Here is a 122,560-nt window from a genome sequence, read left to right as displayed (position 1 = left end):
ACCCCCCTCCCCCCACACCTCACACCCCCACCCTGTTTCTGTCCAACATAATGTATACACTATACATACAAACAAATGGACGTGAAGGCTGGAGGACCGGTGGGAGACGACCTGTCCTTTCACTCACTGCTTTCTCACATGAAGCAACAAAGAAATGTTCATTTGTAGAAAAAGCTGAATATTTATATCTTAAAGGATCAAAGGCTTCTTGTGGATACCTGCACAAACATACAACCGTGAAGTAAAGAAACAAGGCCTACTAGACCAAGGAAGAAACTAAAAAGAGATTCAAAACAACCACAAAAACACACAAAAGCTGTGCAAAACAACTTCAAAATGACAAATACACAAAATAACTGGTGACATAAAACACGTGCAAAGTGACAGAAAATCAGAAAATGACCACAACGAGACGAAATCCAATTTTAAACTATGACAGACACAAACTGACGCAGTAAAAGTTGCAATAAAACGCAGGTTAAAAGTAGATTTCTTTATTACAAAAGCTTTATTACAATTTGAATATCATTACGCTGACCACATTACCAGTGCAGAAGGAGGGTGCCAGTGATGCCCGCAGGAGGTAAGGAGTGAGGAGGGAGATCCCAGAGTGCTTCACCACCACCAACACAGAAAACACATGCAGACAGCTATTTACAATCACACTGCAAGACACAACAACAACAGGGGTTAGAGACACAACTCAGGGCAGGAGGAATGAAACCTTGACCCAGCTACCAGCTGTCTGTAAGGATGCAGCAGCCCAACTGACCTGCTAACTGGCAGAAGAATAAGAAATCCTGTAATATTAAAGAAACCCATGTTGTTTACCAGCAGCAGCTGATTTACAAAATGAAGTAGAAAAAAAAAAAAACCTTCTTAACAATGAGCAGTTTATGCAAATACTCACGCCAGCACTTAAAACACAGACAAATAAAATCAACCACAAATCCAACAGTAATCTAAAAGTCTGGCCATTTAGATGGTAAAAAAAAATCGAGTTCATCAACTACTCAAAGATAAACAAATAAAAAGGAAATTAGGTGGAGAACCGAATCAAGGGAGTAAAACAGCACAGGCTCCTCTTGTAGGGCAAAGAAACAATATGAACAACTTTCAATAGTTATAGATAGAACCAAGCAGCAACCATCAGTGATGTCATCAACCATCAGTGATGTCGTCAACCATCAGTGATGTCATCGTTGGTTTGTGAACATTATGAATCCTCCAGTTCAGATTCTGTCCGTCACCATCTTTGCGAGTTTGGAGCGGTTTGGAGCAGGAAGTGACCATATTTGGATGAGCTGGGGGCGGAGCCAGCGGTGGATCTGACTGATCTGGTTGGTCCCGCCCACCGATAGCTGTAACCTGACTGCACCAGAGGCATGTCAATCAAACAGACACGCCCCCAAAAACAGGTCTTTTTGAAGCTTCCAGTTGTTCGTCATACCCCATTTATTGCCATGGAAATGATCACGAACAAAAAGTTATATATTTTGAGAGCAAATTGCCCCACAATATTAATACGTTTTGATTCCATGTTTTATTTAGTTGGTAACTTGTTGTATAATCGCAATATTACACTTGAGGGCTTCTTCCCCTTTATCTTTGACTAAAATCTAGTTTACAGCTGGGCGTGTAGCTATGTCATGCGAGAGGGCCTCTAATTTAAAAATGTCAAACTTTTATTTTGAAAACTCAGTGGTGAAACATTCAGCCCACTGATGGTGTCTCTTCATCACTCACTCACTCACTCACTGTGACAGACGTTCAGGTTTCTTAGACAGAAGTCCAGTCAATCATCAGAGCAGAGATGTGTGTATACTGCCACCTGGTGGAGAAAAGAATAGAGCAGTTTCATTTGAAACACTTCTCAAGCACACTATACCCAAAATAATAAGACATTTCAACTCATAGGCCAGGAAGGTTGTTCACAGATAGGCGGTGCAGACTGAGCATCTAAAGTTAATTTCCCAAGATAATAATACTATAATCATTATGGAAAGTAAGAGAGGTAATAAAGACGCTCCAACGCTCAGGATGATGATAGATGTTTTATAAATAATCAGTTATCCAAGAGCTTTTTGTTCGGTTTTAATGAGCATGAACCACACGGAACAAGACGCAAAACACCTTAAACATATACGAAGTAACATGCAAGATTGAAAGACATGAGGCATCACAACATGCTTATTCAGTATCCCCGACCAGGTGTTGTAGCTGTAGGTTTCGTTTTCCTGTAAATCACATGACTCTACACATGTAGTAGGGTTCATTCTCATCCACTACAGGAAAACGTGTAACTTTCACGCCCAGACAACCCAGAGTGTGTCTATTTCACGTTTTGCTGTAGTGTATCGGCGTGTCTATTTCACGTTTTGCCGTGATGCCAGATTGCGACATCTATGTGCTTTGAGGTCATACATGTCAGATTTAGGATCATTTTTATTAAAGTGGTTAGCTGAGGAATAGATTGTCTAAACACATTCAGAAGCTTCATGGGTGTTCATTTGTGTTTCAGGTTTCTCTGTCGGTGCTTTTAGTGTTGGAGTTGCTGCTGCTCGTAGACGGCTCACTTCTCTCCACGGCTGCAAACTCCACCTTCCTGTGCGACCTCTGCAGACACAAAGTCACAGAGCTGATCACCCATCACCTAGACATCCCCTAATATCCCCGGCACACAGCAATCAGGAGTGCTTTGGTGCACTCCATTTCAGAAGCTTTTAATGAGTCAGCATAAAAACTTAAGGTGCAGAAATATCAGCTGCACATTTTGATGCCTATCTTTCGTGTCTTCATGTTTTACCGCCACCTTTCATATTCAGAACTGTGTTTAAATCACCCTGTCGTCACATATTTCCACACCTGGACTCACCTGTTTATCTGCCGGGGCTTTGGGGTACCGAGAAATGCCGTCCAGTCGGCGTTCAGTCCTCTCCCAGTCATCCAACCACAGTCGGCGGCGGTACTCCGACTGGCGAGATGTGATTCGCTGGTATATTGCCTGGTTCTGATGGCTGACCAATAGAAGCTCCTGCCTCCTCTTGTTGGCGTTCAGACTGAAGAAGACACACAGAGGGCAGTGAGACAGAAAGATAAATACATCTTGTTGCATGTTAAACACGTTTTCTTTCAACAGCTTCACTACCTGAAACCATCAACAACGGCTGAACTGTGGCATTGAAAAACATTTATGAACCAACTTTGAGAGAAATAAACCTTCAGTGTGTCTTAAAGAAGTCTTTTAACGGGTGAAATAACCAAAATGTTTCGTTGAGGGTAGAAGGACGTTCCACGACAGGAAGTGAATTGTTGTGAGATGACATGATGCGCTGTCAGGACAGGACACAGCATGACATTACATAACATGAGATGATCTGTCACAAGCTGTTATAATCTGAAAAAGGCTTCCCTCTTCTGCGCTGTCACAGTAACAGCTCACCTCTTCAGCTGGTACTGGTTCCTGTGGTCCACCAGGCCTTTAGAGCAAACGATGTCAGCCAGTTTGGAGGCCAGGAGACGGTTGTCTCTGTCGACGACCGACAGCCGCTCATCCTGTAGCTGAAATCCAGAAACCAGGAAGTTCAAACTCATTTTAGACTTCAATATAAGAGCTGTGGAGCAGTGAGCCAGTCAGACGTGACACCTCTGGTGTTAATAAGAGCTGCTGACTCTTCAATTAAAGGGCAACATTTTAAACACTGAAAGGCTTAAACTCCTACAGATGAGTTTAATGAAGGCATCACGACTAAAACTATATTTTACATTTCAAATGTCATTTCTGAGAGGTTTTTTTTAATCCTGATAAAAATGTATTGCAATAATCAAGATGATTCTACTGGTAGCTCTGATATTTGACCATGCGTGTGTGTGTGTGTGTGTGTGTGTGTGTGTGTGTGTGTGTGTGTGTGTGTGTGTGTGTGTGTGTGTGTGTGTGTGTGTGTGTGTGTGTGTGTGTGTCCACTGACCTGAAACTTCTTCAGTTTGAGCTGGATGTGAGCAGGTGTCCTGATGCCCCTGGTGTCCACCGCAGGCAGAGCAGAGCTCACCTGGACAGGTAAACCCAGGTTAGTGCACTGTGGACGTGTCCTGTGTGTCCTTGTCATCTTCCTGTGTTTTAGAGTAACTTAATTTGTGTCTGTTAGTGAGTCCTATTCCCTCATTCTCTTGTTGTTTATCTGTGAATAGCTGCTGTAGATTAAATAATCAAACCTATTTTCAATAAGAGTCAAATGTTTCCCCTTTTTTAAAATAAGTGTACTTTTGTTATTTTTAGTTTTTAAACAAAGATGCTGTTAAAGGAGCCAACCACTCTTTTTCCAACGCTTATTAGATTTTAGTCCCATCTGTAACTGATCAATAGTTTGGACAATCTTCTGTTTAATTTTTCATGCCCACATATATTGTGATTTTTTTTTTTTTTCCTTTTTCCATCTTTTTCCACATAACTTTCCATCTACAACCTTCTTTCCTCTGAGAGCTTTACTTTGATGTTCATTCACATGGCTGAGCTCCACCAAAGCAGCTGAATCAGCTTCTTTTATGGGAACAATAACAAATTGATTGACACACTCGACCAGCAGCTTGTGAGAAGTGTTTTTTTTTCTACTTAATCAAAACCACTTTCTTCTCCTAACATTAACCAAAGTGTTTCTTAAACCTGGTCTGGATGAGAATCTGTGTGATGTCACAATGTGGTATTTACACTGCTGCCATAATTTAATTGAGACAGTTTTTGTGAAAGTAATTTAATAATTTCAAAGAAGACAACTGTTCTTATATTTGCCAAATATTGTGGTGAGTTTGTTTTGCCACCCTGATGGAGGCCAACAATAAATGACCTTTAACCACACAAGTGTCGAACTAGGAGAACAAATAATGTAATTATTGCACTTATATAGATTAATTTGTAGTTTTACACATACCCTGCATCATATATTACATATAGAAAGATCCTATCAGTCGTCCACCCCCTCTCTCCACCCTCCTACCTTGCTGCGGTGGTTTTCGTAGTCACTCTGGTCCCATCGCTGCTGCAGGAAGCGGTTGGTGACGGGTTTAAACGGCTGGTATGACCGGTGCATCTTGCATCCATATGATAATAACCACGCTCACTCGTTCATGTCCATCCGACCCAGCAGGAGGTGTTTGCATTTGTTGTTTGCCTCCAGTTGCCATGGAGACATATATCCGTCTTTGTTTCATTGCAGCCAGATAAGTTTCCTATTAATTATTACTGAGTTTGTCTTCTTAGCTCTGCTCAGGTGGCCTGTGAACACACACTCATACACACCTTCACGGCTATGAGTTGTGCGTTTCAACGCGACGAAATGTTGCGTCTTCTCAGTTTTGTGTTTTACTTTTCTTTCTGTACTGGAGGGTGTTCCACATTGTGTAGATTCATATTTGCTGCCTTTTATCTCCTCAGCATCAACTGCTGTTTATCAGCACTAATAGAAAGTCCCGGGAAGTTTCAAACTTTAACCAGTTGCTCTGATTTGTAGCATTAAGAGTGTTTAGTGAAGCACTTTTAACATCTGAAGACACAACATTCTGCCTTTTCCCCTGTGTGGGCGTTTGAGTGTGATTTTTAACTTATAGGTGCAGCATGGAAGATTTGTAGTTTAAAACATTTCCAAATTAACTAAAATTATTTGCAGAATGTGTAGAGATAATAGCTTTGATATTTTTTTCAGACTTCTATGTGTGTATTGTGCTCTATAACCAGCCAGGCCCTGCCGCTCCATCATGTGATACCACACTGAACCCTAAAAAGAATTGCTCCCAATGGTGTACCATCGGTGTGTTGTAGGTCACTTCGGATAAAAGCATCAGCTAAATGTAATGTAATGTAACACTGATACTCTTTGTGAAGTAGAAGCAAAATAGGTGTTGCTTGAAACATTTGAAATGAAAGAGCATTTTGTGAGAGAAACCCATCACACGTAAAGAAGCTTCACCTCAAGAATTTAACTGGACAACAAAGCTCTTTCTGGTTCGAATCATGCAACTGCATGCGGCTCCAGTTTACCACTGTCATAAGTTCAAAGTATATAATAAGGCAATATGTGCCTGGTGGAAACAAAGACATCTTTTGATTATAAAATTAATGCCATATTTCCTCTGAAATCACAGCAAAATATGATATTCAGTGTACGGTGACATTAGAATAAAATCTCCTCACGAAGCACCCACGATAACATTAGAACACGATAGATTCAATTATAAGAATAGAAGTCGTTCATTGTGATAAACATTTACGGAGAACATTGCAGGTTTAGTCTTTGTCTTTTTCAAAATCAACAACAAACTCTCTTTTAACAAATAACATTTAACGTTGAACACACGCAAAAAAAAAAAACAACATTACCAAAGTAAAGTTTTGGCTTCATGGCTCTCAATTAATGTGACTGAGAGGAGTCATGCTGCAACCAGTTTTCTGTGACACTAATTAAACAGCCGAGTAACCCAGAGAGTGTGAGACTGATCCCAGATCTGATGAGCGTGAATCAACTATGTCTCAGTCCATCTCTGATTCACCACACTGAAGTCCTTCTGACAGAGTGCTAAATTACCAGACAGACGTACTCCGGATTGATTCACACTTTAATTTCAGGAGGCAGTTTATTAATTTCAGTCTTCACACATTAACACTGAACAAAGAAGCACATTATTCTCCTGTGCTTTCTTTACGTTACATTACATTATATTTCATTTAGCTGACACTTTTATCCAAAGTGACTTACAATAAGTGCATTTCAACCAGGATGGTACAAAACCCAGAACAACAAGAATCAAGTAAATACAATTTCTTCAAGAAAGCTTTACTTATATGTTCACAAAATGTACAAAAAGACAACATATTTCTAACACAAAATTATTCATAAAGAAATCCAGCATGTCCTTGTACAAAGAATATCTCTTATAAAATAAAATTTAAAAAAAAACATTTCCCATTACTTTTGGCACAGTCTTCCTCAGATATCCTGAGTAATTATTTTCCCCTACAACAGCAGGTGGCGCTATGAGTCAATTTAAAGCCACTGGACCCACTCATTTCCTGAACCCTTCTCCTAATCTTAACAATGAGTTTAACCCTCAAACAGTCCTGACAATGTGAGTCAATGTGGACTGGCTGAATTCAGAGGCACCTGCAGAAAATATCATATTTTACATAACTTACAAGGACCTTCCATTGTTTAATTCGTTGCTTCATATCTTTATTTCAAACATCATTGTCAACATAATACAAGTGCTTATACAGTGATTCTTGGTGAATCTGCAGTGTATAGCATTAAAAAATTTTTTTTTTTTTTTAAATTAGATGCAAAAATGTCCGACTTAAAGTTCTGATGCAATTAAATATCACACCAAACATCAGATTTGCATGCGGCATCCATCCTACCTCACATCTCATATCTGTGGTTGTGTTCATTAGAAACTCTGACAATCCAGAGTTGGGACCAAAAAGGCAGAGTTGCAGTTTTAAATGCTTTCCTGTAAATTTCTTTACAGCTGCCATACCCTCCCCAAACCTGGCGCAATTAATTACAATTCATTACCTTTCTTTATCCGTTAGTTAACAAGGACATGTGAAAATAAAGGAATTGAAATCACTGAAACTGAATAAATAAATAAATCCTCAAGACATTAATAATCTATTGATATAATAATCAATGTTCATTTAAGTATTTTCTAAAAAATTGGCACTTCTGAGCTAAAGTTGAAAATCTACAGAACTATTATGAAATTAAAGGGCTGATTATGTTATCCAAGACTTTTTGTAAATGAAATGTACCACTTTTTTATTTTTTTTATTTTTTCATACACAATGCCTCCAGCTCCGCGGTGATCCAGTCAGCCCGCTCCGGGTCCAGTGACTCCAGCTCCGCGGTGATCCAGTCAGCCCGCTCCGGGTCCAGTGACTCCAGCTCCGCGGTGATCCAGTCAGCCCGCTCCGGGTCCAGTGACTCCATCCGTCCAGTGTTCCGGGATTTCCGGTCTTGTTGTAAACCTAACAGCCATTTAGCCCGCGGTGCTGTTGGTCTGTGTTAACAGGAGTACTATCCGATCCGGGACCACCACATCCAGCCATGGAGTACCTGCAGCTGCTTCTGTTTCCGTCCAGCCGCGAGACCTGACCCCGAGATGAGTTCGTTCGTGCCCGCCGATGCGCGGTGTTCTGCGGGCTGTGAGCGTGTGATGGCTGCGGTCCAGTGAGCTGGAGCACGTTGACTGGTCCGCCTGCTCCGATCCACCACTTCGGGAGCTTCACTTAATTGTGTGTTTTTTGTTTTTTTTTACCGGGGATTATCGGCGCCTGTGGAGTGTAGATGCCTATTTCTCGGATCGGGATTCCTACCGGGGTAAGTGGACGCGGTCTGCGGGCTCTCGGGGTCTTTTTTCGGGGTCCACTTTTCTTACAACGCGGGATAGCCTTGCTAGCTATCCCGGGGTTAGCTCAGCAGGCTAGCTGTTGTCTTTGTCTGGAGAGACCGGACAGCTAAGGTGCAGGCGTCCATCATCGGACACGTCCCCGGCTGACCCGCTTGTTGTCCTCCTGACCGACCTGGTGGATCCACATCGGCTCCTCTCCATCCAGCGGGTAATGACCGCGTCGACAGCGGGTTTTATTGCGGGTTTTCCGGTGTTTGTGTGGATATTTCACACCGCTCCTTCACTGTTTGTTGTACCGTCCGTTTCCAGCAGAGCCGGGATGTTCAGCGGGCTTTAAAGCTGCTGTGTGTTTGATGAACTCCCGGTCGGTCCTTCCCTTTATATCGGTTGTTATTCTCCACAATATTAAAGAACTTGTTGGAATCAAAGCTGTTTAATGTCAAAACACATTTTAACACAGCGAGGTGGGATTTAATCACTTGTCCGATAATGGATCCCGTGAGGGGGGGGGGGCGGCGGGTTGAAAGCGACGCATCCGTAATTGTCCATCACACGTTACAAACCCGCTTCAGAACCGGTCCACGTGTGTAATGGCGTCTTTCGGTGTTCCGGAGAACCGTGTGAACCGGAGAAACACCGGAACATCGCGACCTCCGCTCGGAGCAGCCTGCGTCCGATAATGGATCTCGGTGAGTCTCAGCGGGCCACGGCGGGCCTCGGGGTTAGCTGCACAAGTTGTGCTCAAATGTCTCGTATAATATTCAGCGGTGGACTTTTCTGCGGACGCCGAAGTGTGTGTTTGCTGCCGGTATTATTCATCTGAAGCCGCCGTGTGGTGTTCCCGGTGTCACCGGTGCTATTGGACCCGTCGGCCGAGCCGTAAGCCACCGCTAGCAAAGCCCTGCCGCTCCGCTCCAGCTAACGGGTAGCTCCGTGACGAAGCTCCGCGGTTCGGTTTGTGCTTGTTTCATTTCATTTGTTCCTTTTCTTCACATTTGACAAACATCTCTTCGTTAAAGCCCACAGTTCGCTATTATTTCCAGTACAGGTCCGGAGAGCGCCCCTCGCTAACCGAAACAAGCCCGTCCAACGGTCGGTCGGTCGCGGTGCTAACGTCGCTGAACATCGTGGAAATATCAACAAAAAACCCCAAACCGACATCAGCGGAACCGCGTTCATGTTGGACTTCAGGCTCCCCTCGGTCCACACGACGTGGTCGGCAGGAAACATGCTGAGAGATGTCGTGCTGCACCATGTTGTTGCATAATACGAGGAAGTGCTCGAAGGCCTCGTTCAGGCGAACAGCCTCCGGTCACCGGGAGGAGAGCCGCCGGTCACCGGGAGGAGAGCCTCCGGTCACCGGGAGGAGAGCCTCCATTCACCGGGAGGAGAGCCTCCGGTCACCGGGAGGAGAGCCTCCATTCACCGGGAGGAGAGCCACCGGGAGGAGAGCCTCCATTCACCGGGAGGAGAGCCGCCGGTCACCGGGCTCTGGGCTGGAGACCTCCGGCAGGGTGACGGAGTCACATCATGGACAACACTTGTTGGACAACATCATGGACAACACTTGTTGACACTTGTTGTGCTGCTCCAGCTGCACTGACAGCCATTTAAGTGGAGCAGCACCAGAGGTGTGTCTGGATGATGGTGAAGTCTGCACCTGTGTAGACATCCATCATTTACACTGTTCACCTTCACACACTCATGAGCCATGCAAGGTGCTCCATCACACATTCACACATCCATGGTGAGCCAGTTGGGAGCAACTTGGGGTTCAGAGACTTGCCCAAGGACAGTGAGGAGAACCCGGGATTGAACCGCCAACCCGCTCTCCGTCCCGCTGCGTGGCTCAGATGGCAGTTAAATCTTGGCAGTAAATCCATTTGATCTTTTCTTAATCTTGTAGGAGATGTTGGTTTTAAGTGTCAATTAATTTGCTCTGAACCGCATGATTCAATCTTCTAATCCGGTACAATAAAGTCACGTGTGGTCTCAATTTAATACTGTGTAGTAAAAGGTACACAAATGCATAACTTTATTTTCACATCTTCATTTCAGTGGAAAATTGAGGAACTCGGCAGTTGTAACCAAGAGAAAGTGTCACCAGTGGAAACCAGCGCAGAGAGATCAGCAGTTCTAATGGTGTGAATGGTGAGAGGACGTTTTGTATTTTGAAGCAGGTTTTCCACCACTACACAAAACATGTAAACAAAGTGGTGAACCACAAAAGAAGTGGAGGTGGTTTTCATTGCAGCTTTTTTGCAATGTGATTGTTTTCAACCAGATGTTCCCAAAGCACCAAACTAAATTTCCAAAAGTACTTCTCACCGCCAATACCACCTTTTTTTTCTTTTTTTAATTTTGTATTTATTTTTTCACTTAAAATTAAATTCCCTGACTTCACCCTGCTGTATCCTCAGAAAGGCCAAATAACAACAACATAAAGCTGCTGTTTCACACTCAGAGGCTGCATCTTTTTACAGACTTACGCTGACTGTGTGGTAGACGTGAGGCTTCGTCGCTAAAGACCGAGCTCAGGTTCTGTTAAACTTCAGATCAGATCACACGTGTTCATAGACATCCTGACACGTTAACTCTCCTCCGGCTGCTGCGGGAGCCGCTTGAAACAGCTGATAATGCGACAACAAATAAAGCAGTCGGTAATCAGGAGTGAAGCTGAAACGGTGAACAGGACGGTTAAAGAGCTGGAGAGCTCGGGAAAGTTGAGAAATTAGTAGGGAGACTCATCGATAATGAAAATGACAGTTAGTGTCGACCTACTGGTGGTAAAAATGAACTCGGAGATGGAGACGTCTGAACTGGAGTTGAACTTCTTTTCCAGTAAAGTGTCTTCAGCCTCATCGGAGTTGTCCGGGCGTCGGTCTCCATGTCCGAGTGACTTCTGTCAGAAGGAGTGTTTTGTTCACCGGATTTTGCTGACATGCCTATTTGGGGGACTAGACGGTGATGTCATATGCAAATTAGGAGTCGCATTGGGTGTGTCTTTATTTAGAAAATTGACTGCTGTCACTTTGTCCGACTTCCTGTTTGGATGATCTGCTTTGTGGAGCGTAACGCGGCTTCAATCAAATATAGAATATGGACATATTTTAAGTGGAGCGGAGAATTAGTTTTTACTGAATGTATGAAGACAAACTTTGACCTTTATGCTGACATACAAGACTACAACCTGTATTCTGTTGCAATTATATGTTCCAGTGTTTCCCTAAGATGGAGTAAAGGTAAAGGTGCGAAAAAAAACAAATGTAAAAAGATGAGGACGGAGGTGGCTGGAGTGGTCGGTGGAGAGCTGGTGGAGTTTGTGATGACGGCTGCAGAAACACAGGAAAATACTTTTTCGATGCGCATTTATTTTATTGTTAAATATGAATGAAAAAAAAGAATCCACATATTTGAAGAAGCATTTAAAAAGAACGTTAATAAAACCAAGTTGTGTGTAGTAAACATCTGCAGTTCTGACGAGCTCAGTCAGGAAGTGAAACTTTTTGCAGCGTGCACGAATACAGATATCTGCTCTCTTCAAACCTTCTGATCATAATACAAAGAAGTAATAGTTTCAAAAAATAAATAAAAAATACCCCACCGCAGCCAACACTCATAAGTTCTCAGTTATTGTCGTTCCGTTAACGGTGAATATGGTCTTGACTCCGTTTAGCACTCCGTCTGATTGTAGTGTGCATAAGTACACTGCTCAAAAAAATAAAGGGAACACTTAAACAACATCGTAGATCTCAATGAATGAAATATTCCAGTTCAAATGTTTATTCATTACATAGTGGAATGTGTTGAGAACAAAATAACATCAGAATGATCAATGGAAATCAGAATCATTATCCATGGAGGTCTGGATTCAGAATCATACTCCAAATAAAAGCGGAAAAATCAGATCACAGGCTGATCCAACTTCTGTGGAGATTCCTCAAGACAAGTCCAAATGAGTCTCAGTAGTGTGTGTGTCCTCCACGTGCCTGTATCACTCCCTACAACGCCTGGGCATGCTCCTGATGAGACCACGGATGTTCTCCTGAGGGATCTCCTCCCAGACCTGGATCAAAGCATCGGTCCACTCCCGGACAGTCTGCGGTGGACGTGGCGTCGGCGGACGGAACGAGACGCGATGTCCCGGATGTGCTGGATTGGATTCGGGTCTGGGGGACGGGCAGGCCGGTCCGGAGCATCGACGCCTTCATCGTTCAGGAACCGCTGACACACTCCAGCCACATGAGGCCGAGCATTGTCCTGCATCAGAAGAACCCAGGACCCGCTGCACCAGCAGATGGTCTTCAACGGGTCTGAGGATCTCATCCCGGGACCTAATGACAGTCAGGGTACCTCTGGCTAGCACACAGAGGGCTGCGCTGCCCTCCGAAGAAACGCCTCCCCAGACCGTCGCTGACCCGCCGCCGAACCGGTCCCGCTGGAGGATGTTGCAGGCAGCAGAACGTTCTCCACGGCGTCTCCAGACTCCGTCACGTCTGTCACATGTGCTCAGTGGGAACCTGCTCTCGTCCGTGAAGACCGCAGGGCGCCGACGGAGAAGCTGCCGATCTCGGTGTTCTCCGGTAAAGTCCGATCGCCCCGCACGGTGTCGGGCTGTGAGCACAGACCCCACTTGTGGACGTCGGGCCCTCGTACCGCCCTCATGGAGTCTGTTTCTGACAGTTTGAGCAGAAACATGCACATTAGTGGCCTGCTGGAGGTCATTTTGTAGGACTCTGGCAGCGCTCCTCCTGCTCCTCCTTGCACAAAGGAGCAGATAGTGGTCCCGCTGCTGGGTTGTTGTCCTCCTACGGCCCCCTCCACGTCTCCTGGTGGACCGGCCCGTCTCCCGGTATGTCCTCCGTCCTCTTGACACTGTGCTGACAGACACAGCAAACCTTGCCACAGTGTACATTGATGTGCCATCCTGGATGAGCTGCACTACCTGAACAACTTCTGTGGGTTGGAGACACCTCATGCTCCCTCTAGTGGTGAGGACACTGGCAAAATGCAAAAGGGACCAAAAACCATCCAGAAAGGACGAGGACAGAGAAATGGTCTGTGGTCACCACCTGCAGAACCGTTCCTTCATAGGGTCGTCTTGATAATTGCCTCATTTCCACCTGTTGTCTGTTCTATTTGCACAACAGCAGGTGAAACTGATCCACAATCAGTGTTGATCCTAACTGGACAGGTAGATTTCACAGAAGTGGGATTGACTTGGAGTTACATTGTGTTGTTTAAGTGTTCCCTTTATTTTTTTGGAGCGGTGTATATTGTATGATGTGCTCTGACAAAAGAAAAATATGGGGATAGAGCATCAAAAACCTGGGCTGGAACATACGACAGTAAGTGTTCATAAAATAAGAAAAGAGAAATGATGTTTCCCATTCAGGAAGGCATCTGGAACCATTTCTGATATTTCTACAAGATGGCAGGAAACTCTGATGACTTTTATTTTGTGAGTAAAATAGTTCACGGTGAGTTAATAATGTGTACTAGTGAGTGTTTTCATGGCAGTCAGATTTGGAAAGAAGATTTATTTTTGTGTTGACAGATTTGGGTGTTACAGACTTTATAGAGTGAAAACTTAAAGGCAGTTTATCAGTAATGCTACAGTTTGTTTTTTTTATTTTGTTTTTTGCCTGGACAGATTTTTTTTTCTCAAATCAGATGTTGAAGACAGACTGTCTGCACTGGGTTTTTTTTGCACGTGAGCAAATCAGATTTGGTGCGCCACCAACCTATCTACATGGGTTGCTGTGGTAAAGACGTAGCGCAGCTACACTTTTGTCATGACTTTCCAACATGGAAGCTGTTGTTATCACCGTCCTCTACAGCGCATAAATCTTCCCTTTCTGACAGCTCTGTTAGCGGCAGCATCGAGTCTGCTCACTCTGTCTTCCTGAAAATGACGTCGATTGCAAAAGAAAAAAGAATTACATTTTGTTCAGACTTTTATAAATGGATGTGTCTGTGACAGGACAGGCTGTCCAAGCAGAGCCTGTGAACGGGAGGTGGTGGTATTGCACCCGTGATACTGCGGTAAATTCATTTGTCGTATGTGCATCAAATTGGTTGCACTGTGCAGCTTCAGCTTCTCTCTCTTTAAATGTATATTATATTCTGCTGACACGCAATAAAAATAAACAAAATTCCACAGTAAAAAGGTAAAAAAAAATACTATCGTTAAAACATGTCAGTACTTGTTGAAAGTATTGATCTGTTAATGGTATGATTTAAATGTATCCTCATCACTGCAGAGTGAGTCTGGACGGTGAAGGCTGGTTACCAACCTGAAACCAGGCTGCAGAGGACTGAAGGCACTCGGCCTGTTTGGAAGCTGCACGTCTGCAGAGGGAACACACGGCGTGCTGCGCACTCTTCGTTTGTGTGGTTGGGATTTCCAAAGTGAGCACACCTTCCTGTCCCTTCCTCTCAAACACAAACGGCCTCCAGGATTGTTCGGGTCCTTTTTAGTTTAGACCCAGACGCCACATTACAGTGTACTGTACACGCTTGAAATAAATGTACTAAATTGTCAGGCTTGTTCCGACATATTCACAATCATTACTGCTTCAGCAGGAGACGGCTCGATTTCAGTGTACGCTTGAAAAGGTTTTATTTGAAAGGCTTATTAATACCGTTTTGTATTTCTCTGTAATTTAGCACCTTGTTTAAACAATGTTGTATTTTTTTTTCTCAGCCCTGGAACTCAAATTATTTTCTGATGTCTCAACAAATATTTATCTAAATATAATTGAATTGGCTTGAAGTGACGACCACTAGCTGGAAAGGGGAACCTTGAGACTGGGGCAGGCCGAGTAAACTCATGATGGAGGTTGTTGTTGTTTGTGGATTTTAGATTCAGACTTTATTTATCCCACAGTGGGGAAATTTAGTTATGTTGATGCTTGTAATGGTCACAGTTATAGAAGCTGAACTTGCACTACTTGATTATCTGGGAGTCACAGAACCAGTAAATCAGCACCTGAAACTTCATGTGTAACGGGTATTTAAACAGGAAACAAAGATTTCTTCCTCAATCTTTCTTCACTAAATGTCCTCGTTTTCTTATTTGTGTATAATTTAATGTCAGATGGCAAAAGACTCCATTAATAGATCATTAATTTTCCAAATATAAATTGGCACATTTGGTGGGATTTTGTTTAACAAGAGGAAATGTTTTTCAATTTAAAAATAATATAAACTTGGGTGAGTGTTATGTTTGGAGCAGCGATGGCTGATCATCGCCATGACGATAAATGTTGAACTGCTCTGATCGTACAGATAGATGACTAAGCAGCACTCGTTTATCTAGAGATGCAGTTATGTGCAGTAATATTGATTGTAAGGATGAAAAGCAGCACCGATCTCCCAGTACGTCCTTTGAATGATGCCAGTAGGCCCCATTATGAGCACAAACATCAGCGGAGTTTCACCCTGAAGCCTGTCAAGCTACTCAGTCATTTGTTCCTGCAGGGAGGCAGAAGCTCACTAATGCAAGATATAAATTATCATAAGTAGCTTCCTTTGTAAAAATGAGAAAGCCGTGAGGGCTGACTCCATGAATAAGAAGCATCTAAGTAATAATGTTAATTATTCCTGGAAAGAAGTGAGTGACTATATTGCTGACAGCTTTATTAGCACCTTGGTGAACTGTGTGAGGAGTCATCTGTAAACTATGGGCAATAATGATAGTGATGAATCACTGGTGATTATGTCACGTGGGGTGTACCGAGCCATAAACAAGCTGCCTGATAACAAAGAGTGTGGTTTTATAATATTACACCTTCAGTGTGCCATTGTGAGGACCGCTCCTCTTCTTATGATCTGTTTTACAGGCTTGGTGTATCACTGCTGGTTACAACTCTCATTGTTGTCTGTACTGTTGATCGTTAAGGACAAACATGGGAGAGGAGGCAGCTTGGATAACTGCAGGCCTGCAGCTCCGGCCAGCATGTTGTCAACGGTCTCAGAAGGAACCCTGCTGGACGGGTTGAATTATTTAATCAAGTCCACTGATAACCAGTTTGGCTTTAAAGCTGAACGAGGCACTGATCTGTGTTCTCGCCTTAGAGGACATTGTAAAAACACAAGGCTGTGGACTTTCTACTTTAGTGGGTGCACCGGTCGTCCTGAGTGGCAGACAGCAGCTGTTTGGTCGGTGAGGTTTGCCCTGCGGAGACGGGCTTCACTGCCACCAGTCGCATCAACATGGACCGAAGAGGAAACCTCAGTGGAAACACGGACGAGGCTGCGTTTCAGGGTTCTGCTCACATAGATCACATCACTTGTTTTCACCTCCAGGTAAATCAAAGTAAAACGTTTATTTCACTCTTTACAACTCACTGTTTTTTAGCCACACATCAGTTGTGCCTAAACGCCTCCCCGAGCAAGTAGTACCCTGCATGTCAGGGACATTTCTAAACTCTTTTCCAGACCGGTACGTCAGGGAATTTGTCCTGGAATATTTTAGTTGCCATTTATCAAAATGTAGTATTTTCCATGTATGTAGCTGGTTTAAAAAGCCTGTTTTTCCTGTTCACTACACGGCATCGAATTTCAGCTTTTTAACTCGGAAAGTCAGGAAAAAGTCTGTGACTCGGACATTTGACTTCAGTGGGAACCCTGGAGGTGTTCAGGGCTCGTCTGTAAATACACCCGGCTTACAGCTCGACTCTTGAAGTGCAGCCTTTCACCTGCCGTGTTTGTGAAATCGAGTGAATCACCTCCAGCTTTCTATCAGTGGTGTGCCGTGTGTGCTTCCTCAAGCGTGCAGCCGTGGACACGCATTTAATGTCCTTCATGTTAACCCAGACAGAAAATAGTACTTCACTGAGCACATGAGTGAATCACCTTCTCAATGAGTTGCTGCTCCTCTGAGGAGAGACAGTGAAAGCTTTTCCTGTTTCTAACACACAATCTTCATCAGCTTGCTGTCTAATATTCCACCCGTGATTGGTGTCTTTTTAACGAGATAATCCGTGTTTTTCACTTCACTGGTCTGTGGTTTTAATGATGTGGCTGATTACAGCAGAATCAGAGGATGCTTGCTACCGTTCAGGCTTGTCGGTGTTGAGTTGTGGACCCGTCCTGGCCTTGTTTCCATCACAGCGCCGCGGTGATGTGTCCTGCTGGTGGTGAGAAACCGGGCTGTGTCGGAGCATCTCGGGGTCATGTTCAGAGGCTGTCAGCAGGGCGGGGGTGGGGTGGGGTGGGAGGTGGACTTCCTGCCACTACGCTGCCTTTAATTAAGTGTGGCATTAGAGGCAGTTGAGCACGTCTGATCTGAGAACAGCTCTGCAGTCTAGGAGCCACCAGCTAATCCACTCAGTAATTTTTACACAAGCAGATTAGGAATTAGTGCGTTGGTTGGAGCACCGAAGGCTCAGCAGGGAGACTCTAGAGTTGGTCATGCTCGTTGTTAACAAACCGCACAGCTGCCTTTACAGATACACTACAATTAACCCTTTTTAAATAGTTCAAAATTAAAACGGTGACATAAGACCAGCTGAACTACATTAGAAATATGATCAGACATTCAGTCTGAGCTCCTCATTCAGTTTTCAGGTTTCATCCATCAGTCAACAGACACTTCTTGATTCTGCAAACTAGTTTTTCTGATCGAATCACTTTGGGTTATTTTTTAAGCATGAATATCAAACCACCCCTGGCTGTCATTTTTCTGGTGTTTGGATATAAGATGAATGTTTTGGGGTTTTGAACTGTGGCTTGGTGACACATTTAAAGAGATCTTTAGAAATGTCCCAGACATTATTTTTCTATTCCTTTTGACAGTTTATAGATTCATTGAATTGATTCAGAAAGTAATTAGATGATGAGTTGCTAATGACGATAATCAATAGTTGCAGCTATTAAATAAAGTACACACTTCATTATACGGCTGCACCTTTTTCTTTTTGCTTAAAACGGAGATCATGATTCTCAGATGATTTTTTTTTTTTTTTTTAAATAAAATGTTTAGTGCACTCATTTATCTGATAGAAAAGAAAACTCGGACATCTAATAGTGTCTGATACCGGACCAGTGTTATGCTGATTTCATCCACCTGGCGAGATGTTCCTATATTTTGGCCGTTTTGTCGAGGCAGCATAAATTACACACATTTTATTCTGACCTGATCTGAAATACACGTGGCTGCATTACCCAGCAGCTACAACCAGATCTTCTCCCTTCTCAATCAATAATGACACTTCAAAACCAACTTCATGCAATGAAATGTTTTTTTTTTATCATCATTGGTGAACCTGACGAAGAGATGACTTCAGTTTTAATCAGTAAACCTGCTACTTTGCCAAATCATCAGTGGTTTTCCTTGTGGCTGCGCGGTCCTGCGGGTGCATGCAGTTCTCAGCGGGCGGGCCGAACTCGGCCCGACGCAGAAACATCAGCTTTCAGGGAACAAAAAAAACAAAAAAACTTCAGTCTCTCTTCTTCTTTGATCAAACACAACCTTTCAAGTATTTTCTGTGCGATTTAGTTTGGTCTCCTTTGCTCCCACTCGGTTTGTTTTCCGTCCCGCCGGTTTGTGCTGCTCCGCATCGCGTGGCGGTACGCTGCGTCGTCATCCGTTATGGGGAAGTGCAGGAGTGCTTGTTTTGATGCAGCTGACGTCCTCAGTGAAAACCAGCACAATCTTTGGCATTTAGAAATGATATCGTACGGCGGCATGAATCGAGATCGTGATTGAGATACAATTAATTGTGCTGCCCAACATTTCAGTCAGTTTGATAGTCAATCATTCCTCCACAGACAGAAAAATAATTGGCAACAATTTTGTTGCATAATTTGTTCTTTTCAAACAAAATCGTGCAAAAAAAATAAAATCTGCTGTTCATATGTGAATATTTGCATTGATGGGAAGCTGAATATAATAATGAGTTGGAGATTATGTTATTTTTGTAGACCCGAGTGATTAATTGGTTTCTTGATTTGAAGGAGAGAATAATGCTGTGTTTGCTTTGTCTTTGAAGTGTGTGTGTGTTTAGTTTGTGTCCGTGTTCCCGGTGTGTGTTTTCAGTATCTGCTCAGTGTGTTTTGTCAGAGCATTTCAAGTCGTGTTATTAGCAGCAGGATTAGCGCTGCCCCCCCCCCCTCCTGTTTGACCATCTGGCTCCTCCGCCACTCAGGTGCAGGCAGCGCTGACTTCAGCACACGACTGGCCGGGCAATTAAAGTGTTAAGTAACGCTCCTGACACATTAGGTCAAAGGTCAGCCTGCTCGGTCTGCTGTGGAAAGTAGTTCATTCAGACTGCAGAAAGTGTTTTTAGTACCCACAACTTGATCAGAAGTAGACATTTAATAGTTGGGAAGATTTACGCATTCATGAGCTCCTTAATGACACGTAACACCTCTTCACCTCATCAGTGGAATTTATTCTGGAATTAATTAACGCAAACTCCACAATATTTGTGGGAGTTTTACTGCGTAAAGTACGAATTTTCAATCAAAACTCGCTTCTTTAACAAAAATATCTCCCTACTTACCAAAATCTATTTATCTAAATAAATACTTATCAAAAGAAGTGATTCCATATTACTGGATGTTAAATGAGTTTTGTCCACACGTCCAGTTGTCAGAGACGTCTCTTTGTTTGTTTCATCCAGCAGGTCTATGTGTTGAATGAACATGAATTAAACAGCATCTAAAGCTCTTATTTTGACAGCTGATGTAGTCCTTGTTTCTATATTCCAGTCACAGACGGTCTGTTCTGGAAACATACGCAGCTTTTATTATTGTTTGTAACTTTTAGCTCCACGTTTCTCTAAGTTCAATAAATAAATAAATAAAAAAAGATTGGAACTAAAATATTTCTGTGATGTGCAGCATGATTATTATCACAGGAAGTGATTAAAGACTTATTCCTTTATCAGATACTGCTTTAAAAAAAAATAAAAAAAATCACATTATTCTTTCTCGATGTACAATTTTTTCTAATTCCTGCAATTTCACGCAAAAAACTCACTTAAAACTCCACAAATTACATCAGTTTTTGAGAAAATCCACTGCAAAATGAAACATTTTTGATTTCAACAATCACTGAAACCCTGGAGGGACCGCCGAATGCATCAGTGCCATCACTTAGTATTCAAAATGGATTCTTTGTCCTTGTCAAACGGTCCCTCGGGATTCAGAATCAGATCTTTGTCTGCTTGGGATAAATAAATAAAGGACTTTGTCAAACAGTGGAAATCCCAGTCAGGCCTCAATCTAATCATCTCTTCCTCTGATAAAAGCCTCCTATCAAAGGAATTTCATGGTGATCTGTTCACATGGTTCAAACTGCTTCCACTGACAGAAACGCTCAATGGTGAAAGCAAACATGCCTCCCTGTGTGTGTGTGTGTGTGTGTGTGTGTGTGTGTGTGTGTGTGTGTGTGTGTGTGTGTGTGTGTGTGTGTGTGTGTGTGTGTCAGGGCTGCCGATGGAGGTTTAAAACCGATCAACTACTATTATAAAGAACACTTAAGAAATGTAGAAATGTGTCGAACCAGATCAGAATCCAGCAGCACGTCATGTTTAAGGCTTCAGTGACGTGTTATCTCTCAGGAGGAGTCTGTGCTGAGATGTTCAACGTTTCTTAAAGATAAAATGTCTTTTCAGCTGTTATTAGTCAGCTTTATGTCAACTTTATTCTGCCAACAAAGTGTTAATGTCAGCTTTTTTTTTGTCATGCACTTAACTCTCCGAGTTAATACTGATCCATTTAACTTTGACCTTCTGTTGGAACTTCAAACTCCGGGTTAATCACCTCAGAGATTAGGGTTAGTTTGAGTTTGTTTGTTTGTTTGTTTGTAAGTTTGTTAAACCTGCTTTTTGAAGCAGGTTCCCAGTATCCCGACTTTTTAATTCATTAATCAGGTCTCTGTCTCATCGGCTTTCGTCGGCTCGTCAGGTCACCGTGTCCCTCTGAACTCTGTGGTGCAGAAGTGAAGGTCTGTTACGGCTAAAGACGGAGACAGTCTGCTGCTTCAAGGTTCACGGAGGAGGCCGGCACCTCTTGTCTGGAAATATAGAATATTATAGGGGACAATATTAACTGGACGTGGGAGCACCTTCACCTGGCAATACATTTCACTGATTATCTAAATTTACAGGCGCCTGTGTAAACAGTAATCAGAACCAGACTGTTCTTTGATCCATGTAAACGTCATGGCCACGAATAAACCGTATAACCATGACAGGACCCGGCTCAGAGGAGGTGGGCGTGTTGTTCATATAAAAAGTCTCACAAATAGTAGAGTAGCCAGTGAAGAACAGAGGCAGTGTGAAGTTCCTCTCGTCTGCACCCACAGTCCGACATCAGGAGGCTCCCGTGGCTCAGAGGTCAGAGTTCACACCCCTCTGTTCAATGTGATAAGTGGCTTTCAGAGTCGGGATTCATGTGCTCCGGCTCGAGTCGCCCTCATTTCCCCTTCATGTCCTCATTGATCTGTTCTTTGACCACAACAGAAGGATGTTGGAAGTCTGCAGGACGCTTTCTGAAAGGCTTCAAAAATAATCTATACACACGTTTACAGCGACAGCTCACTGGGATGCGTTTACTTCTGTAATCTGGTTTTTAGGGTGAATATTAACTTGAACTTGTATTTCTTATATTGTTGAAATTAATGGCTACTAAATACCTGGCAAAAGGGATGTAGTATATGTAAACATTTAGTGTTGAGAATATCTGGTTTGGTTCGTTACACACTGAATCCTGAGCTGTCAGAAATTATGACGTGAATGTGACACTCTTTTCTGACACCTTTTCAATCATCATGAACCAAAAACATGCGACAATAACGGATGATAGACGAGTCCTTTTCTTTTGGTCAGCCTATTGCTGCTCCGTCTAACACGTCCTTGTTCCTGTGTCCAGGCTGCGATGCGGGGAGCAGGGAGGAGGCGCGGGGTCCAGCCCTGAGGAGGCGTCCTGCGGCTGGGAGGAGCGCGGCCCTCCTGCGGCCCTCCTGTGGCGCTCTGGGACGCTCCTACTAAGATGTCCCTCAGCAGCGGCCCTGCAGGCGGGAAAGGTGTGGACTCCAACGCGGTGGACACGTACGACAGCGGTGATGAGTGGGATATCGGTGTTGGCAATCTGATCATTGACCTGGATGCTGACTTAGAGAAGGACAAACTAGAGATGTCAAGCAGTAAGGAGGGGGGGGGCATGGCCACCCCTCCCAGCGCCGTGGCTGCTTTACCTGACAACATAAAGTTTGTTAGTCCTGTGGCCAGCACACAAGGCAAGGAGAGCAAATCCAAATCGAAGCGTAGTAAAAACTCTAAGGAGAGCGTGAAGGCGCCGGTCTCAGACGGAGCTAAGAAGGAGGTTCAGGGTCGGTCCCCCGGGGACCCGCCCCCCCAGAACCCCACCTCTACCCCAACCAAGGGAACTGACAAGTCCAGTAAACCCTCCCGGATCCTCCCTGTGGTGAAAAAGGACAAGGACGGGGTGTCTGGGAAAACGAAGAAGGATAAAATGGAGGCTGTGGCCACCGGAGCGGTCAACGCCGAGAAGGAGTCCGGGGCCCCCGTCCTGCCTTTAGGGGCCCCGCGCAGCAACCCGTTCGAGGGCCAGCAGAACCCCGACTCGGCCCCGGCCGAGCTCCTCGGGAATATGGCGCTGGACTCGGCGGGGATTGGCCAGGCTGTCGCCATGACGACGGAGCAGGAAGAGGTCGACAGCGGTGACTGTCGGAACATGAAGAAAGTCGGCGGCGGTGAGAAGGTAAGAAGATGAAGGCTTTAATGTTTATCGCATTAAAACGTTTGCACACTCCGGCTGCTGCAGGTCCGTTTCTACTTTCCCTTTATTTCCACCAGATCTGTTGCTTTGTGGATTATAATTGTTGTCAGGAGATGACGGTTCCTTGGCCTGTCTTTGTTCTTCCTCGCATGTTACTGGTTTCATGCTCACATCTGTTGAGGTTCACCCCAGAGGCCGTTGTTAAATACGAAGCCCAGATGATCCTTTACTTTCCTCTCGTTGTGACATCACGCAGGTTTTCTGAAAGCTTGCTGGAGCTCCTCGAGACACCGAAGACACAAAGCAGCTTGTGCTCCATTTTCCCTTTTAAGTCATGAGTCTGCGGTGTGGAGAGCTCGTGGGAAAAAGCTTCGTATCAGTAGGTTCATGCTGCTCCTCCCTCGGAAAATATGCTGACATCGGTGTTGTTATTGTCTGAATAAATTGCTGCTCATGTGTTGATGCAGTAAACCTGTTTTAACATGTATGCAGACTGTGTATCGGGTCTGGTTCGGTTCTGTAGAGGTTCAGTGATTTTTTTTTTTTTAGGCTAACAAGCTTTTCTGGGTTATTACATCGTGAATTTTAGGATAAACTCTTCCTTGAACATTTAAGTCACACAAGCAACGCACCAGGAAACGTTGGTTTTGGCTGTGCAGCAGTAATTACAGCTTATTTCCCGCTTTATTCAATTTTCCCTCCTATTTTTTTTATATATTCAATATGTTTTGAATTGTCTGCAGACTAATTTCATCTCCTTCCGGTGTTTCTTGATGAGACCTCAGCCTGAACGTTACGTTAGCTCCCGAGGAGGAAGACGCTACAGCTGGAAGGATCAGCTGCCCGGTCGACCGCTGCGACCAGCTGGCCGCCGGCCGTCACGTCGGGCCCATAAACTGCAAACAGATGTGTTTACGATGTTCAAAATTGACTAATTACAATGAATTGGATAAATTGTCCAGCTTCACAGCTACTAGCTGCTGCTGATCTATGTGACATAAAGACAGTCCGAGCGTAGAAAGTGATTAATCTGGTAATAAAAATCAAACCGCCACACAGTCATGTAAAGCAGGAAATGAGAAAAGTCAACCTGGAATTGTTTTTTAATTCAGACCGGCTGACTCGGCTCTCTGGTTCCCAGGTGGCAGCACAGGTTCACATTTATGGTTTTTCTGTTTAGGTCTGCTGACATGAAAGTTTACAAATGGAAAGCTGTTTTCTACCTTTTTCAGCTTGGTCATTTATAGCAGCAGAGTATAGAGCAGACGTATGCTCCATATTAAATAACTGGTTGTCATCTCAGACACGGGGGTGTGCAGAGCATCATCACTTTGACCTGCGGTTCAAAGGTGAAGCTCACCTGCTTTTCCCACCTGAGATTTCTTCTTCTCTTTGCTCGGCAGACGATCGGTGAGGATGACGTCACCGGTACGACACACCGGAGACTCCTGACAGATTTTGTCTGCGTCTCTGTTCCCGATCTTTATATGCAGTCTATGAGCAGTTTTAAGTTTTAACTAATAAATGTCAAGTGATTGTGGCTTTGCGTCGCTGATGTTACGAGCGTCCGTGCGCAGACCTTCCTTTTTAAACGTGTGTGTCTGCACAGTGCAGCTGAACAGATGAGGTCGTGTTCGCTGGCCAACGAGCATCATCTGAGAACGAGCTGCGAAAAACGCAGTTCTGTTTTTAGATCGTTCTTTGACCTGAAGCCCCGTGAAGACGCCACCTCACCAACCAGTGCATCAAGGTCACACTTTCTTCTTTCCAGGGTTCGAACACGGTTGATTTAAAGTAAACGCCGACTGTGAGTGGAGTTTAAGGAGGCTGTTGGTTCAAGGCTAAAAGTGCTGTTGTGAGTTAAAGGTGATTCAGATGAAGGCTGCTGATCCAAAGTTTAACAGACTGTTGACTCGAGGGGAAAATTCAGATTTATTGGTTGATTGAAGGTCGTACGAGTTTAAACGATTTTCAAGATGTCAAAAATAATTGAATGTGCTGTTGATTGCAGGTTAAACAGGCTGTCGTATAAAGAATTCAATTTCTGTTGATGAAAGGATTTAATATGCTTTTAATTAAAGGTTTAATAGTTGTGAATTTGAGGTTAGACTCTTGATTTAAAGGTTAAATTTCTGTTAATTTAAGATGAACTGTTGATTTAAAGATAAACAGGCTGTTGATTTCAGGTTAAACGAAGTGCAGCCCCCAGAAAGAAGTTCAAAAATCTTCATTTGATTAACAGTTTGATTTATGAAACATAAATGAGTGTTGAAGCCAAGAAGCCGTCAGCTGACTGCTGGTTTGATTTCAGACTGCAAAATGTTTCCGAGAGACACTTTCTGGAAAACCACTGAAGCCAAATGGCCGGAGAGTGTGTCGACACCACAGACAGAAACAGGTGGACAACTCAGACTAAACAGAGGAAAGGCTGGAAAAGGAGCGAGGCTCTCTTCCCATTGGACGGTTTACATTAGAGGAACGATTACAGAGAGATGAGCTCACCAGGTAATAACATATCTGGGTGTTTCCAGCTGCTCGTGGAGTTTGATGGCCAACGATTCTTTCAGTGATTATTTTTAGTGGTCAACGTCACTTCCTCAAGATGAGAGTTTCTTATTGGAGTTTCCCCTTTGACCTGATGTTTCACAGGAAGTGTCAGTTTATGGTGCACAGAGCTGCTCACCTCGTCTGAGAGCAACGTCGGGCATGAAAATGGCTCTTTTGCTCTGCTTTCATATAATGTGGCGTAACGCCTAAAACCTGTTTGTCTAACACATCCGTCATTTCAAAAAACATGAAATAGAAATCATTAAATGGGAGGTTGTAGGTTTCTTCAGTTAAGAGTTTGTCCTTCCTGCTGTTGGAGGTTTCGTCCTGTCGAGAGAGTTTGTCCTTCCTTCGGTTGGAGGTTTCTTCCTGTCCAGAGAGTTTGTCCTTCCTGCTGTTGGAGGTTTCTTCCTGTCCAGAGAGTTTGTCCTTCCTTCTGTTGGAGGTTTCTTCCTGTCCAGAGAGTTTGTCCTTCCTTCGGTTGGAGGTTTCTTCCTGTCCAGAGAGTTTGTCCTTCCTTCGGTTGGAGGTTTCTTCCTGTCCAGAGAGTTTGTCCTTCCTTCGGTTGGAGGTTTCTTCCTGTCCAGAGAGTTTGTCCTTCCTTCGGTTGGAGGTTTCTTCCTGTCCAGAGAGTTTGTCCTTCCTTCGGTTGGAGGTTTCTTCCTGTCCAGAGAGTTTGTCCTTCCTTCGGTTGGAGGTTTCTTCCTGTCGAGAGAGTTTGTCCTTCCTTCTGTTGGAGGTTTCTTCCTGTCGAGAGAGTTTGTCCTTCCTTCTGTTGGAGGTTTCTTCCTGTCGAGAGAGTTTGTCCTTCCTTCTGTTGGAGGTTTCTTCCTGTCGAGAGAGTTTGTCCTTCCTTCGGTTGGAGGTTTCTTCCTGTCCAGAGAGTTTGTCCTTCCTTCGGTTGGAGGTTTCTTCCTGTCCAGAGAGTTTGTCCTTCCTTCGGTTGGAGGTTTCTTCCTGTCCAGAGAGTTTGTCCTTCCTTCGGTTGGAGGTTTCTTCCTGTCCAGAGAGTTTGTCCTTCCTTCGGTTGGAGGTTTCTTCCTGTCCAGAGAGTTTGTCCTTCCTTCGGTTGGAGGTTTCTTCCTGTCCAGAGAGTTTGTCCTTCCTTCGGTTGGAGGTTTCTTCCTGTCCAGAGAGTTTGTCCTTCCTTCGGTTGGAGGTTTCTTCCTGTCCAGAGAGTTTGTCCTTCCTTCGGTTGGAGGTTTCTTCCTGTCCAGAGAGTTTGTCCTTCCTTCGGTTGGAGGTTTCTTCCTGTCGAGAGAGTTTGTCCTTCCTTCGGTTGGAGGTTTCTTCCTGTCGAGAGAGTTTGTCCTTCCTTCTGTTGGAGGTTTCTTCCTGTCGAGAGAGTTTGTCCTTCCTTCGGTTGGAGGTTTCTTCCTGTCGAGAGAGTTTGTCCTTCCTTCGGTTGGAGGTTTCTTCCTGTCGAGAGAGTTTGTCCTTCCTTCTGTTGGAGGTTTCTTCCTGTCGAGAGAGTTTGTCCTTCCTTCGGTTGGAGGTTTCTTCCTGTCGAGAGAGTTTGTCCTTCCTTCTGTTGGAGGTTTCTTCCTGTCCAGAGAGTTTGTCCTTCCTTCTGTTGGAGGTTTCTTCCTGTCCAGAGAGTTTGTCCTTCCTTCTGTTGGAGGTTTCTTCCTGTCCAGAGAGTTTGTCCTTCCTTCGGTTGGAGGTTTCTTCCTGTCCAGAGAGTTTGTCCTTCCTTCGGTTGGAGGTTTCTTCCTGTCCAGAGAGTTTGTCCTTCCTTCGGTTGCAGTAAGGACTTTACTATGTTTACTGCTGTGAAATAACCTGTTTTTGCTTTACAACTGCACATAAATCTCACAGCAGAAACCAACAGAGAACGTTACAAGTCTTTCTGGGAAACCACAGTAGATGGTGAAAGTGCTTTAGTTTGAAAAAGTAAATTAAAGCATCTGAAACGGCTATCGTACCCCCTGACTCCTCAGCTCTGTAACCAGAGTTGCTGAAAGTGTGTTAAGCAGAAGAAGTCACACGTCTGAACCTGACAACTGCTTCCTCTTCTGGAACATACTCCCTCAGCAGGAGGCTGAAAACTGGTGTAATTGTCCTTCATAGTTTAACTGCAGGTAATGAATGACCAGAACGTCACCTCCTGTCTCAGTAATGATCCAAGGTCGGGTTCAAAACTGTCAAATCCATTCAAACATATTCTTCCTCTCCTTATTCATTTGTTCTAAAAGTCTAGATTGAATTCCAGGCAGCTTTTAAAGGGTATAAAGAAGACTTTTAGGTTTCTGCTTTGTGGAGTCCTGCAGTGTGTACGCACATTATTAAACCTTGAGACCTCAGAGTTATTCTAGTGTCCTCAGTGTGTCTTCCTGTAGAGACATAGCTGCTAACTGCCAAACCTGTTCTTCATTGATAACATTTGTCTGAGTGTGTGGAAGACAAAGGAGGACATGGAGACATGTCCAAGTAGTCCTCAGGGTGTTTTTAAGGTCTTGGAGATGGTGACGAAATAGTGAAGATTTTTTTTGGATTGGGATCGATATTGAAACGATATCGCTGTTTAAAATACCAACTTTATAAAATTCCTTTCAACAAAAATGAAATTACATTACACATTACTGTAGGAATCTTCAGTTTTAATGCACTTTAGAGGGGCAGTGTAACCTAGATTATTTTCTGTCTCCAATTTACAGATGTCCCCTGAAGGCCTCACAGGCATGTTATCGCTAGATGCTACAATTTACGAATGTTCCCTCACACGAAGAGTGAGAACAGGAGCTGTGCTGCCTAACTAGTTACATCCTGCAAAATGTAGTGTCAATATTTTTGAAAGTAGTTTCAGTGTTATTAAAAAAAAAAAAAAAAAAAAAAAAACTTCAAATGACCTAAAAACATGTTTTTCTACATTTCAGTGTTGTAAAAAGCTCCGTCACGGTTTCAAAAGTTGTTTTCAACGTGTCAAAAAAAAAAAAGTGTTGCAATGTTTGAAAAAGCTTTGTCGGTATGTAAAGACCGATGTCTGGTACATACTTCAGTCCTCCATCGATCCTGCATGGAGGAGAACATTTAACCTGAGGAAGAAGGTGCGTGTGTTCAGTAGCTGGTCGTACGTCTGGATGGAGATCCTTCACGCAGTTCCTCTGGTTTTTCAGGAGTTGTGTTGTGACCCGTGACCTCCGACCTCCTCTTTATGGCCCACAACTTGTGTTTTTGAGAAAGTATAACTAGACTGCGGTGTAGCAGCAGCTCTCACACCTCGTGACGGGAGGAGCTTTTCTCAAGATCTCTGCAAAATCATTTACATGCAAACAGATATGTTTGTCCTGAATAGAGAGATTAAAGTAACAGTTAAAGGCTACAGCATGTTTTACAGTAAATCTAACATCCCTCAGTAAGCCAGTAAATCATTTGCAACAATTGTAATAATCGAATTGTTAAAGTTTTCTGATTATTTTCCAGAACAACTGAGCATCTTTGTTGTTTGGACAAAATCAGACTTTTGGAGACGCTGTTCTGGATGTTATTAGGAACTGGAATGGACTTATTTATCTCTACGTTCTGACATTTTATTGACTTAAGGATTTTAGTTGATTGAATAAAAAGTTGTGAATAATAATGATAGTAACAAACTTTATTTGTTCTGCACCTTTCATACAAGAAATGCAGCTCCAAGTGCTTCACAGCAAGAAAATGACATGCAGTGTTTCACAGAGGAACATTTAAAAACGTAGAAAAGAAAGAAAATTAAACACAAATAGAGTTAAAATATAAAATAACGCAATAAAAAAATAAATAAAAGCACATTTGTTAGTTGCGATCTCTGTACATCAGTTTCTACCCTGAAGTAAAACCAGCTGCACTGAGCGGCCTCCTCGGCGGTAGGACGTCGTTATAAAACCTCGCAGTAAGCTGCTCAGCCGTCTTGTCCGGTATTTTGAATTTAGCTGGTTGACTTCTCACTGGGATGCATCGCCATGGTAACGTATGCTGCAGCTCTAACCTGCTCCGGAGACGTCGGCGATAACAGATCAAAACGTACACAAGAGAAATTAGAGTAAAGCAGGCTGTAACACATCTCGCTGCCTTTTCACTGAGTAAATGTTGCATGTTGCAGAGAATTCATTTCAAATTTTGGGGTTTGTATTTAATTTTTGTAAATATCTTAGTTGTGATGTTTTCCTAAGTGCTGCTGTGTGGACAGTCCGACACGGCTCGTCTTCTCGGGGCGGACCGGTCTGTCTGTCGGGCTGCAATCGCAGAGTCTGTTGAGGCTGGGTGTCCGATGGTTAATGTCATTTTTCTTTAGATTATATGAGCGTCATCTGTGAGGAGGCCTCATGATCAGCTCTTTATGTTCTCCTCTTGGCACTGGAGAGTTTGTAACGGGAGGAGCTGGTTTGTTTTAGGTGTTTATAGAATTTAATTGCTCCATTTGTATCCTAATTAAAAGGTGAAATTGGTCCTGTTCAGTTCTGTATTCATTGTTAGAGGTGTTTAAAGGAGCTCTTACAACCTAAATACCAAACGGTAAAATAGGTCCGTTTGTAGATTTCATTATTTCAACGATATTCTCCGATATATCTACTTTTTTTTTTTTTCCTTCCCTTGTCTCCGAGATCATTTAAAGCCAGATTGAAACTTGCTATTGAGTTTTAATGTTACAGATACGAGCATTTTAAATCAGTGCAGCCCAGTGAGAATCCGTTTGGGTCTCCCCGACTGGGTCGCTTCTAAAAGACAAAAAACTATGGTCTTTTTCTCAGATTTTAATATTGAGAAGTTCTGCAGACGATCCAGTTGCTGTTGTTATGCCTCTTTAGATGGCGTTAACACACGGGAACTTGGCTTTGAGCTCGAGGAGCATTTATTTACAGACAAACTGCCTGCTAGCAGGTCACCATCATCCTCACTCTCTCACACTCTCACAGAAATTGTGTTCTGTGCTCATTCGGATCCTAAGTGTTAAAATTTAAGGAACAATCCCGGTACATGTTCAATAAAACGGACCCCGTGTTTGACTAGCTTTCCAGGCTAACCCTGCTAGCATGCTGTGATGGACAACAAGTAGTGCCGAGTCAAAACTCACTCAAATTTTTGTGTACTCAGTTTGTGGCATTCAATATCTGTTCAGAAAATCCTGTAAAAGACGAGTGCCAGCTTTGCAGTCTGTTAAAGTGCAGCAGTAGAAACCTGTTTATTATTTGACAAAGTGTCAAGTGAGTTATTTGTCACAAAGTACTTGGAAATCAAAGTATTTTTTTAGTGGAGTGAAACAGTTTTCTATCAGACATGTTTCTGCTTTCTGTTTTCACCCGTTTGTTTCTGTTACAAAGAACTTCATTCGGCCCGTCGCTCTTCTGCTCTCCTCCAGATGGAGTCTCCGGTCTCCACCCCGGCTCCTCCTCCTCCTCCTCTGCACCTCCTCGGCCCCGTCGCCAACAGCAGCGACATCTCGTCTCCCTGTGAGCAGATCATGGTCCGCACGCGCTCGGTGGCGGTGAACACGGCCGACGCCGCGCTGGGAACCGAGCCGGAGTGTCTGGGACCGTGTGAGCCGGGAACCAGCGTCAACCTGGAGGGCATCGTGTGGCAGGAGACGGAGGACGGTGAGACCAGCGACCGCTGACCTGACCCGAGTTACCTGACCACAACCAGCTGAAGGGGAAGAACTACAAATATGTGTTCAGTTCATTCATCTGTTCGGCAGACTTTAGTCCTCGTTTGATCGTTTGCTGAAGTTGGATAATTGGATATCGCTGACTCTCAGGACCAATCAAGCTAAATTAGTTCTGTTCATTTCATTGTTAACTTGCAAGTAGAAACCTACAAATGAAGCAAATAACAATGATTATCTCATAGCAGTTTCTCATAATCAGTTTGAGATAAACTGTATTTAACTTCCAATAAATTCATTCAAAAATACACAGAAACTGTGGCAGCATCCAGTCTGACAGACAGAATAAGTTCTGAGACGCATCGGCAGCTGAATCTCTACAAGAGTTAACATGCGTGTTGGTTTCCACTGTTGGAGACGGCATCTTCTTAAAACTGGTAAATTATCATTGAATCTGCCGCAAAAACAGATTTAGGTTTGGAATTGGACGTAGTTTAATTAGACGCGAGTCCTCAGGTCTCGGACCACCGACACAACCGGCAGCGGTCGTGGAGGTCGGAACCAACTGTGAGACGCTCGGATAGAAATCAGTCCAACAGCCGTTTGGATTCAGTTCCCAGTCTGCAGAAAACCTGAATACTATTCAGCTCCGACACCAATGAGCCTCTTATCCAACCTTTAATTTCAGGACACTGTCCTCTTTAGTAAAGACCAGGTCACAGTGACATCAGCTGCTCCTCACTGTTACTTTCTCTGGTTGAAGTGAGCCAACGATTCAGAAGATTGAATCGGCTTCACATCGAGTCTGATTGTTTGCAGCTGAAAAGACGCGTCGCTGTTTAACGTCGCGTCGCTGAATAAATCCACGTTCTGCTCGTAACGTCGTCCCTGCCGAGCAATTTGAAAAATATGTGTGCCGAAGTGAATTGGAGGAAAACTCACTTCCTCAAAGACCCTAAACGGGTCTGAGAGCTGTTGATGTGGAGTTTAACCGTCCGTCCGTCTGTAGGAATGCTGGTCGTCAACGTCACCTGGAGGAACAAGACGTATGTCGGGACCCTGCTGGACTGCACGAGACACGACTGGGCGCCTCCAAGGTACACAAACACACACACACACACACACACACACAAAATGTGATAAAAAAAAATCTTTTGATTTAAAGAGCTTGTACGAGGGACGATCAGATGTTCCTGTTGGTTCTGTTGAATGAACAGAAAATAATAATTATCCACTTCAAAGGGAAATGAACAGGACTTGTTTTTCCAGTCGGAAATAAGAACTGAATGTTCTATGACGATAAATATTATTTCACGTTGTGAGATTGATATAAGTTCGAGCTTTTGTTTTAATTCAAGTCGGGGTTATCTGACAGAAAGCGCTTCACTTAAACATTTCAACTTGAACATTCTCTTTGAGTGAAGCTATAATTTCTGTCATCCCAAAAGAGGGAAATGATAAAATGTTATGTAGTTCATGTAGACCGATTTCAATTTTAAATCAAGATTACAAACTGTATGCATCCATCATGTCCAGGAGACTGGATTCCTTCATTTCTGACCTAATTGACAGCGATCAAACTGGTTTTGTCCAGCAAACCCAAGATAATATTAGACGCTCTCTTCATATTATAAAAAATATCGGGAAAACCAAATCAAATGCCGTTTTAGTCAACCAAGATGCTGAAAAAGCTTTTGATTGCGTGAGCTGGGAATATTTGGTTTTGCTGAAAAGTCAATTAACAGTATAAAAGCTCTATATTCTGCCCCGACAGCAAGAATCTAAATAAATGGACGTCTTACTGACCGAATAAAATTGGAAAGATCCACTCGTCAGGGGTGCCCGCTCTCACCAACCCTCTTTGCACTCTACATGGAACCCTTAGCACAAGTAATAACAGAACGCTGTGATATAAAAGGAATTCTGATAAATAATAAGGAACATAAAATGGCATTATACGCCGATGATGTATTACTATACATCCGTGACCCAGATGCCTGCCTCCCTAACCTTTTAGATCTCCTCGACATATTCAGTACATATTCAGGATACAAGTTAAACCTGCAAAAAACTCAAATATTACCATTTAACTACAATCCATCACCCCTTATAAAGCAAAGGATACTCATTAACTGGTCTCAGAAAGCAATCAAATATCTTGGAATTTGGTTAACTCACTGTACTAGTGACTTGTATTAAAAAAAAAAAAAAAAAACTATGAAATTGTAGTACAGTATAGTTCTTTGGTGTGATAATGGTTACGAGGCTAAGTGGAAGGAGATGGAAAATGAATGCAAAAGTATCCCAGGACGAGCGAAGATCGCAGACCGCAAACTAGTGTTAACTTATTGTGACCACCTGAACCCCATCGTCTCATTTACCCTTCACACCTGGTTTGAAGTTATAAAGCAATTCAATTTGTGGAACCAGTTAAGAAAACTCAGATGGCTTGAATATGACACAGAATTTAAACCCAATAGTATAGATCCTAGACTCAGGTACTGGACAAACCAAGGTATTACTGCCTTCTGCACAATAATGGAGAGAAACACATTACAATGTTTTCAGGCATTGAAGGTAAAATACAATTTGGAAAAGTATGATTTTTTTTTCAGATATTTACAGTTACAGCAGTACTTTTTAAAATAAATTAGGAAACATGAGGTAACTATAGAACCTAACGAAATTAACTGTACGGGCATACATAGGTAGTTCCAAATCAGTAATTTCAGAAGTTTACCAGGGATTTACAAAGGGCAGAGGAACTACCACAACATATATCAAGGAGAGATGGGAGAAAGAACTAGAAGATAAAATACCCAGTCAGCATGGGAGAATATGTGTGAATCTACCAGAAGGAATAACAGAAAATGACAGGTACCTCCTGGAAATATTAACAGTAGCGGCAACAAAAGCAATCACTTGTAAATGGTTACAAGCCGACCCACGTTCAGTAGAAAACTGGACTGACATCATGAAAGAAATCCACGATGTGGAAAGATTGACCTTCCTGCTGAGACTAAGGACACATTCATAGCAAGGTGGACAAAATGGAGCAAATATTTGTCAGAACAAGGAAATAGGCAGGAGACTTGTCCTCCCTAACCTCACAAGCTTATGGATTTAGTTTGCTGTAGATGCTCATTATCTCTTAAAAAGACAAGTACTCTCTTCAAGCAGGATGCTACTCCAGGTATGGAAGTCCAGATCCAAGTTTAAGAAATGCTGTGTAAAGAACCCTCTGAATATATTTTTTTTCTATCTGTTTGTTGGGCTGAATTTATGTTTGACACGATTGTCTGACGACGTTGTTGTTGTGTTTTATGGTTGTTTTGATGAATTCTTTTTATTTTTACTTATTTATTTGTTTAATCTGTTTTTTCTTTTTGGTCTTTCTTTGTCAGTTGCATGGTTAATTATTTACATTTTGTCTTATTTTTAAGGGATTTGTTTCTCATTGCTGTAAAAATACCTTAATAAAATATTAAGTATAAAAAAGTTGTTTTTTTTTTTTTTTTTAAACATTTCAACTTGAACTTCAAACATGAGGTGGAAACCTCGACTGTGACGCTGTTGAAGAGGTTTTCTCTGATCTTCCTCTGCGTGTCTTTCCAGGTTCTGCGAGTCTCCCACCAGCGACGTGGAGATGCGAAGTGGGCGTGGCCGGGGAAAGAGGATGCGTCCCGGCAGCAACACGCCGCTCAACGACAACAGCAACTCCTCGGACAGCAAAGGCAGCAGCAAGACACGCGGCGCCGCCGCCAACAGCAAAGGTCGGCGCGGCAGCCAGACGACGAGCTGCGCCGACGACGCCAAGGCCAGCCCGTCCTCCGCCAAGAGGAAAACCAAACCCGCCTCCGACATCGAACCCACCTCCAGCTCTGAGGACACCAAAGCCTCAAAGCGCATGAGAACTAACTCCACCGGTGCTGGACCTCCTCCCTCCGGAGGTAAAACGGACCCCCTGCCCCCCCGCAGCTGGACCAGACCTGCTCCTCCCCCATCCTCATCGACTGCCCCCATCCCAACTGCAACAAGCGGTACAAGCACATCAACGGGCTGAAGTACCACCAGGCCCGCGCCCACAACGACCACGACGTCCGACTGGACCAAGATGGAGACAGTGAATATGGAGATGACTCCGCCCTCCATCCTGACCCCGCCTCCTGCAACGGTGCCGCCATCTCCCCGGCCCGCTCCACCACGCCGAAGGGGCGGGGCTTTGACGCTCCCTCCCCTTCGTCGGGCAAGCAGGCATCAAAGGGGAAAAAGAAGGCCGGGGAGGTGGAGCCTGAGGTGACGGACGGCGGCGAGGAAGGGGGATGTTTGACCGACGAGGCCAGCAACGACGGGATGGACGACAGAAAGACCAAGAAAACGGCGTCCGGAGGGAAACCTGATAAAATGAATCAGAAAGGTTTGAAGCCCGCCCGCCCCGCCGCAGGGGGGGTTCCCTCACCCTACTCCCTGCAGGCCTCCTCCCCCGCTCTGGGCTCCGTGGTGCAGTCCGTACCGAAGAGCCCCCAGCTGAAGAGCATCCAGCCCAAACCGCAGCCTCTCACTGACCCCGCCTCCAGCCCCGCCCACGCCAAGGACAAGAAAAAGAAAGACAAGAAGAAGAAGGAGGGGGGGAAGGAGGGGGACAGTCCGAAAGCAGCGGGTAAGGCGGGGAGGCCGGAGGAGGGCAAGAGTCCGTACTCTGACGACGCTTTGCTCAACGGCTCCACGGAAGCTCACCAGAGCCGGCTGGCCAGCATCAAGGCCGAGGCCGACAAGGTCTACAGCTTCTCGGACAACGCGCCCAGCCCGTCCATCGGCGTCGCCAGCAGGATGGAGGCCGGCCTCGCCCCCCCGCTCCACCTCAACCAGAACGGAGCCGACAACACGTCGGTCAAGACCGGCAGCCCCGCCTACTCCGACATCTCCGACGCCGGCGAGGACGGCGAGGGGAAGACGGAGGGGGTCAAGGTGAAGACGGAGCCGGATTCGGGGCCTCGAGAGACCGCCAAGAAGGCGCTGTTTCCCCCTCAAGCCCCCTCCAAGGAGTTATCGTACTACCCCAACTACGACTCCTACTACTCCCCCAGCTACCCCAGCCCGGGGGCGGCGCCGGCAGCTCCGCCCCACGTGGAAGGTCTGCAGCTGAACATTAAGAAGGAGGAGGACCTGGAGGTGGCGGAGGAGAGCAAAGTGAAGACGGAGCCTCCGGAGGAGAGGAAGATGGAGCCGAGCCACCAGCAGCCGTCCGTCATCCAGCAGCGCCCCAACATGTACGCCCAGCCGCTCTACTACAACCAGTACTACGTCCCGCCCTACACCTACCCCCCCGACCAGGCTTACCACGCCCACCTGCTGGCCTCCAACCCCGCCTACCGTCAGCAGTACGAGGAGAGGCAGCGGCAGGCGGATAAGAAGGCGGAGGGCAAAGAGCGCGAGGCCTACGGGAAGGAGGAGTGGAAGCAGAAAATGTCGGTGCCCCCCACCCTGTCCCGACCCCCGAGCCTCACCGACCTGGCTGCCAAAGGGGGGCCGAACCCGGCCAAGCCCAAAGAGACAGCCGCCTCAGAACAGGCCAAGTCGGTCATCATGGCGAAGGGGGAGGAGTCAAAGGCCCCCGCCGCCCAGGCCGAAGGTCTGAAGGTGAAGCTGTGTGAAGCAGGGCATCATGGGAAAGAGGAGGCCAAGCCGGGGGTGGAGTCGGGCAGGATGGCTGGCGTAGAGCCCGCCATGTGGTACAGACAGGTAACTACGTCATATGTTGAATATAAGATGTGGCGGTCCGTTCCAGCTGAGTCAGCAAATCACTGCAAAACTTTCAGAAGGAGTTCTTCTGTTCTTCAGCTGACACATTTATAATATATATATATATTATATTTATTACACAAATATAACAACACTGGAAACCACTCATCGTAGAGTTTTAGACAAATGTTGAAAAGTAAATCTGATGATCAGGAAGGAATCAATAAAGATTCTACACATTTTCTACAAAATCTCACCGAGCTGTTGCTCGTGTGAAAAAAGAAATGAGTTTAAATCTCCATCTACAATGAACAATTAAAATTGATTTAATGTCTTTCGTTTTCCTCTTTTGGAGGACAAACTGTTGCATGTTGTCAGAGTGAAGGTCATCTGAACTCGGTAATCTCTCTTTTACACCTTTATACAGTTTAGCAAACAGCAGTGAACACACATTTTCATGTTTAGACTTGTTTCCTTTTGCAGGTTTGGAGTCACGCAGATATCTGAGATTATAAACAGCTGATCAGAGAAAACGTATTGTAACAGAACAACGAGCACAAAGCTCACCAGTCTCACCGTTTCACGCAACGCAGTTTACCAACTTCCCGTCGCCAGTGATCTTAAAAACGTCTTCTGCTGCGCCTCCACCAGAACCGTTGAGCTGTCACTCAAAATGTCATCTGCCAATGTGCACATACTCCTGAAAAACCCGCTGACCCAGGAGGTAAACTCCCACAGCGCACCAGAAAGTTCTGATCTGAGGGAACTAAAGAAAAGGACAAATAATTAATATCAAGAAAAAGACCAACAGTTTACACAATTATACACACAGTTGGTTTGCAAGTTTTACTTTACAGTTTTTTGCTTAAGTGAGTTTTATTCTCTCAAATTCTTATTTTTGTTTGTTTTGAAAGAGTGAGTCCATCTTTAAAAAAAAAAAATACATTTTAGGTAGATTAGCAATAAAAGCATTTTTAGTTTTTTATGATATAATCTCTATTCACCAGATAATTTCCGGCTCCTGAGATGTTTCTGTTTCACCATCTCCTCGTTTGAACTGTGACGTGTTTTAACAGCTCTGATAAACCCGATGGAGACGTAGAAGTCTCAGTTTATTCAACAACTTCAGCGTTTCTAATCTGCACGTCAGCAGTGAGACGCTCGTCCTCGCGGTTCGGTTCGTCCTCACGGTCCTCGGCCACATGTCTTCTTCTCTGCAGGAACCGGACTCCCGCCTGTGGCCCTACGTCTACCCCAGCAAATACTCCGAAACCCCCAAACCGCAGGAGGAGGACCGGTGGAAGGACGAGAGGGAGCGGGAGCGAGATAAGAAAGGCCGGGAGGAGCGGCAGTGGCCGAAGGAGGGGCTTCAGAAAGAGGAGGCGAAGGAGGGGGCGGAGGGCAGGACGCCGCTGCCCCCGGAGGAGCACCGAGGGGTCGGGAAGGAGGTCCGGCCCCCCCACATGCAGTTCCCCTCGCCCCTGGCCCAGCACCAGAGCTACATGCCCTACATGCACGGACCTTACGCCTACAGCCAGGGCTTCGAGCCGGGCCACCCCGGGTACCGAGGCATGCCCTCCGTCATGATGCAGAACTACCCAGGTAGGAGGAGAGAGGTCACCTCTTTCGGCTCTACGTCGTTCGGCTCTACGTCGTTCGGCTACACGTCGTTCGGCTCTAGGTCGTTCGGCTCTAGGTCGTTCGGCTCTAGGTCGTTCGGCTCTAGGTCGCTCGGCTCTACGTCGCTCGGCTCTACGTCGTTCGGCTCTAGGTCGTTCGGCTCTAGGTCGTTCGGCTCTAGGTCGTTCGGCTCTAGGTCGTTCGGCTCTAGGTCGTTCGGCTCCAGGTCGTTCGGCTCCAGGTCGTTCGGCTCCAGGTCGTTCGGCTCTAGGTCGTTCGGCTCTCCGTCGTTTGGCTCGGCTCTACGGCGTTTGGCTCTAGGTCGTTCGGCTCTACGTCGTTCGGCTCTAGGTCGTTCGGCTCTACGTCATTCGGCTCTACGTCGTCCGGCTCTAGGTCGTTCGGCTCTACGTCGTTCGGCTCTACGGCTCTCTCTTTGAGCAATAAACCAACTTCTTAAAGGATCCCATTCAGGAGTCGAGCAGTTGTTAAAAAGTTGAGAAAAGTGCATCCAGTTTTCAGCCGTATTAATCAGTCCCTCCAGGATTTTTGTTGTGATTGTTGTTTAAAAATGTTTGTTTTTTCAGAGGATTACTCAAAAATTGCGACGTAAGTAGCAGAGTTGTAAGTGAGGTTTTATTTGCGTAAAATTGCAGGAATTAGAAAAAGGTGATTTAAAAAAAAAAATGTTAGCACTACCTGATAAAGGAATAAATCTGTAATCACTTCCTGTGATAATAATCCTGCTGCACATCACAGAAATAGTTTAGTTCTAATCAGTTTTTATTTATCTACTGAAAAAAAGCTCCTAAAAGGTCCTAGAAGCTGCATATGTTTCCAGAACAGACCGTCTGTGACTGGAATATAGAAACAAGGACGACATCAGCCTTTCAAAATAAGAGCTTTAGATGCTGTTTAATTCATGTTCATTCAACACATAGACCTGCTGGATGAAACAAACAAAGAGACGTCTCTGACAACTGGACGTGTGGACAAAACTCATTTAACATCCAGTAATATGGAATCACTTCCTCTGATCACAAACATTTAATCACTTCCTGTTTCTCCTCTTGTTCCGGTGGACAGAGTTTTATTTGGTGATGAAAACAGGAGCAGAAACTTTAAAATAAATTGCAAGCTCCTGCAAGTATTGTGCAGATTGTATGAATTGGTGTTGATGAGTGATTTCCTGGAGGGACTGATGAAGGTGTGCCGACTCAGCAGGTTGATAATCAGACTTGATGGTTTAAAGCTTCACGTTCCTCCCGTCGACGCTCAGACGGTTGAACTCTGACTTCTCGTCCTCAGGCTCGTACCTGCCGCCCGGTTACTCCTTCGCCGCCTACGGAGGGAAAATGCAGTCGGGGGAGGACGGGGAGAAACCCTCCAGGTCCAGTCCCAACGTGAAGCCGCCGAACGAGGCCAAAGCTCTGGAGCTGCTGCAGCAGCACGCCAGCCATTACAAAAGCAAATCCCCGTCCATCCCGGACAACAAGACCCCGCACGAGCGGGACAGAGAGAGGGAGCGGGAGGGCGAGCGGCCGCGGGCCTCACCCTCCCAGCGCATCCTGCCGTCCCATCATCACCTGGGATACCCTCTGCTGTCGGGACAGTACGACCTGTCCTACGCCTCAGGTGAGACTTCACAAGGACGACACCTGTTTGTTGTTTGTTGTTTGCTTCAGAGACTCGAGATTCCAGTTGCAGGTTCGTGTTCAGCGGTTTGTTCGTCGTGAAAACGCTGCAGGAGAGTTTATTCGGTTCATCAGGAATTCTCACGACTCGGCACTATTTCATCCGAGTGTAGAGACGCTGCGTTCAGCTTCAGAACCAGCAGACTTCAGTTCAGGAGAACATCTGCTTGTCTTCTGTTCAAACTGCCTGCAAAAATCTGATTTGTCGTCTCCACATTTCATTTAAAAAAGTCTGAACAGCAAAACGAACCCACATGAAATATGATTCTGATCCAGAACCACATCTGGAGGTTTGAAATGTGAATCCAGTCAGATTTCTACCGATGCGTCTCAGTCCGGACGCTCTGCTGGCTCAGATCGGATTTCTTGCGTCACACGGTGATGATGTCATTTTTCAGAGACAGAATGAGCAGAATCGATACCGAGATATCAGGACGACGACAACAACAACGGTCCACGAAATAAACCGTCTGCCACAACTTCCGTGTTGAAAAGTCGCTGCTAACACGCTGTCGATGAGGTGCCACTAAAACATATCGATCCATTCTTTAATTAAATGTTTTATTCGTCACCTCCTGGTTTAAACTGAGGACTAGAAGGTAAAAGCCGACCAGCTGATGGGGACGGTGTCATATTTCTAACAGATGTTCCTCGTCCACACATTTTACAGTCTGTGGACGTAGCACTGATGCATTCTGGGTAATACGTCCAAACGTTCCTTCTTGCAGGCCTCTCCTCCTCAGCCATCGTAGCCAGTCAGCAAGCGTCCGCCCCGTCCATGTACCCCCCCGCACGGAGGTGAGAACGGTAAGACACACACACACCTTCATTTTACATTAACACACTCCTACACACTCCTACACACACTCCTGCACACTCCTACACACTCCTGCATGTTACATGATTATATTCATATTTATTCACATGTTTATTCACATGTTTATTTACATGTTTACTTACATGTTTATTTACATGTTTATTCACATGTTTATTTACATGTTTACTTACATGTTTATTTACATGTTTATTCACATGTTTATTTACATGTTTACTTTTACATGTTTATTTACATGTTTATTCACATGTTTATTTACATGTTTACTTTTATTTACATGTTTATTACACACATGTTTATTCACATGTTTATTCACATGTTTATTCACATGTTTATTCTTACATGTTTACTTTATTCATGTTTATTCTTACATGTTTATTTACACATGTTTATTTACATGTTTATTTACATGTTTATTTACATGTTTATTTACATGTTTATTTACATGTTTATTCACATGTTTATTTACGCCCCAACACAACTCAACCGATCACGTCGGCACGAAACACGTTAAAATAAGTCTGATTCAGATTTTGCTGCCATTTTGAAGAACTGTGAATTTAAATGTTTTCAACATTCGGAGCTTCAAAATGTCCCAAAATCATCCGGAGAGGAAATGATGTGATTGTGTTTTGAATGAAAAGGACCCCGTGTGGGTTTTAAAAGTCTAAAACGAACTCGTTGCGAGGCCAGCTGTGCTGCAGCGGAGCACAACAAATAAATGAAGTAAACGTTGTTTATGCTGCTGTCAGCACGTATAAACGGTCGTAAACAGGAAGTGTCGGGAACTATTGATCTGCTGCCAATAAACCACAGAAGAAGAAGAAGAGGACGAGACGACATCCTGAAAAAAAGCTTGCGGTCTTTTCTTCTGAGGTTTTTAATATCAAATTAAAAATGTGCATGAACACTGATGATGAGATTTAATATGAATATGTAACACGAACACAGCAGCTGAATTAAACACAATGAGTCATGACGTGTTGAACCAGCAGCAGGTCTTCCAATCACGTCCTGTCTCCTCCTGCAGGCACACCTGATTGGCTGACCTCCACCCTTCTGAGTCATGTGACCGGATCACATGAAGAGGCATCTGTTGTAACATCAGTTCAATGGTGTTTTGTGCATGTTTGATATCTTCTGCCTGGATGTCCGGCCGGCCGCTGCGCCCCTCGCTGGACCGGACCGGCCCGGAGGGGATTGAAGCCTTGGTTCTGCCGGTTCTGCTGGTCCCGGCGGTACCGGGCGGTACCGGTGGTGCTGAGGCGAGCAGGCTGCAAAGGTCCGTGCTCACAGACTGAGGACCGAGTGGACCTGGTGGGCGGAGACACACAAAGGTGCTGACGGAGCTGTTTGGGACGTAGGACGGAGCAGCTGGTGTTATGGTGGAGAGGTGGGGGGAGGGGGCGGGGCCTCTCTGCAGTGAGGAGGAGACGGACGCTCCCCCGTCTGTCAAGTCGGTGTCGTTTTATAGCACGCGGTCATCTCACCAGTTTTTTTTATTTCATCCTCATGTCAGCGTTGTCCTTTAACCCCAAGACTTTATCTGCAGCGACCTTTGACCTCTCTGGGAAGCAGCGACTTCGGCTCCGGCCTCCACCGGACATCCCGTCACACCTCCACCCGGCCTCGTAGAAAATAAAACAAACACTGTGGACAGAGGAGGACGAACCAATCAGAGGACGGCGTCGGGATGACCGACCGACTGACTGACAGGCAGGAAGTGGAGCGGCCTCAGGCTCCGCCTCCTCAGTGTGTTGCTGTAATGTACTCTGTGTATATGTGTGTGTGTGTGTGTTGGGGTGTGTGTGTATATGTGTGTGTGTGTGTGTGTGTGTGTGTGTGTGTGTGTGTGTGTGTGTGTGTGTGTGTGTGTGTGTGTGTGTGTGTGTGTGTAAATACTGTACAGAGGAATTATTTTAAGAGCCTGTTGGAGGATGTTGGATTTCCTACTCTTCTTTTTGTCTGGTAGCCTCTGCCTCTGTTTTTCTACTGTTGTTGATCTGATATTAAACCTGTCGCTGGTGGAACGGCGCTCGACCTCCGCGTCTTCATTCATCCCCGAAACATGGAGCCAAATCTACCGCTGACCTGCAGCATCTGTTCCCTTTCAAAATAAAAGTTTAAAATAAGCACGTTTGTCATAAAACAACCAGATTTCTGTTTTCAGCATTTGACATGTTGTCGTTGTCCGTTTCCACTTTAATATCGATTTAAATGATTTGCAAATCATCCGTTTTTAATCACATTTTCCACTTTTTCTAAACTAGAAGTAACAAACCACGTTTTCCAGCTTCAGATTGGAGCTTCTTGTGATGTAACGTGACACTAATGAAAGCTGCGTTAGTTTGTGCGTCTGAGCGTCGTCGGTGCGGTTTGTTTGTTCACTGAGGATTTTGTTTAAAGCCACTTGGACTTCTTCACAGCTTTAAGAAGCTGAGAAGAAAACATTTGAAATATCCGTTTGCACCAAGAACACAAACTGCTGCAGTTTATGTTCAGTCCTTCCACCTCTTTGGTGTCTGGAGCTTAAATTATAATATTAATAAAGTCATCAGGCCCTGAAGATGAATTTGTTTTATGACGTTCCCATCGGCCTCCTGCTAAACATCAATAGCAGCTTTTATGTATAAGTTTAACCTTCAGTGGCTTTTTATACATTTCGGAGCTTCTCCTAAAGGATCATGAAATGTTTGGACACATGACAAACAGTAAGATGAACATACACTTTCTTGTTTACATCATTTAATTTAAAGTAGACTAGATAGAAATATATATACAAGGCTCATAAATGATAATAAAAAGCTTCTCTTTTTTTTGTCAGATACAGTCCAAGAAAAAACATGAATAAATTTAACTTGATAAACAATAAATGACACGCTGCCTGTAAATGTTCAGTATTTCCAGTGAACACTAGTTTCTGGATCAGATTCACAAACATCTCGACAGCCCGACATGTCCTGATGTAATGTTGTTGTCCAGCCACCAGGAGGCGCTGCTGCTCTGTTAACTTTCAGAGGATTTCTTTCACTGAAATCACAAACTTCTGAGCATGAATTCATTCAACAGTAATTTCAGATCAAATCCGTTTCATTTGTGTATCACCGGGAACATGTAGGCTGAATACACAAAACTGTATCTGACCACTGCATTTCCCAGAATGCCTTTAGACAACCTGGAAATTCATCATAGTGGGAAAAGATGAAGGCTTCAATAACCGACGGATGACGTCACTGCCGGTTGCTGCTCGAGTCTTCCTGATTAAACCTGAGTTTCATTTGAAATCTACAAACCTGTGATTTGTTCTTGTGGATTTGAAATGAAAACATTATAAACTTAATCAAAGTTCTATTGAAGAACATTTCATGAAAGTTTGACAATAATCAGCGTCGCCTGCTTTTGGGAGGTTTTCCAGTTTAAATTTATTTTTTTAGGACTTTTCAGAGTTCTTGCACATTTTACAATATTTGTTAAAAATATTTTACTTATTTCATCAAAGAAATATAATTTATTACACGATTACTTTTTAAGTAGTTGCATTCATGGTGACATTTTGAACAGGGTAACTAGTAATCTGTAACTTATTACACTTTCAAAGTAAACTATAGATTTAGTTTTATAAGGTTATGACCTTCACAACAGTTTGTATATTTCATGTTATTGCACGTGTTCAACAAACCAACTCAAAATAAACAATTATTAATAATTTAGGAATGTTTATTTTTTTAAAGAAAAAAGAAAAACAAAACCCTTTCCTGTGAGGAAAGCGGCACCACAGCGCCCTCTGTTGGCCCCGCCGGGACTACCAGCTCATCAGGACGGTACCGGTTGTTGTGAATATAACGGAGTGACTTCTGTTGAAGAAGTGATCCTCCACTGACACGAGAGCACGAGACCTTCAACACGATTTTATTTCGAATTGTTTTTAATTGGATCTTTCCCATTCAAGGCGCTTTTATTTTGAAGGTCACTTCCTATCATTTCCTCTTTTGACACCATCAGACTCCCAGCACCTGCTGCAGCTCCGGGACGGCCGGTCTGTCGGTGCAGGGGACGGACGAATTTACGGTTACCGGACGGTTACCGGACGTACCGACTCTCCGTCGGCGGCTCCACAAGCGGACCTGATTGAAGACTGCAGGACACGCGCAGGTAAAAATGCATCTGTTGTCTAAATATTCAGTAAGTTCTCTGATGATGATGATGATGATGATGATGTTGTGGTGATTTTGGTGTTCTTCATCTCTCCAACAAACACACGTTGTGTTGTTGTGACGTCATCAGTGTGTCCTCGTGTCCAACATTTGGTCTCATTACAGAACATTCAATCTAGATTCAGTAAATTGACTTTGGATGTCCCTGAACTTCACTTTATGTCCATTTTCTGATCCTTTATTCTTCAACCAGAGGGAGATATTGGACTTTTTAAGACTGCGTTTTCTTTTTATAACTTCAGTGAATTGTTATGTAGGCTCTTCACATTATTAATACAAATTATAGTCACTAAATTGGTTAATAATGATGTCTGATACAGATTTTTGTGTACTAATATAAATATATATTATTAATAAACTACTTTAACCTCCAACAGCTGCAATAGTGAAGTGATGTTTACACATTTTTTAAATTCAGAACTGTAAAATATTCTGGATTATTATTATAATGCACATTTAATACATTTACATGACAGACTTTGGATGTTTGGATGATAATATTTAATCATTTTGAATTCAGGACTTCGACAAGTAACAAAGTATTTCTCCACTTGTGACTCTTCCTTCAAAGAGAAAAGCTCTTTCTTACTATTATAATCTGACACAGAATAAAATGATGTGACGTAATATTTCATGTGTCTGCAGATGTTTGGTTTCATTGGACCTGCTGAGGTTTGAGTCACCAAAGCTCTGCTGGGATTAAAGAGTTCAGCAGCAACAACCATTGAAGCTGTAACGAGATAATAACTTGACACAATAGTTCAGGTTCAGTCGTTGTGTTTGTTCTCTCTGAAAGGAGCCTTCATGGCCCTTTCAAGTGTTTTTCATTATTTACCAAAATATATGTTGCTCGTAATACTTCTGTTCTTTTACTCAAGTCAGACTTGAACTACAGAGTATTTTTACAGTGTGATACTGATTCACCAGTTAAATATCTGAGTATTATTTACATTATTTAAAGGTTGATTTCCACTTTAAGTAGCAAAACACAGAAATGCAGAATTTCTGAAAACTGAAATGCTACAAAATGTGAATCCAGCTTTTTCTCTCCTGAAAGGTTTTTAATTCTCGTCGATGTCTAAATGTTCATTCTGCAGACCAAATTTATTTTCATAAAAAGTTTGTGGAATAAATGAAACATGAACTTTTTGCTTCAATATTAGCAGCAGCGGTTGAGACGTAGTGTGTGAAGGTGGAAGTGAATGCGTCTCTACATGAACACGAGCTCTCGTTCTTCAGCAGTCTGCACACGCAGTGTTTGTTGTTGTTTGGAGGAGTTCAGCGGGAATTACGAACAACTCATGATTCAAATCAGAGATCTTCATGAATGTGAAAGACAGCAGGGTTCCTCCGGTGAACTCCGTCCTCCTGATCCTCCTGATTCTCGGTCCTCCTGATCCTCCTGATTTTCGGTCCTCCTGATCCTCCGGTGAACTCGGTCCTCCTGATCCTCGGTCCTCCTGATTCTCGGTCCTCCTGATCCTCCGGTGACCTCCGTCCTCCTGGTCCTCCTGATTCTCGGTCCTCCTGATCCTCCGGTGACCTCGGTCCTCCTGATTCTCGGTCCTCCTGATCCTGTGTGTGTGTGTGTGTGTGTGTGTGGCTGCATTCGTTAACATGCAGTGTGTGTGTGTGTGTGTGTGAATGCAGCTTCTCCCCCTGCAGGCTTCTGTGTCTGGGCTCAGTCCAGTGTTGTTGTTGTTGTTGTTGTTGTTGTGTTGTGTGTGTTGTTGCATTGTGTGTGTGTGTGTGGTGTTGTGTTATGTGTGTGTGTTGTTGCATTGTGTGTGTGTGTGTTGTTGTTATGTGTGTGTGTTGTTGTGTTGTGTGTGTGTGGTGTTGTGTTATGTGTCTGTTGTTGTGTTGTGTTGTGTGTGTGTGTGTGTGTGTGTGTGTGTGTGTGTGTGTGTGTGTGTGTGTGTGTGTGTGTGTGTGTGTGTGTGTGTGTGTGTGTGTGTGTGTGTGTGTGTGTGTGTGTTGTGTGTGTGTGTGTGGTGTTGTGTTGTTGTTGTGTGTGTGTGTGTGTGTGTGTGTGTGTGTGTGTGTGTTGTGTGTGTGTGTGTGTGTGTGTGTGTGTGTGTGTGTGTGTGTGTTGTGTGTGTGTGTGTGTGTGTGTGTGTGTGTTGTGTTGTGTGTGTGTGTGTGTGTGTGTGTGTGTGTTGTGTTGTGTGTGTGTGTGTGTGTGTGTGTGTGTGTGTGTGTGTGTGTGTGTGTGTGTGTGTGTGTGTGTGTGTGTGTGTTGTGTGTGTGTTGTTGTTGTGTGTGTGTGTGTGTGTGTGTGTGTGTGTGTGTGTTGTTGTGTGTGTTGTGTGTGTGTGTGTGTGTGTGTTGTTGTGTGTTGTGTGTGTTCTTCTCTCTGTGCGGTCCGGCACCACAAACCAAACCAAACCAAACCAAACCAAACCCCTCTTTGGGCTGCGACCCCAGAGACTCTCCGAGGCTTCCAGCTGTCACTCACAAGGACGTGGCCTCTAAAACGTGTTGTTATTCAAGGAATTATTTTTCTCGTTCCTTATTCTTCATACAAATTAATTTCCTTTTTGGAGGTTTCATCATTTTCAAAACCTCATGAAAGTTTTTACACACATCTGTCCCTGCGAAAAATGTTGTATTCTCATGGAGTCGCGAGTGGGCGTGGCCAAATGGCTCACCAGCGCCCCCTAAAGAGATGCTCCAGCAGCTACATTCACCTACATGCACGAAATCCGGTGGACAGGTGTATCACACCCAGACGCACAAAAAAGTTATATTGCACCGTTACGTCACCTCGACAGGAAGTCCACCATTTTGAATTTAGTCACCATTTTTGGCGATTCGCACATGTACTTTGTTGAACTCCTAAAGATTTTGTTGGACCAACTTGAAATTGAGTCAGTTCACCTCTAACATGTTTGGGATGAAAATCTATCAAAAGAATTTGTTTTCATCGATGCATGTGCCCGTTGCATGGCGGCCATTTTGAGCGTCTCGCCATGAAACTACAAATGGCTGTAAATCTTATGTACATGGACCGACCTTCTCCAAACATCACAGGTATGATAACAGCCCCGCCCTGAAGACACCTGTGTGGTAATATTCACTCATAGTCATAGCGCCCCCTGGTGGCAACTGGAAACGACACTTTTCATACTTTCACATGCTCCGTCGAGCCAGTTGATCACATGAACCTAAATTCGGGTCAGAATAGTCTAAACATGTGGTTGATGATATATTAAGAATTTCGTTAGACTTTTTCAAAGAGCGTCGCCATGGCGATGCGGCAAAGTTTGATGTTTCGCTGTGACACAGGAAGTCGATGTTTAAGGTCAAAGGATGCTTGAAACCTCACGAAAAGTGGCACATACATCCGGCGTGGTGAGACGATACATCTGAAGTGTGTTTTGCGAATGGGCATTGCCAAACGGCTCGCTAGCACCCCCTAAACAGATGCCCTGGCGGCTACATTTACCTACCTGCACGAGATTCGATGGACATGTGTATCACACCGAGATGTACAAAAAGGTTCCATTGCACCATTATGTCAACTCAACAGGAAGTCCGCCATTTTGAATTTAGTCGCCATTTTTGGCAATTCACACATGTTGTACTTTAACCAACTCCTCCCACAGATTTTGTCGGACCGACTTGAAATTGAGTCTGTGCACTCTTAACACACGTTTGGAATTAAAAGTTATCAAAATAGTACCTTTTCGGCGCTCGGTGTGCCCGTGGCGTGGTGGCCAAAAAGTGACCCAAAAATCATGCTTTCCCGTGTCGTTCAAAAAATGACACGCTATAGCATTTTAAGTCATGACAAAGGGGGGGATCGAACCCCGAAACCTTCTGGCTGAGAGGCAGCAGTGCTAATCACTGCACCATCTATCTTCCCAGAAATTAGACAGCATAGACAGTGATATTAAATATCTTCCTGTAATGTGTAGTGGATGCAAAACTTTTTCAATTTCTCCAAACGTTTCGACTTCACTAAAAGTTGAATCACCATCAACAGGTGGAATCTGAACCATTAATATCAACCTTGGTGAAGTTGAATCTTTTACCTGTTGAGTTAACCAGACTGTGGGTTGAGTCACTGGAAGCTCCGATTGAACACTTTCTCCTGCCGCGACTCGTTCTCTGGCTCCGAAGATTTTCCAGCGGTCTACGACGCTGAGCTGGAAACGACCTCATGAAGACACGGGTTCGAGCCCTGCCAAGGTGTTACACATGGTTCACAGTTCACAGAGGGCAACTCCCCCTGAGGACATGGTTTATAGGGGCCAAGTCCCCTAAGGCGAGTCCCTCTAAGGGTAAGCCACACAGTTCAAAGAGTGCTCACGGTTTCGGGTTCGCGTTGTACATGCAGTCATACTGATACCAAACTAAAGGTCAACAACAAGCCCTAATCCTAAATAATAATCCCATTAATACATTTGAATGCTATAGTATGACTTTTATTCATCTTTCGGATGACATGCTGTAGTATGACAGTGGTTCAGTGGTTAGAGCAGTTGCCTCAGTGAGAAGTAACTGGGTTCGATCGCCACTTATGGAATACGTCAGTTCAGAAAAAGGTTATACTCCAAAAAGTGAATAAAAATTCATTTTTGTATATAGTATATTGTATATAGTATAGCCAGGGCGATTCGGCTAAGTTTGATGTTTCGCCGTGACACAGGAAGTTTATGTTTAAGGTCAAACGATGCTCCAAACCTCACGAAACTTTGCACATGCGTCAGACACCAACTTTCATGAGTTTTTGAAGATGTTAAAGTCGTTGAAAAAAGAGAATTTTTTTTTTAAAGAAGAATAAGGAATAAGATTGAGAACAAAATTAAAACTGCAAGCGGGAACATGCAGACCATCGCATGCTGCACGTCGGGGAGCCGGCGGCCCGACCCGCTGGATCCCCGACGTGCAGCATGCGATGGTCCGCAGATCATTGCTTGCAGTTTTAATTATTATTGTTATTATTATTATCTTAACTCATACAGGATGCATGAGTTCACATATGTGCAATATCAATAAGACATTAAATAATATAATTTTATATTATCTTACAAAATTGTGTTTTAAAGTTAAACTAAGTGCATAATTAAAAATTGTTTAGATGCAGGTCCAAAAATTAAAACCTCAATGCAATAAAAGTTAGTATTTAATGTGAGAGATTCAGTTTTTAATCAGGGGTCAAAGCAGCAACGGTGATGTAACCCTATTGCTATGGCTCTGATTTGTATTATTATTATTATTATTATTATTATTATTATTATTATTATTATTCCATCCAAACCAACGGATGGGGAACCTAAACCTAAACCGTGCAAAGGTGAAATTTTAATAGAAGTTATTGAGCCCCGAAAATTATTTTCTGAAAAGATGTTATGTCAGCCTTTAGGGGGCGCTATAATAAAGCTCAACACGTTTTATTGAATAATGGCTGAACCGTAGGTCACACATTAAATGCTATATGTGCTCACATTCCTTCAATACAGCTGCTATAAGCCCCGCCCACGTCCGCCTTTAATTTTTTTTGCAAAGTTGCGAAATCCACTTTTTCGAACTAGTTTCTTTTATGTTTTGTATTTCTGTCTTTATTCTTGATTAGTCGATCATCCCGATACCACTCGTGTACAAATCTACAGATGCCTTTTCACAGTTGATCCTTTAGTCTGGAGGAGTTTGTTGTTCTTCACTGATAAAAAAACATTCCTTGAATTTCCTTGATTTAAATGTGTACATTGGACCCACGTGATCAGAACAACACCAGCCGACACAATTGATCTCTTTTTCTCAATGAATTATTATTGTTTACCAAACTAAAATATGTCATTCACATCAGACTGTTTAAAGGAATTATGTTGATTCAACATGTCAGTTACCGTAAGATCAGTTTATAGTTTAATGTTAAAATAATTTATCTTTTAGTTTGATTTCTTCATCAGTCCCTCCAGGACATCCTGATGCGATTTTATTTGAATTGCCACAAAAAATGTCATCATCAGAATCTGTGCTGAAAGTATTAACATCATAAAATAAGTATTTTCAAACAAAACAGACTTTATTACCAACAATAACTCCTCATTTCCAACCAGAAAGTTTCTAGTCCTGTTTTCATCACCAAATAAAACTGTTCACCGGAGAAACAGGAACAAGAGGAGAAACAGGAAGTGACGGGGTTTGTGGGAAATGTATTTTTTTCCAAATCTGGCCAGCCATTTAATTAATGATTGGAAAGCACTCAAACCTCCTGATGCAATGCTGTTAGATCATATCATTTTAATATAATTAATGATAGTATGTTAATTCTCTGATTTATTTTACAGCATGAAATCTTATTCACTTATTTCTTTTGATTAGAAAAGAATTGCTCATTAACTTTAAGGATATATATTTTATTTGAGGTGTCTTTAGATTAACAGATGGACGTGGACCTGAAGGCCACTGACAGAGAATGAAACACACGTTTTGACAAAAATAAAATATAGAATACAGCAGACTTATACTAAAGTTTAACATTTTGATTTTGTTTCCGACCGATATGGAGTCCCAGTTATCATCAGTCGACCTGAGCGCAGATCGTTTGTGTTGATGTGATGTATGGAGAGAAACACAGGATGTGAAAATGAACTGTGGTTTTAGAGGAATAGTTTTATTGTGATTTGCATAAATGCAAGTGAACAGGATGCTTCTGTGGTGGAATCAGTTGGCCGTCAGGAAGAAGCTCATCGACTGGTTTCACTCCCATTAGCCGGACAGAAACCAGACGAGTCGGATGTCTGGTTTCACTGTGTTCGTCGGCCGGTGGAGGATTCAGTCATTCATCTTTTATTATTACAAAAGAAGTGAAACACAAAGTCTGAAATGACTAGTGCCCCCTAGAGGCTGAAATGTTGATGCTGTATGAGGTTTAGAATAAACACTTTAGTAGTTAATGTTTTACTTTTTTTCAGTTTTAGTAGGTTTCAAAATGAAGATATCATAGTTAATAATAATGTCTGATATTAAAAAAAAAAAATCTTAAAATAAACAGTCCTTGTTGGAATTATTTAACCCCGCTGAGGTTCAAGTACATCAATCAGAATATCTTCAGAAAAAAAAAAAAAAACAGAAGCAAATGTAAAAAAACAACTTTGTGTTTCTGTGTGCCTTCGTGGTCGATTTCATTTCACTATAAGACAACACGGAACAATCCCAGTCGTCTCCACGTCCACATACAGGATCACCGACGGCAACGGGTTCTGGTACAGCAGCTGGATAAAGACCAAACATTCAGGTAGTTTGGGTTTAATCACGTTCTCCACTCCTGAATTTCCAGGCCGACGATGATGTCAGAGAACTTGGAGCTGAGCGATGATGTCAGCGTCCTCCCCTCCCATGAGGTGGACCCCCCCCGGGAGGAGGACGGACACTGCGCTCTGCCCTTCAGGTGAGAAAACTGCATGTTGGGAAAACCATTGGTTCTGGTCGGACTGTTATACAGACTCAAGGCGAGTACATCTGATTGGCTCGTTGTTCACGTGACGTAATCGTTTGATCAAAATGAGACTAAACGCCCCGAGCAGCCGCTGGAGCAACATCCAATGTGTCGCGTTTCACCGTGACACTTTGAGTTCTCTTTTAAAACACAATAAATTAAACTAAAACATGAATTAAAAAAGAAAAATGCTAAAAAATAAACAGACACAAAACTGCAGAGATGCTTTTAAAGTTTAAACATGACGGTTAACTGACCTGAACTCCAGGAACATGTTTAAAGTTAAATCCACACAATTTAAAATACATTGAACAAAATCTAAAAAATATTTAACATTTATTTACAGATTGTTGAATGCGTTTGCAGGAATCAGATTCGAGCCGATCACGTTATATTTTCTAATCTAATCTAATCTAATCTAATGTAGTTGATGTATTTGATGTGATGTGTCCTGCAGGCTGCAGCTGATTGATGACTTGTCGTATGAAGACCTGAAGAAATGTTACAGAGGATCCGTAAGTTTCACTCAACAACATAAACATCAGTGAAACATTGAGACACGTCACTGCTCGGTAGCAGCTTTCAGGAGGAGAGAGATCTTCTCTTTTGAACTCTACAGTATTTATAATTGCAGAGACATAATTTGTCTTTTGATTATTTGCCTCCACAGACTGTCAGCAAATACAACTCTCAGTACCACAAACTGTTCCAGGCTGTTCCTAAAGAAGAGATCCTGATGAAAGGTACCAAGTGATGTACAGAGTAGTTATACACAGTATATGTAGCGTTATACAGAGTGTATATATAGAGGTATACAGAGTATATATAGTTATACACAGTATATATAGAGTTATACAGAGTATCTATATAATTATACTGAGTATAATATAGTTATACAGAGTATATATAGAGCTCTACAGAGTATATATATAGAGTTATACACAGTATATATAGAGTTATACAGAGTATATATACAGAGTTATACAGAGTATATATAGAGTTATACAGAGTATATATAGAGTTATACACAGTATATATAGAGTTATACAGAGTATATATATAGTTATACAGAGTATCTATGTAATTATACAGAGTATATATAGAGTTATACAGAGTATATATAGAGTTCTACAGAGTATATATATATAGAGAGTTATACAGAGTATATATAGAGTTATACAGAATATATATATATATATATAGAGAGAGAGAGTTATTATGAGTATATATAGAGTTCTACAGAGTATATGTAGAGTTATACAGAGTATATATATAGAGTTATTGAGTATATATAGTGTTCTACAGAGTATATATATGTAGAGTTATACAGAGTATATATAGAGAGTTATTATGAGTATATATAGAGTCATACAGAGTATATATAGAGAGTTATAGTGAGTATATATAGAGTTCTACAGAGTATATATATATATATATATATATATATAGTTATTGTGACTATATATAGTTATTGTGAGTATATATATAGAGTTATACAGAGTATATATATAGTTATACAGAGTATATATAGAGTTCTACAGAGTATATATAGAGTTCTACAGAGTATATGTAGAGTTATACAGAGTATATATAGAGTTATTGAGTATATATAGTGTTCTACAGAGTATATATATGTAGAGTTATACAGTGTATATATAGAGAGTTATTATGAGTATATATAGAGTCATACAGAGTATATATATATATATATATATAGTTATAGTGAGTATATATAGAGTTCTACAGAGTATATATATATAGAGAGTTATTGTGAGTATATATAGTTATTGTGAGTATATATAGTTATTGTGAGTATATATAGAGTTCTACAGAGTATATATATATAGAGAGTTCTACAGAGTATATATATAGAGAGTTATACAGAGTATATATAGAGAGTTATAGTGAGTATATACAGAGTTATTGTGAGTATATATAGAGTTATTGAGTATATATATATATATATAGTTATACAGAGTATACAGTGGGTACGGAAAGTATTCAGACCCCTTTAAATGTTTCACTCTTCGTTTCATTGCAGCCATTTGCTAAAATCAAAAAAGTTCATTTTATTTCTCATTAATGTACACTCAGCACCCCATGTTGACAGAAAAAAAACAGAAATGTAGAAATTTGTGCAAATTTATTAAAAAAGAAAAACTGAAATATCACATGGTCATAAGTATTCAGACCCTTTGCTCAGTATTGAGTAGAAGCACCCTTTTGAGCTAGTACAGCCATGAGTCTTCTTGGGAATGATGCAGCAAGCTTTTCACACCTGGATTTGGGGATCCTCTGCCATTCTTCCTTGCAGATCCTCTCCAGTTCCGTCAGGTTGGATGGTGAACGTTGGTGGACAGCCATTTTCAGGTCTCTCCAGAGATGCTCAATTGGGTTTAGGTCAGGGCTCTGGCTGGGCCAGTCAAGAATGGTCACAGAGTTGTTCCGAAGCCACTCCTTTGTTATTTTAGCTGTGTGCTTAGGGTCATTGTCTTGTTGGAAGGTGAACCTTCGGCCCAGTCTGAGGTCCAGAGCACTCTGGAAGAGGTTTTCTTCCAGGATATCTCTGTACTTGGCCGCATTCATCTTTCCTTCAATTGCAACCGGTCGTCCTGTCCCTGCAGCTGAAAAACACCCCCATAGCATGATGCTGCCACCACCATGTTTCACTGTTGGGATTGTATTGGGCAGGTGATGAGCAGTGCCTGGTTTTCTCCACACATACCGCTTAGAATTAACGCCAACAAGTTCAATCTTGGTCTCATCAGACCAGAGAATCTTATTTCTCATAGTCTGGGAGTCCTTCATGTGTTTTTTGGCAAACTCTATGCGGGCTTTCATATGTCTTGCACTGAGGAGAGGCTTCCGTCGGGCCACTCTGCCATAAAGCCCCGACTGGTGGAGGGCTGCAGTGATAGTTGACTTTGTGGAACTTTCTCCCATCTCCCTACTGCATCTCTGGAGCTCAGCCACAGTGATCTTTGGGTTCTTCTTTACCTCTCTCACCAAGGCTCTTCTCCCACGATTGCTCAGTTTGGCTGGACGGCCAGGTCTAGGAAGAGTTCTGGTCGTCCCAAACTTCTTCTATTTAAGGATTATGGAGGCCACTGTGCTCTTAGGAACCTTGAGTGCTGCAGAAATTATTTTGTAACCTTGGCCAGATCTGTTCCTTGCCACAACTCTGTCTCTGAGCTCCTTGGACAGTTCCTTCGACCTCATGATTCTCATTTGCTCTGACATGCACTGTGAGCTGTAAGGTCTTATATAGACAGGTGTGTGCCTTTCCTAATCAAGTCCAATCAGTTTAATTAAACACAGCTGGACTCCAATGAAGGAGTAGAACCATCTCAAGGAGGATCAGAAGAAATGGACGGCGTGTGAGTTAAATATGAGTGTCACAGCAAAGGGTCTGAATACTTAAGACCATGTGATATTTCAGTTTTTCTTTTTTAATAAATTTGCACAAATTTCTACATTTCTGTTTTTTTCTGTCAAGATGGGGTGCTGAGTGTACATTAATGAGAAATAAAATGAACTTTTTTGATTTTAGCAAATGGCTGCAATGAAACAAAGAGTGACAAATTTAAAGGGGTCTGAATACTTTCCGTACCCACTGTATATATAGCGTCATACAGAGTATATATATATAGAGTTATAGAATATATATATAGTTATTGTGAGTATATATAGAGTTATTGTGAGTATATATAGAGTTATACAGAGTATATATATAGAGTTATACAGTGTATATATAGAGAGTTATAGTGAGTATATATAGAGTTATACAGGTGGAGGCTGTCTTACTTAAACCTCTGACTTCCAAAACATCTCTTTACTTTTAAAGTTTGTGGTGTCGTCATGCTTTCAAATCTAAAACACTCCCGAAGGCATAATTTAAAAAATTAAATCGTTTTACTTTTCAGGAAAATCATCTGTAGTTGATTTTGAACAGTTTGTCCAGGACTGGTTTTCCTTGTGAATCAGACCATTTGATTCAAAAAGAAGTCTTGAAAAAAAACCCTGAATTTGATTACAGACTCTTGTTGTAGCTGCTGCAGCTGTTGGTTGGTGCATCTGCAATCAGTGGTTTATTGAATAACTTTAACCACCATGCGTGCTGAATGGTCCTGTGATTTCTCTCTAGTGTATTCATGTGCGTTGCTGAGAGACATCCTGCTGCAGGGGCGACTCTACATATCCAGAAACTGGCTGTGTTTCTACGCAAACCTGTTTGGTAAAGACATCAAGGTGAATGAACCAGAATTATATCAGACCCTCTTCATTTCTGTCATTTTATTCAATGAAGTATTATCTTGTCTTCCTCAAACTATTTGTATTTGATGTTCTGGAGTGCAAAAGCATTTTCCTCACAGTTTGTCCAAATATGTCCTTCTGTCGGTCCGTCCATCTGTTACCCGTGAATGCAATATTTTCCGTTGCACCTTCAGGGAATTTCCTCAAGTTTGATGTAATTATTTATTTGCTCTCGAGGATGAAATGATTGGATTTTGGAGGTCAGAGGTCAAGGTCACTGTGTCTCACATCTTCCCCCTCTTGTAAATTTGACATCTCGGGAACGCCTCGAGGGAATTTTTTCCAATTTGGCACAAACGTTCAGTTGAACTCAAGTAAGGAGGTGATTAAAGGAGGTGATTTTATTTTACTGGTCAAAGATTTTGGTCTTTATGACCTTCAGCCCATCCCGTTCTTTTGAACATGATATCTCAAGAAGGCCATGAGGGAATCTATTCAGATTTGGCACAAACTTCCACTTGGACTCGACGAATAAAGATAGCCTGTTATGACCTCTGCAGAGTAATCACAATGGCCAAACAACAGTCTGACTGAGAAACAGTAAAGTTAAGTATAGACACCCAGTGCCACAACAAAGCGTGAAAAAGACACGCTGTTCCACCGCTGCAAAATGTGAAATAGCCACGCTTTGGCCTGTCTATGTATGACAATCACACTTTAAAAGCGTGACACTTACACACACTTAAATGTCATGTGACACTGGATCATGTGACTACGGTCCCGCAACAAAGGGAATCAAGGACATGAGGTTCGAATCCAGGAGGCTCTACGCAGCCCATAGGTTTCATTTTTGTCCACTACAGGAAAACGTGTAACTGTCACACCTGGAAAGGCCAAAGCGTGGCTATTTAATGTTTTCTGTAGCAGACCGGTGTGTCTATTACACGTTTTGCTGTGATACCGGGTTGAGCACAGTATATGACAGACTTTTGAGGGAGACCTTGCGCTGCAGCTAATGCCTAACTGCTACCTCAGCTGAATATCTTTTACACCTGTTTTGAGGCTAATAACACCAACTTCCTAAAGAGAGCTCCTCCCACCGTTGACCTGACCAACGCTTTGGTCATCATTGAGGCCAACGTGCGTAAATCGTTCAGCCGGTCCACTTCAAGTCATCCATCAGTGCAGAAAATAACATGCTTATGACTCCCATCTCAAGCAAATGTTTTGAAAAGCATGTTAAAGACCTGATCTGTACCATGTTACTTCCCACTCTGGACCGTCACCAGTTTGCATTCATAAAAACAAAGAAAGATCCACAGACACGCCTCACTCCTCTTCAGTGTTTGCTGTGACTCCACAATGTCAGATTTCACTATTTATCCTTCTGAACCAGGTCTGTATTCCCGTGGTGTCAGTTCGGCTGGTGAAGAAGCACAGGACAGCTGGCCTGGTGCCAAATGGCCTCGCCATCACCATGGATACGGGACAGAAAGTACTCTGTTAATTTGTCTGTCCAGTCTTTGACGAGTCGGTCCTGCCAGTATTTCTTGTAATCAAAAAAATGACAAAAATGTTGCAGTAAATTTCCTCAAAAATGTTTACAATTTAGTTTATTTTATCTTAATTCGAGGTTTTGTGTGGTTGGTTTTTTTTGTAATCACTAATGATATGGATACTGCACATATTCCTAAAAATAGCTCAACATATTTTATTTATCATCTGTTTTTTGTTTTCTGACCAATGGGCTCAGTTACAAAAAACAACAACCTAAAAACTGAGTCCTAAAAGTGAAGCAGCTTGACTGTAATATAGAACAAACAAATATGTTTCTATATTTACCAGAAATGTGTGTACTGAGTATATAATATTGTGTTTACCATCAACTACACCAACACAGAGATCCAGCATATGATGTTTACCACTTAAATTCAAATAACACTTTTGCAACTATTTGGATGCTTTCAGCCGTCTGTTTTGAATCAGACAGACTGTCAGCGTTTGCTTAGCTAACTGTAGCCATGTTAATTAAGCTTTTGCTGCAATAACAATTCATTAATTTACCATCAGACATTTCAAAAGCATTTAACCCACAAACAGAAAAGACAAGAACATTTTATGGATTTGAAGGTGGTATAAATACTGGGATGAAAATAGTTTTTCCATGTGACAGATTTTAAAAATGTATTTAAATTTGAAAAATTATTTTGAACAAAGTGATTCTATTTTTTGTGTTTTTGCATGTTTATTAACATGCACACTTTCAAGGAGGATCAAAGGTTTTATTGTCCAAATTTGTAAAAGAAACCATTTCCATTGGATGCACTGAAAAAACATGACATGTATAAACATATACACATTTTCAACATTTATTATTTCCTTGGCAATGAATTTGAAAGTGGCGCCTGCTTTAGAGAGTCGATGGAGAAAACTGAAAACTTCAAACCTTTTAACAACACACTGATTTTATAGACCAGAAGTGACCGCATCCACTCACTTCCTTTATGTCTCTGTGTCCATCTTCAGTATGTGTTTGTGTCTCTGTTGTCAAGAGACAGCGTCTACGATGTTCTCCGGAGGATCTGCACTCACCTGCAGGTTTGTACATCATCTGTCTTCTTCTATAATCTAGTATCAAACAATCCTGCAGCCTGTCTTAGTCACTTTATAGAAAATATGTCTGATATGGCAGGAGGATGTCACTAGTTCCTGTTTATCTTACAGAATATCACCGTTGTTCCAGTTTCAGCCTCATCTGAGATCTTTTCTGACCTTTTCTCTGATTCAAGGTGAACGGGAAGAGTCTGAGTCTGAAGCAGTACCTGGAGGAGCCCAGCTCTCTTTCAATGGTAACAGTGACATTCACATTAAACTACATTTATTGAAGTGAAAATCGAATAATTTAAAAATATTTTCATCAGCAAATCATACAAACTGTGCTTGTAAAGCACCTTTTGTACGTGGTCGTGAAATTACAAGTACAACGTAGTACAGATTTAAAAAATGGGCCAAAATAAAGTAAAGTTATTAAGAAAATGAAAAGTTTGAACCGCGTTTATTTATTCAACAATGTGAACAAGCTTTACGCCTCTCTGTCTTTCATCAGTAGCTCACAGAGTCTTTCACTGCATCCTCTGGTGCCAATATGTAAATTAACCAGCTATAATGTTAAAATAGACAGAAATATGTTTTATGTTTGGGGTCAAACTGATCGCAGCAGTTCAAAACCTTCAGAAAAAGACTGAAATTTATATCCTGTGACGTCACAGAAGTCCCGTCGCTTATAAACTACTTTAAGTTGCTGCTTTTTGGTGTAAACGTCTCCGTCTCTGACAGGATGAGTATCCAGAGGTGCTGAAATGGAGGCGGAAGCCATCACTTCCCGCCGTCTCCTCTTCCCTCCCGGACTTACTCGGGAATTCGTCCCCCAGCCTCGCCACCGACACGCCCTTCAGCACGCACACGCTCACCGGTAGGCCCCGCCCACCGACACGCCCTTCAGCACACACTCTCACCGGTAGGCCCCGCCCACCGACAGGCTCCGCCCACCGACAGGCCCGCTGTCACAGGAAGTTACCGATAACAAGATGGTGATTGTGAGATATTTAACTGTTCTCGTGTGTGCAGACAGCAGTCTGGAAACAGAGAAGATCCTGTTGACAGAACCAGTACCTGAACTGGGCCACATGGAGTACCAGCTGCTGAAACTCTTCATTCTGCTGTGAGTCCAATTAAATATCCAAAGAAGACATCCAACTCAAAATACACAGTCATCAGTAAATCACCCAGAAGATGCTTAAACTCACAGAAAACAGCAGTGAAAGTAACATCTCAGCTGTGTTTTCATGTTTTTTTGTCCCAGAACTGCCAGCTGCTGGATGTTCTGTATGATCAATATATTCATATACAGAACCAGAACCGCCCCACAGGATCACTTTTAACTGTTGGTTTACCCAAATTAAATCGCTACACTTCCAGCTGACTGATTATTAATTATTAGTCCAAATTAAATGCCAAATAATCAAGATAAGGCCTGTCAACAAAAAGGTGCTTCATCTGAGATATTCAAGGCATTATGACAAGATACCAAAAATATAGAAATATAAAGAATTTCAAAATATTAATTAGTAAAATATAATAATTTTAAAAATGGAGCTTAAAGAAGGTGAAAAACCCCGACACATCTGTACAGCGCAATGTAAAATATAAAGAGTAGTCCCAAAATAATGAATTCTTAATTTGTGAGTAAGGAGTTGTTCAAGGAAATGCACTGATCACAACATTAAAACCACTCACAGGTGTCATGTGACGCATTAAGTATATTACAGCCCAGTAATAAATCTAGCCCTTCATTTGGATAACAATGTTCAATTGTTATGCAGTTTGATTGACAGGTGTTGAATTAGTAAACCGGTCATTTTGATGACAGTAATCTTTTATAAAATGTTGCCACAACAAGTTGGTATAAAGTTTTTGAAGCACTAAAATCTCACCACATTAGTTTGGTGCATAAACCGAACACATCCATCTGTGTGTAGGACAGAGACGCCGTCTTCAGTCGTGTGATTTGGACGCAGGACGATAGCAAAGAAAACGCAAAGAAAAATGTGGAGCCGTTGTTGTGAGAGCGGTATGTTTGTTCACTCTCTCCCTCATGTCGATGCGAGACTGTGTCATCTTATGAATGATGCATTGTGCTCTAATTCGGTTCACAGTCCCACAATAACATTCCAGAGTGAACCTCTAATTGGATCTGAGCTGCTTCCTGCTGCCTCCTCGTCCTCCATCGTTTCTGCTTTCAGAGTCACGTTCACCTGTTTCTACTTTTAACGTGTTCGGCCTCCCTGTCAGATTTGGTTGTTGAGTGTTGAGCGTTCAGACGTGACCTGTGGTTGTTTAATTCTTTCAGAATGATTTCAGTGTCTCTCTGCACGTCTGTGTCTTTCAGTGTCTTCCTGCTCGTCCTGTCCTCCTGCTATCTGGCCTTCAGAGTTTGTCGTCTGGAGCAGCAGCTCAGCTTCCTCAGCAGCCAGCCGACGCTGAGAGAGAGGTATCACTCCTGCTTTAAACTCCCAGCCTGCTGCACATGTATGCAGGTTTAACAGGGCAAATGATCTCCTGTTATGGCTTCATCTTGTGGAAAACAGAAAAAACTACAATTTTGAAGCCAGGACTCTTAAATGAAGCTTAATAACTTAGAATGCATGATTAACTCCTGTCCTGGCAGCAGTAAAAAAGAAATAGCAGTTATAATTGGTTTCAGCAGACATTTTTGTTCTGAAGTTACTCATGTAACCACCTGGTGTAAACAGTGGATTATAGACATATTACAGGAGCTGAGGTTGAACTAAAACTAAAAAGAAAGACGTTATATGATAATACAAATGACTCTGAGGATGCACAAGGGTTGAGTTACTTTGATCAAAATCGGTTGTTAAAAAGATGGAGGTTCAACAGGACACATATTTGATATCAGTGTTAAGCTTGGAAATGAAATTGTAAATTATTGTTAAATGATAAAGTGTCACTAAAGAGAAAAGCCAACGTTTTACGAGAGAAATAAAGTTGGCGGTTCACTGAAATTCCTCATCCGATCTAACAAAGCTTGCCCGGATGAACAGGATGAACCATCCTAATCCAGGTGTGCAATGCTTGTTGAGATTTACCTGAAGAAGTCTCGAAGCGGTAGTTTCTGTCAAAGGGTCTGATTCAAAGTAGTGAAATAAAGGCCTGAATACTTACAGATTTTAGTTATTGATTTTCTTTTTTTAGCAATTAGCAAAAGAATTCTAACAAATTATTCCACTTTGTCAATATAATTTGTAGAGTTTGGATTAATAGAGAAAATTAAGTCTATAACATAGTATAGTTAAGGAGTTTGAATATTTCTGAAGAGATTGCAAGTATAAAATTGACTCTGTTTTCCTGTACTGGACAAAACTGTGTGTCACTTTACCTCCTGAGGTACAGGAAAAGTTAGGAAGGTGCTGTTTGATGGAGGCAGTGAGGTAAATATTCATAGCCAGAAGTGGTAGATATATCTATAGATATAGATATATATATTAAGCGCCAAAATCAGTTACAGTCCTTGTTTTTTTCTTTACAGGCAAAATTTACACTAATTAAATTTTGTTATATTTATATTTTTAAACTTACTTCAATTAAACATGGCTGTAGAATAAGACAGCTACAATCTTAAAGGCTTCTAATTAGAATGAATATGAAATCACTTCCATGTTGTTCAGCTGTTTCATGGAAGTCAATCATGAGGTTTTCTTTGTGTTTTTTTTACTGATTTTCCAGGTGTGAAGAGGTGCCCTGCTGGCTGGCCAATCAGAGGACAGGAACCTGATGCTAAAGATGATAAGAGCATGAAGAGAAAATCTGCAGTTCTTTAGAATGACCACTAGCGGGCAGCGGTGGGAGGAGACAAGCAACCGTAGCAGCCATTAGCAGCTGAACTCTGACCCCGCCACGCCCTGGTCACCCTGTCACGATAATCAGCTCAAACAGTGGACTAACCTTTGACCTCTGGCCGGGTCAGACGTGGCGTTACGCATTCTTGCTGATCCATTTTAACAATCCATCCATTTAACAAAATGAGACATCCTCGCTCTCTTTCACACATTTTAGTGCTCCATCAATTTGACATTTATTTGTAAATGTCTGAACACTAGTTTGTAAATTACAACGTGATCCATTACTTGACCGATGATGTTGGTTCTGGTTCAGATCACCGGGTTTGAAAGGGTCGGGCTCTGTGTGTGGTCGATAAATGAACTGTGTTCGTGGGCGGCGCTCTTCAACAGCTGTGGGTCTGATGAGTCTCAGTAATAACCAATCGGCAACCATCAGTGATGTCATCGTTGGTTTGTGAACGTTATGAATCCTCCAGTTCAGATTCTGTCCGTCACCATCTTTGATAGTTCGGAGCGGTTTGGAGCAGGAAGTGACCATATTTGGACGAGCTGGGGGAGGGGCCAGAGGTGGATCTGACTGATCTGATTGGAAACCTGACGATACTACGTCCCGCCCACCGATAGCTGTAACCTGACTGCACCACAGGCCTGTCAATCAAACACGCCCCCAAAAATACATATTTTTTTAAGATAGTTTCTAATTAATGAGGGATTATTTTCAGATGGACCTCCAGAAAACTAATCTGGAAGATCGAATTTCACGAATGACATACAAAAAACTTGGAGAAAGTTTATTGACTTTGTATTTGATGAGAGAAGTTGAATGGGAGTCTATGGAGCCGGAGGCTTTTTGGAGCCGACCTCTAGTGGCACTCGCTGGTATTGCAGCTGAAGACACTTCTGGATCAGAACCATTTTACAGACCTGAAGCTACGAACTCTTTTATATCCAGACTGTGTGAATAACAGGCGAGCTAAACTGACTGAAAAAAACTAAAAACCCAGACCAGATTTTGGTGAAACAAGCTTGCTGCTCGGTGTCCTGCAACTAAATCTCTCAAAGTTTCTTGTACAGCTCAGTTACGCTCTGCAGGATCATGCAGGATGTTTTTTCTGGTAACAAATACTAAAAAAAAAAGGCCGGGCAGAGATTTTGGGGTGAAGGAACTGTTTGAGTGGAGAGAAGCCAACATCTCTTCTGTGAGCTGAAGATAACACGAGTCAGACACATTCAGTATTTCTACTGTTTATTCCTACAAATACATCATTGGAAACTGAATGCTGTTGATTGACTGGGACAACGTGTGGACGACAGCATGGAGGACATCAGCAGTCAGACAGCAGCAGCGGAGCAACATGCTAACAGCATGCTGGCTAAAACGATGCAGGTAAACTCAGTGGAGGTAAAAGAACGTTTGGAGAAAGTCAGAAACTTAGAAAAACAGATGGAAACCATCAGAGAGGAAGATGATGACATACAAAGATGGAGATGGAGATAAGAAAGGTACAAAGGAAGATGTTTTTTGCATAAAAGGCCAACAAGGCTATCAGGGCCGAAGTTGGGGATCATTTTGAACAATTTCTTGCCATAAAAATTGACCGAGCAAATGATGCATCCTGTGGTTCTTTTCAATGCATCAGAAACCATAAATCTTTAGTTTTAAATCCTCCCTATTTGCAATTTTTTTCTATGAAATAAAATTCATCGAATTACTGCAACTGACTCGGAAAAGTTAAATAACAATAATATTAGACGGCAGTTTCAAAATAAAAGAATACATTTATTAATCAAAGCTCTAACGCAGCAGAGTGCTAAATATTTTTTGAATTCATGAACAATTCAATTGGGTCCAAGAAACAGTTGCCGTGGCAACTTCATATCTATCACTAAGACTGTTTTAAACTGCCTGATATTGTTGCTGCATTTTATTCATAAAGCACCAACTTACATCATAACTTATCTCAGAGAGCTTTACTGAGGTCGTGACCTTTCACGGCAGGAAGTAACTCGATTCCCACATGAGGGACATGAGGGAGGAAAAAGTCCAACAGAACCGGACTCAGAGACAGGAGGCCATGTTGACTAGTTGGAGTGAGGAGAGAGCAGAGAGAGAAAAGAACAGCAGAGAGAAAAAAAACCTATAAAAAAACCCAGTCAATAGAAACCACAAACACAGCAGTTAGAGGAAGTACCAAAATAAAAGCTGGATGAAGAGATGAAGTCTCGTCCACTGTCTCCCTCAGGTGGTCGGACTGTGTGACTGCACACTTCTTCTCTCCCACGCTCTCCTCCATCTGTTGCCAGACAACATGTCCAGAGATTTAGGTAGGTAGGTAGGTATATACTTTATTAATCCCAGAGGGGAAATGTTTTCGCCACAGCAGCATACATACAGAAGCAATAATAGAAACAATAGAATAAAATAATAGAATAGAATAATATAATAGAAAAGCAATTAAATAAAATAGCAGTAAAAAAATATAAATATAAAATGCACAGCATATGCAGTATGCAGTATACAGTACTTTATATATCTATATATATTACATACAACAAACCAATAAACACAGTCAACATATATATATATATATGTATATATATACATACAGTACAGTATATATCTATATATATATATAATATACAAAGAAACACAGTCTCCTGTATCAGGAATGATCTCCTGTATCAACAGTGATCTTGTATCTGTGATCTCCTGTATCTGGAATGATCTCCTGTATCAGGAATGATCTCCTGTATCAGGAATGATCTCCTGTATCAGGAATGATCTCCTGTATCTGGAATGATCTCCTGTATCAGGAATGATCTCCTGTATCAGGAATGATCTCCTGTATCTGGAATGATCTCCTGTATCAGGAATGATCCCCTGTATCAGGAATGATCTCCTGTAGGAATGATCTCCTGTATCTGGAATGATCTCCTGTATCTGGAATGATCTCCTGTATCTGGAATGATCTCCTTATCAGTGACAGCGGAGCTGGAGGAATGATCTCCTGTATCTGTCCTTGTGACAGAAGGAGTCTTTTAGAGAAAGTCCTCCTCTGTCCCTGCAGCAGGTGGTGGAGAGGGTGGACAGGATTATCCAAGATGGACAATAGTTTGTTCAGCGTCCTCCTCTCCACCACCTTTTCCAGACTATCTAGTTTGTAGCCGATGATGGAGCCGGCCTTCTTAACCAGTTTGTTAAGTCTGTTGGTGTCTCCGGCTCCAATGCTGCTCCCCCAGCAGACCCCAGCGAAGTACAGTTCACTGGCCACAACAGATGGTAGAACATCTCCAACATCTCGCTGCACACATTGAAGGATCGAAGTTTCCTCAAGAAAAAGAGTCGACTCATCACCTTCTTGTAGACAGCGTTGATGTTGGTCTTCCAGTTCAGTCTGTTGTCATGGAGACACCAGGTACTTGTACTCCTCCACCATGTCCACCTCCTCTCCCAGAACTCTCCGCGGTTGTGGAGCCGTCGTCTTCCTCCTGAAGTCGACCACCATCTCTCTGGTCTTGGCCACGTTCAGGAGCAGGTGATTCCTTCCCGCCCACTCCACAAAGTCCTCCACTACTGCCCTGTAATTGTCCTCCCGTCCACCTCTTATACATCCTACCACTGCAGAGTCATCAGAGAACTTCTGCAGATGGCAGGACTCTGAGTTGTACTGGAAGTCAGTTGTGTACAAGGTGAACAGGAAGGAGACAGAACAGTTCCCTGTGGAGCTCCAGTACCACTGACCACCGTATCAGACAGCACACTGCCCAGACGGACAAACTGTGGTCTGCCTGTAAGGGAGTGATTGATCCAGGAGACGGTGGACGTGTCCACCCCCACCACCCGCAGCTTCTCACTCAGCAGCAGTGGTTGGATGGTGTTGAATGCACTGGAGAAATCAAAGAAAGTGATTCTCACAGAGTCACCGGTTCCATCCAGGTGAGACTGAGCTCGTTGCAGCAGGTAGATGATGGCGTCGTCCACTCCCACATGAGGCTGGTACGCAAATTGCAGAGGGTCCAGAGAAGATTTCACCAGCGGCCTGAGGTGGGCCAAGACCAGCCTCTCCAGCACCTTCATCACATGAGATGTGAGGGCAACCGGTCGGTAGTCGTTGAGGCCAGATGGAGTCTTCTTCTTAGGGACAGGAACCAGGCAGGACGTCTTCCACAGCACCGGGACCTCCTCCTGCTTCAGGCTCAGGTTGAAGAGGTGTTGCAGGACCTCAGCCAGCTGGACGGTGCAGGTCTTCAGGACCACGGGGCTGATGCCGTCAGGTCCTGCAGCCTTGCGCTGGTGGATTCTCTCCAGCTGTCTCCTAACCTGGCCAGTCGTCACAGAGAGGAGGGTGGGGGGGTCAAGGTGTCGATGGAGGAAGAGCCCTTTGAGATTGAGGGCTCTATGCAGTTCACCAGGGGGCGCAGAGGGGGGAGGGGGGAGGCAGCAGAGGTGTTTTGGAGGTGTGAGGTGTGGAGGAGACAGATGAGGGTGGTGAACTAAACCTGTTGAAGAAACAGTTTAGTTCATTTGACCTCTCCAGGTTCCCCCTGGTTGTTCCTCTCCAGGTTCCCCCTGATTGTTCCTCTCCAGGTTCCCCCTGGTTGTTCCTCTCCAGGTTCCCCCTGGTTGTCTCTCTCTCCCCTTGAACCCAGTAATCTCCTTCATACCGGTCCACACCTCCCTCACGTTGTTCTGTTGGAGTTTGGCCTCCAGCTTCCTCCTGTAGGAGTCCTTGCACTCCCTCATCTTCTCCTTCAGGTGGCGCTGCACTCTCCTGAGCTCCTCCCTGTCCCCAGACCTGAAGGCTGCTTTCTTCTTATTAAGAAGAACTTTCAGGTCACTGGTGATCCACGGTTTATTGTTGGGGAAGCATTTTACAGTCCGGGATGGTACGGTGGTGTGTTCACAGAATTTGATGTATTCTGTGAAACAGTCCGTCCTGCTGTTGATGTCCTCCCCATGTGGTCCACACAGCACATCCCAGTCCGTGGACTCAAAGCAGTCCTGCAGGGCGTCTTTAGCCTCCTGTGTCCACCTCCTCACAGTCCTGGTGGTTACAGGCTGCCTCTGCACCAGAGGAACATACCTGGGAGTCAGCAGGACCAGGTTGTGGTCTGATCTACCAAGGGGGGGGAAGGGCAGTAGTACTGTATGCATCCATGGCATTAGTATACAGTAAGTCCAGAGTTTTATTGTTCCTTGTGGGGCAGTTCACATACTGGTGCAAAGTTGGCAGTACTTTATCCAGACTGGTTAAAGTCTCCAGTAACTAACAAAAATGCACCGGGATGCTGAGTCTGTAGTTTAGCCACCGTGGAGTAGATGGTGTCCACTGCTGCCTCTACGTCAGCTGATGGAGGAACGTACACAGCGATAACAATGGCGGACGAGAACTCCCTCGGTAAATAATAAGGACGCATCCCCACGGCTAGCAGTTCAATGTCCGGGCTACAAAAACGTTCCTTCACACACACGTGGTCGGGATTGCACCACCTCTCGTTCACATAGACTTCAATCCCTCCACCTTTCTTCTTACCTCTCCGAACAACGTCTCCGTCCCCCCGAACAGTCCTGAAGCCGGGTACGGCCGCGCTGTGGTCCGGGAAATGTGAGTGCAGCCACGTCTCGGTGAAACACATGATGCTGCACTCCCGGTACTCTCTCTGGGTCTTTACCAGCGCCGAGCTCGTCCGTCTTGTTGGCCAACGACCTCACGTTCCCCGTTAAGATCGCCGGTACCGATGGTTTATATTTCCTCCTTTCCGCCTTTAGCTTAGCTCCAGCTCTGTAACCCCGCCGTCTTCTCCGAAGTTCAACGGGGATCTCAGGCCTCGCTCCGGGCAGCAGCAGTAGAGGTCTACTCAGCACGATCAGCTGATCACGAGAGTAAACAATAACAATGCCCCCATCCAGAAACGTGGAAAAATTACAGTCATTACGGTCCGTTAACTGAACACGAGAGAAAGAAAAAAAAAACAACTCCTAAGAGAGGAGAAAGACTTAAAAATGCTAATAATACTAATAACAAGGGGAGGGGAGCTGCCGCAACAGGCTGCCGCTAGCGCGGCGCCATTTAGTTTGAAACATTAGAAATTCATCCAGCAGAGGCCACCACAGCAGCCAGTTGTTGTTTATTTCCCAAATATATAGGATATTAACTCTTAATTGCAATTTATAATGATTTTTTTTTTTTAAATGATGTAATAGAAATTTGTGAGCAATTCTTTAAATAGCTTTTTGAAAGTTTATTCTGTCAACAGAATAATTGTGTTTTGTTGATGAGATGTTGATCAATCAGATTATAAATCATAAAGTGTGAATATATCACAGTTCTACTCTGATGTATAGTAACACTGGACTGAATTGTTTTCTCTTGGAAGCTTCGTTTCTATCAAGTTCGACCTTTACTTTGAAGGTGATAACCGGAAGTCTGCCTAGTTACAGTGTGTGGCTCACTACTGACCGGGACACGAGCAGCCTGTTGATTGGACAGTGTTGCCAAACGTAAAATAATTTGTACGATACTTTATTCTACGATGATCAGTGATAAAAAAAAAAACTAAATTAAAAAAAAAAAGAATTACGAATATTTAGTCATTTTATAGCTTAATCTCATTTTTCTTAAACGTAACATGCTGATTTGGAACCAGCTGATTATTCAGTGTACGATAACATGTCAGTAATATATTCCAGAAAAGTGACCCTGATCAGATCAGAGCTCTGACTGTCATCGTTCACTACTTCTTAAACTTTGTTTCTGTATCCTGAAAGTAATCCAACCACCTTTTTACTTTTACGTCCTCGGGGTTAGTTGGATTTCTTCTGCAGGAGATAAACCTGTTGAATGTGTATTTACGCTGCAGGATGCATGTTGTGTGGTGTCGGCCTGCAGGGGGCGCTGCGTGCAGCCACTTGTTAACCTGTGGATGCACCACGACGCAGACTTTCAAAGCGCTCTCAGATCAGATTCTCGGAAATGTTGCCGCTCTGCTGGCTGGATTTAAAATGTTTGATAGTTTCTCTGAAATTATAATATTTCTGAAGGTCGCCTGGTTTGCAGCATCCGAGGAGTCCGTCTGTCCGTCGGTCCGTCGGTCTCCCATCCAGCGGACCTGTGCGGAGCTGTTTCTCGGTTTGATTTGGGAGGAAGTGGTCCGTCGCCCCCGCTGAGCTCAGCTCTCTTTACTTTTTGTTTGTTGCAGCGGAAACCGAAGCGAAGTGTGCGGAGAGCTGCTGCAGAGGAAGAAGCTGCTGCAGAGGAAGAAGCAGCTCCGCGCCGAGCCGAGCCGAGCTTCTCTCATCTGAAGACTGAGGAGAGTTTATTCTTCAGCGGAGCAGGAGGAGTGAAGCAGTTTGAAGAGGTGAGGCCGCACACGAGGCTGGTATCTTGTTGTTGTCATGTACAAAAGAAATAATCAAAAACAAAAACAAAAAAACAACAACTCCAAACGAACCTCACAGCGGAGTTTGGAGAAAATGACATGTTGTTTTGTTGCACAAATTTTAAATAGAAGCTTTTATTACGGAAATGTTTATATTGTGGAAATCCCTCAGAAGTTACTCATGAAGGTCAGAAAAGACTTTTAACATCGTAAAACCAGTTTGAGTCTGCAGATCAGCAGGTGTTTTATTCCTTGTTGATGAAGGTTTCACAGATAACTCAGAGGCTTCAGACACAGTCCTCCTGCAACCTGTAGAATTGCTGTCTGTAAATATACACACTGCTAAGTTCTTGTAGATTGTTGCGAAAGTGTGAAATAGACACGCTCGTCCACCTCAGCCAAACGCTGGGCGACGCCTCGGTGTGACAGTCACACGTTTTCCTGTCCTGGATGAAAATGAACCCAACTGCGTGTTTTCAAGCGTGAGATTTACAGGGAAACAAATCAGCAAAAACACGCGGGTGGCGTCGGCCAGGGTTCATGATTGATGCCACCAAGTCCTTCCGTTTAGGACTTTTTTATAGAAACTGATTTTGGATCTAGTCTTCAATTCAAGGTGGTGTCTTCAAACTCCAAAAACGAAATGAGATTTTTCATAGTTGACGATTTGATTGTGGATTTTTTGTTGTTGTGGTTGGTTTTGTTTTGTTCTTGATCAGCTGATTCACAGTTCTAGTCCTGCAGACTAAGTTGTTTCTTTTTTGCCAACAAACTGACAGGAAAAAGTGTTTTAAATGGATTGTCAGGGATCGACCGACGGATGCTTTAGTTTTTGTAGATAAAGTTACAAGCAGCTTACAGTGTGTTATGAGATCGAGGGGGAAGGTTAAGTTAAGTTTCACATAAACAATAATAATCACAACACATTGAGAAATCGAAGCTGATAGTGTGTCGTTCATGTTTCCTGTTCTCACACATTCTGTTTCCATAAGACAGGTTTGGATCAAATTTAAGGGGATGACGTCATGGTTGGAAAAAAGCCCCGAAGGATTTAATGGGAGGGAAAACCCTGTATACAGTAAATACATGTGTGAGTCAGGACAGACGACCACGAGGCGCTAATTCTATTTGTTTAGTTTTTCAGATTTTTTTTGTGGCTTCCTTCAGTTTGGACCGACCACAAAGGAAATGTGTTGAAGGACAGCAGAGGAACTATCTGCATTATTCCATCTGCATTTTCACCACTGCGGTTTAACCACTCGGCCACTGGGTCGTTCTGCATTTAGATTTATAAGATGACGCTGCACCAGATAGTTCTGTTTGTCTCCATGTTGTTCTGAAAAGCTTCTCTTTTGAAAGCAGAAGGAAGAACTGTTCAGGTTGACCTTTGACCTGCAGGTCAACCTGAACAGGTGACGCTCTGCTCAGAGTCATAAAAGCGTTCATCATGATGACCATGAGAATCCCTATTCTTACTCAGATCTCTCTTTCAAAGTCAAATCCTGTCACGCTGAAGAGATGAACCAGGCAGACAAAAATTATAATGATAATAATTTTAAAAGAAAAGGTCAGCCGAGGACGATGGCAAGAAGACGGTCTCAAGGTTTCACTTGTTTGTTTTGTTCGGGGCAGTTTATCCTTTAATCTATCTATACCTCTACATAAATATATACACACACAGAAACACACACTGAAAAGTTAATTTCTTGCTTTAAAAAGAAAAAATCCACTTGTTGACAGCAGGAGTGTTGTTAGGTTAATGTGTGAAGTGACCGTATTGAACACAGGTTGAAGTGATGACAGACAGTCGGGGATGTTTTCACGGCTTCTGACCTCAAGTTTCTCATTATTTGAAAATTTTACGACCTTCTGCTGCTGAACTCCAGTGAGGACTGAGTGGTTTATCCCAGAGGATTTTGGGAAAATCCTGACTGCACCACAGGCTTGTCAATCAAACAGACACGCCCCCAAAAACAGGTCTTCTTGAATCTTCTTTTCTAATGAATGAGGGATTATTTTCAGATGGACCTCCAGAAAACTAAGAAGAAGGAGTGACTTTAGCTAACAACACCGAGAGAACTGATGGACACATTTTATTCACTTTGGATTTGATGAGAGAAGTTGAATGGGAGTCTATGGAGCCGGAGGCTTTTTGGAGCCGACCTCTAGTGGCACTCGCTGGTATTGCAGCTGAAGACACTTCTGGATCAGAACCATTTTACAGACCTGAAGCTACGAACTCTTTTATATCCAGTCTGCGGGGACATGGGGTTTCCCAATGATCAGACGGTTGGTGGTTCGATCTGTTGCTGCAGGTCAGCTCTGTTTCCACTGGTGTGTGAGTGTGTTGTGAATGTGGTTGAATGGGATGCAAACTGTAAAGTGCTTTGAAACTGCTGTGATCATATGAGTGCAAACCTTTAACAACAAGCAAATCACATGCAGCTGCAACAAACCCCTAAACAGTCTTAACGGCACCACTCACAGGATTCATCTGATTAACGTAAAGATACGCAGAGTCTTTACGGCGAATGCACGTTAAGCATGTGGAATAACGTGACGTGTCCCAGATCACATTTATCACCTTCATCACCTGTGGAACCAACTGAGTCGCAATAAAACCGCGTCGTCTCTGAACGAGACGCACCAGTGAGATAAAAGGTTTAATTCAGTTACGTTCTGAGAATAAACAAACTCTCGCGCTCCGTCTCTCTCAGTTTCTAATTGCATTAGTCCCCGAGTACTTTCTCATGACAAGGCTTCTGTTAAAGGATTAGCCCACACGCTAACACGCAACTGACGCAAGCACAAGAAACTCAGAGGTTTCAGTTTCTTCTCGTTGTGGATCAGAGAGTTTTTCACATTTCATGTCAGCTTTTGTCTTTTGGTTTTCCAGTTAGAACGCCACGTCAGCCTGAATTCTCTGTGTGTGTGTGTGTGTGTGTGTGTGTGTGTGTGTGTGTGTGTGTGTGTGTGTGTGTGTGTGTGTGTGTGTGTGTGTGTGTGTGTGTGTGTGTCTGTCTGCCTCTCCACATGTTGCTGTTTGTGGTTTTTGTACAGCAGAAAAAAGTGCCGTCACATTTTCATAATTTCAAATTAGGGGGAACTTCAGCAGGTCAGAAACAGTACAAACATTCTGTCCCCTGTTTGAACTTATATTTGAATAAATATCGAGTGATTGCACCTGTAAATGTACACATCTTACAGTTCCTAACCTCTTGAATCTCTTTTGGAGTTAAAGTTAGAATAAAAACAGACTAGTGATGCATCTCAAGGAGTGAACTGACCACACAGACTGAGTGATATGTTGTGTTCCAGATGAGAGACTTCCTTCAGTACACTAATACTGCTCTTCCATGTCAGGACTCTTACTGTGTAGACAGATTAGTGTTGTTTCAACTCACACTGACAGGAAATGACCTCATCATGTGACCACATCAGCCTCCAAAATATCTGCAGCTTCAATTATTTTACCCAGAAATCAACGTGTTTTTGTGTCCTCTGTTTAACACTCAATAAACACACTGATTCTTCTGTCCAGCAGCAGCAGACAAGAAACACGTTGTGTTCAGGAACAGCTGCAGCTTCATCACACGCTTTTAATTTGAAAATCCTTCATGGCCCCGCCCTTCCACTACAGAGCCAAGATGGCGACCGTTTAGGGTGTAAAGTGTTTCTCACTTCTTCTTTGGAGCGTTCTGAGTGATTCATCCTGGTACTGGTAGTGTTCTGATGGTTCTGTACTGACAGAGAGAACACACTGATGCACTCAGAGTAGAGAGAGTTAGTACACAAGTACAACATCTGGAACACAAGAACAACATCTGGAACACAAGAACAACATCTGGAACACAAGAACAACATCTGGAACACAAATACTTCATCTGGAACACAAGTACAACATCTGGAACACAAATACTTCATCTGGAACACAAGTACAACATCTGGAACACAAGAACAACATCTGGAACACAAGAACAACATCTGGAACACAAGAACAACATCTGGAACACAAGTACAACATCTGGAACACAAGAACAACATCTGGAACACAAGTACTTCATCTGGAACACAAGTACAACATCTGGAACACAAGTACAACATCTGGAACACAAGTACAACATCTGGAACACAAGATCAACATCTGGAACACAAGTACAACATCTGGAACACAAGAACAACATCTGGAACACAAGCACAACATCTGGAACACAAGTACAACATCTGGAACACAAGTACAACATCTGGAACACAAGAACAACATCTGGAACACAAGTACAACATCTGGATCACAGCATTGTGTATTGGGCTGTGAGCGTTTCCAAAATGTTTGTGACCAACGGTCTGTGAACGCCTCCTGAGCAGCACGTTCAGAGTCGAGCATCAGAGCTGCTTGTGTGTTGCGTCCTCTGACTTTGATCTCTAACTTCACCTCCGACAGAGTCGGGAACACTGAAAACTTCCGGCTCGACTGTCGGTGAATTGAGCTACGATGCCGGCGTCTGTTGGTCTCCACAGATGTGAAGTAAACTCAACCTCACAGACGGGTGTGATGTGACAGCGGAGGAGGATCTGACGGAGGGTTGACCTTTCAGTCGATGTGCTAACACGTTTGTTCTGGAGTGAATCGTCTCATCAAATATTGATTCTTTTTCTGTCTTTTTCGCGTGTGTGTGTGTGTGTGTGTGTGTGTGTGTGTGTGTGTGTGTGTGTGTGTGTGTGTGTGTGTGTGTGTGTGTGTGTGTGTGTGTGTTCCTTTTAACAGCAAATGTGGTGAATGGTGCACAGATGGTCTCGTTCTCACACATCCTGTCGTCCTTGACACAAGCCTTTTTGAAGCCTCTCAGATATGGTGTCACTCTCACACTCGTCTGAGGAACGAACCTTTCGTTTGGTCTACTGGCCTCGCTTCAAACATCGACGTGGTAGAGTTGCAGTAGAAAATGTGCTGTGGCTCTTTTGGATTTCCCTAAAACCAATAATCATAATCATCTTTGGTGGCTTAGCACCAGCCAAGGAAGCAGTCACTCTGACATTAAAATGGCAAAACAGGTCTGAATGACCCAAAACCTGCCAGCCTCAGCATGTAGGTTTCCAGCTCAGAGGTTGTTGTTTCCTGTTGCGACGGGGATTTTTACAACCGAGAAATAGAAAAGGAAGAGAATGTTGGGCAGCGTTACTCGGCCAATTGTACCAAGCAGCAACCATCAGTGATGTCATCATCCATCAGTGACGTCATCATCCAGCAGTGATGTCATCAACCATCAGTGATGTCATCGTTGGTTTGTGAACGTTATGAATCCTCCAGTTCAGATTCTGTCCGTCACCATCTTGATAGTTCGGAGCGGTTTGGAGCAGGAAGTGACCATATTTGGACGAGCTGGGGGAGGAGCCAGCGGTGGATCTGACCGATCTGATCGGATACCTGACGATACTACGTCCCGCCCACCGATAGCTGTAACCTGACTGCACCACAGGCCTGTCAATCAAACAGACACGCCCCCAAAAACAGGTCTTCTTGAATCTTCTTTTCTAATGAATGAGGGATTATTTTCAGATGGACCTCCAGAAAACTAAGAAGAAGGAGTGACTTTAGCTAACAACACCGAGATAACTGATGGACACATTTTATTCACTTTGGATTTGATGAGAGAAGTTGAATGGGAGTCTATGGAGCCGGAGGCTTTTTGGAGCCGACCTCTAGTGGCACTCGCTGGTATTGCAGCTGAAGACACTTCTGGATCAGAACCATTTTACAGACCTGAAGCTACGAACTCTTTTATAAAGAGTCTGTGGTTTAAACCAACATTTTAGATCGAGTCAGTGAGCCGACTGGAACGACAGTGATTCAGGGAGATAATATTCGCTGGTGTCTTCACTGAACTGTTTACATCTTCATCTACTTTCTGGTAAAAAAATTAATTAAAAAATAATAAATAAATTTAAAAAAAGCTTCTAATGCAGTACTTCTGATCACCAGTGATGATGCAATAATTTGTAAATGTGCATAATGTCCTGCTCTCTCTTGATTGTGGCCGCTACACCAGCTGTGCTCAGATGCTCTCTCTACAAGAAGGTCACTTTTTCTATGGATTTAATGAGATCCACTCGTCACAAAGCAGAACCTACTGGAGCTGTACAGTGAAGGTTTACTTGCTGATTATGCACTTAAACTTTGCTTTCGAACTCTCCACAGCAGCGGGGTGCATGATGGGATCGTTCCGGCGTCCCAGGCCTCGGTTTATGAGCTCTCCGGTTCTGTCGGACCTCGCGCGGTTCCACGCCAGCTCACCTGCTCTGCAGATCTCCAACACCACCGTGTGGAACAGGTCAGAAAACCCGTCCCTCACCTTTTTACCAGAAAATATTTAAACACAAGTGTTTGCTGGAGAAGATTCAACTGTTTCTACATTTTCCTAATAAGTCCGGCTGAAATGCAGAAGACAGATTAGATGCGTTGCCGGGAGCAACGTGTCCACGTCGGCTCACAGTGTGAATACCAGGCGTTATCAGTTGTCTTCATGTCCGACCCCATAATCCCACAACACAAAGCTCAGATATGATCGTTACCTTCATCCTGCTGTTAGCAGAACCGTGGGCGCCTGCTTCAGGCTTTGACTTACAAATTAATATTCAACCCACTTCGTAGAAAATACAGAAATATAACTTTGGGTCGTTTTCGCCCAGCCCTTCCTCGAGCACTTTTCAATTGTGTCATACGTGAGGTTACAGGTAGGTTCAATATATTTCTTGGTATTATCCTCAGTTCCTCGGTGTGTTGGGATTGTTTCGGGTCTGGCAGTCGTAGCTCACACCTTCTCCGAGCCTTCGGCCCGTTTCCGTCTCTCCTTACCACTGAGCAGGATGTTTAGTAGGAAGCTGAGGTGGCAGCCGGGTCACATCCTGTCAACCAGCTAAGCCACATGCAAGGACACACTGAGCCGACCCGCTTCACAATAGGTGCCAGCAGTCAGAGAAATAAATCCTGTCCAGGGGAAGTTTCTTTGATTTTAAAAGTTGAGTTTAAAGTTCCTCTAGTCTGTTTTTTCTGGATGTCAGTCATGTTTTCTTGGTAACGTGAAATGATGAGTTCACTTTTGATTTTTTTTTTTATTATGTGGGAATGATAAAAGACAATCTAGACCAGAAGGAAAAATCATGGAAATTTTGAAAATGGCAATTTCCAAAGTTTAGGAAAGGTAATAAAGTATCTATCTATCTATCTATCTATCTATCTATCTATCTATCTATCTATCTATCTATCTATCTATCTATCTATCTATCTATCTATCTATCTATCTATCTATCTACCTCTCTATCTATCTATCTATCTATCTATCTATCTATCTATCTATCTATCTATCTATCTATCTATCTATTATATATTATCTATCCATCCATCCATCCATCCATCCATCAATAGGAAAATCTAGACAGGTTAAACAATACTTTAAATACTCTGTGTGATTATCGGCAGAAATGGAATCGAATATCCATGATTAGATTTGTTATTCGTTTGAAGTCGCCGGAAACAATGAATGGTTGTGTTTTTGTTACCTTCGAATAAGACCTTCATATCTCGACAGGGATATCTACCAATGACGCCATGTTACACCGCCATGTTTCTACTTCTAATAATCCAGAATGAACCAACCAAACACAACCAAGGCGAGAGGACTTTCTTCCAGAGATCAGAATCTGGCTCTCAACTGGCTCTTTTAGCTACTTGTCGCCCTTTGACCTGATGTGTGTTTGTGTGTCTTTCAGGGTCCAATCAGCCGTCATCAAGGTGTTCCAGGGCGGAGCTCTTCAGACTAACGAGCTGTTCACACTTAACGAGAGCATCAGGTGACAAAAAAAACCTCTTTTTCTCTTCAATATAACCTTTTAGATTCAACACAGAAAAAAAGTCAGAGAAGCAGCAGACATAAAGCGTCAGCTGAAAGACACACGGAGAAGAAGTGTGCTGCAGGAGAAACATGGCGGCTTCCTCCTTCCTCCTGATCTCCTCTGTGTCTTTGCAGATGGCTCCTGAAAACCGAGATGGGCTCCTTCATCACAGAGTACCTCCAGGTATTTTTACTTGCTCTTGTTATTTTATTAAATTGTGAGTTGAGTGACTGAGTTCATGTCAGCAGGAGAGTCCAAAACAGAAACCAGCATCTTTTTATTTTCAATGTGCGGAGGAAACATCAGTTCGTGTTGATGTGGCCACTCGGCTTCCTTTATATCTTTATCTGTGTGGGACAATTCAATTTTAATCATTAGTCATTAGATGATTGGATGGATTTTTGAGGATAATGTTGGTATCAGAGTAGAAGAATGAAAAAGAATATATATGAATTCTAAATAAATAAATCACATAACGGGACGTAGTATCGTCAGGTTTCCGATCAGATCATTCAGATCCACCGCTGGCTCCTCCCCCAGCTCGTCCAAATATGGTCACTTCCTGCTCCAAACCGCTCTGAATTAGTAAGATGGTGACGGACAGAAACTGAACTGGAGGATTCATAACGTTCACAAACCAACGATGACATCACTGATGGATGATGACATCACTGATGGTTGATGACATCACTGATGGTTGGTGACAAACTACGATACCAATTTTTTAAAAAGTGACTTTACCCTTCACTGATGAGATTTCATTCTTATATTTGATCATATTTACTGTATTTTCGATGCCAGATTCAGTCCTCCTAAACATGGATGACACCAGTCTTGTACAAACTTATAGAAATGTTTTCTGAGGTTTTGTTGCTCCAAATTACACCTTAAGTTCTCTAGAGTTTCTCTCTTGGATTTAAGTCCCTCTTTTATTGGATGCATTCTGACTTTTTTCTTCTGCAACTTATGTTTTCATTGTATGCTGTGCTCTGTCATTAAGCCCAAGATTACTTACTATAAGCCTGTTCAGAGTCAGCTGTTCCAGGGGCAAGAAGACCAAACAAAAAGAGAGTTGTTAGTGGTTCAAGTCTGGTTGCCCTCGGCAACTGAGAAACCATCGGCACAGTGCCCCGTCATGAGAGAAGAAAGCTCTGAAAGCAAAGATTGATTTCAGCTGGGCTCGTTCTCTGCAAACAGATGTGTGCTGCGTAAATGTGGCGTCTGTCACAGAGACGGTCGTTTCATGTTCGACACGGCAAATAAACAAGAGCTGCTCTTCACCATCTGATTTAAAAAGAAATCCTACGATAGTCAATACACCAAATAACTTACTCACAAGTACTGTGTGTTACCTGGTCACATGATTGATAATATGATTAATCATTTAATATCATACTTTTGTGAGGGTATTCACGTGTCTACAGTATTAAAAACATTTCACCAACAGCAAATAAACTACTTATCATCTCGAAGACTGTCGGGGGCGGAGCCTACCACACCTGACATTGGGCTGGAGGTGAAGGTTCATCCTGGACAGGTTGTCAGTCAGGCGCAGAGCAAAAGCAGCAAATCTTTGTCAATGTCGTGATCAGAAATATAAGACTCGATCCATAAAGATGCTGTCTCGTGAAAACATGCAAATTTAAGACAAATTTAATGGTGATCAGATCTTTGTTGTTTTTTTTGTAAAATGTTGTATTTAATCTGTCTTTCTGTGTTTGCGTTCCAGAACCAGCTGCTGCCCCGAGGTCTGTCTGAAGTCCTGGACCACATGGCTCTCCACAGCGGTGACTCGGGTCAGTGGTTTCTAAAGATGATGAACTTGTGTGGGACATTTTCTGACAACAACAGAGAAGAAAAGAGGAAAAATGTCCTTAACCCACAAATAAGTTAGTTTTTTTTATACAGAATTTAAACTTGCAGAGGGAAATATTTGGTGAAGCAATGCGGCGTATATTTATTGCTATTTTGTATTTTTAGTGTTTGTCGGTCCCTTCAGGATTTCACAACGTTTTTATGTGATTGTTGTTAAAAAAAAAAATTCATTTTGCGGCGGATTTTCAAAAAAATTGTAATGTGAGTTTTAAAAGAGTTTTTTGCGTAAGATTGCAGGAATTAAAAAAAAATGCAAGTTGAGAAAGAAAAATTTGATTTCTTTCAAAGCTCTACTTAATAAAGGAATAAATCTGTAATCACTTCCTGTGATAATAATCATGCTGCACGTCACAGAAATATTATAATATTATAAAATATTTATTGAACTTAGAGAACCGTGGAGATAAAAGGTCCTTAAAGCTCCTAAAAGCTCCTCAAAGCTCCTCAAAGCTCTTAAAAGCTCCTCAAATGTCCTAAAAGGTCCTAAAAGCTGCATATGTTTCCAGAACAGACCGTCTGTGACTGGAATATAGAAACAAGGACGACATCAGCCTTTCAAAATAAGAGCTTTAGATGCTGTTTAATTCATGTTCATTCAACACATAGACCTGCTGGATGAAACAAACAAAGAGACGTCTCTGACAACTGGACGTGTGGAGAAAACTCATTTAACATCCAGTAATATGGAATCACTTCCTTTGATCACAAACATTTAATCATCATTTTAATGTGAAGAACACATTTCACTTCCTGTTTCTCCTCTTGTTCCTGTTTCTCCGGTGAACAGAGTTTTATTTGGAGATGAAAACAGAGACTTACTGGTTGTGAATGAGGAGTTATTGTTGTTCATAAAGAGAGGCTGTGTGGTGCAGTGGTCGGCACCGTCACCTCACAGTAAGAAGGTTCTGGGTTCTGGGCCTTTTCCTGGTCCTGTGGCGGACCGGCGACCCAGCGACCCGTCCAGAGTGTGATCCAGTCAGCTGGGACGGACTCGTATGAACCAGCTGCTGCGTCTCCACAGGTGACGACCAGCTCGTCGTCCTCGCTGACGTCTGGGACCAGTTTTTTACGGAGACCCTTCCGACCCTGCAGGCCATCTTCTACCCCTTCCAGGTAAAACACACACAGCCTGGGTCGAAAGTGTCTCATCATCATCTTCATCTTCATCTTCATCATCATCATCATCATCATCAATAATTAGTTGAATTGTAGTAAACTTTTCGACAGATACTGACATCAGAGGATCGGAGCAACGATGAGGAAGTTTTCCTCCTGAAGCCGTCACATGTTTGTTATTAAGGATGTAGTCTTAAAGCTATTTTAGAAACGTTCACAATTGTTCTTAATTGTAGGAATGTTTAATGCTCTCTAAACTTTGATGTTGTATTCGGAAAAATATACCTGTCAATTGAAGAGTTAATATTTATTTTCCTCTTGACATTTTGCATTTGTCAGAATAACATTTTTGTCTACGGTGTTTTGGTATTGTTTTATCTTTTATCATTATCCTCTTTACATCCACTTTTCATCACAAAACAAATCAGGTCGTCATAGTAACCGCTCAGTCGGTGTGCCTTAGTGTGGTTGTAGAGGAGCTGAGGTTAAATTCAAATCCTGAACTCATCCGGGATCATTTGAGTGGAGCGGTCAGCGGATTAACCTGCTGAGCAGACTGAAGTCAGCTGCTGCTGGAGTGTGTATTTATTTCACTGTCTGTGTGTGTACTTGTCATTTTATGTTTACACATTCATTACGGGAACCTTCTGAGGATAAAAAGCAAGTCCCGATAAATCAATACATTTCAGCGTGAAGACTTAAGAGGTAGCGGTTGGTGAAGTTGAGGTTACGCAAGCGGAGGTCATGGCAAGTGTCCAGGAAACCGATCGAAGCTTGTCTGCAGTGATGGAAACATGACTCCGTGTGTGTGTGTGTGTGTGTGTGTGTGTGTGTGTGTGTGTGTGTGTGTGTGTGTGTGTGTGTGTGTGTGTGTGTGTGTGTGTGTGTGTGTGTGTGTGTGTGTGTGTGTTTCAGGGTCAGGAGCTGACTGTGAGGCAGATGGCTCTTTTAGTCTTCAGAGACCTGGTTCTGCTGAAGCTGCCCCTGGAGGAGACTCTGGGAACTGCAGCCTCTATCCCCCGGTCTGTTACACAAATGCTGCTGGTGTTACAGGTAACCCCCCCCACACACACACACACACACACATTCCCTGCAATCTTCAAGGATTATTGCAGCTTGTTTTCTAAGTTCTATCAGTTTTTAGCCAGTTTTAAATCCCAGCTGACCTCGATGGTCTCCAACATGTGGCTGACATTACATCCCACTTTGTATGCAAAAATAAATAATAATAATAATAACGTGTTAGTGTGCCTCCACTACAGCTGAGTTATTATCACATATCACAGGGCCGTATGTCCTGACTGTGAGTCCCTGGTTTGGACACCCGGAGTCATTTATAACATTTATTTCCCATCAGGCACTAAACAAGTATTTTCAAATTGCTGACTCATCCGGTTTCTCACAAACATGGGGCTTCATTCACCGACCGCATTTAAGAAGAAATTTCTTCTCAAATCCCCCTTACGCCGATTTTCCGCAGATTCTGGCGTTCACCAATGTTTTCTTATTTGGGATTCTTTTCTTCGTTAAGAACAAAATCTACAAATCAACAGCATACTTACACACATCTGACATGTTGGTGCCAAATTATTGGTATTTGCATTTTCTTCAACTTATCATTTTCTTGAACTGTTAAATTATGTTGTTGTTTTTTTCTCATATGTAGAATGATAAACCATCTTTCTTCTAATGTTTGCATGTACAGAAATAAAAAATTCTAAGTTGAATTGATATAATATTTGCCGGACATCTAATCTGACTTCATAGCCTGCTTTTATTATCAGAATTATGAAAAATATTACAAAACAGTCAGCAGTGTTTCCACTAGAGATGGGACAAGATTTTTTTTTATATATTTAAAAAGTCATTATATAAAAACTCGATTAGTATTCTTATTATCCTTAAATATATATTTGCGGAGTTTTTTTTTTTTTTACTTCTACTTCAGAGTTATAAAGTAGTCTGTGTTTGTCCGTCAGGGGATCCACGAGTCCGGCGTTCCCAGTTCGGAGTATCAGCAACTGGAGCGTCTGGTGGAAATCGTTGTGTCTCCGTATCTCGGCAACGTGCTGCACAACAGAAACGGGATCGTCATAGGTCGGTGTAGTAACTACAAATTAAACTTTAAATAACTTTACTGGTGTTGTTCCACGTCTTAACCGTTCACATTGTTACTTATCATCAACCAGATTCTTGGATTGACTCTACTGGTAATATTTTTTTTTGGTTCTCTCCAGTTTCTATTGGAAACACCAACATCTGTCACTGGGATGTTTTTGGCAGCTAAAACAAACATTTCAGAGTTATTACAAAACAACTGTAAAGCCACGCGGCGGCATCAGAGATCAGCTCTGACAGAAATATAAAGTTCTCTGTGACAGACGGACGGACAGACTGAAGAAAGGTTCAGGTTTTTTTTGCAGGTAATGATCTTAAATGTTTGACAAGCGCCCGACTTCCTGAGCAGCTCGTCAGCTTGTTTCAGAGGTCAGAGGTCAGCTCTTTAGGAATATGCTGTTTAAATCCTCTCGGCGGAGGCAAGCCGCTTAATCTGCTGCTGCATTGAAGTTTCATTCCAGCGAGGTGATTTATTAAGGTCACAAAACGTAATCTGTTTCTTTCATAATTTCAGTATAAGAACTTCAAAAACTTCAAAATGTCTTAACTTCGTGACTCCTGAGCCGTCAGATCACTGCATCGACAGTAGAGTCATCCGACCACCGGATCATAACAGTGACACTGTGGTAATAATCAAATCATGAATAATAAAGAGCAGTATTGTTTTCATGTGTCACTCAAAACAAGGACAGAGAGTTTATCACACTTCAACGTACAGAATAACCGCTGTTGAGATCTGATGAGAAAATGAATTTATAAAATGTTATTGAGAATTATTATTATTATTATTACCATGTCACGCATTAACTCCTTTCCTTCTCCTCCTTTCTGTATTGTTTTTGTCGCTCGGCCTTTTTTTAATACTCAGAAATTATTCCTTTAGATTGTACATTTTCATATTTATTATTCTCGTTAATTGATTATATTCAGAGATCTCTGAAGGCGCGTTGAGACCGACGTACAAACTGTACGTGAACAGTGATGAGCAGGGAAACGTCTATCCAGCTAACAGATATGCTGTCTAAAGATTTAGGAAAATAAACTTTTATTGAACATAATAAAAGTATAATTTTTAAAACAAGTATTGACATTTATGAAACAAAACAAAAAATCTGTTGCGGTTGTATTTAGTTTTGTGAGCGATATCAGCCTCCAGGTCCACTCGGTGTCGTTCCTTCTCCCAGTTCTTCACTCTTAACCGTTCTTTTCCCAGAATTAACTTACATCACGTCACACGTCACTGGTCATTTTACTACGACTCTACTTTGAACAAAATGGGCTTTAACACAATTTTGAGAATTTTTGATTGGAAATAACAGGAAATATGTGAAGTGATTTTTGTTGTTGTTGTTGTTGTTGTTGTTGTTGTTGACTGCAATGAAAAAGACTGAATTGATTGTTTTCTAATAAAAATCCAAATAAATAAAAATTATATATATATATATATATATTAATTCTTTAGGCGCTGGAAACTTTTCAGAGCATGTTTGAACAGATTTGAATCAAGGCACAAAACTTTTGATCTTCACTGGCAGACCTGCACTTGTCTCATGAAAATAGAGTCCTTAGTGTCGCAAACTCTGAGGCAAAAAAAAAGCTTGGGTGTGTGTGACCTACATGGCACACCTTTTTGAATGATATAATATTTCATACTTGAATTTATAACCATGATAAAAAAAAAAATTTTTAAAAAAGCTGACGTGTCCACTCACTCATCAGTTTTCTGTTTCTGTGTCTCTCCTCAACCAGAGTCCTGTCATCTGAGGTCATCTGTGTCGTTGCTAGGCGACCCGTCCCAGCCCGAAATCACCGTCAGTCAGCACCTCAGCTCGTTGGACTCCTCGTCTCTGTCTCCGCTGGTGGAGCAGGAGGGGGAGATGTACCTGGAGAAGGTCGGCGACGTGCGGCGCCACACGGTGGCCAACGCGCACTCCGACGTCCAGCTCTTATCGGTATCAAACATGATGCATGCTGGGACGGAGAAGGACAGCACGGTAGGAGGGCAAGAGGGATGCATGAGTACCCGGCCGTTCTCCAGCGAACCGGACATGGTGGAGTCGCCGGGCGGCTCGAGAGACAACGGACACGCGAGACGATACAAGATGGAAAATTACAGGATGAGAGACAAAACGACGGGATAGAAATCACAAGGTGGGAAAACAAGGGGACTGCAGGAACAACCCGAATTTTAGAAACTGATAAACTACAGGATAACAGAGAAATAATGATGACACAAAATGAAGTAATTAAAAGGGCACAACTGGAAAAACCATCTCAGGAAAAACAGAAACAGAGTGAAGGATGTAATAATGATTTAGACAGAATCTCTCTGACCTGCCTTCAGGGTTTCACTAATATTACTGCTGAATAAAGATTATTAATGATAGAAGATATTGAGATATACAGTTCTGTATCAGTCAAAGGTTTAGACACCTGTTCATTTCAAGGGTCTTTATTTATTTTTTACTAACTTATACATTGTAGAACAATTCTCAAAAACCAAGAAATAACTGAATTATTATTAAAGGAATTAAGCAGAGAGAGAAATGAAGTAATAAAGTATAAACAAAGACAAGTATTGTTTGATTTCACTGATTCCTATTGAAAATATCTTCATCAGCTTCATGGATGAACCTGGAATGGTTTTGATTTAACAGATGCCACATCAGGTGTGTTGGTTTTGTCCGATTCTACTACTGTAATAATCTCTATTCTGGTAAGTAACACTCAACTATGTGAAGAGAAACAACAGTCCATCATTACTTTATGATCTGAAGACCAGCCAATCCAAAATAAAAAATCAGTGCAGTACAAAACCATTAAACACTACGAAGAAACTGACTCTGAAGTGGAGCTTCAAAAAAGGACGAGCTCGGATGTTTGTCTGCAGAGACGCATACACGCTCAAAAAATAAATATATCCCATTGAAATCGTTGCTTTTTCTGACGTATTGAAACAAACAAACATTCGATTCGCTTTGAAACAGAACCTTCAGATAAATGTGACGCACCACAAGACATTTTAAACACCGACCCAACTTTTTGGGACGTTTTTAGTTGATAGTTTATTAACTGTGGAAACAGTTCATTTATGGCTTCCTAACAAGTGAAATGTTATACATTTTTACATGATCTCTATATATTTGTTTTATTGGTTTTGGTTTTCATCTGGAGCAGATGTGGAGAGCTGCAGAGGTAAAAAAAAAAAAAAAAAAGGAAATTAGACGCTGAAAAAATATTTAAAATGAGAAATAACTGAGATTGTTGATGACTTTCAAATAGTCATCAAATCATTAGAAAAGCAAATTGTTTATTGACTTATCTTAAAAAGAGATATCCCTTCTCTCGTCCCGTTACTAAAACTATGCACAATGTTTAGAGAGCAGACGGTCCATGAACAGATCAACAGTTCGCTTTGTCACCAGACGAAGAAAACAAACGATGTCTCTCATCTCAGCGATGCCACGTCTCCCCTCTGCTGTCAAAACGCAGCAACAAGAAGCCTCGTTACCATGACAACACACTGATTATTGCTAGCTTTATATTTGTCTTTTTATTTATTTTTTATTATAAGTTACAATTAGAGTTAATATTCTATATACTGTAGTGTCGGGATAGTAACGGTTCTTCCCAGAATGCCTAGAGGTTGTTCGGATGTTCATAGTAGGCACCATAAATGACATGAGTTTGACATCAATGTAATTGCCTGTGATTGAGGTGTGTTTGTGTGTGGAAGTCAACGGCATGTTCTTGAGCCAAATAAAGAGTCAGTCCTGTAGTTGTGTCTGGAGCTCTGGACCGGAGCTAAGAGAGAGTTCGTCTCTCTGCTGCATAATCTGACTCCTCACAATATGTTGAAATAAACAACAACTGGCTGCTGTGGTGGCCTCTGCTGGATGAATTTCTAATGTTTCAAACTAAATCTCTGGACATGTTGTCTGGCAACAGATGGAGGAGAGCGTGGAGAGAAGAAGAAGTGTGCAGTCACACAGTCCGACCACCTGAGGGAGACAGTGGACGAGACTTCATCTCTTCATCCAGCTTTTATTTTGGTACTTCCTCTAACTGCTGTGTTTGTGGTTTCTATTGACTGGTTTTTTTTAAAGGTTTTTTTTCTCTCTGCTGTTCTTTTCTCTCTCTGCTCTCTCCTCACTCCAACTAGTCAACATGGCCTCCCGTCTCTGAGTCCGGTTCTGTTGGACTTTTTCCTCCCTCATGTCCCTCATGTGGGAATCGAGTTACTTCCTGCCGTGAAAGGTCACGACCTCAGTAAAGCTCTCTGAGATAAGTTATGATGTAAGTTGGTGCTTTATGAATAAAATGCAGCAACAATATCAGGCAGTTTAAAACAGTCTTAGTGATAGATATGAAGTTGCCACGGCAACTGTTTCTTGGACCCAATTGAATTGTTCATGAGTTCAAAAAATATTTAGCACTCTGCTGCGTTAGAGCTTTGATTAATAAATGTATTCTTTTATTTTGAAACTGCCGTCTAATATTATTGTTATTTAACTTTTCCGAGTCAGTTGCAGTAATTCGATGAATTTTATTTCATAGAAAAAAATTGCAAATAGGGAGGATTTAAAACTAAAGATTTATGGTTTCTGATGCATTGAAAAGAACCACAGGATGCATCATTTGCTCGGTCAATTTTTATGGCAAGAAATTGTTCAAAATGATCCCCAACTTCGGCCCTGATAGCCTTGTTGGCCTTTTATGCAAAAAACATCTTCCTTTGTACCTTTCTTATCTCCATCTCCATCTTTGTATGTCATCATCTTCCTCTCTGATGGTTTCCATCTGTTTTTCTAAGTTTCTGACTTTCTCCAAACGTTCTTTTACCTCCACTGAGTTTACCTGCATCGTTTTAGCCAGCATGCTGTTAGCATGTTGCTCCGCTGCTGCTGTCTGACTGCTGATGTCCTCCATGCTGTCGTCCACACGTTGTCCCAGTCAATCAACAGCATTCAGTTTCCAATGATGTATTTGTCGGCTCTTCTAAAAACAACATGTTTTTGGGACGTCGTTCAATTCTGTGCTCGTGAACGTGATATCTAACACTTCCATGATGCGTTTACTGTCAGTGAAGCCATCCGGCCTCACCAAACATATCTGTTTGGTTGTAATTCAAAAATGAATCTTCATCCAGACAAAATTTCACACAAATGTCCCATAAAATGAAAATAAAGAAGTGATGACGTTTCATTTCGAAAAGAGACATTTTAAAATATCAGCCTCTTTTTTTTCTCTCTGACCTTTTGCGCTCCAACTTTTATGTTTTTGGGACCTGTATTGATTTGTTAGTGTGTTAGTTAGTAGTTAGTTAGTTAGTTAGTTAGTTAGTTAGTAGTGAGTAGTTTAGGCAGAAAATGGTGCATGTGCCAGCTTTCTTGATGTATTGCCTAACTTGCCTAACTGGATGTGTTTGCATCTGAAATGAGCCCAACGTTGAGCCACCAGGTGTTGCAGTCAAATTTAACCAGATTTTGTCCCAGTGATGTAAAAGGACATCAGGAAATGGTTGCTATGGCAACAGCAAACAAATCAGTTGAGGAATTTGTTTGGCAAAAGCTACAATTCAGAGACACCTGTCTGTAGTTGTGTAATTGTTGGTCCTGGAGTTGGAAGTGAGTTTTCATAAAGATGCTGCATGAAAGGAAACCAGATTTGTACCAGTTATTTAACATGACATTAGTAAATGAATGACATCATAGTGGTGAACTATAATTTGTCCTTTTCATATGAAATGTGTTAACACTGCAGTAAAATATACAGATAGCTCCTGTGTCTTTTTATTTTTATATCTAGAAACAAAAAGTACAAATAATTCACATATAATTCATCTGTAGTTATTAACCCTCAGAGCGAGTTCACAAATTTGTAATATATGGAGCTCATTTTGTTCTTTGTGATTGATGGCACGCGACCTGGAAAGATGAAGCCAACTTTTCAAACAAGCCTAAAACTGAACACAAAATAAGTTAGAGTGCAGTTAAATTATTCACTTTTTATTGTTGTCACTGGTTGTTCTTCCAAACTAGAAAAGGCAGCACACTGTTTAGAAAACTTTTGGATGTCCATCCCACACAGTTTGTTTTGTAAGGACATTATTTGACTGTGAAGTTGTCTGAGGCCTTGTTTCTATCTATGCAAAGGTAGCGTCTGCCCCCAGCTCAGTCCGAGAGGAACAAAACAAAATCACGACTCGCTTTTCCTCCAGAAACAAAACCGGACCAGGATGGAGACGATCGTCTTCGCGCTGCTCATCGTCTCAAGTGCACGCTGCCTGTCTGCAAAACATGTCTTCATCTCGATCTCAAAGAGCTGGTCGGGAGCCCAGGATTACTGCAGGCGCTACCACACTGACCTGTCACCCGTAAGCAATGAGGTGGAGAAGCAGGTGCTCAGAAACTCTCTTAATGGGAGGCGAGGAGGATGGGTCGGTCTGCTCCGTGATGGCACTGCAGCTAGATATTGGAACGGTGATCAATGGCAGTTTGCCTATGAAAACTCTTTTTATAATTTCTTCTGCTTGGACCTGATCGTGGTGGAGGAGGAGAAGCCCTGGGAGGAGGCTCTGGAGCACTGCAGAGAGAACCACACCGACCTCACCAGCCTGCTCTCCGAGTCCGAGACCCTTCTGGCCCTGAAGGAGATCCAGCAGGAGCCGCGCGTCACGGAGCGGGTGTGGATCGGCCTGCGCTTCCTGGGTGACATCTGGCTGTGGGTGAACGGCGACCCTCTGAAATACGAAGCCTGGGAGAGAAGTCAGGACCACCAGTGTCCACTGTTGAAGCGCTGCGGAGCTCTGACCAAAGAGGGGCTGTGGGAGAGCTGGGACTGCAGCGAGAGACTCCGTTTTATCTGCACCTGAGTGAGACGGAAGAGAGAAGTTGTACAGTAATAAGAAGTGTGGGTAAAATAATGTCGATTTTCCAAGTACAGTTTGTTTTTTCACATCAGCAGATAATAATGTTGCAGTTTTTTCTCATTTGGAAAAAGTTTCCCTGAGCTGCAAATTATCATTCAGCCTGTTGGGATATTTAATGTTTCTTATTTCATTGCAAAACCACAGAGAATCTTACCAAACGGAATATTTTCATGATCAATAAGTTGTGCTGGAACCACCAGAAAAAGTCTGACACCTTAAAAAAAAAAACATCCATACCATAAAACAATAAAAAACAAACAAACAACAAAAAAAAACATCCATATCATAAAACAAAAAAACAAAAACAAAAATTCAATCACCAAAATTGATGAGAAACTTGCAAAAGAAGTTGTTAAAAAACTAAATGTGTTTTAATTCATTAAAACACATTTAATTTGTGTTTAAATTTCCATCTCATTTTTCCAAATGTTTATAAAACTATAAATCAATTATTAATTGGTAATGGCAAACTGTTAATATGAGTTTATGTGTGTGAGACGCAACAATCATTTCCATTTTCCTTCACTCTTTCTAGATGACATAAATATATTGTTAACTGGTGGTGGCTTTTTATTTAAAGATATAATCAAAAGGAAATCTTTTTTCACGTTTGAAGAGGGTGTTTTGAGATTCCAACATTACCTAATATATTATTTAAAAAGTCTATTGGCCTGATATTACGTCATGCGACTGCATCGGAGGGCAGGACTTAAGTCAGTCTCACGGTTTAGGAGACAACAGTCTGCTGCACTAAACCTCTTTTCTTCTTGGCTGTGAGGATGGAAACGTTGGCGTGACAATTGTGCGATTCTGTGCTAGGTTATGTTTACAATAATACAACATATATATATGCCATATCATATTAATTATATATAGGTCATATTATCAACTGTTAATCCTAAGGGATAGACGAAAGGCTGTGTTTGTGAATGAAGGTGCAGACAACAGGATGTGGTTGTGAATGAGAGTGAGAGTACTGTGCCAAACCAAAAGGTCACAGGAGGAGGTCGGCAACCTGTGGGGTCACATACTGTTGTTCTTTGAGGCATAAACAGGAACAGACTCCAGGGTGTGAAGGAAGACAACCACCACCTCCTCCAACCAACAAAGGATCCATCAATACACATGACTTTTTGGACTATAAGAAGACGGTCAGGGAGAGTCAGGAAGTCAGACTTCATGAACTGACACATACTCTGTTGCGGTCAGGGAAACATAGTCTGGACCCAGAGCTCTGTAAACTGGTTATTCTGCTGCTGTTAAATAAATATCTTGAAGCCTGACATCTTCTCCTATTGCCTCATTAAAGAACACGCAGGACTGGGGGCTGACACATATTGGTTACTAGCATGAGCCCAAGTCCAACACGCTCCAGACTAAAATATCTCAGCATCTCGTGGACAGTCTGTTCAAGAATTGCAAAAATCCTTCTTCAACTGTGACGTTTTCTCCTTTTTTTTTTTTTTATTGTAAATTAAATATCTGTGTGCTATCTATTATTCCATTTATCAGATCCAAAGAAATTCAGGAACAAATGAGAAAGAAAGTAATTGAGATCTATCAGTCTGGAAAAGGTTCTCAAGCCATTTCTAAAGCTTTGGGACTCCAGAGAACCACAGTGAGAACCATTATCCACAAATGGAGAAAACATGGAACAGCGGTGAACCTTCCCAGGAGCGGCCGGCCGACCAAAATTACCCCAAGAGAGCAGCGACGACTCATCCGAGAGGTCACAAAAGACCCCACAACAACATCCAGAGAACTGCAGGCCTCACTTGCCTCAGTTAAGGTCAGTGTTCATGACTCCACCAGAAGAAAGAGACTCGGCAGAAATGGCTGCATGGCAGAGTTCCAAGACCAAACCCACCGCTGAGCAAAAAGAACATTAAGGCTCGTCTCATTTTTTACAGAAAACATCTTGATGATCCCCGAGACTTTTGGGAAAATACTCTGTGGACTGACGAGACAAAAGTTGAACTTTTTGGAAGGTGTGTGTCCCGTTACATCTGGCGTAAAAGTAACACCACATTTCAGAAGAAGAACATTATACCAACAGTAAAATATGGTGGTGGTAGTGTGATGGTCTGGGGCTGTTTTACTGCTTCAGGACCTGGAAGACTTGCTGTGATAAATGGAACCATGAATTCTACCGTCTACCAAAACATCCTGAAGGAGACTGTCCGGCCATCTGTTCGTGACCTCAAGCTGAAGCCAACTTGGGTTCTGCAGCAGGACGATGATCCAAAACACACCAGCAAGTCCACCTCTGAATGGATGAAGAAAAACAAAATGAAGACTTTGGAGTGGCCTAGTCAAAGTCCTGACCTGAATCCTATTGAGATGCTGTAGCGTGACCTTAAAAAGGAGGTTGGTGCTGGAAAACCCTCCAATGTGGCTGAATTACAACAACAACTCTGTAAAGATGAGTCGGCCAACATTCCTCCACAGCTGGAAAAGACTCATCGCAAGTTATCGCAAACGCTTGATTGCAGTTGTTGCTGCTGAGGGTGGTCCAACCAGTTATTAGGTTTAGGGGGAAACACTTTTTCACACAGGGCCATGTGGGTTTGGATTGTTTTTTGTCCCTTAATAATAAAAACCTTCATTTAAAAACTGCATTTTGTGTTTACTTGTTATCTTTGACTAATATTTAAATTTGTTTGATGATCTGAAACATTTAAGTATGACAAACGTGCAAAACAATAAGAAATCAGGAAGGGGACAAACACTTTTTCACACCACTGTAGGTTACGTTGGTCAGTTCACGTCTGACCACCAACTTCTATTCAGGTCGTCCGGTCAGCCCAGTAACATGCCAGCGCCCTTCCTGAGATATCACATTCACAAGAAATGGAAAGACTTGAGATTTACAGAGGCTGTGACCTCTGACCTTTCAGCCAAATTCTACATTGTTGAGGCCGAGTGAACTTTTGTGCCAGATGTGAAGATCTTCCGTCCAGGCGTTCCCCAGATATCGATCACAACGTAAGGTGACACAGTCAGTGGGTTCAAGCCGTTAAAAAAAAAAGAGTAAAAATGAACTTGAACAAAATAAATTGCAGCTGTGGCTTCAGGTTCAGTGACGTTTCACTCTTCAACGTCATATAGAAGCGACGCACAGACGTGTTTTGCAGGACTGGTAGTGCGCGTGCGCAATAACAGGAGTCCTTGGCTGGTCGGCCCACTGGAGGTTACTGACTGGAGGGGACGCACACAACATGCAGAGCTGGACGCCGTTATACCGCTCTCTGGCCACGGTAAGGACGGTTGGGTCACCCCGCTGACCAGCGCGTGTTGTCCGGGTCGGTCCCAGCGGGTTCGACTGTGTTGATCACCGGACCGGGTGCTTTGGGCCCGGAGGCCTCGGCCTGTCCAGCGGGTCAACAACCACCGAACTCCGCCGGGAAAACCTCCGATCGGAGCTGTTCGGTGTATCTTCGGCTGAATACGTCGCTTAGTTTCATTTTGTTATGTTTCCCAATTGTGTTCATGTCTTTTGTTAATTTCGGCATCAGTATAATGAACAAAAAGCCCGTAGTTCAATAAAGAGGACTTGGGTTGTCACGTGTTCCTCTGAGGTTTCTGGGAAAACACATCATTAAAAGGTGACGCTCGTTTCTTCCCACTGTAAACAAGATGTAAACAAGATGTAAACAAAATGTAAACAAGATGTAAACAAACTAAACGTTTGGGGATTCGTCCTATTTGCATTCGGCTCATGTTTGAATAGTCAAAGTGTCACCGGATATAAAATATGTACGTATTTGACTTCACAGTTCTCTGAGTCATGTCGGCATGCTAAGCTAGTTAGCAGTGGTTATCTAACTTCCGGCTCCGGGAGATAAACATCTCATGATACGAGATTATTCCTCACTTTTCAGAAGATTTTAAGTTCGGACATATTTATTTGCAAATAACTTGCAGTCAGCTGCACGAGGAAGGTGCCGGGGTTGCCGGTCCGACACCCAGCGCTGCCAGCTGACAGGGCTGCAGATACAAACACATTTTCATTATTGGTTCATCTGTTGATTTATTTTCTTGATTAATTGATGAGCAGTTTTGTCTTAATAACGTCAGAAAATGTTAAAAAAGAAAGCTTGATTGTTTCCAGGCTGTGCAGCCTCAACCAAAACCCGTCCACTTCATCACAGGACTGAAGAACAGAAACTATACTCACATTTAGAAGCTCAAACCAGGATTATAGCACTTTTCATTAAAACAATTATCACAGTAGTTTGTGATGAATTTGTATTATTTCTAGTATTTATGAATTGATTAATGGTTACAGCTTTATTTATGGCGTTGTGTTGTTGTTTGTACACGCCTGTCTGTAGTGTGGAGAGAAGAAGCTGTATGAGGAAATATAAATGTAGAAAACAAACACCAAGTAATGAGATCCCAATAACGATCTCTTTGTAGTAAAGGTGAATCTGGTTCGATCAGTTTGACTTGTTCTGCTTTCAGTCTGTGAAATCGTCTGACTTGCTCTCAGCATTGATAAGAAACTGATTGAAAACCATCTGTCGATGAGGACAGATTATATATATATATATATATGTGTCCAAATTCTTTCCCACCTCTTTCCTTGGTGTTTTAGTTTTGGATTGTGATGCTGTGTTGAATGTTGGACTGCCTGGTTATGTATTTTCCCGTCTGCCTCGCAGCGCGGCCACCACCTCCCCTGTAAACTGCACGGCGCCGCGGCGCTGTCTGTCAGAACCTACGCCGACAAAGCAGCAAGTAAGATGACTGTAAATCTTATCGGTCTTCATCAACGCCATGTTCTCGCATGAACTTTAGCCACGTGATAGAAGTCTTTTTAAAGAGTATAAGTTTATAAACAGAGTACACCTTCATATACAAGTATTTATGATAAAAATGATATTGTGTGAAATACAAGCGTGCAGCTCCTGTATCTTTCTGCTCTTTTGCTGGTTGTTTCTCACCATATATTTAACAAAGAAGAAGACTGAATTTAACACGATTCATTAAAAGCATCAGTAAGGTTGCTCCTGAAATCCATCTCTATGTTTCGTGGCACTGAAGACCGTCTTCATAGGAAATCACCAGCAATGACACGCAACGAGTGATGGGAATGTTTAGAAATACACAATACAATGAAAACATAGTGAAACATTCGACGTGGAGCGGAGCATCGAAAGGGAAATCACAAAATCTGACTACGACAAAAACAATCAGACGACATGTATAAATTATCTGTTTAATCTGATCCAGCTTTTCAATAATGCCATGAATGGAAAAGTGTCAAAGTTGAGTTGGGCAATTTTCAAATGTAATATCCAACTCTGAATCATCCTTCACTGAGCTACTGTCAGCAACTGTTCTTCTGGTTCCTTCAAAATAAAAGCCCTGTTGAAGCAGTGGACCTTTACTCTGAAAATGATCCGCTGATCTCCCCAGACACAAACTAACACACTTTCATCGTGACCGTAAGCTGGCGACTTCTCTGCGTCGCTGTTACGGACTCTGTTAAAAGCCGCTGTGTCGCCCCTCTGCAGTTGACGCTGATGTCACGGTTGTGGGTTCGGGTCCCGGCGGCTACGTCGCCGCCATCAAAGCCGCGCAGCTCGGCTTCAAGGTAGGCCGACATCCCCAAAACAATATCACGCACCCGGTTTGTTCACGCCGACACGACAGGAACGTTAATGACACGCCTGTTTCCTTTGACAGACGGTGTGTGTTGAGAAAAATATCACGCTGGGTGGGACCTGTCTCAACGTCGGCTGCATCCCCTCCAAGGTAACAAACCTCCCGATCGACGTTTTCTTTCTCCTCCAGTTGAACGTTTGAGCTTCATCGTACAGGACGACGTGCGATCGGAGTTTAAAACTCGAACCATCGGCTCGAGAGGGAAAGTTTCTCTAAATTTTGAAGTTTGGGCCAACGAGACTTGTGACATCCCAAATAGTTTGGATATCGGTCCCGGTTACATTCACCTAATGAGCATGTGTGGATAGTTAAAACTTCTGACATCCTTCTCAGATCATTTTTTTATTGAGTGAGAAGCATTTGATGCATTTTCAGGACTTTTTTACAGGATCATTTAATTATTTGTTTACTTTTTTTGTGGAAAAACCACATCAGATATAAATTATGATTATTATTATTAGCGGTATTCTTTTTACATCTTAAAACATAAACTTGCAAATGTTGCTCCTTATATGATTCAGATGGGATTTTAAACTTTGTGAAACAGTGTTGTCTGTAATAAACACAAAGATTCAGCTTCACAATCAAAAACAGGAAGAATAAATATGAATTCATTTTTCTAAATAAAAATTACAGGAAAATCCCATTTTTCAGTTTTCTAAAGTGTCGCAGTAATCCAGTGATTAGTTGTCTGGACATCACAAATGGCTATTGGATAATTCTGCACACCTTAATTTGATCAAATGTAAATAAATAGAGGTTAAAAACGAGGCTCAGAAAACAGGCTCGACTCGCACATTTAATTTCTCAGTTATCTTATTGGCTCTCAAATTGTCATCGATGAATCTGTCAGATTGTCAGAGGTGATAAAATACAGCAGCAGGAAGGAAGAAGATCATTTAACTTTATCAATGAAGGGAAAAGATTGATCGACTTAAAAAATTAATAAAAACATGATGTAAATGTTGAATGCTGTTTTGTTTCTGCAGGCTCTGCTGAACAACTCCCACTTGTACCACATGGCTCACGGCAAGGACTTTGAAAGCAGAGGCATTGAGAGTAAGAGTTGACTTTCTGACATTTAGTGTCGCTCAGCGAGGCGGTCCAGGCTGCTCAGTGGCTGTCGGGTTGAGAATTGAAGATGAATCTCCAGCAGAGATAAATGTTTCTCACATTTAGAGGTCTTGGTTTGTCCAACCGACAGTCAAAGATACCCACATGTTGTGTTTAGGTTGATATGATGACAAAGGATAGAAGAAAACCTTCACATTTAAGAAGCTGCAGCCGGAGTACGTTTGTCAGATTTGAGAAGTGAGAGGGGCCATTTTCAGGAAGTTCAGGAAGTTAAAAATTCCATTAGGGCAGCACGGTGGTGCAGCACGGTGGTGCAGTGGTTAGCACTGTCACCTCACAGCAAAAAAGGTTCCAGGTTCGAATCCGGTCCTGGGCCTTTCTGTGCGGAGTTTGCATGTTCTCCCTGTGCTTGCGTGGGTTCTCTCCGGGTTCTCCGGCATCATCCAAAAACATGCACCTCAGGTCAGGTTACCTGGCGCCGCGCTAGTGGCAGCCTGCTGCAGCAGCTCCCCCCTGAGAGCCCCCCTGCTGTAGTGAAGACATTTCCCCTCGGGGATTAATAAAGTGTATAAAATTAAAAAATTAATTTTATTTCCCCTACAAAATGTGAGGTGACTCGCAGACGGAGCATTTCTGTAGCAGTCCTGGGTCAATAATCAGTCAGACTCCCAAGATGCATTGTGGGAAAAAAAAATTAATCAAGGAGTTTTAAATTCTTCCATGTGAGCCGCTAACGTTACGAGAAATATAAAGTTTTTGCCGTTGAGAAAATGAACCCCAAGTATCGTAGAAATGTACTTCATGTACTAGAAATGTACACGTGTGTAGTTGGAGTTTGCACAGATGTAGAGTGGAGGTGCAGATGTGGTGTGGAGGTCCAGATGTGGAGTGGAGGTGCAGATGTGGAGTGGAGGAGCAGATGTGGAGTGGAGGTGCAGATGTGGTGTGGAGGTGCAGATGTGGAGTGGAGGTGCAGATGTGGTTTACAGGTCCAGCTTCATGTCCGGCCCTCAACATTATCTTACAGTACAATCTGTGGGGGAAAAGTAGATTTAGTTCAGTTTGCATTTCCTTTTGACAATATTTGTAAAATTTGCAGAACAATTTGATAGAAACGGAGCTATTTAAGGTTTTATTAAATTCTGTAGTTAAAGAATAAAAAGAGTTGTTTGAAGCTCAGATTTGTTTAATGATGTCATACTCAACAGTGGAAATGAACACCACTAAACTAAACTTTACAATTAATCTGTTCGTTAATTATCAGCCAGTAAACTGAACTTGCGTGAACATTTGAACCTCGACGGAGACGAAGTTGAACGTTAGTAACTCGGCAGTCGTTACAGCAGCGAACATGAACGCCCTCGTGAGGATAAAAGTGCTGATGGAAGTTTCCGTGTCTCAGTTTCAGGCATCTCGTTGAACCTGGAGAAGATGATGGCTCAGAAGAGCGGAGCGGTCAAAGCGCTGACGGGAGGCATCGCACATCTATTCAAACAGAACAAAGTCAGTCTCTCTGCCGGAACGTTTGTTTCCTGACGTTCAGAATCGCAGGTTGACGCTGTGACTTCGCCCCCGACAGGTGACCCACGTCAACGGCTTCGGGAGGGTGACGGGGAAGAACCAGGTGATCGCCATGGTAGCGGACGGCAGCGAGCAGGTCATCAACACCAAGAACATCCTCATCGCCACCGGCTCCGAGGTCACGCCCTTCCCCGGCATCCAGGTACGAGCGCCTTCCTGTTTCACTCACTGAAACCTTTAGAAACACAAAACGTTCGAGTTCATGACCTGAAGGGATTTTTAATAAAAGAGAAAAATATGAAGAAACAGAAGAAGTGCCGTGAGATTCGCTCGCAAAACTTCATTCTTCACTGTAAAACTGGGATGTGCAACGTTTCTCTAATCAAATAAAACATCTTCAAAGTTTAAACAAAACAATGACAAACACTTTGTAGGTCTGAGGGGAGCTTTGAATCAAAGGACAATTGTGTGTCCATCACTGCGATGTTATTTCAACCATCGTTTATAATGAATATTCTGTTCCCTCCAGGAAATCTTGTGATCACAATAATTAATGCAAATTCAACAAAAAAATTAAATTCCCGTGATTTTTATCCGCAAAAAATATCGTCAGCAGAAACTGCTGAAAGTATTAACATCATAAAGAAAGTATTTTCAAACAAAAGTCACTTTATTAATAAAAAGATCTTCTCATTTACAATCAGAAAGACTCTGCTCCTGTTTTCATCACCAAATAAAACTCCAGAGGAAATATTTGAATAAATGAATGAAAAAATATGGGAACAGGAAGAGATTATATATTTATTCCTTTATCAGGTAGTGCTTCAAAAAAAGAAAAAAAATGTTAAATGCATTTTTGTTTCTCGAAAAAATGTCCACAAATTACATCGCAATTTTTGAGAAAATCCACGGCCAAATCAAACATTTTTGATCGCAACAATCAGAAAAAATGAATAGAGTGAGAGTGTGTTTAAACATGTTGTGTTGTGTTTGGATAGATCGATGAGGACACCGTGGTGTCGTCGACGGGAGCGCTGTCCCTGAAGAAAGTGCCTGAGGAGCTGATCGTAATCGGAGCCGGAGTCATCGGAGTGGAACTGGTCGGCATCGCTTCCCTCTGATTCACATTAATCTTTCTGTGTGACCTCGACAGATGGACAACGAGGCCCAGCTCAATAAGCACCAACGTTTCCTGCTTTGTCCTGTAGGGGTCAGTGTGGCAGCGTCTGGGCTCCAAGGTCACAGCGGTGGAGTTCCTGGGACACGTCGGCGGCATGGGGATCGACATGGAGATCTCCAAGAACTTCCAGCGCATCCTGCAGAAGCAGGGCGTCAAGTTCAAGCTCGGCACCAAAGTCATGGGCGCCACCAAGAGGCCCGACGGCAAGATCGATGTGACGTGAGTGAATCGGACGGCGTCGGAGAAACGGCTGGAACTTTGTTTTGTTTGTGTTGCTTGTCTGTAACCGCCGGGGCTCGATGTGGGTTTCAGAGTGGAGGCGGCAGCCGGAGGGAAGAACGAGACTCTGACGTGTGACGTGCTGCTGGTCTGCGTCGGCAGACGACCTTTCACCCACAACCTGGGTCTGGAGTCTGTTGGCATCGAGCTGGACAACAGGGGTCGCATCCCTGTCAACAACCGCTTCCAGACCAAAGTACCCAGGTACCTCTGAGCTCCGGCCACGACTCACCTGTGTGATGTGACTCTGTAACACGGTTTTAATTCCTTTACTTTATTTACTGCTGTAAATGCATTGATAATGAATTAAAATAGAAGCTGCTGACACATGAAAATGATTTATATTCGCTCCTTTAACGAGACCCGTCAGTGACATCTGTCCCTCCTCCTTCAGTATTCACGCCATCGGTGATGTCATCGCCGGGCCGATGTTGGCCCACAAGGCCGAGGACGAGGGCATCATCTGCGTGGAGGGCATGGCCGGCGGCGCCGTGCACATCGACTACAACTGCGTTCCCTCGGTCATCTACACGCACCCGGAGGTGGCGTGGGTGGGCAAGACGGAGGAGCAGCTCAAAGAGGAGGTGAGCTTTCAACAAGGGTTTGCTTTTGTGCAAAATTAAACCTGCAGAAACAGATCTATTTTTTGGGGCATCTTATGGGGCAGCAGAAACAAGTTTTAAACACGACATTGACGTATTATCACCTTTCAGTTTGAAATGGTGACAAATCAAACCGCTCTGAAGCTTTTTGTCCAATATTGAGTCTCTTTCAGCTCCGTTTTTGGTCTTTATAACCGACTGGATATAAAAGTGTTTGTAGATTTCCGGGTCTGAAAAATGAGGACTTAAACTGCAATACCACCGAGGGCCACTAGGGGCTGCCTACTGAAAGTTTCCGGCTCCATAGACTCCCATTTAACTTATTTCAAGAAATACAAAGTCAATAAATAGTTTCCACGAGTCAATTTGATGCCATTTGTTAAAGTCACTCCTTTTTTGTTTTGTTTTCTGGTCCATCCAAAAATAATTCCATCATTCATTTGATATCAGGCTTCAAAAAGCAGTTTTTTGGGGGGGCGTGTCTGTTTGATCGAAAGACTTGACAGCAAATCAATGAGCTGAAACTCTGTGTGAGCTAGACAAGTGATTGTTTCTACATTTTTCTTCTCAACGGTATTTGTGGAATAATCAAGTGAACTATGACATCACAGCGATCCGTGAGGATCCAGCAGTATTCACATCATTCAGCAGTTTGATCTATAAGCTAAGTGTCCCAGTAAACCAAGGCAGGGAACCAACATGCACAAAAGCAGGACTTCCAATATCAGTCTCTCTGGGAAACGGGATCTTGCGATCACAATAATTAATGCAAATTCAAACAATTGCCACAATATTTGCAGGCGTTTGCAATTTTTTTTAAATCCCGCGATTTTTCCGCAACAAATGTCGTCTGCAGAAGCTTCACTGAAAGTATTAACAACATAAAGTAAATCTTTTCAAACAAAACTTTTAGCTCAAAGTTTTTCTAAGTTCAATGATTAAATATAAAAAGATTAGAACTAAAATATTTCTGTGATGTGCAGCATGATTATTACAGAAGGAAGTGATTACATATTTATTCCTCTATCTGGAAGGGCTTAAAAAGAATATCTCATTTTTCTTTCTCAACTTGTAATTTTTTCAAATTCCCAAAATTTTACACATAAAAAAACACGCTTAGAACTCAAATGTTTTTCGAAAATCAGCCGCAAAATCAAAACATTTTTGATCCCAACAATCACAAAAGAACTCTGGATAATCCTGGATGGACTGATTTATAGGGTGATATGAAATGCAGCTCTGTTGTGAAAAGGCTTTGTGAGATTATATGACCTCGACCTTACTATTGAAATGAACTGACTCACATAAATCTGAACTAAAAAGTGTAATATTTGAAGCACAGTTGGTGTAAAGAGTAGCAGCACTCTCAGGTTGCTTGTAAATGTACATAAGTACACTACTCCAGTAAATGTAATTAGTTTCTTGCCACCAATGAAAACACTCGATATAAACAGGTTATATTTAGTTCCCAGCAGCTTCAAACTTTGTTATGAACACTTTCAACTAGATGATGTCGATATTTTCCCACATTTTTATATTTTCATCAAGTGTTCAGTAATAATGTGTAAGTGACAAACATACAAAATAAAAAGCCTAATTCAAATGACAGTGTTTTACAGTGTAAGTCTGTCCTCCTCAGGGTGTCCCCTACAAAGTCGGCAAGTTCCCCTTCGCAGCCAACAGCCGAGCTAAAACCAACGCCGACACCGACGGCATGGTGAAGATCCTCAGCCACAAGGAGACGGACAGGATGCTGGGATCGCACATCCTCGGACCTGTAAGAGCTCTGAGAAATCAGGGAAAGCTGCCACCAAGTGATCCGACGCCTCTCCAGACATTTCAGCTTTTAAACACTCTGCAAACCCCAAAACACATCTTTTTTCCCGTCTTGCTGCAAACTTGAAGTTATTTGGTGTGTAGTAAAGGTTAAGTTGAACGCAGACTATAAACATTATTATGGATCTGGTCCAAACCTCCGTAACGCACGATATCAAACCCAGGAAGTGGCTCATTTTCATGGGACACAACCTTCATTTGATTTTAGTTCAACTGGACTTCTCTTGTTCTGAAATATCAAAATGTTATGAGTGCAATGTGTAGTCGTATAGTAACAATATCACGCTGTAATATTACACACCAGAAAACAAGTCAAACAGAGAAGTCAATATTTGTAGTTCCTGGCCAGCGCTGGATTGAAAGATGTTTGTCCTGCAGGTGGCGCCAGAGGAAAAGCTTGTGTTGTTGCTGAAGTCTGTACGGTGGCCTTTTTAGGACATGTTGGCTTCAACAGTCAGACGTAACTGAAAATGAATGTAACAATCAGTGTTCAACAATGTTGGTCTGTAACAGTTAGGATGTTAGAAATGAACACGCGTGACTGCGGAGTCGCTGCGGTTAAATGTGAGCGTAGCCTCCGATCTCGAACTAACGGCTGCTGGTGTGTTTTCCCTTCAGGCAGCCGGAGAGATGATCAACGAAGCTGCTTTGGCGATGGAGTACGGAGCCTCGTGTGAGGACGTCGCCCGGGTCTGCCACGCTCATCCCGTACGTACCGTCCACCGTCTTGTCCCACGGCACAGCGTCTCTCAACCCAGATTAATTGAATCTGTTAAGAACTAATTCTGACGGAGACAGAAAGTTTATTAATTTGTATTATTCATCTTCTTTGAAGGCCGATTTTATTTTGACTGTTTTACTGAATCATCATTTATTATCTGTTACAACTTCACCGTTTATATTCTGCTAAAAGTGATAAAGTCCTGTTGGTGTGTTTTCTTTGTAACTGTCTTACAAAATAGTTAATTATGAAATCAGTAAAAATGAAAACTCCTCCTCTTTTTCTTCCTCCTCCTCCTCTTCCTACAGACCGTGTCGGAGGCTTTCAGAGAAGCCAACCTCGCCGCTTCTTTTGGCAAAGCCATCAACTTCTAACCTGCCAGCTGCTGTCGCACCTTCCTGTGACGTCGGTCGGAGAACAGGAAGCCGTGTGTCCGCATCACGACGTTCATCAAACCACCTGAACGCATCCAAACATCCAACCTGTACCACACTTAGTTCCCCTGTTATTCAAATGTTCTCTACCAATAATAAAAGGGGGTTCGGGCTGTAAATGAACTGACTGCAGTCAGTCTTTTTGTTTCCACACATAGTTTAAAAGAAGAGCTTCTCATGCACTCATTTACACCGCGGAGATATAAATATTATTATGGCCTGTGCGCGTTTCTGACTTCTCTCGTAAAGATAGAAGGGGATATTTGTGTCTGTGTTTTTTACAGTGTGAGACTTCATCTCGACAGATATGACGGGTGGTCGGAGCAGGAAACTTTTAGTTCAATTATCTCTTAAAAGCTTCAGGTCCCGCCCAAATCAGTGACATCACAGCAGGTCGGTGGCAGCGCCGCTGACTGCAGGTAAGTTCTGACTTGTTTTGAAGTTCAACACCAGCTGTGACTTCACTGAGTTGTGCGGGACGACGTGTGAAACGGCGCAGCAGTCGATTTCTGTGCAACTCTGATATTGATTGAACCGTTTTAGGTCGATATCAACTCGGTTATGGAGGAGAGCTGTTGATAGTTGCTAGGAAACCGTTTCCTGCTCTAATCATTCCACTGTGATTGGCTCTGCTCTGTTCTCCTTGCTTACTTCACCATCTAAACCAATAAAAGCAGTTAAGTTTAACTTCACATGTACCGACATCTTCAGTGGTGGTTTTACAGTAGATAGATAGATAGATTGATTGATTGATTGATTGATTGATTATCAGTAACTTAAAGCTTCAGTCTGCGGCCGTCCACAGAGGCGTTCCCAGGCCAGCCAGGATATATAATCCCTCCAGCGTGTCCTGGGTCTCCTGCCGGAGGGAGGCGCACAGGAGGATCCTGATCAGATGCTGAACCACCTCAGCTGACTCCTTTCAACATGAAGGAGTAGCGCCTCAACTCCCAAGTTCCCTCCTGATGTCCGAGCTCCTCCCCCGATCTCTAAGGCTGAGCCCGACCTCCTACGGAGGAAACTCATTTCAGCCACTTGTAGCCGCGACCTCGTTCTTTTGGTCACGACCCAGAGCTCGTGACCATCGGTCGCCCGGTAAACTGAGAGCTTCACCATCCGGTGCAGCTCCTTTTCACCAACACGGTCCGGTGCAGCGCCGGTTGTACTGCTGCAGCCGCACCGATCCGGTGGTCGATCTCCCGCTCCACCGTTCCACGACGAGGACGGAATCCGCACTGCTCCTCTTCAATCTGAGGTTCGACAAACGGTCCGAGTCCTTTCCAGCACTCTGATATAAGCTTTGCTCGGGACGCTGAGTAGTGTGATACCCCGATAGTTGGAGCAACTCTCCGGGTCCCCCTTTTTGAAAATGGGAACCACCACCCCGGTCTGCCGGGCACCACCCCGGTCTGCCATGGGCACTGTTCCCGACCCCCATGTGACATTGAAGAGGCGTGTCAGCCAAGACAGCCCAGCAATGTCCAGCGCCTTCATCATCTCAGGGCGGATCTCATCCACCCCCGGCGCCACCGAGGAGGTGAGGCGTGGAGGTGAGCCCAACTATATCTAGCTGGTACCGCTCCACCTCCTGCTCCACCTCCTGCACCAGCTCCGGCTCTTTCCCCGCTAGCGAGGTGACGTTCCACATCCCTAGAGCTAGTCTATGCTGCCGGCGATCGTCTCGCCCGGGCCCCCGGTCCGGCCCGGCCCACCGCCTGGTCTGCATTGCACCCGACTCCGATGCTTGTCCCGGAGGGTGGTGGGTCCACAGGGTGGCTGCTCCATGTTCTTTCTTTGGGCTGAGCCCGACCGGGCCCCGTGGGCGAAGGCCCGGCCACCAGACGCTCGCCGGCGAGCTCCCCTCCTGGGTCTGGCTCCGGGAGGGTGCCCCGGTTTCCCTGATCCGGGCGAGGTGACCTCGGACCTCCTCAGGGTGTCCCCTGCTGTTCATCGGGGTTTTGTGAACCGCTCTTGGTCTGGACTCTCACCTGACACCAGTTTGCTTTGGGAGACCCGACCAGGAGCTGGTTCCCCGGACAACGTAGCTCCCGGGATCACTGAGCCACTCAAACCCCTCCACCACGTTGAGGTGGCGACTCACAGAGGGGAGAACAAAGCTCTCAAATAATATCTGAAATATAAACACAAGTGATATCAGGACCGACTGCATTATTACAGAGATGTTTATTTTGGAATCCAGTGATCTTCATTTTACAGTATTGAAAGTATTTGAATGAACAAACAAACCTTCAAATAGAAACATAGAATAAATAATTTTCTACGTGGTACATTATCACGTCATTAATATAAAGGAAGTAAAATATACGATCAAGATCAAATGTTAATGAAAACAATCATCATCAGAGGTAGATGTCAAATCAAGAGATCCTCATGATGGATGTAATGTTTGCAGTAATGGAGACAAATATTTGGGTGTGGTGTGACTGTTGTGACAGAAGGAAGAAGGAGTTACAGGAAGGCTGGTCTGATTAAATGTGTGTGTGTGTGTGTGTGTGTGTGTGTGTGTGTGTGTGTGTGTGTGTGTGTGTGTGTGTGTGTGTGTTCAGATGAGAACATTACGGTGGGAAATCATGGTAGTGAAGATATCGTCTGCAATGAGGGACTTTATTACTTTTAATGACTGTTTAAGGATTCAGCTTTTAGGGACTTTGAACATTTAGGTTCATAACATTTAAGTAATTTAGGTAAATCTGGATAATTCATAATGACTGAAGAATCCCTCCGGAGACAGATTTACTGTGTTCACTCATGAAAACTGGATCTTCATGATCATGATTCATCTTCAGGGGAACATTAATATCTCAACCAAATATCAGGACCAGACAACAAACAATTATGGAAACATTTCACTATAAATCACAAAATCAAAGGATGGAGGAAAAGTTGGATCAGGAAAGTCAGTTGAATTAACCACATTTATTAGTTCCTGTTCATTCATTAACTGTTGAGATATTTCATATTTCCACGGTGACCTTGAACGTCAATGTTCACACATTTACTGACAGAGGGAGACATTCATTCATGGTTTTTTTGTGTTGAAGTTACTGAAACCACAGAGAAGTTTTTGAGTTGATGCAGCCAAGATAAGAGAAGTTGATTAAACGGGCTATAGACAATATTGTTCAAAATTCAAATGCCAGGATGAAATAAAAAACAAAACTCCTAAAATATTACAGTAATTAACTGTTTGGCCGAGGAGGCCTTGATTCCCTTTAATAATAATATGACCTCACAGACCTTCCTGTTTCAGTAGCTGTTGTTCTGCAGGATGAAACTTACTGTATTTAAATAAGTGCTATTTCAGTAACTCCACCTCTGTTTGAACACTGACTGCATCGGTAGCTGTGTGTTCAGCAGGTGTGGTGAGAGCTGCGTGTTGGAGATGGCCGACAGACGCTGAGCACCACAGGACGTTTTTACATTTAACAGCCGACTGAACAAAAAGAGGAGAAATGAGAGATAAATGAAGGAAAAAGGAAAAACCTGCAGACAGGAAGTGATTGTCACGCTCAGGTACTGTTGCTGCTCCTGATTGTTTTCTCTCTTCTGTCTCGACATCATGTGGTTTTGTGTTTGTCAGGGAGGAAACACACTTTGTTCAGTGATGTCACATTAACAGACTTTAATGGTGTGAAAACTCCTTGGTGAAGAAACGGTGTTCCAGATGAGAAGTGGAAACTGGCTGATCTTGTTTGAACGCTTCAGTCCCAGAAAACACAACAAACTTTCACTGTTGGCCGACTCGTTTCTCCTTCGCTCCCTTTTCCTCCCATTGTTCTTCTGTCAGTCCTTTTTTTGTTCCCTTCCCTCTGAGATTAATTATTTCTTCTCCTTTCTTCTCTTTCATCCTGTTTTGTTTTTCTTCTTGTTTTCCTTTTTTATTCCATGTTCCCAGCCTTCCTCTCCTCCTCCTCCTCCTCCTCCTCCTCCTTCATTTTTCATTTCTTCTTCCAAATTGACCAGTTTTTGTTTTTTTCTGCTTCCATTTTTTCTTTCCTCTAATAATGCTTTCATTTTTTCCACTTCTTCCTCCCTCTCTTTTCCCAGCTACTTTGTTCTACTCTTTCTTTCTCTTCCACTCTTTTTACACTTCTTTCTCTCTTCTGTTTTTCAGTCTTTAATTCTGGATGTTAAAGCAACTCGGTATTAAACGTGAGGTTTATCTTTCATTCATGTGTCTCGGATCGGATGTGTCTGTATCACATCTCGGATGCTTCACATTGTCCCAACAAAAAAAACGTGTCCGATTTTGTACTCTTCTCACACCTCATAACAACGTGTAGTGGGAGCCACCGACCGGTCGACACCTCTTTTATTTAGGATGTTTCCCAACACGAGGCTGCCTGTATCATACACACTGCTTTGGAGGCCACGGTTTGTTTACACTCTTGCATTCGGTGAGCATCATCTTCCTGATGACGTCACACAGGTCGTGAAAGAAGGCAAGCTTTGATTGGTCCAAACCAGACGTGTAATCTGTCATATCTCTTGGCCACGTTGGGGCAACAAGTTGTTTTTTTGTGTATTTTGAACCAGACATCAGATCTCAGGGGCTTCAACAGTGCTCATCATTTTCTTGGTGGTTTCTCAGAGCTCCGTTCTGTCATGGGGAGTTTATCGATTGTGGGATTAACAGTTTATATTTAGATCTTTGAGTAAAGATTTCGAACCTACGTTTCCTCCCTCAGTCGAACAGAACAGGAAGTGTATTTGTTGTCTCTGATCACAGTTTGATTAGTTTATTTAGAAAGAGGCCGGCCTCCTGCTGAGGCTGCTTCAGATGGACTGTTGATGATGTGTTTTCCCCTTTTTGATTACAGCCCCAGCAGACTGGCTGTAAATGGAGGGAGGAGACGTTTCCTCTCTTTCATCCCGTCTTTAGGACCGGTCCGTTCCACCAATAGAGTCACTTCCTTCCTCCTCGGTTGTTCTTCAATACAAATCCCTTTTATTCTGAGTGCTACAGGCCAGAAACACTCAGCCACTCGTACAGTTGAAGTGAGTAGGGATGTCAGGATTTCTGTAGAACTCATCACAAGTGAGTATATTTGACTTAAAGTTCAAATTGGTGCGACAATATTTTATCTTGGTTTTGTTCAATTTTGTTTTTGGGCATTGACAGGCTTCACTGGGGTTCAGTATTCAGTAGTATAGATACTACCCCTGAGAGCTTGATTTTCTCAGTTTAGGTTAGGTTAGGTTAGGTAGTTACTTTATTAATCCCCGAGGGGAATTTTTTTTTTGCTACAGCAGCATACAGAAGCAATAAGATAATAATAGAAATAATAGAAAAGCAATAAATAATTAATAGTTTGTATTGCGTGTTAGTGATTTACTTGCCAGCTATAGAACTTCAGCAACCAGTTAGTACCATCTCCATAGTTTGTGTGTTTGAATGTCACTTTGAAGTGTGACTATCAATTTAAGCCACGAGATTTATATATTAAATATGATTGAAAATCTGTGTTTTCAGCTCCAAAGCATGGAGTGAAGCTAATTAAAAAATAGTAAGATGGTTGCATCATGGGAACGAGATGATTCAGTGTTTTTGGAGTTTGATTCATTCCAGGCACTAAAAGTCAGGATGTGTCGTCGCTGCAGCTTGAATTTTGTTGTAATCCGTCTCTTTTGAAAATCGTCTTCAGCAAGTGTGAGTAAACATTTCTCTGAGGGTTCAGACTTGGTTGAAGGATAAAGATCAGATTGGGGATCAGGTTCAGTTTGGGGTAAAAACAAAGTGGTGTTGAAGCCTGGTGAGGACTTGTTATCAGTGAGAATCAGACTGTGGGTTAATGTGCTGCTGCTGTTTGTTCATGGTGGAGACCAGCCGCTGGAATTTCATTTAACCGTGTCAGCAGAGTTTGATGGCTGCTTGTTTGATTTGATACATCACTGTTGTTGGGAAACCTCCAAACTTATATTGAGGAGTTTTCACCGTCCAAGTGTTCAGTGTTTGTGTGACGGTGAAGGATTGTACGGTTTTTATACGGATATTTTGTCCACGTTACTTAATATGACCCATAAGTGTGTGAAGAGATGCCGCAGATCAGTTGCTGAAAATCACTGTTATGACATGACGATGTTACAGGAAATGTTTGGTTTGGCACAAAAACGACTTCAGTCTGGTTTAAGGAAATTTCAGGATTTAGAAATAAGAACTTCATTGCTAAATAAACTAAATTTAAAGGACCTTTGTCTCCATGGTTACAACAATATACACACATTTACAAGTAACAAGAAGCAAACTGGTCTCCTGTGATAAAGTAAATGTTTTGTTGACCCGTCCATCCGCCACAATCTCCTTCCTTGTGGACTTGTTGGCTCTTTGACTAATTTACGTAACTTTCTTCTTTGTGCTCGTTATAATTACCACAGAAATTTGAGGCCTTTGTCATTGTAACGTTTATCGTCTCACATGACTACAAAAGGTCACCTAACAATAAAACACAGGTTTTAATAACCGGCTTATACAATAGATTTTGAGAACATGTTTAATGGGAGGATACTTCTTAACATTTATCAAAGTAATATTAACTTTGTATGTTTCAACCATTAGACTGTATATAAAAGTGTTCAAAGCTTCCGGGTCTGAAAAATGAGGCCGATTCAGAAGTGTCTTCAGCTGCAATACCACCGAATGCCATTAGAGGTCGGCTCCAAAAAGCTTCCGGCTCCATAGACTCCCATGTGTCTGTTTGATTGACAGGCCTGTGGTGCAGTCAGGTTACAGCTGTCGGTGGGCGGGACGTAGTATCGTCAGGTTTCCGATCAGATCGGTCAGATCCACCGCTGGCTCCTCCCCCAGCTCATCCACAATTTTTTTCTGTAACATTTATCATTGTCAGCTTGGCTCCTTATTTATTTATAAACTGGAAATAACCGAATGTTTCACCAGTCAGCCGACACAAAGTACAAACATGAGCGTGATGATTTTTTTTATAAAAGCGATCAAACACTTGGAAGAGTTTCTCTCTATTTTGAAGTCTTAAAATTTCACCTCACGGGTCGGGACAGGAAGTAACACCTTAAACTGAAACTATTTCCACATCTCTTGCTCCCAGAACTCTTCATCCTCCTCTTCATCATGCCTTTCATCCATCAACCATCAAACTCATCTCATCCATCACCTAATGCACCGCCTTCATGGGCCTTCATGGGAACCGACACCAACCTCACAGTCACCGTTCACCCCTTCACCATCACCTCCACCTCCGCCCCCACTAACACCACCGTCAACCCCGCCGCCAAGTTCTTTGGTGACCTGCTGGACAGGATTCACCGTAAGTCACCAAACAGAAGCTTCGCATCAACAATCCTCCACCCACTGTCTTATTTTATTATATTGATTTCTCCTGGTCGTGTGTTATACTTTTATAAAGAATTCGGGTCTTGCTTCTTTTTATCCGGTAGACGATGACGAGCATGATGCTTGTAATGTAACACAAAGCACAATTATAAAGTTGTTTTAGGGTTGAGTGAGCAGCATCAGAGTAAAGTGATAACCATAGTCAGGCGTGGTGGTTTTTCTTCCCTCAAGTCACAAACATACTTTATTTTGACATTTTTATTTTTAGTGACGGACTTTTTCTAAGTTAAATTCCCCAGATAATTATTGATGTAAATCAAAACAAGTTCAGAAACAATATGAGTGTTGTGGAAGTATGGGCTTTAAAGGATAGAAAAAGATGATCTGTAAACACAAACATGAGATGATGTAGAAATGAATGACTGATTAATGTTTACGGTAGATTATCTCAGATTACATAAATGCATTTTATTTTTAGTTGTATCCATTGTTTAAGACTCAAAAGTTAAAATTGTCATTCACCAAATGTTTCCATATCTTACCAGTAAGATGCCAAATGACCAGCGAGAGGGACTCGGATGCAGATAATGATGCATATTCCAAAATATACATTTATTAGTCTTTTTTTTTAACCTTATATAATTTTATGGTTTTATATATGATGATGTTTATGTACGTTAAAAAGAACATTATGAAATCCTACACTTCTCAGGGAGTCTTAAATTGAGAAATTTGAATAATGGCAAGGTTTCAAAATTCCTACTTTTCCTGAATGACACACAGGCTGCATGTGGGCGGGGCTAAACTTTCAGACCTTCCCACAGGCCTCAGGTGTTACTGTTCCTGGAGGGTCGGTGGAGGTAGAGGCAGTAACTATTTGTGTAATAGTAGATCTCCATGCACTGAATGAAGTTAACGGTTTTCTCTAAAAGATTCCTCCAGCTCCGCTGTCACAAGGACAGATACAGGAGATCATTCTTTAATACAGGAGATCATTCCAGATACAGGAGATCATTCTTGATACAGGAGATCATTCCTGATACAGGAGATCATTCCAGATACAGGAGATCATTCCAGATGCAGGAGATCATTCCAGATACAGGAGATCATTCCTGATACAGGAGATCATTCCTGATACAGGAGATCATTCTTTAATACAGGAGATCATTCCTGATACAGGAGATCATTCTTTAATACAGGAGATCATTCCAGATACAGGAGATCATTCTTGATGCAGGAGATCATTCCAGATACAGGAGATCATTCCAGATGCAGGAGATCATTCCAGATACAGGAGATCATTCCAGATGCAGGAGATCATTCCAGATACAGGAGATCATTCTTTAATACAGGAGATCATTCCAGATACAGGAGATCATTCTTGATACAGGAGATCATTCCTGATACAGGAGATCATTCCAGATACAGGAGATCATTCCAGATACAGGAGATCATTCCAGATACAGGAGATCATTCCAGATACAGGAGATCATTCTTGATGATCATTCCAGATACAGATCATTCCAGATACAGAGATCATTCCTGATACAGGAGATCATTCTTGATACAGGAGATCATTCCTGATACAGGAGATCATTCCATACAGATACAGGAGATCATTCCAGATGCAGGAGATCATTCCAGATACAGGAGATCATTCCAGATACAGGAGATCATTCCAGATACAGGAGATCATTCTTGATACAGGAGATCATTCTTGATGCAGGAGATCATTCCTGATACAGGAGATCATTCCAGATACAGGAGATCATTCCTGATACAGGAGATCATTCCAGATACAGGAGATCATTCCAGATACAGGAGATCATTCCTGATACAGGAGATCATTCCAGATACAGGAGATCATTCCAGATACAGGAGATCATTCCTGATACAGGAGATCATTCCTGCCCACTGCCATAAGACTTTACAATAACTCACCTCTGGCAAAATCCATCACAGTACAATAACACTGTTGACTGTGTTTCTTGGTTTGTTTGTATATAATATATATAGATATATACTGTACTGTATAAACTGTGCATTTTATATTGTATATTTTATATTTATATTTCTTACTGCTATTTACTGCTATTTTATTGCTTTTCTATTATTATATTCTATTCTAGTATTTTATTCTATTATTTCTATTATTGTCTTATTGCTTCTGTATGCTGCTGTAGCGAAAAAAAATTCCCCTCGGGGATTAATAAAGTAAATACCTACCTACCTACCTACCTACCTACCCAGAGCAGAGCTGCCCAATTTGGGGCCCACGGGCCACTTTTGGCCCTCACGTTCTTTATTTTGGCCCGCCATTGTATTTGACAACAGATTAAAGACTGTTTTATTTATTCTGAAATTTTATTTAAGATTTAGAATCTCAATTTTGTTTAAACGATATTATATTTTAATAAAATATTATTTCACATAACATTTATTTTTGGCCCGTCGTCCATCAAGATTAAAATTTGGCCCTTTAAGGAATGAATGTGGTCCTCTGGTGTAGAGTTACATCTCAGCCACTTGAGGGCGTCCAGGGAACTTTTATTTCTTGGAAAAAGCTTTAAATATGTAACTTTGATAAATTTGGATGACTTTTAGAGGTTTAATCATTAAAGGTGAGGGACTTGAACAAAATATGCTGAATTTGATAAAAGCTGACTGATTGTGAAGTGATTGTGTTTTAATTTTACTGCAGTCTTCAGCTTTAAATTTGGTAGTTGGATGTTTCTTATTAAAATGCAGCTCAGGAGTCGTAGTTAACTTCTCAAATGACATTTTTATTTACATAAATTTGGGGCTTCAACTGTTTTTAAATCAAAGAACCACTTATTTTGTAAGAAATGTTAATTATTTGGACTGATAGTTGAACCCGGTAGAGTTTTGTGCTGATGAAAGTGTTGCTCCAACTTTGAGTCACTTAAGATTTTTGATGAGAAAAAATAAAGAGAATTTTGCAACTCAGTAAAAATGGTTATTAAATGTTTGGGTCAGAGAAAATATGAACCCAACAGAAATCTGTACTCATTTCCAGGGAGTCTGTTAGGTGAACATCAGCACATCTTTCCTGACTAACCGTATACCCGTCTTGTCTCTTGAAGTGCCTCGATGGGTAATCTACGCTATCTTTACTGCTGGCGGCCTGCTGATTCTGATCTGCTGTCTGTGTATATGCATCAAGTGCTGCTGCAAAGGCAAGAAGAAGCGGCAGAAGAACCAGGATGAGCAGATCAATCTGAAGGGGCTGAACGGAAAAACCACCACAGCTCTGGTGAGTGACAGAGACGCACCGTCTGATGATTATATTAATAGTAGTAGTTAGCGCTGTGGGCGGCAGCCAGTCACAATGTTTTATATTCACAAAAACATAAAAAAATAGATTGTGTAAGTGGTGCCAAGTCATTATATTTTCTGTCCATCATATATCAAAGTGTTCGTAGCTTCCGGGTCTGAAAAACGAGCCCGATGCAGAAGTGTCTTCAGCTGCAATACCAGCGAGTGCCACTAGAGGTCGGCTCCAAAAAGCCTCCGGCTCCATAGACTCCCATTCAACTTCTCTCATCAAATCCAAAGTGAATAAAATGTGTCCATCAGTTATCTCGGTGTTGTTAGCTAAAGTCACTCCTTCTTATTAGTTTTCTGGAGGTCCATCTGAAAATAATCCCTCATTCATTAGAAAATTAACATAAGACAATAAATAGAAGACGTTATGAGAAGATATTCTTCTGACCAAATCCATATATGAGCATAATCTTTTTCAGTGAAATATTAGATAATTCCACCTCTTTTATTGAAATGAAAGCACTTTAAACATCAAATCTAATATGACAAGGGTCCCCAACTCGACAATATTTTTAGAAGGGGATCACAAGCCAAAAAGGCCAGAATTATGTAATCTTTAATATTATATTTTATAAGTTCATTTTGTATTTTTTAATGTAGACTTATAAACTGAAAAGTAGCTGCCAAATAACATAACTGTTGTCCACTACATGTCCAGAACACTGGACCTGTTTCGTTCCTCGTGTGATCTGATCTTTATTTAAAAGCGAAAAGCATTTTATTTTCCCGATGCGCTCCTCTGACAGGTGCAGCCAGACGTCAGCGATGATGACTACGGCTCGACCAAACAGCTGAGAGGGAAGATGCTCTACTCTCTGGATTACAACGCCAACCTGTCGGAGGTGATGAAACATGTGACCACGTCTTCACACGCCATCCTTTTAAATCACTGATGTAGAAATGAGATGTCATTTTTTTATTCTTTTATATTATTTATACTCTCACTACATTAATGACAAAGATCGACAACCTTCCCTGTTGTCTGTGGGTGTTTGCAGCTCACAGTGGGGATCAAACAGGCCAACAGCCTGAAGGCCATGGACCTGGGAGGAAGCTCCGACCCGTACGTCAAAGTCTACATCTGCCCCGACAAGTCCAAAACCTGCGAGACCAAAGTGTTCAGGAACACGCTGAACCCCGTCTTCAACGAGCAGTTCAGCTTCCAGGTGGACAGCAGCGACCGGACGACGAGCTTCGCTTACATACATTAAAAACTGGCTGTACTTTGATATATGAGGCTAATTATTAATATTGAGGTTTGATTTGACGTCACAAAGAAGTAACCTGGACCAGAAGACGGATATTTTCTCAGTAGCGTTCTAATTATTTGCGAACATTTGATAGAAAAAATTATTTTGATTTTATAACAAATAATTTAAACACAACTGCAGTGCTGTGATTTTTCAGCCATATTTACATGTAAACCATCACTCAGAGAAGAACAGCGTAGATGCAGTAAGGTGTATGTTTCGATGGCAAGCAGCTGAGTTTTGTCAAAAAGTCACTAGACTTGTTGTTTGGTGCTTCATTGGAAAAGAAAATGACTAAAGGATGCTGAAAAGTCAGTAAACGTAGTCGCAGTAGAAGACTGCTGTGAGCAGCTCCCTGGCCAGCTCTACCAATAGCTTGTATGAGGCGTTTAGGGAACGTCTGTAAATTGCGGGTACAGAGAACAACCTGAGTTATACTTCCACTCTAAACTGCATGAGTCTCTGCATGCACATCAAAGAACTGAAAATCTGTCATATTATCATGCAAGCCTGAAAAAAATGAAAGTTTGACGATTTAGAAACATAAAAACACAGCATCTAAAATTAAGAAGAATATTTAAGATTAAAGAGTTAAATATATAATTGGCGGAAATGTTGTTCAAGAATCAGAATTTTCTGCTCTTTCGTTGACTGACTTGTTGAATCTAAAGCCCAAAATCTCCAGAGAACAAACAGATATATTTACTTCTGACCTGATGTGTTCCCAGCTGTCCAAATCCAGCCTCCTGAAGTCCATAGTGGTGATGAAGGTGTTCGACTTCAACCGATTTTCCAGACATGAAATCATCGGCGAGCTCAGGGTGCAGCTGTGCAGCGTGGACTGGAACCATGTCATCGAGGAGTGGCAGGACCTGGCTGAGCCCGCCAAGTTCGAGGTTTTATTTCTCTACAAACTACTGAATTAAGGCTCTGAAGACTTTTGTAAATGAGAACTTTAATTTTGTTTTCAGCTTGATGGAGGGACATTTATTCAAAATGAAATGTACAACACAATAAAGTGTGCAAAAATTTAAGGGAGTCTCAGTTCCTTCTGAGACGACTGTGTATTAAATGTAAAGATAAAACTGTTGAATGGATCGTGAAGAATTCAGAGTCGTATTTTTGTCCTGCAGGAAGAAAACCTGGGAGAGATCTGCTTCTCGCTGCGCTACGTTCCCACCGCCAGCAAACTGACGGTGGTTATCCTGGAGGCCAAAAACCTGAAGAGCATGGACACCGGAGGGAGCTCAGGTCAGACACTACATCCCGCCCACTGACAGCTGTAACCTGACTGCACCACAGGCCTGTCAATCAAACAGACACGCCCCCAAAAACAGGTCTTCTTGAATCTTCTTTTCTAATGAATGAGGGATTATTTTCAGATGGACCTCCAGAAAACTAATAAGAAGGAGTGACTTTAGCTAACAACACCGAGATAACTGATGGACACATTTTATTCACTTTGGATTTGATGAGAGAAGTTGAATGGGAGTCTATGGAGCCGGAGGCTTTTTGGAGCCGACCTCTAGTGGCACTCGCTGGTATTGCAGCTGAAGACACTTCTGGATCAGAACCATTTTACAGACCTGAAGCTAAAAACACTTTAAATTCAGTCTGTGGTTCGAGCACATTTGTTCTCCACTTACAGGTGGTCATGTTGGTGGACGACACTGCCCCACAGTGGCAAACGACAGTAACTACAGAAAACAGTGAAGAGAAAAATTGAACTAAAGGCTGCTGATCTAAAATGTTAAAGCCAAAACCACAATTTAGGAAAAACATAATTGTTAGATTAAATCTGATATTGTTGGATGATGTAAAAAACTGTTAAGGTGTGCTAGTTAGATTTTTAGATGCACTTAGTCTTCACTGTTTTTGTTAGATTTAACTACTCCTTTCTTTGTTTTTACCTCTTTCTTTTGTTGTTCCACCAAATCATACGCATTGTTTATATTTTTATATTACACATTTCTCATAAATAGTATAAAATCAATATAATCGTGAAAATGTTAAAAGGTAAAGCAGATATTATAAAGACTGATTCTGATTTGTCCCTGTGCTCTGTAAGGCAAGATGAAGTGTTTCTGATATTATTGATTACCTTTAATGAATTATGATCTTAAAAAGCTGTCTGTCAGTAGATCTCTGAATTACAAGTTCAGTAAAAACTCTTGGAGCAAGTCATTTGTTCTTTTAATCTTCACGCATTTAAATAGTTTATTTTTCATTATTTTATCTTTTTGAACAAACTTCCACTTCAGTATTTCATGTAAAAATTGAAGCTGCATGTTGTGAAAGAATTTTGAAACGCCTACAGATTACAGATTACAGATTGTGCTGAGTTCATTCTTCTGCTCGGTGGTCGTAGATCCGTACGTGAAGGTGCAGCTGGCTCTGGACAAGAGGAAGTGGAAGAAAAGAAAGACGTCCATTAAAAAGAAGACGCTGAACCCTTATTACAACGAGTCCTTCACCTTCGACGTGTCGTTTGAACTCATCCAGGTCAGTTTTACCAGATAAAATTAACAGAGGAGGATTTTTCAGGCTGATTTTACTGAGCTGGTCTTCAGCAGGCAGCTGTAGAGAAGGATATGATTAAGATTTTATTTTAGATCTTATTCATAATCTTATCAGTCTGGTTGTTTATTGATACTCTTATCGATTCTTCTTTGAATATTTGTATTTTAAATGACAGAATATTGTATTTCCAGAAATGTTTACAACAGAAAAGTCACCGTAAACTCAATAATATCTCAATAATGTTCTTGATATCAAAATACTGAGTGGAGTTTGGACATCAGTCATCATCATCATCATCGTCATCATCATCAGTCACTACACAGTCTACAGTCACTCCTCTACCCTGCTGCAGGTAGAGGGAGGAGATTTGGAGGCGGAGCCATCTCAGTCCGCAGCTGACAGCTTTAAACTGTTTAAACTGTTGTTGGATCAGTTTAAAACAAAACCTAACATTTAAAACCATCTTGCAAGCTTTAAGATTTCAGTTCTAGTTGATTCGACAACACTCATGGTTACCGTAGCAACAGTAAGTGTGTTTCGATAGAACAACAATCACTTGTTGAGCAGCTACTTACAATAAAAAAACAATATTGTATTTGATCACAGTGCAGCCAAACAAACTCAAGATGCTTTAATAAAGAAGTCAAAACTTGCAGCACACGATGAAGTGAAGCTTCCACACAACAGCAGGACGTGGAGGACGGAGATCTACTGATAAAACAATGATGAAAAAGATGCAGAGAAATAATATCAGAATAAAAATAACTTCAAAGGCTATTGCTTAAAAATTGGGTCTCATTTTGAGATAATCTTAATTAGATTAGAGGTTCAATAATATATATTTTTATTCATATTCACGTCCATGCATCATTGCATTAAAAAAACACTCCTCATACACTACATCATTTTTACTTCAGAAATTTTTGTGATACTTTTTCAGTCAGTGCAAAACATATTTTCTGCCCAGACGAAAGGAAGAACATGTAAATTATGAAAAGTTAATCAGTCACAAAAATACTTTTGCGAATAAATGATAAAACCTGCAAAAGACCAGCAGTTTGGTGATGCAATGCTGCTTTTTAGCTTCCTCTAACCTCCAGACTAAAACCGTTTCTCCCGTCGTCCTCAGAGGGTGAACCTGGTGATCTCGCTGTGGGACCACGACGCCATGACCAGGAACGACGCCATGGGGAAGATCTTCCTGGGCTGCGACGCCACGGGGAACCAGCTCCGGCACTGGGCCGACATGTTGTCCAACCCGCGGCGGCCGGTCGCTCAGTGGCACAGCCTGCTGTCGGCCGAGCAGGTCAACTCCACCCTGACCCTGAAGAAGAAGATCCCCGTCCCCAGCAAGCTGATGGAGAACACCCAGCGCTGGTACTCAAAGTAAAACCTTTCACACATACCAAGCCAGGACCGGGAGACTCAAATATGATGATGGAATGGAAATAATTTAATCTATCTGATCACTTTGTATTAAATATTAAGATTTACAATCATATTTTTGGTATCAAATCATAAAACGGTAAATTACTTTACAAATCTGAGTTTTCTTGGTGTATGAACACAATTCATCCCTCAAACCTCTGAAAGGATTCAAAGGTTTGCTGTAATATGAATTGAATATAATTTTATCTCATGTGATCACACTGAAATTTATTTCCAACGTAAGTCAGAAGAAGGTCAGAAACGTAAAAGAAACAGAGACAATATGTTTTAATCAGAACATAGAAATATGCGTCATCTTGTCCAACGAGCAGCAGCTCTCAGGACGTGTTGGAAACATCACTCTGAAAAACACGTGGAGTTTTTCATCCATTTACATTTCTAATAAACACTGAATCTGGATGTGAAGGTTGCAGCAGACCTGCAGCTTCCTGGGAGTTTGTTTCAGATTAAAACTGAACGCAGATGACTTGAAGGGTCATGGGGCAGCAGCGGATCAGAAATGGAGTTTGATATGTGTATAAAGATGATATATAGATATATATATATATGTATATAAACGTTTGGAGAATGATCATGTAGTGATGAGGTCCCTTCAGGCCGACGGTCGTGTCAACGTGAGTTAAACGCAGAGACGAAGAGCTCCGACGCTCGAAGGTTTAAAACAGGAGGTCAATCAAGCTGAGTTCAGCAGGCGTCTCTTCTTGCTGCTTCAGGCCTCCAGAGATCATCTTCATTAAACCGTCCCTGAGCTCTGCAATCACAGAGCAGGAGACAACTGAGGGCTCGGTTTGATTTCACTCCGTCAGCACCTGATGCAAAATACATGATCTCATTTGAACTGGAGGAAGAAAATGTTTCCTGTGTACACAACCAGAGGAAATTACACTACAGTATGTGACTCTACTTCCTTATACTATAAAAGTAATAAAAGTATTCTATAGTGTACTTCTGTTTAGTTTTTTTCTGGGTTTGTTCCATCAGTTCCATTGAAGAGAAATATTGATGCTACGATGATCATTTTTTAAACAATAGTGTTCTTCAGTTTGTGTTTGTTCCTTGTGTTTAAAAATGACCTCCAACAGTTGTGAACACGGTTGTTTGCTCAACACGAATAATGTGACACACAGCTGATGGTCTGAAACCAGACTGGATGTAAAAGAGTTCGTAGCTTCAGGTCTAAAAAATGGTTCCTCTGCAGACATGTCTTAAGCTGCAATACCACCGAGTACCACTAGAGGTCGGCTCCAAAAAGAGCTTGTATTATTATTTTGAGCTACTTTGAGCCAAACCAGCTGAATCAGCTTATTTTATAAGAACAAATCGATATTTAACACACATTTTGTATCACAAAATACAACAGCTTGTGTATGCATTTATTTACGTTTTACATTTTTGGAGACACTTCATTGCGTTATTTGTGACATCATGTGTTATTTCCTAGTTGCAACTGAAAACAGGACAAAACCACCTCACAGCAAATAAAAGAACATTTCTCATCAGTGAAATGTTTCTTTCTTTTGAAATTTCTTCCCCATAAAAAACTGAGTTAACAATTTCAGTCTGACATGTTTATAATGAGCTTTCCCCTCTCCAGATGAACTTTATATTTATATATATTATCTGCTGTAATGACCATCTCAGCTCCACTGGGCTGCTGTAAATGTCCAGTCTGCTTGCAGTTATCAGCCACAGATCAGCAGCAGGTCAGCGAAGGTTCAACAGACTCGACTGATGAGCTGAGGAGCCTGAAGAGTCTCTTTGAAATGCAAATGTCCCACTCACCCAAAGGCAGCTGCACCACCCCCACCCCCACCCCCCCTGCACCACCCTCCTACAACACTTTACATCTCAGGATCATCCTTCTGCATTCTGTCACCAATGAAGATTCAAACTCTCAACATGTGGGAGCCTTTAGAAATGAGGATCTGAAATCGAAGCTAATGTCCATCATCAAAATGATTTTATATGATCATATTATATGATTTTATGATTTTGTGCTGTCTCACCTTAAAACAGGAAAGTTGAAAGGAAATCCAGCTGCAGGAATTACTGTAAAATATTATCACTGAATTCTATCTATATATTTTTAATCTTCAGTTCTGACAATGAGGAGCATCTCTTCAGTTTCTGGACACTAAGAAAGCACTTAGTACAACGTAAAAAACAACAACTTATTAATCCTTGATTTTATATACAACGCTGTTATAATGTATAAATTCAAGCAACTAAAAATATAGAGGAGAAATTGAAATAATAATTTGAGTTAAATAATAAGATCATCTGCGATAAGAAGAGTTCAGAGAAGCTGATCGTTCCTTCGTGTTGAATCCCGTCACGGCAGACGATGTTCATCTCATCGCCTTCTGGACACAAAGGCCGTTCGATACACTCACACTTCATTATGGAGAGCAGCGACATCAGCAGATCGGCGGGTTACCAGGATACCTGGAGAGAGACCTGGGCCGTCCAATTAAACACAAGAAGATGAAGAAGAGGGGAGAAAAACCCAGGCTCCAGATCAGATGTTTTCAGAGGAGC

General features: G+C 42.4%; 7 protein-coding genes across 10 annotated transcripts; 6 read left to right on the top strand and 1 right to left on the bottom strand.

The window, feature by feature from the left end:
* Positions 1-2,119: 2,119 nt before the first annotated feature.
* On the bottom strand, positions 2,120-5,084 carry LOC138630296 (sperm axonemal maintenance protein CFAP97D1). Its single transcript, XM_069714541.1, has 5 exons — positions 4,992-5,084; positions 3,969-4,049; positions 3,443-3,561; positions 2,876-3,059; positions 2,120-2,616 (listed from the first exon to the last, which is right to left on the bottom strand). The coding sequence occupies exons 1-5, from the start codon at positions 5,082-5,084 to the stop codon at positions 2,518-2,520; spliced, it is 576 nt and encodes a 191-aa protein (XP_069570642.1). The 3' UTR covers positions 2,120-2,517.
* A 2,780-nt stretch (positions 5,085-7,864) lies between these two features.
* On the top strand, positions 7,865-43,201 carry znf609a (zinc finger protein 609a). The gene is given in 11 exon segments (XM_069714467.1): positions 7,865-8,366; positions 10,456-10,548; positions 22,282-23,133; positions 31,034-31,268; positions 32,286-32,373; positions 34,892-35,243; positions 35,246-37,018; positions 38,239-38,620; positions 39,947-40,273; positions 41,061-41,139; positions 42,198-43,201. Coding segments are annotated over 8 exon segments (3,963 nt in total). The 5' UTR covers positions 7,865-8,366; positions 10,456-10,548; positions 22,282-22,401; the 3' UTR covers positions 41,135-41,139; positions 42,198-43,201.
* A 1,870-nt stretch (positions 43,202-45,071) lies between these two features.
* Positions 45,072-65,453, top strand: LOC138630270 (GRAM domain-containing protein 2A). The gene is made up of 12 exons (XM_069714499.1): positions 45,072-45,319; positions 52,673-52,783; positions 53,289-53,346; positions 53,502-53,574; positions 56,976-57,079; positions 58,482-58,580; positions 59,612-59,683; positions 59,875-59,934; positions 60,422-60,557; positions 60,713-60,806; positions 62,034-62,135; positions 63,389-65,453. Exons 2-12 carry the CDS (start codon positions 52,680-52,682, stop codon positions 63,435-63,437), a joined length of 951 nt encoding a protein of 316 aa, XP_069570600.1. The 5' UTR covers positions 45,072-45,319; positions 52,673-52,679; the 3' UTR covers positions 63,438-65,453.
* A 5,029-nt stretch (positions 65,454-70,482) lies between these two features.
* prr5l (proline rich 5 like) lies at positions 70,483-86,438 on the top strand. 2 transcript variants are annotated; one of them, XM_069714498.1, is made up of 9 exons: positions 70,483-70,863; positions 77,084-77,213; positions 78,652-78,732; positions 78,909-78,957; positions 80,504-80,570; positions 81,671-81,762; positions 82,681-82,818; positions 83,745-83,862; positions 85,633-86,438. In XM_069714498.1, exons 2-9 carry the CDS (start codon positions 77,092-77,094, stop codon positions 86,022-86,024), a joined length of 1,059 nt encoding a protein of 352 aa, XP_069570599.1. In that variant the 5' UTR covers positions 70,483-70,863; positions 77,084-77,091; the 3' UTR covers positions 86,025-86,438. The 2 variants fall into 2 exon arrangements, with proteins under 2 accessions (XP_069570599.1, XP_069570598.1); XM_069714497.1 differs by having other exon boundaries at positions 70,484-70,863; positions 77,081-77,213.
* Positions 86,439-90,121: 3,683 nt separating this feature from the next.
* Positions 90,122-90,807, top strand: LOC138630294 (snaclec purpureotin subunit beta-like). The gene has a single exon (XM_069714539.1). It carries the CDS (start codon positions 90,122-90,124, stop codon positions 90,755-90,757), a length of 636 nt encoding a protein of 211 aa, XP_069570640.1. The 3' UTR covers positions 90,758-90,807.
* Positions 90,808-93,962: 3,155 nt separating this feature from the next.
* Positions 93,963-104,818, top strand: dldh (dihydrolipoamide dehydrogenase). The gene is made up of 14 exons (XM_069714521.1): positions 93,963-94,071; positions 95,479-95,554; positions 96,334-96,413; positions 96,506-96,574; positions 97,474-97,543; positions 98,961-99,061; positions 99,138-99,281; positions 100,078-100,179; positions 100,288-100,478; positions 100,572-100,742; positions 100,933-101,122; positions 102,780-102,917; positions 103,595-103,684; positions 104,006-104,818. The coding sequence occupies exons 1-14, from the start codon at positions 94,033-94,035 to the stop codon at positions 104,069-104,071; spliced, it is 1,527 nt and encodes a 508-aa protein (XP_069570622.1). The 5' UTR covers positions 93,963-94,032; the 3' UTR covers positions 104,072-104,818.
* Positions 104,819-107,522: 2,704 nt separating this feature from the next.
* On the top strand, positions 107,523-120,513 carry syt8 (synaptotagmin VIII). Of its 3 annotated transcripts, none has more exons than XM_069714514.1 (9): positions 107,523-107,665; positions 111,214-111,432; positions 114,563-114,732; positions 115,550-115,645; positions 115,802-115,969; positions 116,782-116,949; positions 117,187-117,304; positions 118,422-118,555; positions 119,703-120,513. In XM_069714514.1, the coding sequence occupies exons 2-9, from the start codon at positions 111,237-111,239 to the stop codon at positions 119,961-119,963; spliced, it is 1,311 nt and encodes a 436-aa protein (XP_069570615.1). In that variant the 5' UTR covers positions 107,523-107,665; positions 111,214-111,236; the 3' UTR covers positions 119,964-120,513. The 3 variants fall into 3 exon arrangements, with proteins under 3 accessions (XP_069570615.1, XP_069570616.1, XP_069570617.1); XM_069714515.1 differs by lacking the exon at positions 107,523-107,665 and adding an exon at positions 109,142-109,190; XM_069714516.1 differs by lacking the exon at positions 107,523-107,665 and having other exon boundaries at positions 111,217-111,432; positions 114,643-114,732.
* Positions 120,514-122,560: the final 2,047 nt, after the last annotated feature.

The sequence above is a fragment of the Brachyistius frenatus genome, unplaced genomic scaffold, assembly GCF_029030835.1.
Source record: "Brachyistius frenatus isolate BFR_SWC_R1_liver_20210118 unplaced genomic scaffold, ASM2903083v1 Contig_131, whole genome shotgun sequence".
In the NCBI taxonomy this organism is placed as follows: domain Eukaryota; kingdom Metazoa; phylum Chordata; class Actinopteri; family Embiotocidae; genus Brachyistius; species Brachyistius frenatus.
The sequence above is the reverse complement of the archived record's forward strand: the minus strand, read 5'-3'. Positions and strand labels throughout refer to the sequence as shown.

What these genes read in the sequence shown, in the direction of transcription:
- syt8 (XM_069714514.1), top strand. Translation starts at nt 111,237, where the DNA reads ATGCCTTTCATCCATCAACCATCAAACTCATCTCATCCATCACCTAAT. An exon ending in CCTGCTGGACAGGATTCACC is followed by an intron (nt 111,433 to 114,562) that starts GTAAGTCACCAA and finishes TGTCTCTTGAAG; the next exon opens with TGCCTCGATGGGTAATCTAC. An exon ending in ACGAGCAGTTCAGCTTCCAG is followed by an intron (nt 115,970 to 116,781) that starts GTGGACAGCAGC and finishes ATGTGTTCCCAG; the next exon opens with CTGTCCAAATCCAGCCTCCT.
- LOC138630294 (XM_069714539.1), top strand. Translation starts at nt 90,122, where the DNA reads ATGGAGACGATCGTCTTCGCGCTGCTCATCGTCTCAAGTGCACGCTGC.
- LOC138630296 (XM_069714541.1), bottom strand. Translation starts at nt 5,084, where the DNA reads ATGCACCGGTCATACCAGCCGTTTAAACCCGTCACCAACCGCTTCCTG. An exon ending in ACGAAAACCACCGCAGCAAG is followed by an intron (nt 4,050 to 4,991) that starts GTAGGAGGGTGG and finishes TTACCTGTCCAG; the next exon opens with GTGAGCTCTGCTCTGCCTGC. An exon ending in AACCAGTACCAGCTGAAGAG is followed by an intron (nt 3,060 to 3,442) that starts GTGAGCTGTTAC and finishes TGTCTTCTTCAG; the next exon opens with TCTGAACGCCAACAAGAGGA.
- prr5l (XM_069714498.1), top strand. Translation starts at nt 77,092, where the DNA reads ATGATGGGATCGTTCCGGCGTCCCAGGCCTCGGTTTATGAGCTCTCCG. An exon ending in TCATCACAGAGTACCTCCAG is followed by an intron (nt 78,958 to 80,503) that starts GTATTTTTACTT and finishes TTTGCGTTCCAG; the next exon opens with AACCAGCTGCTGCCCCGAGG. An exon ending in CAGAAACGGGATCGTCATAG is followed by an intron (nt 83,863 to 85,632) that starts GTCGGTGTAGTA and finishes CTCCTCAACCAG; the next exon opens with AGTCCTGTCATCTGAGGTCA.
- LOC138630270 (XM_069714499.1), top strand. Translation starts at nt 52,680, where the DNA reads ATGATGTCAGAGAACTTGGAGCTGAGCGATGATGTCAGCGTCCTCCCC. An exon ending in CACTGCGCTCTGCCCTTCAG is followed by an intron (nt 52,784 to 53,288) that starts GTGAGAAAACTG and finishes TGTGTCCTGCAG; the next exon opens with GCTGCAGCTGATTGATGACT. An exon ending in CCATGGATACGGGACAGAAA is followed by an intron (nt 58,581 to 59,611) that starts GTACTCTGTTAA and finishes GTCCATCTTCAG; the next exon opens with TATGTGTTTGTGTCTCTGTT.
- dldh (XM_069714521.1), top strand. Translation starts at nt 94,033, where the DNA reads ATGCAGAGCTGGACGCCGTTATACCGCTCTCTGGCCACG. An exon ending in TATACCGCTCTCTGGCCACG is followed by an intron (nt 94,072 to 95,478) that starts GTAAGGACGGTT and finishes TCTGCCTCGCAG; the next exon opens with CGCGGCCACCACCTCCCCTG. An exon ending in CGCCCTTCCCCGGCATCCAG is followed by an intron (nt 99,282 to 100,077) that starts GTACGAGCGCCT and finishes GTGTTTGGATAG; the next exon opens with ATCGATGAGGACACCGTGGT.